This window comes from Sus scrofa, chromosome 8 (assembly GCF_000003025.6).
Source record: "Sus scrofa isolate TJ Tabasco breed Duroc chromosome 8, Sscrofa11.1, whole genome shotgun sequence".
NCBI lineage: Eukaryota > Metazoa > Chordata > Mammalia > Artiodactyla > Suidae > Sus > Sus scrofa.
This window is the reverse complement of record NC_010450.4, coordinates 75,646,772-75,768,667: the sequence shown is the minus strand read 5'-3', so window position 1 is coordinate 75,768,667 and position 121,896 is coordinate 75,646,772. Positions and strand designations below refer to the sequence as shown.

The following is a 121,896-nucleotide window of genomic DNA, read 5'->3' as shown; positions in this document are numbered from 1 at the left end:
ATATTATTAATGCAACTCTGGCTTTTTTTGATTTACATTTGCACAGGATACCTTTTTCCATCCCCTTGCTTTCAGTCTGTGTGTGTCTTTGGATCTGAAGTGAACCTCCTGTAGGCAGCATATATATACGTCCTGTTTTTGTATCCATTCAACCAGTCTTTGTCTTTAGATTACAGCATTCAGTCCATTTACATTTAAAGTGATTATTGGTATGTATATATGTGTTGCCATTTTGTTAATTATTTTTGGATTTTTTTATAGTTTTTTGTTCTCTTCCCTTATGATTTGATTACTATATTTAGTGTTTAGATTCCTTTCCTTGTGTGTATCCACAGTAAATTTTTGGTTTGTGGTTACCGTGAGGTTTACATATAGAAAATAGATTCTTCTAAGTTGCTAACTTCCTAATTTCAAACACATTTTTAACAACCCTGCATTTTTACTCTCCTTCCCTCACAAATGCTATTTTTGACATTATATTTTACATCTATTTGTTTTATGTATCCCTTAACTGCTTAATGTGGATGTAGATGATTTTACTAGTGTTTTTTAACCTCTCTAATAGCTTTGTGCATGGTTGATTTACTACCTTTACTGTATATTTGCCTTTACCAATGATATTTTTTGTAATCTTCATATTTCTAGTTGTGGCCTTTTCTTTTTTGCTTGTCTGTAAAACTTTTGATCTCTCCATCAAATTTTGTAATAATGGCAGGACGGGCACACAGCTGTTAGCACATGACCATTAGTGCAGGACTTATAGAGGTCCTGCTCTGCCAACAACTCTGCCTCATGGCAGAGTGTGGTGAGAGGCAGACTGCGGGCTTTTCTACAGGGCCCTCCAGCCTCTGGCTGGTGGGTGAGTTGGAGGTGGCCTGGGACAGGCTGAGGGCTGTGTCCTGCAGCACTCCAGAGCCCTTGCAGCAGCTGCCCACTGGACAGGCCCAGGCCCCACCCCCACAACCTAATGACAGTGGCAGTCTGCCTGGGTCACAGTCCATGAGACCTGGTCACTGTTTGCTTGGCCTAGGGAGTCTGAGGACTAGCTGGGTCCTGGGCACCTTGCTTCCTCAGTGATGACAGTTGAGCAGGGTCTTTGGACCTGGACCAGAGGGCACTGCTAGCTGAGAGCTACCTTTTCAGCCAGGCCTAGGCATTGATGGGAGGACCCAGGCTGGGAGCTAGGCAAATGCTCTTGGGCAGGGTGACCAGCCCCAACCCTTGTCCCCTGCTCTTAGGCAGGGCCTAGACCCCAGAGGGTGAAAGTCAATGCTTGGGACCTTGAGCAATAAGATGGGGTGGGGGGAATCGCTTTGCTTCAGAACAGAAAATAACATGCATTTTGATGGTGATTTACAGAACATCGTGACCTCTCTGTGACCTAACCTATGTGGACAGATTCAAGAACAAAGGATCCAACACCAAGAAGTTTGCAACAACTAACCATGCCCCTCCTTCACCTTTCTCATAGAAGGGCTTTGCTGAAAGGCTTCAAGGGGTTCAGGTTTTTAAGGCATGAGCCACCTGTCTCTTTGCATGGCCCTGCAATAAACCATTCCCTGCTCCAAATTCCAGCATTTTGGTATTACTTGGCCTCACTGTGCATGGGCACATGGACATGCGTTCAGTGACAACTGGAATGAGAGCCTTGGCTGGTAGAGGATTCTTGATTGTAGGTTTTTTGGTTTCACCACTTTAATGTATCATACCATCCCTTCTGGCATGCAGAGCTTCTGCTGAAAAGTCAGCTGATAGTCTTATGGGAATTCCCTTGTATGTAACTTGTTGCTTTTCCCTTGGTGCTTTTAATATTCTCTCTTTATCTTTAGTTTTTGCCTTTTTAATTATAGTGTGTCTTGGTGTGGTCCTCTTTAGGTTGATCTTTGGGACTGTCCATGCTTCCTGGAGTTGGATGTCTATTTCTTTTCCCAAGTTAGGGAAGTTTTCAGCTATTATGTCTTCAAATATATTCTCTGCCCCATCTCTCTCTTCTCCTCCTGGGAACCTTATAATGTGAATGTTAGTGCACTTGATGTTGTCCCAGAGGTCTCTTAAATTGTCCTCATTTCTTCCCATTCTTTTTTCTGTTCATCTTTGGTGACTTCTACTGCTCTGATTTCCAGATCACTGATCCATCCTTCTGTATCACTTAGCCTACTCTTGATTCCTTCTAATGCATTTGTCATTTCAGGTATTGTATTATTCAGCTCTGTTTGGTTGTCCTTAAATTTTCTCTTTTTTAAAAACTTTTAACTTTTCTCTCTGTTCATCCATTCTTCTGAGATTTTTTTTTTTTTATCACATTTGCTATAGTTAGCTTGAACTCTTTCTAGGGTAGATCACCTCTCTCCATTTCATTTAGCTCTTCTGAGGTTTTGTCTTTTCCTTCATTTGGAACATGTTCCTTTGTTGCCTCATTTTGCCTAACTTGCTTTTTGAACCCTGATCTGGTTGGCTGTGAGGCCTTGCTTTGTGTGGAGACTGCTGGCCAATGATTGGTAGGGCCAGGTCACAAGGTGGCTGGCTTTGGAACTTCAAGGGCCCTTGGGGCTAGTGCTGGCTGCCTGTTGGATGGAATCATTCATTGTCCAGGAGATCCTGGGGCTAGTGCTCACCCACTGATGTGTGAAACCAGGTTCTAGGGTCTAGCTGCAGAGCACAGAGGTCCCAGAGCTGGTATTGGATCACTAGTGGGTGGGGCCAGTTCTTGACACAGCTGGCTGTGGGGTCTAGAGTGTTGCAAAATGTGTGTTGGCCTGCTGGTGGGCAGGGCTGAGGCCCAACCAGTCCCAGGGCTGGTCCTGGCTTGCTGGTAGGTGAGGCTGGTCTGAACAGCAGGCTTACTGGTAGGTGGGTCCAGGGCCCAGAAGATTCTGGGCAGAACTTGGTCCCAGGGTTTTCTGGCTGCAGGGCCCTGGGGATCCCAGATCTAATGCCTGTGTATCTGGTATGTGGTGTCGTGTCCTGGGCCCTGGTGGGTAGAGCTGTGTCCAGGGCTAGCTGTAGGCACAGAAATTCTTAATGCTGTCTGTCTGCTGGTGGATGGGCCTGGGTCCCTACCCAGTTAGTTGCTTGGCTTGAGGCATCCCAATACTGGTACCTCCAGGCTGGTGGGTGGTGGTGGGGCTGGGTCCTGAGACTAAGAGACTAGAGGGAGGATTCTAAAATGGTGCTTGCCTCTTGGGAGAACAGTCTTCCATAAATGGCTTGCTGCCAGAGTCTTTGCCCGCAGGGCGAGTTCCAGTTATCTCCTGCCTCTCTGGGAGATTCTCCAAAATCAACAGGTAAGTCTAAACCAGGCTCCTTTCAAATTACTGCTTCTTCCCTAGGGCCTGGCAATTTTGTGTGCACCCTTAAGAGTAGAGTCTCTATTTCCCTCCATCCCCTGGGTCTCCCAAAAGTAAGTCCCCTGACCTTCAAGGCCAAATACTCTGGGGGCTTGTCTTCCCATTGCAGGTCCTCCAGGTTTATGAGACCAACATGAGGCTCAGATCTCTCACTCCTTTGGGAGAACCTCTGCAACTGTAATTATCCTCATGTTCAGGTCACACACACACACCCAGGGGTAGGGCTCTTGACAGTACTGTGACTCTGCTCCTCCTGTCTCATAGTCCTTTCTGTCTGTCTTTCTTTGGCCACATGCACAATATGCAGAAGTTCCCAGGCCAGGGATTGAACCTGAGCCATAGCAGTAATAATGCTGAGTCCTTAACCATTAGGCCACAAGAGAACTCCTTTTTTCCCCCCTTTCCTTCTTTATATCTTTAGTTGTAGGAGATCTTTTCTGCTAGGTTCCAGTCGTTTCATAATAGTTGTTCTGTAAATAGTTGTGTTCTGGTATCCCCTTGAGAGGAAGTCTGCTCAGGGTCCTTCCACTCCACCATCTTGGGAACTCCCTCTCATCCCAAGGTGCCCCACAAGTCTTGAGAATAGACAAGTTCTCAGTCTTGAGTGGTGTATGGACTTGACGCTTGTTCTTTTGTTTTCTTGTAAAGGACTCTTGTGTTTCTTCATTGATTATAAACAAGGCTTACACAAGGCATATAGTATTTTTCCTGATGAATGTACAGGGTTTTTGGTTTTTCATTAAGTCTTGTGATTTATATTTTGTGTGATGAAATGAACACTAAAATTTATCATCAGAGTAGCCTCTGTTGAAAATGGAGGGACACTACAAAAATGTCTTTGTTTTGTTTTTTGGAGGGTTAAAATTCCCTAATAGATTTTAGGTCTGAAAAACATGACCTGTATTAGTCTTGGAAGGAGAGATGAAACAACAAAAATAACAAAAAGACAAACATGGATAAGCTATGAGTTCCTGCTATACAACAGCCCAAGGAACTATATCCAATCTCTTGGGGTAGAACATGATGAAAGCTAGTATGAGAAAACGAGTGTATATATGTATGACTGGGTCATTACGCTGTACAGAAGAAATTGACACAACACTGTAAATCAACTATAATTTTTTTTTTTTTTTTTTGTCTTTTTAGGGCCGCACCCATGGCATATAGAGGTTCCCAGGCTAGGGGTCAAATTGGAGCCGTAGCTGCAAGCCTACACCCCAGCCCAGAGCAACGGGGGATCTGAGCCACGTCTGTGACCTACACCACAGCTCACAACAACGCTGGATCCTTAACCCACTGAGTGAGCAGGGATTGAACCTACATCCTCATGGATCCTTGTCAGATTCGTTTCCGCTGCACCATGATGGGTACTCCAATTATACTTTGATTTTTCAAAAATGAAAATTGGAAAGGAAAACTATAAAAGTAGAAGGCAATAAACTTTGTTTTTATACAAGCAAAACCAAAACGAAAACAAACGTGACACTGCTAACTGGTAATTGTGAGCTTAGTATTATTGACACTTAATTCTATTCTTCACTTTTTTTTTTTTTTTTTTTTTTTTTTAAATAAGTGGGCACCGTTGCCACTGTGGGGTCTTCAGAGGTTTCCAGAGATAGATTGGGGAATTCCTGACATAAGCCACTTGCCCCAGGTTTTACCATATCTCTGATTCCCTTTTAGGAACTCAGTTCAGGTAAAGCCAGAGGCACTCCTTTCTAGAGGGACAAAGGGCTCAATTAAAGCTCCCATTTGTCGTAGCCTGGGTTAAGAGGAGGGCAGCGCAGGCAACATTCCATCCATTCCAACAGCCTGGCCTTGCTGTTTCTTTTTTGAACAAACGTCTGAGCACCTGCAGTACATCAGATTTTAGGCTAGGTGTAAGGGCTGTTAGGATCTCTAAGGGCTTACAGTCTGGCTGGTAAACCATACCAGCTAATTTCAATACCATGAGCTGCCTTGCTATATATTCATTAGCAAATATTTATGAGTCTAGTACAGTCGGGTCCTGTTCTAGCCACTAGGGAATAGCAGTCAACAAAAAAAGTGTCTGTTCTCATGGAGCTTTATTCTCCTGGGATGAAACCTAAGTGAATATATAGAGATCTGACTACATAATTTGGCTTTTTGTTTGTTTGTTTGTTTGTTTGTTTTGTTGTTGCTTTTTAGGGCCGTACTCACGGCATATGGAGATTCCCAGACTAGGGGTGGAATTGGAGCTGCAGCTCCACCACAGCCACAGCAACGCCAGATCTGAGCCACATCTTCCACCTACACCACAGCTCATGGCAACGCTGGATCTTTAACCCACTGAGCAAGGCCAGAGATTGAACCCGAAACCTCATGGTTCCTAGTTAGATTTGTTTCCTCTGCACCACGACCGGAACTCCACGGCTACATAATTTGGGATGCCTGGAACAAAATCAAAGTGTGGGGCCCCTTGTTCAAAAAAGAATGAGAAAGGCTTTTTCCTTCCTTCCTTCTGTGGCCTCTCATCCTGTGGTAGTGTTTATTTGCTGCTTAATGTCACCTTCCCCTGGGCATAAGGATGCTCTCTGGGTAAGTGCAGATCCTTATATACTCCTGAGACCCATGCTTGTGCCCAGCCCCCTACCAGGAGTGGAGGGTGGCAGAGGTTTCTGGGTGGGGCTCGAGATGCTGGCAGCTAAGAATGCACCCCTGCTGAGGGTAAGACAGAGTGGTGATGTTGGAGCCAACGCTTGCTAAAAGAAAGCAAGAGAACATAAGCTGTCTGGGGAAGAACAAACAGTTCAATAACATGAGGCTAGAGAATCCTTAAGAAGAAACGGTGAGGAGTTCCCATCATGGCTCAGTGGTTAACAAATCCGACTAGGAACCATGAGGTTGTGGGTTCAATCCCTGGCCTCGCCCAGTGGGTTAAGGATCTAGCGTTGCCATAAACTGTGGTGTAGGTTGCAGACGTGGCTGGGATCTGACGTTGCTGTGGCTGCGGCATAGGCCAGTGGCTACAGCTCCAATTAGACTCCTAGTCTGGGAGCCTCCATATGCCTTGGGTGTGGCCCTAACAAACAAATAAATGAGTGGCTCGGTTAAGAAACCAACATAGTCTCTGTGAGGATTTGGGTTTGATCCCTGGCCTGTCTCAGTGGGTTAAGGATCCAGCATTGTGGCAAGCTGTGGTGTAGGTCACAGATGCAGCTTGGATCCTGCATTGCTGTGGCTGAGGTACAGGCTGGCAGCTATAGCTCTGATTCGCCCCATAGGCTGGGAACCTCTATATGCCTAGGCCCAGCCACTGAAAAAAGGAAAAGAAAAAAAAAAAAAAACCTTTATTGCTGGAGTTCTCTTGTCGCACAGATGGTTAAGGATCTGGTGTTGTCACTGCAGCAGCTTCTGTTGCTGCTGTGGTGTGGGTTTAATCCCTAGACCGGGAACTTCTACACGCCCTGGACACAGCCAAAACAAACAAACAAAACAAACCCACTTTATTGCTAAAAAATGCTAAGCATCATCTGGCCTTCAGTGAGTTATTTTGTTGCTGATGGAAGGTGTTGCCTCCATGCTGGTGGCTGCTGACTGATTAAAGTGGTGGTCACCGAAAGGTGGAGTGCCTGTGACAATTTCTTAAAATAAAACAGCAAAGTCTGCCACACAGATTGCCCCTTTCATAAACGACTTCTCTGTAGCACGCAGCAGGACTTGTTTTAAAATTGGAGTCAGTCCTCTCACACCCTGCCACTGCTTTATCCATGAAGTTTAGGTAATAATATAAATCCTTTATTGTTACTTCAACAATCTTCACAGCATCTTCACCAGAAGCACTTTCCTTCTCAAGAAAACACTTCTTTGTTCCTCATAAGATGCATAAGCAGCAGCTCCTCATTTGTTCAAGTTTGGAGGTTCCCAGGCTAGGGGTTGAATCAAAGCTATAGCTGCCGGCCTTCACCACAGCCACAGCAATGCAGGATCTGAGCCTCGTCTTTGACCTACACCACAGCTCATGGCAACACCGGATCCTTAACCCACTGAACGAGGTCAGGGATCAAACCTTCGTCCTCAGGGATCCTAATAAGATTCATTTCTGCTGAGCCATGATGGGAACTCCTTCATTTGTTCAAGTTTTATCATCAGATGGCAGCTATTCAGTCACATCTTTGGGCTTCAAATTCTAGCTGTTTTGCTTTTTCCACCACATCTGAAGCTCCTTTCTCCACTGAAGGTTTGAGCCCCTCAAAGGGTCATCCATGAGGGTGGGAATAAACTTCTCTCCAACTGCTGTAGATGTTGATGTGTTGACCTCCTCCCATGAACCACGAATGTTCTTCATGGCATCTAGAATGGTAAATCCTTTCCAGAAGGTTTGCAATTTTTCCCAGATTCATCAGAGAAATCACTACCTATGGCAGCTATAGCTTTACAAAATGTATTTTAAAAAATTGAAGAATAGTTGATTTACGATGTTGGGTTAATTTCTGCTGTACAGCAAAGTGATTCCATTTACATATATACATTCTTTTTAAATATTCTTTTCCATTACAGTTTACCACAGGACTTTGGATATAGCTCTCTGTACTATACAGTAGCACCTCGTCTATCCCCTCCATATACAATACATTTGCTTACACTGCTAAGCCCCACCTCCCATTCCCAAACCCCGCCCCCTTGACAACCACGAGTCTGTTCTTGTCCATGGGTCTGTTTCTGTTTTGTAAATAGGTTCGTTTGCGTCATACTTTAGGTCCCACATATAAGTGATATCATATGGTATTTGTCTTTCTCTTTTTGACTTACTTCACTTAGTATGAGAATCTCTAGTTGCATCCATGATGCTGCAGATGGCATTATTTCATTCTTTTTTATGGCTGAGCAGTATTCTATTTGGTATACGTACTATATTTTCTGTATTCATTCATCTGTAGATGGACATTTAGATTGCTTCCTTGTCTCAACTATTGTGAATAGTGCTGCTGTGAACATAGAGGACCATGTATCTTTTTGAATTATAGTTTTGTCTGGATATATGCCCGGGAGTGGGATTGATGGATCATATAGTAACTGTATATGAGGAACCTTCATACTGTTTTCCATAGTGACTATACCAACTTATATTCCCACCAACAATGTAGGAAGGTTCTCTTTTCTCCACATCCTCTACAGTATTTGCTATTTGTACACTTTTTCATGATGGCCATTCTGACATTCAACAACCTTGTTTTAGTTTTTTTATTTATTTGTATTCTCTAATAATTAGTGATGTTGACCATTCTTTTTATGTGCCTATTGTCAATCTGTATCTCTTCCTTGGGGAAATGTCTATTTAGGTCTTCTGCTTATTTTTCAATTAGGTTGTTTGGGGTTTTTGTTGTTATTTTGTTGAGTTGCATGAGCTGCTTGTATATTTTGGAAATGAAGCCCTTGTCAGTCACTTATTTTGCAGACATTTTCTCCCATTCTGTAGGTTGTCTTTGTTTTCTTTCTTTCTTTCTTTTCTTTTTTTTTTTTGGTCTTTTATTTTTTTAGGGCTGCACACGCAGCATATGGAGGTTCAAAGGCTAGGCGTCGAACTGGAGCTTGGCTGATGGCCTACACCACAATTCACGGCAACGCCAGATCCTTAACCCACTGAGCGAGGCCAGGGATCAAACCTGCATCCTCGTGGATATCCATCAGATTCTTTCATTTTGTTAATGGTTTCCTTTGCTTTCCTTTGTAAGTTTGATTAGGTCCCACTTTTTAATTGTGTTTTTATTTCTATTGCCTTGGGAGACTGACCTGAAAAAATATTGGTACGATTTATGTCAGAGAATGTTTTGCCTGTGATCTCCTCTTAGAGTTTTATGGTGTCATGTCTTATGTTTAGTCTTTAAGCCACAAGATGTATTTCTTAAGACTTAAAAGTCAAAATTACTCCTTGATCCATAAGCTGCAGAATGGATGTTGTGTTAGCAGTTAACACACACACAACATTTATCAGTTAAGTTCTCTGTGTTGTATGGGTGTGGCCTGTGGTACTCCACAGCAATTACAATGGTCACATCAAGGAGTTCCCTTTGTGGCTCAGCAGTTAACGAACCTGAGTAGCATCCATGAGGACGTGGGTTCGATCCCTGGCCTAGCTCAGTGGGTTAAAGATCCAGAGTTGCCATGAGCTGTGGCATAGGTCACAGACTCGGCTCAGATCCTGCATTTCTGTGGCTGTGGTGTAGGCTGGCAGCTGTAGCTCCAATTCATCCCCTAGTCTGGGAACCTCCCATTGGCTGAGAGTATGGCCCTAAAATTGCAAAAAAAAAAAAAAAAAAAATCACCAATCAGAGATCACCATAACACATAAAGTTATCATTAAAAATGTGTACTATTGCAAGAGTCACCAAAATCTAACAGAGAAATACAAAGTGAGCAGATGCTGTTTGGAAAATGGCACCAATCGACTTGCTGGTCAAAAGCTTGTGCAAACTTTCAATTTGTTAAAAACACAATGCCTACAATAAAGTGAAGCATAATAAAATGAGGTCTGCCTATACTGGCACATCTTTGCCCCAGGCTCTGTTTTTCTCAGAATTCAAATTAAGATATAGGCAGAGGATCCTGGGTTCCCAGCTTCCCATCTAGAAGGAAGGTTGTGGGGACAGAGGGGCATGCCCCTTTGCCCCTGCAGACTCTCGGCCACAGGGAGGGATGTGGCTGGAGTGGGGCCAACATGGCCTCTGGAGCAAGGTCTAGGGCAAGGGCCACTTGCCCAGGTGGAACAGAAGCACTGACTGGAATATAAACTGCTAAACAGTGTGGCCTGGCTGGTTCATCCTCACATACTTTGTAGGCAGCAGATATTTAATTTTTTTTTTTTTTTTTTTTTTGCTTTTTAGGGCTGCTCCTGCAGCATATGGAGTTTCCCAGGCTAGGGGTTGAATTGGAACTGCAGTTGCCAGCCTACATCATAACCACAGAAACATGGGATCCAAGCCGCATCTGCGACCTGCACCACAGTTCACAGTAATGCCAGATCCTTAACCCATTGATCGAGGCTAGGGACCAAACCCACATCCTCATGCATCCTAGTCGGGTTCATTAACCGCTTGAGCCATGAAGGGAACTCCCCGGATATTTAAATTTTTTGAAAATGAAGTTAATGTGTGCCTCAAGTTTTTGCAAAACAAGAATTTTTTTCAATAAACAAATGCCATTTGCAGCTACCTGGATGGACCTGGAGATTATCATGCTAAGTTGAGCATGTTAGAGAAAGACAAACAATGTATGTTATTGCTTATATGTGGAATCTAAAATATGACACAAAGGAACCTATCTACAAAACTGAAATGGACTCACAGACATAGACCACAGACTTGTTGTGGGGGGAATGGAGAGAAGCATTGGGAGTTTGGGATTATCAGATGCAAACGATTATATAGATAAACAACAAGGTCCCTGTATAGCACAGGGGACTATAGTCAATATCCTGTACCAAACCATAATGGAAAAGAAAATAAAAAAGAATGTATATGTATGCATAACTGCGTCACTTTGCTGTACAGCACAAATAAACACAACATTGTAAATCAACCATACTTCAATCAATCAATCAATAAAGACCATTTGGATACCATAACAAATGCTAGACGGTGGATACATGATCCAGAATTACGATGCTACAAATACTTATTTGCTTTCATACTTTACATAGTACATCTGCTTGCCCATAATATTGCAAAACTTGGAGTGTCTGAAGACATCTGAACGGTCTATCAGATAATTTCAGAATTCCATTGGTGAAAATAGTAAATAGGAAAGCACTACTCGATGTAAATATTTTTAAAGTAAAATACCCTTCGTTTTTTTACTTGAAAACCATGTCTAGATATCCCTAAGTCAATGACAAGATGGTGTTTTTAGATAGCTGGTACATTTATTTAATCCACATTTACTGAATGTTTATCATGTGTCAGGCATGCTAGGCCTTAGTGATACCAAATAAATGGTGTGCTTAGTCGCTGCCACAGAAAGAAGTTGATATCATAAGGAAGCTGCTCAAGTAAATAATTACAAAATGGATCTGAGGTGCTGTGATGCAACTGTACAGAGATCTTATCTGCTTGTGGGGTGGGGTGAGGAGGCAGAGAGGAAAAGATTCCTAGGTGCTACCTCTGAGCTGTTCAAAGGATGGGTAGGAGTCACCCAGGGGAAGAAAGGCTATTCTTGATGGAACAAGCAGCCTGGGAGCAGATAAAGGCGAGGCCTCCCACAAATGTCACCTTTATTTTTTTTCCTTTTTGTGGCTGCACCTGCAGCATACGGAAGTTCCCAGGCTAGGGGTTGAATTGGAGCTGCAGCTGTAGGCCTTTGCCACAACCACAGCAACACCAGATCCAAGCTGCATTTGTGATCTATGCCACAACTTGTGGCAACAAGGATCCTTAACCCTTTGCGCCAGGCCAGGGATTGAACCCACTTCCTCAGACACTATGTTGGGTTCTTAACCTACTAAGCCACAACAGGAACCTCCACCTTTATGATTTCTGACAACTCTATAGCACGTGCATAATTACTTAATATTTTTCTTAAATATCCCTTCAATTTTTTACTAACATACCTACTTTGGCTGTATCTTGAGCAACACGTGAGAAATCTAGGGTATGGTGCCTTAATTACACATTTTCTAATACTAGAATTAGAATGCCAAATGACTACACTTTCACAGTTTTAAAATTATTTCATGTTGTACAACTGAATATCGAGCTCTAAGAAATATTAAATTAGTGAAACCCTAAGCAATTCAATATATCCCTTACCTTACTTCTGTAAGAAACAATAGCAGATATAAATTTGTTTTAGATGCCACTCTATTTCTAGTAAACTTAATGTCCTTTAAAATATATATCTATATCGTACAATAACTTTCAGTATAATTGAAAAGTCTGAGTTAATTTTCTAGCATCTTGAGGAGGAGGGTCCTGAGCTTTTGATCCGAATCGTCATCTCTTGTCAAGTAATGCGGTAGCAAATTTTCGACCATTTTGATTTGAAATTCGGTCTCCTTCATAAAAAAAAAAAAAAAGTCAAACATACAAACAAAGGGATTTTAAAAAGCTAGAAAAGCAGTAGAAAAAAAAGCGAGAAGTTAAGGCGTGAAATTAGAAGAAAGTCCGCTCCAAACCACGCAAATCCTGATGGATTTCCTTCCCCTGCAACAAAACTGCGTGTTTTTAAATAAAGGCAAACTTAGGCCGCGTTTCCGCTGAGCGAAGACGTAAAGGCGAGGGCTTTCCTCTCCAAAAAAAAAAAAGTCACAGTCACCAAGAGGGAGAGAAGAGGGGACTTTACTCGCCTGAATCTCCCCTGCTTGCCTGCATCTTCCTCTTTCCGCGGCAACTCGATTCCCCTTCGCGCGGACCTTCGGAGCCAAACGGGCCCCGCCCCCAGGAAGGCCCCGGCCAGCCTCTTGGAGGGGCCGCCAGGGGTCGCTGCGCGCTCTCTGGGCTTCCTTCACCTCCTCCCCGCCGCAGCTCCGCCCCGGGGGCGGGGTCGGCGCCAAAATCAAAACCTCGGGGCCCGCCCCGCCCCTCGCGGCGCACATGCCCCGCCCCCGGAAGACGTGCCGTCCGCGCCATGGTAAGAGTTGGGGGCGCCCTCCCCGGTACCCTTTACCCCCGTGGCGGGGCCGCCGAGCCTCTTGGCCGCGTCGGACGGCCCTGCGTCGGCCGTCCGGGCGGGCAGCGGTGCCGGCTTTCGCGCCAAGTCGGCGCCTCGGCTGTCCCTCGCTTTCCCACCCCCGCGGCCCGAGCCGAGAGGCTGAGGCGCCGCGCTGGGACCCCCGCCCTCGTGCTCCAGCGCCCTCCCGGGCGGGTTAGTTCAATACGGAGCGTTGGAAAACGTGCCCCGAGTATTTCCTAAAGCCAGCAGCATAAGCAAGACCACGAGTCGCTGCCCGAGCACAGCGCCTAGGCTCCCGCCCCCGACCGAGCACAGGAGGAGGGGGCGCAGAGTTGCCCAGGGACCCGCTTGACCTCGGACGGTTGCGTGGTTGCAGACGCTATAACACTAGAGTACATTTCAGAATCGCGTAGTCTCCAGGGTGACCTAACGAATCTGCACACTGTGCCACTTAGATATTTCTGCGAAAATGCGTTGGTTTTTACCGAAAGGCGGGAATCCCTGTCCTTTTGTGCTTCAAAGGGACTGCTAGTTGGTTGGGAGTTAGTCGCTTTATTAGGGAAGCACTGAGTCTTTGTTGCATGCAAGGATGGAAGGTTAAGTCCTGGGAAGATTCCAAATTGTCTTTCCCTTTGTGAATTTGATGTCTTTCCGCTCATCAAATCATTTTTTATAAACCTCCCAGGTTTTATCCTATTCCTTCCTTGCTCGCCCCGCCCCCGCCCCCGCATCTCTTCTGTTGGTGGAGTCAACCTCTAATGAAATGAATCTGAGCTTTTAATATCTTAATTAAGTGGCCGTTATTTTATTAAGCTAATGGTGGACAGGGATCTAGTTTGCATGGCGTTTATTTGTAGGTACTTGTCCAGATGTAGTTATAACTGATAACGGCTTCTTTGTGGTTTAACTTAACAGCCCAGCCACCTGGGCATACACACTGGTGTAGGAAGCCAAACAGGCCCCCACTTCAATCAGGAACCTGTGCTCCCTGATATATTTTTTATAGAGTTACTGCCCTGATAGAACTAACTGCTGAGAGCTCTGCAGTACACGTGCATTAACTTTTTCTGTTTTTGTCTTTTTACTTAATCTGTCTCTACACCTGAATCACTTTCTAATTACTAAATGGTTTCATGTACTAACTTTTCTGATGTTTACCTCGTGATGGAGAAACATGAAACAAACTAGTTCTCATAAGATACACACTTCCTATTTTTCCTGCATTATTAGGAAATAAGTTTAGTGTTCTGTTGATCAAAGATAATTTTTGTTCTCTGTTAATACGTGTTTCAGTTTGGTTACACTTGCTGCATAAACAGTTGTTATTGAGTCCAGGCATATTTTTGGAATTGGAGAAATGCAATATGGTCTCTCACTTCCAAGGGTAGCAGTTATTACCTACTTTTAATTTTTCACAATGTTATTGCAGTTGATCAATTGGACTGACTTGAGGAATGCTGTAACTCCTAATTGGAGAAGGTTCTTTCATTGCCTCAAGTCGAGTTCACTTACTCATTTGAGTACATCTCTAACTTACACTATGGGGATTTTCTTTAATCTTAAGTATTACAGGAGATCTTGTTGATTTGGGGGAAGGGAAATTTCCAAATTTAGATTAGTATGGTATCCTTTTTCATAAGTTTTTGTTTTTTTGTTTTTGTTTTTCAGGGTCGAACTTGTGGCATATGGAAGATCCCAGGCTAGGGGTCAAATCGGAGCTGTAGCTGCTGGCCTACGCCACAGCCACAGCAACTCCAAATCTGAGCTGCATCTGTGACCTACACCACCGCTCACAGCAACGCCAGATCCTTAATCTGCTGAGCAAGGCCAGGAATTGAACCCGTGTCCTCATGGATACTAGTCAGATTCGTTTCCACTCATATACTCTCCTGCTGTGGTTAATAATAAAACCTATTTGTAGTCAGAAACAGACTGATGAATAAATTAGCCTGAAATCAGTGTTGTCAGTTGATAGATCTCATCCATGTTTCCTGAGTAACTTTCACAGCTGCTAAGCTGACTGTTGAGGGCTTTCCTGAAGCTGTGTGCCCTCAGGGCATCAGGTTCTCCTAGATGCCTCCTAGATTCTCCCAGATCTCAACAGCCTCTGTGCGGTAGATTGTTATAGAGTCCAGGGGCTCTCAGGGAGCAGTTTTTTTGTTTTTGTTTTTTGCATTTTATGGACTCAGATGTGGCATATGGACATTCCCAGGCTAGAGGTCAAATTGGAGCTGTAGGTGCCGGCCTTTGCCACAGCAACTCAGGATCCGAGCCTTGTCTGTGACCTACCCTGCAGCTTACAGCAACGCTAGATCTTTAACCCACTGAGCAGGGCCAGGGATCAAACCCACATCTTCGTGGATACTTGTCAGGTTCATTTCTGCTGAGCCACAACAGGAGCAGTTTATAATACCAAAACATTAGGAGCCTTTTCTAGAACTTTTGGAACTATTTTCCACTGAAGCAGCCACAGACTAAAGCCCTAAAGGGATTATCACTGCCTCACAGAGCCCCTAACATAACCTCTAGATTCTGGCCTGAGCAAAGCTGTGTTCTCAATCCTGGGGCACAGTCAAAGCACCTGAAATATTAAAAATATGAGGCCAAGGCCCTGTCTCAGAGATTTTGATTCATTTCATGTAGGATGTGCCTGGGTATCAGAAGTTGTTAAAAGCTCCTGAAATGATCTAATCTCTGTAAGGCAGTTTGAGAACAACTGGACTAGAGAAATAGGTTGAATGGGCCTTCTCTCTGGGTGTGAATTTCTTGCTTTATTCAGATACTGCAGAGGCCAGCATGAAGGGAGGCTGATAACACAGTATTGAGCTCTAGCTCTCTATGTGTAGTGAACAGATCTTCATGGTTTATGGTTTCATGGAACTTGCCTACCTGAGATTTCACTGGTTTACCTCTCCAAGCATGGCAGTAAATGATTATCACAGAATTTCTTTTGATCAATTCACCCTGCAATTATTTATATGAGTACAAGGGGTGTTGTGGGGTTTGGGAGCCTAAATAGCCTCAGACTGGGGGGTTGGCGCTTTAGAGACATGGTGGTAAAATTGAGAACTGGTCTTTATATTGACTCTTCTTTGGGAAGGCAAAGGCAGTTCAGGTACTGAAGAACTCTTGTTTTATTTTGTGTTTTTATTGAATGAAAGATTCTTTAAACTCTACAATGCTTTATAATTTTCAAAAGTTTCATGCACCATGATTTCATAGAATCCCATGATAACCCTTTTCCCCCTTACTCCATAGTGCTTCTCCCCGCTGGTGACTGCTAGTGTGCTCTCCATATCTGTGAGTCTTCTTTGTTTCATTCATTAGTTTGTTGTGTTTTTTAGATTCCATATATAAGTGATAGCAAACAGTATTTGTCATTCTCTGACTTATTGAACTTAGCATAATGCCCTCCAGGTCCATCTGTGTTGCTACAAATGGCAACATCTTTTTTTTGACTGAGTAGTAGTCCATTGTGTGTGTGTACATCTTTATTCATCTACTGGATACTTAGGTTACTTCCATGTATTGGCAATTGTAAATAATACTAGTATGAAGGTTGGGATGCACATATCTTTTCAAATTAGTGTTTTTGTTTCTTTAGGATACATACCCAGGAGTGGAAGTGCTGGTTCTTTTTTTTTTTTGTCTTTTTTTTGGTCTTTTTGCCTTTTCTAGGGCCGCTTCCCATGGCATATGGAGGTTCCCAGGCTAGGGGTTGAATTGGAGCTGTAGCCGCCAGCCTATGCCAGAGCCACAGCAACGCAGGATCCAAGCCAAGTCTGCAACCTACACCACAGCTCATGGCAACACCGGATCCTTAACCCACTGAGCAAGGCCAGGGATAGAACCGGAAACCTCATGGTTCCTAGTCGGATTTGTTAACCTCTTCACCATGACAGGAACTCCTGGAAGTGCTGGTTCTTACAGTAGTTCTGTTTTCAGTCTTCTGAGAAACCTCACTGCTGTTTCCCACACTGGCTGCACCAATTTACATTTCCATCAATACTGTAGGAGATTTCCCTTTTCTCCACATCCTCAACAACATTTGTCATTTGTGGTCTTTTTGATGATGGCCATTCTAACAGGTGTGAGGTGACGTCTCACTGTGGTTTTGATTTGCACTAGAGGAAGGTGTTTTAGATAGACAGAGAACAACATTTAAAAGGCAGAGAAGTGGGGAAAAGCATGTTGCAAGTGGAGAATTACAAGTAGCTTTTGTATTGCCGTTCGAGTTGCTTGGCTCTTCATGTCATTTCTGTAAATTGGAGGTGGGGAGTGGTACCCGTGAGGGGGAGGCTGGGTCAGATGGCAGAGGGTCCTGGATGGCATCGTAGGGGGTTGGATACTTCCTCCGGAGGGTTGGGAGCACTTCCTTTAAGCAAGGAGGAGGCGTGGTTAGGTTTGCTTTGGGGCAGCGTGGAATGTGGACTTGAAGGGTGAGCAGAGCATGGTCAGCAGGCGGCAGGTACGTTCTAGGAAACAGATAGTGAAGGTCTGAACTGAGGGCTGCAGCTGACAGGTGGATTCGAGACACAGTTAAGCACTGATACTGGCACACTTGGTGATGGGTTGGATGTAGAGTAAGAGACACGAAGGAACCTCAGGTGACTGCCAGGCCTCTGGCTTGGGGGACAGGGTGGCATCTAACTGAACTCAAGAGCCAGAACAGCAGGTCTGGGGAGTCATTGTGCAAGAGGAAGAGGGCATTTTAGACCTCCTGAATTTGCAGTCTGTTCAGCAGGCAGGTCCATATGTGAAGTTGAAGCTCAGGCACCCAATTTGAGATCTCAGCATAGGTGCATGTTAAAGCCACGAAAGCAGGTGAGAGCAAAGAAAAGGTGTGCGGAGATGAGGGGATCAGTGGAACAGCCTGGGGAACAGTTGTATTTGTGGACAGAGGAAAAAGGGAAGTATGAACTCTGACGCTGCTTATTTTATCTATATGATCCATCAAGAAACACTGGATAATTTGCTGTGAAAATGAGTTACTGGGCTCCAAGGCCTTGTACCCAGAAGGTGTTCAGAATGGCAGTTCCAAATTCCTTCCCCTAACTAGTGTAGGCTCTCATGTCTGTTGATGTTTATAGTTGGATAGGTTTATGGTTGTTGGTTTCTTTCTTTCTGCTTTTTAAGTGCTATCAAGTATTTTAAAGCTCTTATCTAACCATTCATGTTCCTTCATCATCCCATATGCAATTTTTGAGAGAGATGCAGGTTACTTTAGAAACAATAGTGTGGAATTCTCCACAAGAGAACTAGAAATAATGGTTCTTATCCTCTTCTGTTATTTTCTGTGAATATTTGCATGGAGGAAGTTTTGGGCTTTTGAAAAACTTGGCCTTCAGCTATAGGTATATACGCTATCTACAATACAGAGTAAAATTTATTAATAATCTACATTTCAGATTGGCTAAAGGCTGGTTCCGGGGTACTAATAACCTGAATTGGAGAAGGCTTTCCTCTTCTTTCCTGCCTCCAGGCTCCCTCTGGAATGCTCCTGTCATACCAAGAAGTGGCTCTGATCTTGTCACTCCCTACTTTAGAAATTGCTCAGTAGCTCCTCATTGCCTGGAATGAAGTCCACTCTCTTTGGCTGGCCAATCAGCTGTCCATAATCTGGCCCCAGACCAGCTTTCTCATCTCCTCTGCCACTTCCTCTACATACTCCATATGTATAGTAGTTCCCCCTGAGTGTTGGTCTTTCTGGAGCATTCCACACACTTCTGTAATCTTGTGTCTGTGTTTCGTCTCTCCAGGACACGCGTCTCACCATTTCTCAACTTGCCAAAATCCTGCTCCTCCCCAGCCTTCCTAGCTCACCCTCCTCCCTTTCCCGAGTGGAATTCATTCATTCTGTGCCAGGCAGCAATCTGAGCATGTCCTAGCTGTTTGTCAATTAGTAGTAGTTGTGTCTGTTTATTTTCTTTGAGAAATTGTACGTCTTTTGAAGTTAAATACAGGCCTTCTTGGATCATTTGATACATACTGAATTTGCAAAAGTCCAGGCTCTGTCCCAATCCCAGTTTTTATTATAGCGCAGCACCTAGCGCAAGGCTTGCCGTAAAGTAGTAGCGTTGTTAAGCTGTCTTGAGGCCTGGCTCTGAGTGTTATTACACCTCTTGGTCTCCGCGAAGACTGAGCATTGTTCCTAATATTGTTTCGAGTACGTTGTTTTAAAAAGCATTGCTTTTTTTAAAAAAAAAATGCAGCATTTACTTTTTAATTTTTGTGCTTTAGTCCAAGAAAAAAGGACTGAGTGCAGAGGAGAAGAGAGCCCGCATGATGGAAATATTTTTTGAGACGGTAAGTCGTTTTCCATTGTGTTTTTAGTATTTTGTGTAATTTTCTTAAGTATATGTCATCCAGTACTAACTCTACCCTTTTCATTAGCAATCATTGCTGACCAATTTCCCGAAGAAGGAACAAAATTCTACAAATAGTCATGGTTCCTGTGAGCTGCGGGGCATGAGAGAACCCTGTCCCAGTGCTCATGGCTTCTTCTCTTCCCTCTGGCACCTGAATTATCTTTCTGAAGCATACAGTTGATTGTGTCCCCTTTGTCTAAATATAGTAATGATAACAACTCATATCTCCTGAGTGTTTCCTAGGTGCCCGTCTCAGTTCTAAGCACTCGTGCAGATTATCTGATCTTATCCTTTTTAACCCTGTGAGATCAACGCTATTGTTATCCTCACTCTGCAGAGCTGGACAGCTGAGCCGCGGCCTAAGATACCAGCCTGGGTCTCAAAAATGGAAGTGGTAGTATTAGGATAAAAACCCCGGGAGGCTTATCTGATTTTAGAGGCAGTGCAAAGGAGTTCCACTGACTCCGTGGGTAATGAACCCAACTAGTATCCATAAGGATATGGGTTCGATCCCTGGCCTCGCTCAGTGGGTTAAGGATCCAGCATTGCTGCAAGCTGTGGTGTGGGCAGGCAGCTACAGCTCCTATTTGACCCCTAGCCTGGGAACTTCCATGTGCCGCAAGCAAAAAATAATAATAATAATAATAAAGGCAGTGCAAATACTGCCTCTTTACATGTATAAACATGTGTTTGTGTAATATGTATGTGATGGTACATAAGCCTGATTAATTTATTCCAGGCATATGTGCCTGCCACTAACAGGAAATATGTTTGAAGTTTCTGCTCCTAAGTGGCAGAGCCAGGATTCAAACTCGGTCACCCGGCTCTAGCTGGTTTTCTTCATCATATTGCGGTATACTGGCTTTTCTTGCTTCCAGGTCCAAACTTTTTCTTTTTTTTTCTTTTTAGGGCCGCACCCTCAGCATATGGAGGTTCCCAGGCTAGGGGTGAGTTGGAGCTGCAGCTGCTGGCCTGCGCCACAGCCACAGCAATGCAGGGTCTGAACCACATCTGTGACCCACACCACAGCTCTCAGCAATGGCACATCCTTAACCCACTTAACCCATGAGGCCAGGGATCGAATCTGTGTCCTCATGAATGCTAGTTGGATTTGTTACTGCTGAGCCACAAAGGGGAGCTCCCTCCAGACTTTTGACCTAACAAAAAATGTTACCTTCTATATCATGAGTACCTGAGAAGACGTTCAAAATCTAGTCTGGCCCCAACCTACTGGCTGTTTGCATAATTTACAAATGTGAGGAAGATGGGAGAAATGGCAAAATAGAGTATGAAGTTAGTAAGTCATGATAATACTTGACATTTTCATTTTGATAATGCAGGTTCTCAGTAAGACAAGCAAAATATTATGGGGACTTTTAAAAAAACTATTTGCCCGCTAAGTGAAATCTTACTAATCTTGTGTACAATGACTGACTAAAAGTCACTGGTAGTTCAGAACAGGGCAAAATATTAATAATGATGATATGATTAGGAAGATAAATCGATAAAGTTTGTAAGTGAGGATGATGACTAGTCCCTGAGTTCTTTCCGCTGAGCCACGACGGCAACTCCAAGATTAAATATTCTATGTGTACATCTTCTCATAATGTTTTTTTAAATTAATTTATTTTTAACTTTTTTATTACTCAATGAATTTATCACATCTGTAGTTGTATAGTGATCATCACAATCCAGTTTCACAGGATTTTCATCCCACAACCCAAGCACATCCCCCCACCCCCTAAACTGTCTCCTCCGGAGACCATAAGTTTTACTTTGCATGTGGTAGACACGTAACATGTATAGGTGAATGACGGAAAGGCAGCCACGAATTGTATTTTTTTTTTTTTTTTGTCTTTTTGCCTTTTCTTGGGCCGCTCCCACAGCATATGGAGGTTCCCAGACTAGGGGTCTAATCTGAGCTATAGCCATGGGCCTACACCAGAGCCACAGCAATGCAGGATCCGAGCCACGTCTGCAACCTACACCACAGCTCATGGCAATGCCAGATCCTTAATCCACTGAGCAAGGCCAGGGATCAAACCCACAACCTCATGGTTCCTAGTCGGGTTCGTTAACTACTGCACCACGACGGGAACTCCATGATTTTCTTATTTTAAGTGTAGCTTCCATGAAACCTTAATTGTAAGCAAATCTTGACAGCTGTCATTTTGCTTTTAGTTAGAACTGCTAAGTCTGTGATGAATGGTATATGCTAAGCAAAGCACTGTGTTTTCTTCAAATCAAAGTGTCAGAGAAGCTGATTATCTCACGTTAACAAATGATTCATCATAACTAGGTTTTTTGCGGTGTTTCGTTTATTTGTTTGTTTATTTGCTTTTTAGGGCCACACCCATAGCATAGAAGTTCCCAGGCTAGGGGTCAAATTGGAGCTACAGCTGCCGGCCTGCATCACAGCCACAGCCCCTCAGGATCCAAGCTACATCTGCAACCTACACCACAGCTCACGGCCACGCCAGATCCTTAACCCACTGAGCGAGGCCAGGGATCGAACCTGCATCATCACAGATACTAGTCAGGCTTGTTACCGCTGTGCCACAATGGGAACTTCCTCATCGTAGTTAGATTTTATATCTCCTGGGGATGATGACCTTTATGTTCTGCCTTCCAGGTACTTTGAAGAATGGTATGTTTATGCAGAATCCGTCCATTTGAAGTTCTGTTGAGGGTGTTGAACAAGATAATTATAGTTTCTTTTAGCTCATAAACATAATTATAGTCGGTATAAATATATAGTAGAAAACAAATATGCATTTTTCATCTCTTTTTTTTTTAACTCTTTTAAACAGAAAGATGTATTTCAGTTAAAAGACATGGAGAAGATTGCTCCCAAAGAAAAAGGCATTAGTAAGTATCAAGTGTGTGCTAGAATGTTGTGGTGTATATGCCAAGTCATCTTTCCTGCAATAGTCTTTAACTGTAAGGAAACATACATTTCTAGAGATGAAGAATGTTTGTTTGTAAAAGTCTCTGTATAAAGTCTCTGGGTCACAAACCATGATTCTTGTTTGGAATATTTACTCCAGGAAAACAAGAATGGACTATGCATGCATTCCTGTGCACGTGTACACACACACACACACACACACACACACACACACACACACACACACACACACACACACACGGTTATACACATTTATGGGTATAATTTACTTCAAAAGAAGTAAAAGCTGTTCATATATGTTCTAGTGTCTGTTAAATGTGATTTACATGGTGTGTTAGTTTTCTGCAGCTGCTGTAACAATTACAAAAAACTTGGTGGCTTAAGACAATAGAAGTTTATTTTCTTATAGTTCTGGAGGCCAGAAGTCTGAAGTCACGGTGTTGGCAGGGCTGGTTTCCTCTGGAGGCTTCGAGGGAGAAGCTGTTTCATGCTTCCCTCCCAGTGTCTGGCAGCTGCCAATAGTGCAGGGCTTATAGACACACCATTCTAATCTCTGCCTCTTCCTTCACGTGGCCATTGCCTTTGTTTTCTCCTCTTCTCTTGTGAGGACACGTGTCATTGGACTGGGGACTCACCCAAAGTACAGAGTGATTTCACCATCAGAGCCTTAATTGTATCTATGTAGACCTTTTTCCAAAATAAGGTCCCATTCATAGGTTCTAGAAGTTACCTTTTGAAGGGTCACTGTTAAGCCCCCTACGTATGATGTATGTATATTTTAAACTTCAGTTTCTGATTACATAAACTGTATGTGTTTATTTTAACAGCTTTGGAAATTATAAAGAATATAATGAAAATAAAAGTTGTTCATAACCTCTCTGTTCTGAGATCGCTGCTGTTAACATTTTTGATGCATTTTGATGTCTTATTCATAGGATCTGTTTATCTGTGTATAGTATGAACTGGTCCCTTTCTCTGAGAGGGAACCATGCTGCATTTATAGCTCATGTATTTTTTCCATATGACATTGTGTCATCTACTTTACCTATGTCCTTTGCTTTTAACAAAATGATTTATAACATCTGCATCTCCTAACCTTTCATTCTTTGTCCATGTACTGTGCCATATTTGCTTAGCCCCTTAACTATGGTTGACCATCTGGGTTATTCCCCAGTTTTGCTAAAATTAATGTGTAATTAATATACCATCTATAAATTCTTTCTCAGTTATTTTTTAGAGTATGTTTATGGTCACAGCACAATTGAGAGGAAGGGATAGGATGTCTCACATGCTTCCTGGCCACACACATGCCTGGCTTCCCCTGTTATCAACGTCACTCACCAGTGTACCTTTGTTACCATTGAGAGACCTGCATTGATCCATCATAATCACACTAAGGCCATAATTTACATTAGTGTTGACCCTTCGTGTTGTACATTCTGTGGATTTGGACAAATGTATAATGACATGGATTGATCATTATGTCATTAAAGTGTCCTACAGAGTATTGTCACTGCCCTGAAACTCCTCTGTGCTCCTCCACCTGCTCATCCCCCTCAGCCCTGCCATAAGCTTTTTTCCACATCTCCTATTGTTTCATTAGGAAATGTCCCTAGAAATACAATAGAAAAAGACTTGTAGTTTTAGGCTTTTTATTTGTATTCTCAAATTACCTTCAGGAAAGGCTATTCCAAATTATACTCAAGTTCGTTTCTCAGAACCGTTTTCATTTCTAGAATTCTGACATTTCAGTTTGTACTTATTTATAAATGAAGTTGAATATTCTGCATTTGGTGTAGATTTTATTTTTTTATTTATTAAATCTTTAAATTTTTAATGTATTTTCCTTAAGTTGGGGGATCTTCTCTGGGTAAAGTAAAATGGACATTAGAATATAGATAATTTCTTAGTATAGTTTTACTTAATAGAAAGTAAGAATGGTTCGTGACTTTCAAACATTTGTGAAATATGACTTTGCGTTTTTACATGCTATTTTTAAGCTCTTTTCTGATTGTTAATCTTATCCCTGACCATAACTTTCAGTTTCTTTATTGTTTAATTTTTCGTAGGAGTTTCGTTTTAGTTTCCTTAGCCAAAAAAAGTTAACACATGGTCATTGGTGGAAAAAAATTAAGAAAAATGAGCAAAAAAAAAGAAAAATAAAAATTGCCTCTTAATTTCTTAAATTCAAGATAACTAGGAGTTCCCGTCGTGGCACAGTGGTTAACGAATCCGACTAGGAACCATGAGGTTGCGGGTTCGGTCCCTGCCCTTGCTCAGTGGGTTAAGGATCCGGCATTGCCGTGAGCTGTGGTGTAGGTTGCAGACGCGGCTCGGATCCCGCGTTGCTGTGGCTCTGGCGTAGGCGGGTGGCTACAGCTCCGATTCGACCCCTAGTCTGGGAACCTCCATATGCCGCGGGAGCGGCCCAAAGAAATAGCAAAAAGACAAAAAATAAAAATAAAATAAAATAAAAAAAATTGAAGATAACTACTGTCAAGTAGTTCTCCCGTGGCTCAGTGTGTTAAGGATCCAGTTTTGTCACTGCAGCTGCTCTGGTCAGTGCTGTGGCACAGGTTCAGTCCCTGGCCTGGGAATTTTCACATGCCACAAGTGCAGCCAAAAAAAAGGAAAAAGAAAATAACTACTGTCAAATTAGTGCATACTGCCTTTTAACTTAATTTTCTGTGTAATGCATTTTGGATGTATGTATATCCAGGCCATTATATATTTTATAATGTAAATTTAATGACTGTGTAGTATATCATTGCAATAAAGCACTTTTAAGAGTCCAGTTATTGGGCTAATTTCCACATTTGGGCTGTTGAAATCAGTGCTTTGACAAGGATGCCTGTCTTTATGCCTGTCCATCATTGTTTTCTTTAGCTGAATTTATAAAAGTGGAATTTCTATATGAGATACATAAATCTAAGGTTTTAGATACATACGGCTATGTTTTTCCACCCATGTTGAGAGTATCCATTTCCCTGAATCCTTTATTCTAATTTTTAATGTTTTAAATTTGATAGTTAAGAAATCACATCTCATGCTTTATTTTGCATTTCTTCAGTTATTAGTTTGTTTGAACATTTTTCTTATTTACTGACCATATGTTTTTTATAGTTGCCCATTGAAGTATTTTGTTTTTCTGTTGAAGTATTTGTCTTTTCTTGTTAATTTTAGAAGTTCCTTATTTATTAACTTATTAACTTGATCTGTAAAAGTTACTGCATTTCCCCAGTTATTGGCTTTTTAATTTGATTTATGATGTGTCTTAATATGGAGTCTTTAAAAATTCTCTCTTAGCTGCTATGTCAGTAAAAGAAGTTCTTCAAAGCTTGGTTGATGATGGCATGGTTGACTGTGAGAGAATTGGAACGTCTAATTATTATTGGGCTTTTCCAAGTAAAGCTCTTCACACCAGGAAGCGTAAATTGGAGGTTCTGGAATCTCAGGTAAGCCACCATAGTGACAAATAACAGACTTGCTTTATAAGAAAGAAATTTGTTTTTTTGTTTTTTGTGGGGGTTTTTTGTCTTTTTTTTTTTTTTTTTTTTTTTTTTTTTTTTGCCTTTTTCTAGGGCTGGTCCCCCGGCATATGAAGGTTCCCAGGCTAGGGGTCTAATCGGAGCTGTGCAGCCTACGCCACAGCCACAGCAACACCAGATCAGAGCCGTGTCTGCGACCTACACCACAGCTCACAGCAATGCTAGATTCTTAACCCACTGAGCAAGGCCAGGGATGGAACCTGTGCCCTCATGGATACTAGTCAGATTTGTTTCCACTGAGCCACGATGGAAACTCCAGACATTTGTTTTACTGAATCCTCTTTTCATTTAGTGATTTCTGTTACATTTTTAATATGAATTATTTGACCCAGAGTCTTAAGATAATGAACATCTCTTTTTCCCAAAGAGTGCAAGGACCTTGGAATATTTTAACTTTCATCTTCTTACACACCATGATCCTGCTGTCTAGTATTTTAATTCTTTTTATGTTTATAAAAAAATTGGTGGGAAGGTACAGAGAGTTCCCAAGTACCATCCCTGTCTCCCAGCAAGTGTACAATTTCCCTTATTATTTTACATCTTATGTTAGTGTGGTACAGTTGTTCCAGTTGATGAGCCAATTTCGATACCTTGTTATTAACCAATGTCCGTAGTGTACATTAGGGGTTTACTCTTAGTGTTGTACATTCCATGAGTTTTGACAAATGCGTAAATGTCCTTTATCCAGCATCACAGTCTCATACAGAATAGTTTCACAGCCCTAAAAATCTCCTGTGCATCACTTATTCCTCCAGCCCTCCCTTTCCCCTAACCCCTCACAACTGCTAACATCTTTACAGTCTCTAAAGTTTTGCTCTTTCTGGTTGTAATCCTTATAGTCCAGCCTTTTCAGAAGGAAGAAGATTGGCTTCCTTCACCTAGCAATGTGCATTTAAGTTTCCTCCGTGGCCTTTGGGTGGCTTGATAGCTCGTTTCTTCTGATTGCTGAAAAGTATTCCTTCCCATTGAGTGCGCCACAGCTTGCATATTCGTTCAGCTACTGAAGGAAATCTTGGTTGTTTCCAAGCATATGGTCCCAAGATTCCACCACATTTTAATAAACTATTGTTTTATCCTTTTATCAGACTAATGGCATGGATTATCATGTGAACTTACAGTGCAGTAGTCGCCCCTTTCTGCAGGAGATACATTCTAAGACCTCTGGTGGAGACCTGAAATCATGGAAAGTACTGAATCCTATAAATGCTACGTTTTTTACAATATATGTGTACCTATAATAAGGTTTAATTTATAAATTAGGCACAGGAAGAGATTAACAACAATAGCTAGTGATAAAACAGGACAATGACAATGTGGGTGTGATTTCTGTCTCTCACAATACCTTATTGTACAAATTTAGTTCCTTTTCCATCTTAACAGAGTGCTCGTCACTCACTGTGGCTGTAACTTTTGCAATTTGAGGCACAAGAGCAAAGCTAGCACAAATTTTTTTCCTTCTCCACAATTTCATGGATGGAAGAGTCATTCTTACTGTAAATCTTAGCAACCTTAGCATATAACTTTTATTCTTTTCTTGTTAAGTTGAGAACTTTAACTCTTCACTTAAAGGAAGCTCTAATGACCTCTCTTTGGCACATCCGAGTCACCAGCATCACTACTGTTGTGCTTAGGGGTCATTACTGAGTGAAAGCAGGGCCACTTGATCATGAGTGCTGTGACACCATGACAATAACCCAGTAACCAAGGTAGCTACTAAGTGATAACGGGCAGGACATGCTGGGCCGAGGGATGACTCACGGCCCATGTGTATGGAGCAGGATTTCATCACGTTGTTCCAGTGGCACACAATTTAAAACTTACGAATTGTTTATTTCGGGGGTCTTCCATCTAATATTTTCAGACTGTGGTTGACCACAGGTACCTGACACCATGGGAACTGAAACCACAGGTAAGAAGGGACCCCTATATAGGCAAAAAATGAACCTTTTGGGAAAAGGACTGTGCACTTACTTTGGGGTGAAGAGAGGAAAAATCCTGATTTTCTGGAAGGAAATGAGAACAGGAAAAGTTAATCAACGCTGGTAAAGTAAATGAATTTCTCTCTGTTTAGAGGTTATGTGAGATTGTGTTTCTTCACAGGAAAATTCTCCTGAAACACCACCTTTAAAATAATGCTCCTGGATTTAAAAAGGTTTAAGTTTGTAGGGAGCCTTTTTTCAGTCATCGTTCTTAATTACAAGCAACACCGACTCTGGCTGACATTAGCAGAAAAGTTTATTGAAGGATCTAAGATGGACTTGCAGAGTCACTGGAAGGGGGGACACCCAGTTCTAAAAGTTGGTGGGAGCAGAGGGCAGGTACTTAGAGCCAGAGCACACCACAAAGCCTGGCTGGTGAGGACACGCTGCCTCAGAGCCCTGCACTCTGCTCCTAGCTCTGTTGACACTGCAGACCTCAGAAGATAATTTCATGGGCCCTCCTGGCCTTGGCTGAAGAACCCGATGTTGCTGCCACCAAAATAAAACAAACAGAAAACCACCAAGAAACTTCTGTCCCAGCTCTGAGTCGCAGCTCTGGAAGGTGCCTGTGATTGGCCAAGCCTTGGTCATGTGCCTGCCCCTCTAGTTGCCAGGGGAACAGGCAAGTAAGTAATTGGGGTTCCCAGGTTCCGTGCTGGAAGGTAGCTGCCTCCTTATGATGCCTGCAGTTCCCCAGAGTTGGGAGAGGGCTTGGATGCTGAGTAGCACTTTCCTCCTATGATAGATACATACCCACAGAATCAATCAAGAAAAAAACCTGGAAAGAAGCACAGATCTTGAAGTCAAAATAACAACCACAAATTTCTTGAATACCCATTTTCTTCTATGTGCTAGATACTGTGCTAGGCACTTGGAATTCATCAATGAACAAAGAATAGAAGCAGGAGACCAGGTAGTTAAGTTGCTGTAATAATCCACCTTTAAAGAAATGGTTTGAACTAAGGTCATAACACCCTACCTCCCCGCCTCAGCCTTAGCCAACCACTCATTTGCTTCCTGTTTCTATAGATTTCCTTGTTCTGAGCATTTCATATGAAGGGAATCATATACAGAGTGTGTCTTTCATGACTTTCTTCTTTCATTTAGCAAATGTTTTCGGGGTTCATCCATGTTGTATTATATATCAGTACTTCACTCCTTTTTATGGTCAAGTAATATTCCATTATCTTGATATACCACAGCTCGTTTGCTAACTCATCAGTTGATGGCCATTTGTGTTGGTTCCACCTTTTGACTATTATGAATAAGGCTGCTATAAAATTTCATATACAGGTTTTTGTGTGGACATACATTTTCATTTCTCTTGGGAATTTCTGGGTCCCATGATAACATTATATTTAATTGAGTAAAGAACTTCCAGATGGTTTTCTAAAGTGGCAGCATCATTTTGCCTTCCTACCAGTAGTGTATGGACGTTCCAGTTTCATCATATCCTCACCAAAGCTTGTTGTTACTTGACTTTTTTCTTTTTTCTTTTTTTCTTTTTACTGCCATACCTGTTTCATATGGAAGTTCCTGGGCTAGAGGTCAAATTGGATCTGCTGCTGAGGCCCGTGCCACAGCTACAGCAACTAGGATCCAAGCCACATATGCCATGTACAGCACAGCCCACAGCAATGCTGGATCCTTAACCCACTGAGTGAGGCCAGGGATTGAACCCACATCCTTATAGAGATAGCATTGGGTCCTTAACCCACTAAGCCACAACAGGAACTGTGTTACTTGACTTTTTGATTCTAGCCATCCAAGTGAGTGTGAAGTGGTATCTCATTATGGTTATGATTTTCATTTCCACGAAGACTGATCATGAGCATCTTTGCATATGTTCACTGCCCGTTTGTGTATCACCTTGGAGAAATGCCCATTTATATCCTTTGCCCATGTCTCATCTCTTAAATGTGATGCAGCAATTATTATTATTATTATTATTATTATTGGACAGTATAATTGATTTACAGTGTTGTGTTAGTTTGAAGTGTAGTTAGTGGTTCTTTTTCAGATTCTTTTCTGTTATAATTTATCACAGGATATTGAATATAGTTCCCTGTGCTATATAGTAGGACCTTGTTTATCTATGATGTTGCCTTTTTTTTTCCTTGCTAGGAAACAACATGCATATTCATCACTCAACAATTTTTTTTAACTTAGTTGTGCAATTCAAAACTTTATACAGGGTAATTTATTTTTAGGCCTTACTACATTTTCCTGACTCCATGTTTTTTTGTTCTTACTTTTATCCCCTTTGAGAATTCCCTTGTCTTTCCTTTCTACTTAGCCAATTCCAAACATCTCTCCTCAGACGTCTTCTCAAGCTCCATAGCTTATTGTCTTGCCCATCTCTAAAATCCTATAAAGTTTTTTGCTTTACCATAAATAAAATGTGTTGCTTTAGCAAATACTGCTGGTTGCCTGTCTAATAAACATTGCCCCCTTCTTCATTACTGACAAAACACTATGTTGAGGGAGCAGTGTGTCTTGCCAAAAAAAAATTAATCTTTCCAGATTCCCTGACATCTAAAAGTGGCAATGGGGGAGTTCCTGTGGTGGCGCAGTGGTTAACGAATCCGACTAGGAACCATGAGGCTGTGGGTTCGATCCCTGCCCTTGCTCAGTGGGTTAAAGTTCCGGCATTGCTGTGTGCTGTGGTGTAGGTCGCAGACGAGACTCAGATCTCTCATTGCTGTGGCTGTGGTGTACGCCGGCAGCTACAGCTCCGATTAGACCCCTAGCCTGGGAACCTCCATATGCCGTGAGAGCGGCCCAAGAAATGGCAAAAAGACAAAAAAATAAAAAAATAAAAAAAATAAAAATAAAAGTGGCAATGGGAAACAGGTGGGGGGTTTTTTGTTTGTTTTTATTTTTGTTTTTTGCTTTTTAGAGCTGCACCTGTGGGATATGGAGGTTCCCAGGCTAGGGGTCGAATTGGAGCTACAGCTGCCAGCCTGTGCCACAGCCACAGCAACACAGGATCCAAGCTGCATCTTCGACTTATAGCACAGGTCACAGCAACACCAGATCCTTAACCCACTGAGCAAGGCCAGGATCGAACCTGAAACCTCATGGTTCCTAGTTGGATTCCTTTTTACTGCATGAAGACAGGAACTCCAGTTTTGATGTAGTTTTGAGGGTTCTGGGAAAATGTTTACCTTCCTGACAAAGGCAAAACCCTTTCTTCTTTTCTCTGTGATGGATATGAAATCATATTGTAACCCTAAGGTAACAGGTGTTAGAATAAAGATGTTCCCTCAGAATGGCAGGGCCTGGGTTAAAAGGGCTTAGGTCTCAGAGAGCGTTTTTGAGACACTGTCCTAGCCTTGGACTGCCTTGGCTTTGGATTTCATAGTACATAAGAAAACCCCCAGTTTCATCTATTTTTAGTCAAATATTCACCTTCTATTCTAAATGGATAAAAGTGCTTTGAAGACTTTTTTCATGTTAAGTGTGGCTTAGATCTTGTGTTAGTATTTCTTGCTGTGGAACAAAACTGGGTACCGCCAAACTTCTTGGCTTAAAGAAACAGACTTTCATATCTTACAATTTCTGTGTATTAGGAATCCAGGCACGGTTTGGTTAGGCTCGGAGTCTCATATGAGGCTGTAATCAGACTGTTGAATTCTCATCATCTCCCTCCTCTGGGAGAGGATTTCCTTCTGAACCGAATCATATTGTTATTGGATTTAGTTCCTTGAAGGCCGTTGGGCTGAGGTGTTCAGCTCTTTGAAGGCTCTTAGACTGATGGCATTAATTTCTTGACAGCTTTTAGTCAGCTGCCTCCTTAGGTCCTTATACGGTGGGCTTCCCCACAGGGCGGCTCGTGGTATGTCCGCTGCCTTCCCTCAGAGCAAATGTGTGCAGAGAGTCCGAGACAGAAGCCACAGGTTGAAAATGACAGCCCATCACCTCTGCCTCATTCTTTCCCTACAAACAGATCATTAAATTTAGTCCACACCCAAGGAGAGATTAGACATGAGCATAAATACCAAGCAGCAAGGATCATTGGGACCTTCTTAGAGGATACATGACACAGATTTGTCATTCTTTTAACTTTTCACATGTATACATCTTTTTCATTGTTTTTTAAAAAATAAGTTTGTTGAGGAATAATTGACATACCAAATCTGCTCGTATTTGAAATTTATAAACTGCTCAGTTTCGACATGTATACATCCATAGATCCATCACCATGATCAAGATAAGGAGCTTACCCATCACGCCTAAACATTTCTCCATGCCTCTTTTTTTTTTTGTCTTTTTAAGGCTACACCCACGGTATGTGGAGGTTCCCAGGCTAGAGGTCAAATTGGAGCTGCTGCAGAGGCCTACACCACAGCCACAGCAGCACCAGATCACTGACCCACTGAGCGAGGCCGGGGATCGAACCCATGTCCTCATGGATGCTAGTCTGGTTTGCTATCCAAGCCATGGCAGGAACTCCCATTCCTCTTTTTTAATCTTTCTTCCCCCCACCCCTACACACACACACACACACGCACACACGCACACTGCTTCCACTGCCCCATCCCTGGGCAACTACTGATTGGCTTTCTGTTATTAAGCATTAGTTTACATTTCCTAGAATTTTATATCAGTGGAATCAGACAGTATATACTTCTTTTTCCTGGCTTCTTTATTCAGCATAATTAAGATATATCCATGTTGCCATGTGTATTACTCATTCATTTTTATTGCTGAGAGTTATTTCTTGGTATAAATATACAGGTTGTTTATCTGTTGATGGACATTTGGAGGTTTTGTTTGTTTTCATTTGGAGTTATTAGAATAAAGTTTCTATGAGTATTTGTATTCAAGTCTTTGCATGGACATATGTTTTCACTTACCTTGGAATGGAATGGCTGGATGATATGGTAGGTGTACGTTTCACTTTTCAAGGGCTTGCCAGACTGCTTTCCTAAGTGCCTGTGGCATTTTATGTTTCCACCAGTAGGTGTGAGAGTTCTGGTCCTTCCACAGCTTCATCAATACCTGGTATGATACCCATACCCACTCCAGTAAGGATGCAGTGATAGCTTGTGGTTTTATTTTAATTTAATTTAATTTAATTTTGTCTTTTTAGACCCACACCCATGGCACATGGAGGTTCCCAGGCTAGAATCAGAGCTGTAACTGCCAGCCAGAGCCACAGCCACAGCCATGCCAGATCCTTACTCCATGGAGCGAGGCCAGGGGTCAAACCTGCATCCTTGTGGATGTTAGATTTGTTTCCTCTGAGCCATGACGGGAACTCTGTATATCTTGTGGTTTTAATTTCCGTTTCCTTAGTGACTAATAATGTTGAGCATCTTTGCATATGTGGGTTTGGCATCCATATAGCTTCATTGATGAAATGTCTATACAAATCTTTTGCCTTTTTAAAAATCGATTTGCTTGTTTTTTATTAAGTTCAGACATGAAACTTTGCATGTTCTGAATACAAATCCTTTATCAGATAAATGCTTTGCAAATGTTTTCTCCCACTCTTGTTATTCATCTTTTCATTTTCTTAACCATCTTTAGAAGAGCTGAAGTTTTAAGTTATAGGGAAAGTCTGGTGTACCAACTTGTTTCTTTGTGGTCAGTGTTTCTTTTCCTTTTGCTTTTTTTCTTTAATGGCACCTGTGATATATGGAAGTTCCCAGGTCAGAGGTCAAATTGGAGCTGCAGTTGAGGCCTACACCACAGCCACAGCCCTACCAGATCTGAGCTGTATCTGTGACCTACACCACAGTTTGTGACAACACCGGATCCTTAACCACTGAGCAAGGCCAGGAATCGAACCTGTGTCCTCACAGAGGCCATGTTGGGTCCTTAACCAGCTGAGCCACAATGGGAACTCCTGGTCGGTATTTCTGTTAATGTATCTTAGCTTCTTCCAGGCAGTTATTTTTGCCTGAAACTAAGCATGACGGGTGCTGATTAAGCATTTCTTTGTTGACTTTGTAAAGCAGAAATAATCTGGCCAAATGTATACATTTTATTTCTTTGCCTCTGGATTTAGCAGAATCCTTACTTAGCCAGTGGAAGAGTTTGGCAAACCTTAATAGAAGTAAGCAAGAGATTTTTGCTAGAACAGTGAATCTGTTTTTAATAAGTGAAACTAATATCATTGTTTATTTATTCTGAATGATTGAGGAATAGGATGTTCCTTTTTTTTTTTTTTTGGCTGCACCCGGGACATGCCATAGTTCCTGGGCCAGGGATCAAATCCGCACTACAGGAGTTCCCATCAGGGCTCAGTGGCTAACGAATCCGACTAAGAACCATGAGGTTGCCGGTTCAATCCCTGGCCTTGCTCAGTGGGTTGGGGATCTGGCATTGCCGTGAGCCGTGGTGTAGGTTGCAGATGAGGCTCGGATCCCGCGTTGCTGTGGTTCTGGCGTAGGCCAGCGGCTACAGCTCCGATTTGACCCCTAGCCTGGGAACCTCCATATGTCACGGGAGCGGCCCAAGAAATGGCAAAAAGGCAAAAAAAAAAAAAAAAAAATCCGCACCACAGTAGTGACAGTGGTACCTGGTGCTTAACCTGCTTGGCTGCCAGGAAACTCCAGGATGTTCTAATTAGTTACTGCCATTAGATTCCTTTCCCTATAGGTCTGAGAATTGGCATCCAATGTATTTTGCAATGCCCCCCGCCCCATCCCCATCTCTGTAGCGCCTCCCCCAACAAGCTGGAGGTCAAAGCTTACTCTCACACAGTGGTTCAGAAGTCAGAGTTTGAGTCAGAGGCCAACACAGACGCAGAAGTTCCTCTGCCTTCTGTTCTCAGCACTGTAGGAGTAAATGAAGGGTGGGATTTTGATATGTCACTTGGACAAGAGTGGTAGCCCTTGACATTTGCTATAAATAACTATTTTTTAACGAAAAAAAAAAAATTACAGTCTCATTTTGCTGACCTAATCCTACTTTACTCTTTGAGTAAAATTTGAGAAGGAAGGTTAGTAAATGCCCCTCAGCCAGGGTTCTGATGAGCACTTAGCCTTTTAGGGAAGCTGTATGTATGGCTTCAAGGGAAAAGAAAGAGTTAGAAATCAAACAGGGATTGAAATCAGTTTCACTCTTTGCTAGTTGTAAGGATCTTGGAAACCCTTCTTAGGCTCTTTAAAGCCTTCAAGTTTCCCAATTTATAAGAAAAAGATTTTACCTACTTCAAAGGGTGGTGGTGTGGATTAATTAAGTGGTGTGTGTAAAGGCCGGTATATGTAGACAGTCTAGTGGCTAGAGTTTCAGCTAAATTAGTACTCACCCAGAGGTATAAATATTTGAGGGTCCGCTGTGTGTAAAACATTTTACCAGATACTGGAGGTAATAAAAAAAGTGGAAACCGAGGTCTATGCTTTACTAAGAAAGAACCTATAACCTGTGCTAAAGATAAGGTTGATTTATGCATGAGAGAGTGAAACTGAATGAAAAGTGTTACATGGCTAACTGCTTAAATGCACTGTAGAGATGAAAAATGCTGCAAGAGATGGTGGGATTTATTTAAAGATAAAGTCGTTCAGTTAATGTTGAATTGAACCAGATTCCAAGGCTGCACTGAAGGATCAGTTTATTCATATTGCCAAAGTAAAATGTTAACTTCTTTTGAGTTTCTTGTTAATTGCTTCCAGATCAGAGAGAGGGAGCTCTTAATTTTTTTCCCCCTATCATTCTGTTCTGCTTTGATTCTGCCAATGATTCCAATTATGTGCAAGAATGTGCTTGTCTCTTGAGAACGGGCATGCATGTAGTACGTCTGAAAATTCAATCAGGACACAAATTTTTTTCTCCCTTGCCTTTAGGTTGTGTATGTTGATCATTATTAAAGACAGTCTAAAAGCCTTATGGTTATAATTTATGTTTCTCTTTAACATTTTCTAAGACAGCAAATAAGCCATCAACTGTGTGGGGGTTGCATTAACTGCTTCTACGGACAGTTACCATGTGCCTCTGTGCACATTCTGTGCCAAGTTCTTCTGAGCAACAGAAAACTGATAGAATGTGTTTCACATTGAGGTGATTTATGTTTTACTTGGTAAGGCACGATACAAGCCTAACACAATTAATTGACTTTTTATGAAAAGACATAGTTAAGTTTTTATGCAAAAGCATCTGCACAGTTAAGGGACACTTCTTAGAAATGATTCTTTTGAGCCGAAAGTTGCCTGGATTTGGAGGGTGGAGATTCTCGTGGGGCACAGAGGGAGCCACTGATGCTGTTGTTAATAACGGCAGACACAAATCTGCACCGTCGGCCAGGGACAGTGTTAAGAGCTAGTCTTCGTCCGTCCAGGCTGCTGTCACAAAGTACTACAGATTTGGTAGCTTATAAACAACAGGAATTTATCGGTCATGGTTCTGGAGGCTGGAAGTCCAGCTCTGGAGGCTGTTCAGGCAAAGAGCCCTTTCCTGGGTCACCAACTCCTCGCTGACCCCACTTGTGGGGGCCAAGCATCTTTCTGGAGCCTCTTCTAAGGCATTAACCCTGTTCTTAAAGGCTCCACCCTCAGGGCTGAGGCACCTCACAGAGGCCCCACCTACCAATACCATTAGCTTCCAAGGTTAGCATTTCAGCATAGGAATTTGGGGGGGATGCAAACATTCAGACCATAGCAGCGCTTTTGCCTGCTTGCTTGTTTTTTTTCCTTTTTTTGCCTGCTTTCTATCACTTGATTCTTAAAATGCTGTGTGAGGTAGGTAGATCCTATTATTAACTCCCTTTTACACGTGAGAAGACGAGGCAGAGAGCGGTCATATCAACTACCCGAGGTGACAGTCTTAGAAAATGGTCAAGCAGGGTTCACATCCAGGCCTCTGCCCCCATAGTCCTTGCTCATAACCACAGCTAAACAGGACTTTCAAGCAAATCACATTTAGGGGATAGCTGGTGATTGGCTTGGGAAGAATATGTAATTTTTTGGTTGTATAGTAATGGGGAAATATGTTTGGAACTTAGACTGAGGCCATATTATGGGATGTCTTAACGGTTGGTTGGATTTTGTCATATACACCAGCAAGGGAAGTTGAAATTTTTCCTGCCAGAGTATTTTTTTGTTTTGTTTTTTCCTGGTATGATCGCTTAAAAATTAGATTATAAACTTAGAAAATAATGTTATTACATTCTGGTGTGAAGCAAAATAGTCCCCCCCCCCATATATGAGTGAGATATTATTATCTTAATAATAAGAATGATGTGAGGTGCAGGGTGAAATAATCTTTGGGTTGAATAGAAGAAGTAGTTGCTAAACTAGCTTCTCTGAATAGCTGTGACACAGATGCACTCCTCAAGCTTTTTCATATAAATTAGTTCCTTCCTTGCATGGGCAAGATAAGCTTTGTGCAGAGCCGATGAATATGTAGGGCCTGTTTAAGTCTGCTGGTTCTTCTGAAATATGTGTAAATATGTCATGGTGTTTAGATGATAGCGGAAGCAGCCATTTTGGTTTGACAGAAAGTAGAAATGCCCAGACCTTTTCTCACGTCTTTGTTGTGATTTTGTTATAAAGTTATATGTAGCTTAAGATGTCAATTATACTGTGAAAACTCCCGAGTAAAATGGCATTTTCCTGTATCCTGAAGAAGGTATAGAACTTATTAAAGGTCGAGATGATTTTTTCTTCTTGATAAGTTTCAAGAGTTTTAGCTGAAACTTGCTGAGTGATAATTTTTCTCTGGGATAATTTTTCCCAGAGTAGTAATAATTTTAGTGTATGCATATGTGTGTGTGAGTGAGAGAGAGAGAGAGACTCTGTGATCTTTGTGAAAATTTTTTGTAAGGAAAAGCAAGACAGAATGCGTTAGGATACGCTGTTCTTCCCATCATCTTCCAGTTCCCCCCTTTTCTCTGCCCCTTCCGAATAATGAAAATGAAGGAACAGTCCCAACTGCAAGGGAGTGACTTCCTCCTTTGTACTTTGCCTTAGATCAACAGATGTGGGACAGTGCCTTGGAATATGTGGGTGACCATGTGAGAGCAGTGTTACACTGCTGTGCCTGATACACTGTTCATAGAGTCGCCTGGGGCTGTGGAAACTATCTGACCGATACTGATTTTCAATGCACATTTTTTTAGTCTTTTTCCAAAAGGAACAGCACTTTCAGTATGCTTTTATTTTGCATTTGTGCCCTTTCCATCCTTCCAGAACAACCCGGTCTGACTTGGATATTTCCTTTCTTGACTGCATTCCAAGCGAGCATCAGTCTGCCACACCATGCTATACCTGGTACCGAACACGGCCTCTTAGTCCACTGTCCACGCTGGACCCAGCATGGTTCTTGGCCCATGGCAGGCAGTTGACAAGTGAATGAGAGTTAGAGGAAATTTGAATTAGTGGCTTGACTGTTCTCCCTGTCACCAGCCTTCACTTTTCTCATCTGCGTAGTAATATTTTTTAATGCCCTTTGGATGGTTTCCTATTCCTGAATAACTAGTCCAGATTCCTCTGCCTGAATTTAAGGCTCTCTCTAATCTAGCTCTGGTCACAGACCAGCCTAATAGGCTACTGTTACCCCTTCTCCAGCTGTACATACCAGTTAAACCAAATTGTTTAGAACTTCCTAAATGCTATTCACTTTATTTTATTTTATTATTGGGGGTGGGGGAGCATACTTGCTGCATATGGAAGTTCCCAGGCTGGGGTTGAATTGGAGCTACAGCTGCCGGCCTATACCACAGCCACAGCAACACGGGGTTCGAGCTGCATCTGCAGCCTGCACCACAGCTCATGGCAACACCAGATCCTTAACCCACTGAGGGAGGCCAGGGATCGAACCCTCGTCCTCATGGATGTTAGGTTTGTTACCGCTGAGCCACGACAGGAACTCCACTATTCATTTTATATCTTGTGTTTTTACCTGCTGTACCTGACTAGCTCTTTTTACTTGTCTAAAAAACGTCAACCAGTCCATTAACCAGAAATATTTATTAAAACCCACCTCAGAAATCTTTTCCTCTGGGAAATTTTAATCCCCTGCTCAGCAGACTTGAGTACTTTTTTGTGCTTTGACCATCTTATATATTTCTTTTATAGGGTGAAGTCTTTATATGCCTTATTTCTACATCAGACATTCTGAGAGCAGGGATAGTTTAACCGTTTTTAATCCCCGGTGTGGAATGCAGTTACTGAAGCACAGAGACATAACAAGTGTTGAATGAATGTGTGAATTGATACAGCACTGCGTAATTTTGATTTGTATTCTTAATCTAGGAGCCTTCTTCCCTGGCCCATACCTCTTCTTTTCCTTCTAGTCCACGGCATAGAGCAGTAAACATGATTTCCATTGAATATTCTTGTTTATAGTAATCTCGGCCTTTTAAAATTCAGCCTCAGCAATAATCATATATAGGAATAATTAAGCATGAATTTTCAACTCCATAATTTCTTTTTACCATCACTTGAATTTTATTTTGCCAAACGCTAGTTCAGCATTATCCAAAATATTTCTGTGGAATGGATATATAAAAGGTGTTACTTAAAAGGGTTTCTGTAATCAAAGGAGTTTGGGGATGGGGATTCTGGATTAACAAAGATAAAGTGCGCTTTGAGTTCTCAGAGCCTTTAATATGCCAGTATGCATTATGAATCTTTTTTTTGTCTTTTTGCCATTTCTAGGGCTGCTCCCGCAGCATATGGAGGTTCCCAGGCTACGGGTTGAATCGGAGCTATAGCCGCCGGCCTGCACCGTAGCCACAGCAATACAGGATCTGAGCCGCATCTGCGACCTACACCACAGCTCATGGCAACGCCGGATCCTTAACCCACTGAGCAAGGCCAGGGATCGAACCTGCAACCTCATGGTTCCTAGTCGGATTCGTTAACCACTGAGCCGCCACGGGAACTCCAGCCTTGTGGATCTTATTGATTCTTTCTCATGAGGGATTAATATTCCATGGAATACGCTTTGGGAAATGATCCTCAGTTTTATGGGTTCTTTTTAGCAGATAAGACTATTTACTATCTTAGATTACCTTCTTATCCACAGAGTTGATACATGTTCTGTGTTGATACCTGAAATAGTCTTGCCAGTCGGCAAACTACATCCCAGTGTGTTCAAAGCTCTAGTTAAATATTTCTGTGTGAGAAATACTTCTGTGTGAGTCTTTCAAAGAGCCCAGCCTATAATTCCTTACCCTTAACAACTTCCCTTATACAAGGCACAAGTATAGTTGTTAACTTACTATTGGTGTATGTATGGTGTCTACTTTCTTTTTTTCATTGGCCCCAGCAAGCAGCAGCTTGATGTGGGATCTCAGTTCCCAGACCAGGGATTGAACCAGGGCTGCAGTGGTGAAAGTGCCAAATCATAACCACTAGACCACCAGGGCCCTCCCGGCATCTGCTTTATGGATCATACATCCGTTCTCTTCATCCATTTAGCGTCTCTAACATGACATTTACAAGTGAAAACATTTCAAGTCACAAAAATTACATGTTGTCCTGATATTTTAAAATATTGACATTTGCATTTTTCTATAATAAATTTAAGTTATTCATTTTAGAACAAAGAATAAAGAAGAAACTTAAATTGCTTTTAATTCCATCATTCAAAACTAATTACTGTTGACACTTTGATATATTTCCTTTCTTTTTTATATACATGCATCAGGATATTTTCAGCCACAAACAGCAGAAAAGTAGATCCAAATTGGCTTAAATAATAGGGGTTCTTTATCTTATGTAAGAAGTGTGGAGGTGGGCTCTATTCGAATTGGTGAATCTCGCCACACATTGACTTCAGTGGTCTGGACTGGCTTCTCTGATGTTTTTTGGCTTTCCCCTTTTGGATGCAAGTAGCTACTGCAGCTACTGTATCTCCCCATGGCAGTGTCATAGCAGGAGTAATGACGGACTTTCTTCTTGTATATCTCTCTTTTCATCCAGGAGGAAAATCCCAGAATGGCCTCTTTCCCACATGGGCTTCCCTTGATTGTCTCATTGGCTAGGTCTGCGGTATATGCTCATGCTGGAAGGGTGAGCTCCGGGACTGTGGCAAGAGCACATTGCAGGCCCAGTCTGAGCAAAACTGGAGTTCTGTTTACAAAAAACAAAAGGCTTTAGAGAGGCAACTAACAGGCTCTGCAGAATTTTATCTTTATGTCCTTAAAAGTCATGTCTTTTAGGAGTTCCTGTTGTGGCTCAGTGGTTAACGAATGCAACTAGTATCCATGAGGATGTGGGTTCAATCCCTGGCCTCGATCAGTGGGTTAAGGATCCAGTGTTGCCATGAGCTGTGGTGTAGGTTGCAGACGTGGCTTGGATCCCGTGTGGCTATGGCTGTGGTGTAGGCCCTCAGCTATAGTTCCAATTCATTACCTATCCTCGGAACCTCCATATGCCATAGGGGTGGCCATAAAAAGACAGAAGAGCAAAAAAAAAAGTCATGTCTTTTAAATTGAATGTTCCTTTTTTTTTTTTTTTAATTTAATTTTATTTATTTATTTATTTATTTTGCTGCACTTGAGGCATATGGACATTCCCAGGCCAGGGATCAAATTTGAGCCAGGGCTGCAACCTACGCCACAACTGCAGCAACACCGGATCCTTAACCCACTGCACTGGGCTGAGGATCAAACGGGTGCCTCCACAGAGACAAGCCAGATTATTAACCTGCTGTACCACAATAGGAACTTCTGAATGTTCTTATTGCTTCTCTCCATCATCTCAGGTAATCATATGTTTGTTGAAGTTGAATGACTCAAATATTGGAGTTGGGTGCTAGGTGGGAAAACTGTATGAATAGGATTTTTATTGATAAATAATTTTAATTAACAAAAATTTGTAATTAATATTACAACTTGAAACTTACAAGAATTTTTAAAAATTACTTAATGAATTTTATTACATTCACAGGTGTACAACAGTCATCACAACCAAGTTTTATAGCATTTCCATCCCAAACCCCCAGCACATAACCCCAACCTCTATCCTTTGGAAGAGCCCAACCTCTATCCTTTGGAAACCATAAGTTTTTTCAAAGTCTGTGAGTCAGTATCTGTTCTGCAAAGAAGTTCATTGTGTTCTTTTTTTTTAGATTCCACATGTCAGTAATAGCATTTGATGTTGGTGTCTCATTGTCTGACTGAATTCACTTAGCATGATAATTTCTAGGTCCATCCATGTTGCTAAAAAATGCCATTATTTTTTTGCTTTTATTGGCTGAGTAATATTCCATTGTGTATATGTACCACATCGTCTTTATCCACTCCTCTGTCAATGGACATTTAGGTCGCTTCCATGTCTTGGCTGTTGTGTATAGTGCTGCAAAGAACATTGGAGTACATGTGTCTTTTCGAGTCATGGTTTTCTCTGGATAGATGCCCAGGAGTGGGATTGCTGGATCAAATGGTAACTCTAGTTTTCTGAGGAATCTCCTTACTGTTTTCCACAGTGGTTGCACCAATTTACATTCCCACCAACAGTGTAATAGGGTTCCTTTATCTCCATACCCTCTCCAGCACTTATTGTTCCGTAGACTTTTTGATGGTGGCCATTCTGGCTGGTGTAAGGAGGTGTCTCATAGTGGTTTTGATTTGCATTTCTCTAATAATGAGTGATGTTGAACATCTTTTCATGTGTTTTTTGGCCATCTGTATGTCTTTTTTGGAGAATTGTCTGTTTAGATCTGCCCATTTTTTGATGGGGTTGTTCATTTTTTTGGTATTGAGCTGTAGGAGGTATTTATAAATTTTGGAGATTAATCCCTTGTCAGTCTCTTCATTTGCAAAGATTTTTCTCCCATTCTGTGGGTTGTCTTTTCATTTTGTTTGGGGTTTCCTTTGCTGTGCAGAAACTTTTAAGTTTAATTAGGTCCCATTTTTTTATTTTTGTGTTTATTGTCATTACTCTAAGAGGTGAATCTGAGAAGATGTTGCTGTCGTTTATGTCAGAGAGTGTTTGTCCTATGTTTTCCTCTAAGAGTTTTATAGTATCCGGTCTTATATCTAGGTCTTTAATCCATTTGGAGTTGATTTTTGTGTATGGTGTTAGGGAGTGTTCTAATTTCATGCTTTTCCATGTGGCTGTCCAGTTTTCCCAGCACCACTTAATCGAACAGGCTGTCTTTTCTCCATTGTCTATTCTTGCCTCCTTTGTCATAGATTAGTTGGCTGTAGGTGCATGAGTTTAATTCTGGGCTTTCTATCCTGTTCCACTGATCTGTATTTCTGTCTTTGTGCCAGTATCATATGATTTTGATGAATGTTGCTTTGTAGTATAGTCTGAAGTCAGGGAGCCTGATTCCTCCAGCTCCATTTTCCTTTTTCAGGATGTCTTTGGCTATTCTGGGTCTTTTGTACTTCCAAACAAACTTTAAAATATTTTGTTTGAGTTCTGTGAAAAACGTCCTTGGTAATTGATAGGGATTGCACTGAATATGTAGATTGCCTTGGGTAGTAAAGTCATTTTGATAATATTAACTCTTCCAATCCAAGAGCATGGTATGTCTTTCCATCTATTTGTGTCATCTTTGATTTCTTTCATCAGCGTTTTATAGTTTTCAGAGTACAGGTCTTTTGTCTCTTTAGGTAGGTTTACTCCTAGGTATTTAATTCTTTTGGATCTGATGGTAAATGGGATTGCTTCCCTAATTTCTCTTTCTGATCTTTTGTTGTTAGTGTATAGGAATGCAGTTAATTTCTGTGTATTAATTTTGTATCCTGTGACTTTGCCAAATTCATTGGTGAGCTCTAACAGTTTTCCGGTAGAGTCTTTAGGATTCTCTAGGTATAGTATCATTTCATCTGCAAATAGTGATAGTTTGACTTCTTCCTTTTCAATTTGGATTCCTTTTATTTCTTTTGCTTCTCTGATTGCCGTGGCTAGGACTTCCAAAATTATGTTGAAGAGTAGTGGCGAGAGCGGGCATCCTTGTCTTGTTCCTGATCTCAGCAGGAATTCTTTCAGCTTTTCACCATTGAGAATGATGTTAGCTCTGGGTTTGTCATATATGGCCTTTATTATGTTGAGGTAGGGTCCCTCTATGCCCACTTTCTGAAGGATTTTTATACAGGAATTTTTGCAATGGAACAAAATTTCAGTGATTTATTTTTTATATCTGTTTGTTTTGCTTTTAGAGTAAGTAGCTTTGAGCTAGGCTTCTGCACCTTCCTCCCGTAATTATTCTCCTTTGCTGCTGGAGCTGCCTGCTGGATGAGTGGGAGAAGCCTGATTCCAGAGCTCTAGAACTCCTAGTACCACACCCAAAACTTTCTTCTGTGCTTCTTATGGATGTGCATATGAACATGGATATGTTTCATGTGCATTTGTAATGGCCATTCTTTTTTTTCTTCTTTTTAGGCACACACCCGGGACATATGGAAGTTCCCAGGCTAGGGATTGAGTCAGCACTGCAGCTGTCAGCCTACACCACAGCCACAGCCACACGGAATCCAAGCAATGTCTGCAACCTACACCACAGCTCATGGCAACACCAGCTCCTGAACCCACTGAGTGAGGCCAGGGATCAAACCCAAGTCCTCATGGATACTAGTTGGGTTCGTTAACCACTGAGCTACAATGCGAACTTCTGTAACAGCCATTCTTCATTCATTACTGTTTTCTCCCCATATCAACCAATCTGGGTGAGACTTACTCTACAGAAAACTGGACCTACAGTTTTGAGGTCATGCCACCAGGTGGTGGCAACGTCAAAGTCATACATATCCTTAGTCCCCTGGGTTAGGTCTAATTTTATTTGGGTTGTTTTGCCCTCAAAAAATATATCAGAATTTTATACATTTTAATATGTCAATATTCATAATGTCATTGGCTGTTTTATGTATTTAAAAGTTTCAAAAAATAGCCCTATTAGTTAGGTACTTTTTGTGTTTGAAGTCTTGTTCTTACTTGACCAAAGGACATGGGTTTAAACTTCCAGACCTGCACTTCATCAAATTCAAACAGGGCTTTATTCAGGTTTCCTAGTATTTATTTATAACCATAAATTTCCTAGCCTATAACTTTTTTAAAAATTTAGATGTGAAAAAACCTCAATTTAAACTTTTGTTAACTATTATAGTTTTAAAGCTAAACATGGGAGTTCTCTTATGGCACAGCAGGTTGAGGATCCAGCATTTTCACTGCAGCAGTTTGGGTTGCCACTGTGACACGGGTTCAATCCCTGGCCGAGGAATGTCTACACATCACGGGCATGGCCAAAAACATTAAAAAATTTAAAAAATGAAGTTAAACACATTTTACCTTTTGAGTAATTTCTAACATTTAAAATTGCTACAAATCTTTGATTGGCTGCACTCAACTCTTCAGTTAGTTTATCATCCATATGTGTTAGGTTGTTCTCTTTGTTCTGCTAAAACTACTTAGGCTATGGAAGAGAAGGCTTTTGTTTGCTTTTTTAATCCTTTGAAATCCAAGTTCTCTTGAATCTTTCCACTGTAAGAGGCAGAAATAGGGAAAAAAAAAAAAAAAAAATCTCGTGTTGCAGTGAGCTGTGGTGTAGGCCGGCAGCTATAGCTCCAAATCGACCCCTAGCCTGAGAACTTCCGTTTGCCATGGGTGCAGCCCTAAAAAGACCAAAAAAAAAAAAAAAAAAAAAAAAAAAAAAAACGAGCAGGATTCTCTTAAAAGCCTTTATGGTTTTTATGGGCTTGTACTATTTTGCAACACTGTTGTCTCTTTATGACTTTTATTTGGCTTTACAGATTTAATGTGGTATTTATTAAAACCTAGCCAGAAAGAAATTTAAAGCATTAAATTTAAATTATATTTAAGTTAGATATTTGAGCTTAAGCTCTTTAACTGATGCTTCTTAGCAAGCAGTTTGTTGTATTTTAGATGAGTGGATTCTAATGACACTAAATTACTTAAACTGAACAACTTAATGAATCAAAACTTTTTTCGTTGTTGTCTTTTTAGGGCCACACCTGTGGCATATGGAGGTTCCCAGGCTAGGGGTCCAATTGGAGCTGCAGCTGCCAATCTACACCTCAGCCACAGCAATACAGGATCTGAGCCGAGTCTGCAGCCTCCACCACACATAGCTCACAGCAACTCCAGATCCTTAACCTACTGAGTGAGGCCAGGGATTGAGCTTGCGTCCTCATGGATACTAGTCAGGTTTGTTACCACTGAGCCAATACAGGAACTCCAGATCAAAACATTTTAAATAGTTTTTAAGTAGCATTTTTTTATTACAAATAGTGGACAATCTTAATCCTTGCAAGAAGTACTCAGAAATGTTAGAAGTGAGCATGTCATTGCCCAATGCTCTCAAAAGACAGTAGGAAAATAAGCAATTCCTTATGTAAAAGTAATTTTGCTGATGTTTTAGTATCTCCATAGATGTATTGGTAGATTCTGTCAATTATTATAATATGTAAAAGTAAGAAATGGCTGAAGTCTGTTGTGTATGAAAGTGACCTTGTGGACTGCCTGTGAGCCAGTCCTCAGAGTGAGAGAACAAGAGCCCACCTGGGGCTGTGTGACATTCTGCTGCAGGGGGGCACTGAAACCTAACACACAGAGCTTGTGTGACATCATCCTCTGCAAACCAGGCTAGAAGGGTGGGGGCAAGCTGGGGAAGGGGGACAGTGAGGGGCTGTTGTGTTTTCTGCATCATGGAGAGTACACTTAGGGAACACCCCCCCCCCCCACCAAGGGAAGCCCTCGAGGAACCTCAGCACACATGCCAGTCCCAGAGACACTGAGGCATCTGAACACACCTAAGTATGGTGTTTCTGGCCCCCTTTCCTGTTCTGTTCTCTCTCTCCTTCTCCAGGCTTGTTAGGGGAGGGGGACAGGAGGCAGGAACTACAGTTAGTGGACTGCAAGGAGGGCAGAAACCCTAGGCCAGGAACGAGAAAAGGAGAGCACATCCTCTCTAGCAAAGCCCACCGTAGCCAGCGGTTGCATAAAAGGAGAGAAGTCTCATCTCTGTATCAAGATGTGAAGTGTTAGAGTTCCTATAGCGGCTCAGTGGTTAACCAACCCAACTAGGATCCATGAGGACGCGGGTTCGATCCCTGGCCTCGCTCCATGGGTTAAGGATCTGGCATTGCTGTGAGCTGTGGTGTAGGTTGCAGACTCAGCTCGGATCCTGCGTTGCTGTAGCTGTGGCATAGGCCGGCAGCTGCAGCTCCTATTCAGCCTCTAGCCTGGGAACCTCCATGTGCCTCAGGTGCTGCCCTAAAAAGACAAAAAAAAAAAAAAAAGCTGTGAAGTGTTAATGTCTGTGTTAGACATTCTAATTTTTGAATTAAGGCTTTGCTTGGCAACTTAAAATAATACATTGCAAGTGATCCAAAAAGTCATGGGTCTCCCAGCTTTTGGTTTAGTGGCGGAGGAAATACTGCCCTACCTGAGCTGGTTCTAGAATGGAAGTTGGGGAGGAATTAAGCTGCTTCTGTGGTTTTACTCTCTGAGTACAGTGCAGAACATGTATAGTTTATTTCTTAGCACAGAACTGCTAATAATACAAATGTACTCATCCTTATAATTCTAAATCTCCCTTTGATTAAAAAAATTTACTTGTTAAACAATTCTATCATTCCAAATAATTTTAGGATTACCCTACAAAGTGGATTTTGGGTTTCCTTCTCAGATAGATGGATTTCTTAACAGAGATTCTGTATCTAGGACATATTCTTGCCCAGAGCACTAACAGACCTAATAATTCCAATTTATTTTCACTGTTTTCTGGGGTTCTGTTACTAAGAAAGAGTGGAAGTTGGTAGATAATTTGTAGCTTGTACTGTTTAGCCTTCATTTCTGAGTCTGTCTTATTAGAATCCAGTTCTCATGTTCGAAGAGTCTGTAATCCTTCATAACTTTGTATCTAACTTGCTTCCCTGCATCAGTTGGAGTTTGCATGTCTTTGGCTTTCAGAATATCTGAGTGACTTCTTTTTTTGTTTTTTTGTTTTTTTGGCATTTTAGGGCCTCGCCTACAGCATATGGAGGTTCCCAGGCTAGGGGTCAGTCAAATCAGAACTGTAGCTGCCAGCCTATGTCACAGCCACAGGCACGCAGGCTCCAAGCTGCGTCTGCGACCTACACCACAACTCATGGCAACGCCAGATCCTTAACCCACTGAGTGAGGCCAGGGATCCAACCTGCGTTCTCATGACTGCTAGTCAGAGTCGTTAACCACTGAGCCACTGTGGGAACTCCTCTGAGTGACTCCTAATTAGATTCCACCTAAGGCTTTGGCTGTAGTCACAACTTCTAACTTCATTCTCCTGGCACCATAAGGTTTCTGTTGGACCTTCTTTCTTTATCTTCTCTATCTCTTAACTACTGTGCAATATTTTTATTGCTCCCTAGAGATTAAAAATATTTCCTTTGCAATAGTTCATTTGCAAATCTTCTTGCTTTTTTCTTCTTGTAATCTCTGTAGTTTTCTATTTCTCCTTTTTATTACTTTAACCTTCTTGAATGTATTCCTGGTATTTCTAGTTGAACGAATGCTAATCTCTTGTTTTTGTGCTCCGCTCTGACTCTTCACAGTTTCTTCACACTGTGATGTTTGATTATTGTGATCTCATCTTCAGCAGGTGTTACGTGTGGGGTGGTATCTGAATTCTTCTCAAGCAGGCACTTACTGAATGGCTTCACTTTCCCTTTATGATGCTTTCCTGATGGGTTCCCATGCTTTTCCTGGGTTCATTTTTTAGGATTCCTGTTATACTTTTCTCGGGTTCTTAATTGTGCTCTACAAGGTTGGACTGCTGGAAATTTGATCTCCTGGTTAAATGGAATATCAGTCTACTATATTTTTACTAGCTTCGTGAAGTGTTATCTTTTAATAAGCGTTGTCTTGTGTAGCATAAGGAAAAATTTTCAAAAGTGTTCAACAGGCATTCAGTGCTCATACATGCTTTGAGTTATTTGTTACTATATTTGTTCCGTGAAAAGGTTTGAGACAATAGTATTCAAACCATGTGTGTAGTGGGCACTTCATAAACGTGCGTTAACTGAAGAGCCTTCCTGGCAGATATCACTTAGCCCACTCATTCTTTTTTTTTTTTTTCTTTTTAGGGCCATACCCACAGCATATGCAAGTTCCTAGACTAGGGGTCAAATCGGAGCTACAGCTGCCAGCCTACACCACAGCCACAGCAACGCCAGATCCGAGCCACATCTGCAACCTGTACCACAGTTCCCAGCAACGTGGGATCCTTAACCCATTGAGCGAGACCAGGGATAGAACCTTCATCCACATGGATACTAGTTGGGTTTGTTAACCACTGAACCATGAAGGGAGCTCCCAGCCCACTCATTCTTATGCTGGAAGATTTAGTTCTAAAACCCAATATAGGGGAATAAGAATATTTTGGGGTTTTTTCAAGGAAAAAGAATGTTTTAAAGTTGATGTTTTCCAAAATATTTTGCAGCTTTCAGAGCTGACCAGAACCATATGAAATAGAGTGTTCTTAGAGCTTTACCCATTATAACAGTTGCAATGTTTACTCTGCAAAAGGCAGAAAATAAGTTTACTTGGTAGGAATGATAAAGGTGAGATATATTTAATGGCTCCTTCAGAGTACAATGTTTCAAAAGTAGAGCATACTTCAAGCATCATTTAGTCAAGATTCTGACTCTTATTTCTGTGCATTTATCTTGGTTTTGTGTGATGCCTTTGTCTTCAAGCTGGCTTTCTTCATGGTTAAAAGGTAGATGCCAGCAGCAATTTGGAGACTGTTGGCCTCCTTGTAGATATGCCCTTTAGAGTCCAGAGGGCCGAAGAGACTTGTTTCCCACAACCACTGAACAAAAGACTTTGACCTTATTCTGATTCAATACTTGGAATCAATCACTGAGGCAAAGAGCATTCCATACAGTGATGGGCTTAGCCACGTGGTCATTGCCTATCCCTCAGCACCAAAACCAGCATTAAATCCTAATGAGAAGTGGGCAAGACAAGTGTGAAGAGAACTACAAAACTACTGAGGGATGTGAAAGCACTCTTAAGTAAATGGAGCAACACATTCATGAATGAGAAGATTCAACTATAAAAATGTCAATTTAGGTCATTTATATGTCATAGTAAACAGGATCCCACTAGATTTTTATGGATGATTTTCAAGTTCATATGGTAGAGAAACTGCAAGAAGGACCAAAAAAGTATTAAAAAAGGAAGAATAGAAGTTCCCTTGTGGCTCAGCAGGACTAACTCAACTAGTATCCATGAAGATGCAGGTTCGATCCCTGGCCTTGCTCAGTGAGTTAAGGATCTGGCGTTGTCATGAGCTCTGGGGTAATTCGCAGATGTGGCTGGGATCCAGCATTGCTGTTGGCTGCGGTATAGGCCGGCAGCTGTAACTCCGATTTAACTCCTAGCCTGGGAACTTCCATATGTCGTGGGTGTGGCCCTAAAAAGCAAAATAAAGGGGGGGTAGGAACAATGGGGTGGAATTTTCTCCATCTTATATCAAAATAGAATGCTATAGTAATTAAAACTTGCTCTTTGTGTAAGAATAGACAGATCAGTGGTACAGAAAAGCCATAAGCAGGCTCTTGTAATAGCTTTGTGATGAAGATGCTGTACATCTTTGTCAGTTTCATGGAGGGAGGACAGACTGTTGAGAGAAAGGACAGACATTGAGTGATGTGTAGGGATAACTGGATGTCTGTTGAAATGAATTAAAGTTACAGCCCTTCCTCACCCCTTTTCCAAAGTAAACTGACACCTTTTTAAAGTGAAAGATAAAAAGAATACAATAATAGAAGGAAACTGTTTGTATAATATTATTTCGAGAGGCTTTTCTAAGCAAGACACAGAATCTAGACACCAAAAAACTGATGCATTTGCACAAAAAAAAAAGTGTACATTGGAAGATAACATTAGAAGTTAAACATTTATAACTAAGTAATTATCATCTACTGCATATAAAAAGTTCCTAAAACTATAGGAAAAAAAGGGTAAAAATGTAATAAAATAATGGTCAAAGGATTTTTTTTTTTTTTTTTTTTGTCTTTTTGCCTTTTCTTGAGCCGTTCCCACGGCATATGGAGGTTCCCAGGCTACAGGTTGAATTGGAGCTGTAGCCACCGGCCTATGCCAGAGCTGCAGTACAGCAACGCAGGATCCGAGCCGAGTCTGCAGCCTACACCACAGCTCATGGCAACACCAGATCCTTAACCTACTGAGCGAGGCCAGGGATCGAACCTGCAACCTCATGGTTCCTAGTCAGATTCATTAACCACTGCACCACGACAGGAACTCCAAGGTCAAAGGATATTATTAAACAAATCACTGAAGAAATATGTCCATACAATCACTAGATGTTTGAAAAATGCTAAATCTTGATCATCAAAGACATACAAATTAAAGCAATAATGGAATGTCATTTTTCAGCCATCAGATTATCAATCTTTAAATTATTACCATGTCTACTTTTGAGAAACTTACGGAGAGTAAAAGTGAAGCTTGAAACTTACAGGGAATATTGGTGAAGGGCAAAATGACTAAATTAAAAGTTCAACATTCACTTCACACCCATTGGGATAACTGTGATGAAAATGAGAAAATGGTAACAGTGTTAGAGAAATCGAACCCTTGTACTAATTGCTAATAGGAGTGTAAAATGGTGAAACCACTTAGAAAACAGTATGATGGTTCCTCAAAAAGTTAACAGTAGAATTCCCAATTCCACTTCAGAGTGTATACCCCCAAAATTGAAAACAGGGAAGGGCCTAAGATATTCGTGCACCAGTGTTCACTACAGCATTATTCCTGATAGCTAAAAGGTAACAAGCCAAATGTCCCCAGTGTCCATCAACAGATGAATGGATAAACAAAATGTGGTATATACCTAAATGGAATGTTTATTATTCAGTCATAAAAAGGAATGATGTTTTGATACATGCTACAACATGGATGAATCTTGAAAACATTGTGCTAAATAAAATCAGCCAGACACTAAAGGACAAATACTGCCTGATTGTGCTAATATGAGGTTCTTAGAGTAGGCAAATTCATAGATACAGAAAGCAGAATAGAAGTTCTTGGGGGCTGCATGGAGAGAGGAAAGGGGAGCTGTTCTTTAACGGGTACCGAGTTTCTGTCTGGGATGATGAAAAAGTTTTAGAAGTAGATGACGGTGATGGTGGCACAACATTGTGAATGTACTTAATAGCACTGAATTATACACTTAAAATGGTTAAAATGGTAAACTTCATGTTATGTGTATTTTCCACAACAAAAAGCACTTTTTAAAGTTAAATATTCATATATTTTGATCCAAGAATTTTGATTCTAAACTACCTTACAGAAAGCCTTCCACATGTGCACAGAAATCTGTGTCAAATGATGGGACTCTAGGAGGCTTGCATTAGTGACAATCTGGAATTAATAAAACGCCTGTTGAGGAGTTCCTGTTGTGGCGCAGCAGAAGTGAATCTGATTAGTATCCATGAGAATGTGGGTTCAATCCCTGGCCTTTCTCAGTGGGTCAGTGATCTGGCGTTGCCATGAGCTGTGGTATAGGTTACAGACAAGGCTCGGATCTGGCGTGGTTGTGGCTGGGGTATACGCCAGCAGCAACAGCTCTGGTTCGACCCCAAGACTGGGGCCCTCCATATGCCATGAGTACAGCCCTAAAAAGCAAAATAAATAAATAAATAAAATGCCTATTGATAAAGGAGTAGAATAATAATGGTGTGTAGGTATTTTTAAAAGAATGAACACAACACTAAATGCTGGTAAAAATGTGGAGCAACAGGAATTCTCATTTATTGCTGGATAGAATGAAGAAGGGTTTTTTTTTCCAATTTTTTTATTATAGTTGATTTACAATGTTTTGTCAATTTGGTACAGACACTTTAGAAGACAGTTTGGTAGCTTCATACAGATGATTCAGCAATTGTACTCCATGAGATTATCCAAATGGGTGGAAAACCAATGTTTATAACAGTTTTATTTGTAATTGCTAAAACTTGGAAGCAACCAAAATGTCTTTCAGTAGGTAAATGCATGCATAGACTGTGGTACATTCAGACAGTGGAGTATTATTCAATAATTAAAAGAAATGAGCTCTCAAGCCATGAAAAGACCTTAAATGCATGCTACTAAATGAAAGAAGCCAGTATGCAAAGGTTAGGTAATATATTTTTCCAACTACATGACATTTTAGAAAGGCAAAACTGTATAGACAGGGGTTGCCAGAGGTTGGTGGGGGGGAAAGCAGGGATAAACAGAGCACAGAAGATGTTCGGGGCAGTGAAACTACTCTGTATGATACCATAAGGATGACGACATGTCGTTATGCATTTCTTACAACCCATTGAATAAACAACACCAAGTGTGATCACAATGTGTCATTGTAGGCTCATCAGTGTGACGAATGTACAGTCTGGGGGGGATTTTGATAGTGGGGGAGCCTGGAGGCAGGGCTTATATGGGAACTCTGCAACTTTCACTCACCTTGGCTGTGAACCAAAAACTGCTCTAAAAAGTATATTTTTTTAAAAAAATGAAGTAGACCTTAGAAAATATGCTGACATGAAACATAAAGGATGTGTTTTGACATGTTCTCCGCCTTGATCTACACCCGAATATAAAGCAAAGGAATTAGAACAAGGAGGACGCCCACCAGGGAGGGATAGTGGGAGTGGGACAGAGCTGGCGAGCAAAGGGACTTTGTTGAACTACTTCTCCATTGAATTTTTTAAAACAAATGTTTACTCCTACTAAGCTCTTGAAGATATACTCATATATTGCTTATAATGGGAAAAGAATTTTTTTTCAAGTTTCATTCAGATATGACTGACATACAGCACTGTGTAGATTTAAGGTGTACAGCATAATGATTTGATTTACATACATCATGAAGTGATTACCCCAGTACGTTTAGTGAATATCCATCCTCTTATACAGATGCACGGTTAAAGAAGTAGAACTTTTTTTCTTGTGAAGAGAACTCTTAGGATTTACTGTCCTCACAATTTTCATATGTGCCATACAGCAGCATTGATTATGTTGTTTGTTACATCCCTAGTATACTGATGTATCTCCTGACTGGAAGTTTGGCCCTTTTGACCGTATTCTTCCAGTTCCTCCTCCCCTCACTCCCCCATTCCCCAACTACAGATTGGATCTCTTTTTCTATGTGTTTCCTTTAGTAGTTCCTATTACACAGCATAGTGATTCTTTCTGGGCATTTCCAACTGATCGCCATGACAAATCTAATTACCATGTTACCCTACAAAGATGTTACATAGTTCCTGACTGTATTTCCCACACTGTGCATTTCATACTCATGACTCATTGACTTTGCAACTGGAAATTGGTACCTCTTAATCTCCCTACCTATTCCTTTCCTCTCCTCCCTTCCCTGGGAAATAAATTTTTAAGTGATGGCTATATAGGCTCATAATATAGAAAATTTATCCATACATTCCACAATACAGAGATAACCATTTTTTAAGTTTCGTGCATTTTCTTGAAGTTTTGAGAGGGTGGGGGGGGTAGTTATAGATAGGCTCTCAAATGTATTGACATTTTTGTTTCCAGCTTTTTAAAAGCTCTAATCTGTATTTGTATGATTAAAATTTCTTCTAAAACATTTGCTTTGGCTGTATAATTGCCACATATCTGTACCACGAAATAACGTTTTAACATTTATCTATTAAGACAATTATAAAGCTCCCATCTTTATTCTGAAGCATCTTTCTGGTATTCATTGCTTCCTTATGATCAATTCCTAAATGGAATGTCACCTTAAAAAATAAATTTTAAAATTTTAGATACACCAGTAAGACTTTTAAGTATATAAAATCTTAAATTATACTAGCTCCTTTTTTTTTTTTTAAGGAAGACAACGCATAGACCCTTTTCCCCCCACAATGTACATGAATTTTGATAAAGCAAGTAAGTAGGCCGATTTGGTTTCTCTTGCTATTATCTCTTTTCCCCATTCTCTGTTTCTTGACATTCTTTGTCACCTATGAAAACTTGTGTATTTCTTTTCCTGATGTTTTGTAATTTTCTTATTTCTAAAAATGAGCAAATTAGGATTCCAGTGTAGCCAGCTTGAATCAATCTTTCTGTTCCTCTTATGAATAGGCAGTTCCTCCAGGCAGTGAATTAGCCCTTTAGAAAACACTGGCATTGTATTCCTGAACTCCAAGTGTCTGTATAGGTGGTCTGGATCGCATTAAAGAGAAGCACTGTGTCAGATTCTCAGGTCTAAAGATGAAATCCTGTTCTTACTAATTACAAGTCAATTTTGTTGTTGCCACTGCTGCTGTTTTTCTGCGTTACTGGGTTTTAAAAATTATTTGCTTTAGTAAAAGTGGGAAATGAATTTGTTACAGTATATAGTATATGGTTCTTGTTTTAATGTTGTTGAAGTGTATCAAGAGAATTTTCCCTTTAAAGGAATCCTATAGTGAATACTTTTGATTGTAGAGTATCACTTTTTCTATTTTTGTAAATGTAGGCTTTTGTATTTCTTTCAGTGACAGACATGTTGAGATATTTTGTTTCTAGTTCAGACTACAATATTTAGTAGTAATTCATTTTTGCTAATGAACTAGATAATAGTCTCCCAAAGATAAATATCTTGTATATTTTAGTTGCATTTTTTTAAGATCAGCCTCTAACTAGAAGCATCATCCAATTGCCTGGGAGCATGTTAGAAATGCACATTATTAGGCTCTTCCCTAGACCTGTACTAACTCAAAAACTGGGAGATGGAGCCCAGCCACGAGTGTTTTAACAAGCCCTTCGGGTGAGTCTGATGTGTGTAAAAGTTTAGAACTACTGGTTTAGATAATCTCTACCAAATGGGTAAAAGTCTCAGCTCTTAATCACTCGAGGCTTAGGTTTGGTTTAATTCCAAGGTGTGTGTTAGGAGCTATAGCAGTATTACTTCTAAGAGATGTGTAGATGAAAATCTGATAGCAAAGGCTGCCTTGCAGGAGTTGCTTTCATTGTTTCCAGTAGTTGAGATTTTAAGAACCAAACAGAGCCAAGACTCCTTCACTATTGAATTGAACCAAATTGTTTCAGTACTTAGGATAATTAAGCAGAAGCTTTTCCTTTGATAACATCTTTTAGTTGTGCCCCCCTCCATTACTAAGATCCTTAAAATGACAAATTATGAAATCACATTTAAAAGGTATTGGATTGTCTTCAGAGTTAAGGCATTCCTGAATTAGCTCTCTTTCACATGCTTTCAAGTTATAATAATTATAAGTAGATATTCAGTACCTGGGAGATACCTAATTAATATAATTTAAATGTCTATTAATTATTGGCTTATTTTTATATAATTCTTTTTTTTTTTTTTTTTTTTTTTTTTTTTTGGTTTTGGCTTTGGTCATTTCCTAGGTTTGCACCCACGGCATATGGTTCCCAGGCTAGGGGTCCAATAAGAGCTGCAGCTGCTGGCCACACCCAGGATCCGAACTGTATCTGCGACCTACACCACAGCTCATGGCAACGCCAGATCCTTAAACACACTGAGCAAGGCCAGGGATCGAACCTGCATTCTCGTGGATTCTAGTCTCATGGATTCTACTGAGCCATGAGAGGAGCTCCTATAATTCTTCATTTTGGGGGTAACATCTCCCTATCTGATTATTTTTTAAAACAGTTTTAATGGAAACATGTTATACTAGAATTTTTCTTTGGGAAATTCTCTACTCCTGAATTTAGATGTTACATGCATTTATTAATTATTTCAGGTGGGTCATTCAGGGCGGATTATTAACCTTTTAAATATGGTGTTATTTTATACGGGAGAACCTTTGTTTTTAAAGAACTGGATCTCCTTGCTAAATTTAGGGCTTTAAAGCTTATTTTGGCTCTTAAATCTATAGCAGATTTTTGTTTTCTTAACTTAGGAAGATAATTACTCTCAAGAAGAGGTATAACTGGTTTGGTGGTGGTATCTTCTTGGCATCACAGATGAATCTTCTTCGTGCTGTGGATTAGAATCAGGGGCAAGAGAACTATTAAAGGAACACTGACAGGGTTCCCTTTATGCATAGTGAGAAGTGGAAGATTTTAAGTCAGTGTAAAACTATCAACTTTTCAAAGATACTGTTTGTGATTTTTAAGCAAAAAAAGTTTCTAAATACTGTGCACTTATAATGTCATATTGTAAAAGGTCAGTTTCTTAGAATCAGCCAAAAGAAATTACTCATCCATTCATTCGTTGATTATTTTCTGAATGTTTATAACTCACGAGTGAGGGAGGAGTGGAGTAAATTGTAAGAAATCCCTTGCTCAGTAAAATGAGTGAAATTTCCAACTCATTTATAGTAAAAGATGTGGTGAAGAATTTAGTATTGGGAATTTCCTGAGATTATTTATTTAGTCTTGGGCCCAAGTGAGATGAATAAAATTAAGCTGCAGTTTAAGGGGGGGTGTCCAACTACATGCTAATGAATATTCTATATCTAAGGTCTTTTATGCTGGTACTCTTTAATCTATTTCTGATATAACCTATTACTTTCTAAGCTTAATAAAATGCTTTAACTGATTATTTTTAAGGTATGTAAAACATGCCTAAAATCGGCAATAGGCTAATAGAGTTCTTTCTTCTCTGAGAGCTTGATATACAATTCCCCATAAAATACCTTAAGAATAATAGGAGTTCCTGGAGTTCCCGTCATGGTGTAGCCGAAATGAATCCAACTAGGAACCATGAGGTTGCGGGTTCGATCCCTGGCCTCGCTCAGAGGGTTAAGGATCTGGCGTTGCCATGAGCTGTGGTGTAGGTCACAGACTCAGCTCAGATCCCAAGTTGCTGAGGCTCTGGCTTAGGCTGGTGGCTGCAGGTCCGATTAGACCCCTAGCCTGGGAACTTTCATATGCTGTGGGTGTGGCCCTAAAAAGACAAAAAAGAATAATAGGAGTTCCCGTTGTGGCTCAGTGGTAACGAACCCGACTAGTATCCATGAGGACTCAGGTTCAGTCTGTGGCCCTGCTCAGTGGGTTAAGGATCTGATGTTGCCATGAGCTGTGGTGTAAGCCAGTAGTTGCAGCTCCAATTTTACCGCTAGCCTGGGGACTTCCATGTGCTGTGAGTGTGGTCCTAAAAAGCAAAAAGCAAAAAAAAAAAAAAAAGAATAAGTGATGCATTCATTTTTGACTATGTGAAACACATCACAGAGTGAGAATTTATAAGAAAAAATATAGACTGTTTCAAAAAGGCTGCGGTCAGGGAGTTCCCACTGTGGTACAATGGGTTAAGGATCTGTCTGCAGTGGTTTTGGTCATTATGGCGTTTGCAAGTTCGATTCCTGGCCTGGCACAGTGGGTTAAGGATCCACTGTTGCCATAGCTGTGGCACGTTGCACCTGCAGCTTGAAGTCGATCCCTGGCCCCGGGAATTTCCATACACCTCAGGTGCAACAACAACAACAACAAAAAAGACTTTAGTCAGAGGAGAATTTGTATAAACAGATTTTTTTTTAATTTTTTCAAGTTAAATTTTTAACTAAATAATATACCTCAAGTTATTTGTGATTGCGGCTGGGAACTTATAAATGAAGACCATAGGAAAGACCGAAAGCATGTTGTTCATTTATTTGTATAGGATAAGAAGACGTATTTTTAAACTTTGTTTTTTTTTTCAGTCTTCCCTAATGACTCACAGTACTTGGTTTTCTTCACGTTAGGGACGTCAGCTCCCAGGGTGGTGCTTGACATTTCTGTCACACTGACTGCACAGAAGGCAAATCTCATTTGGTGTTCTTGATTCGTAAACTTTGTTTTATTTTATTTTATTTTTTTGTCTTTTTTTGGCCATTTCTTGGGCCGCTCCTGCAGCATATGGAGGTTCCCAGGCTAGGGGTCGAATCGGAGCTGTAGCCACCGGCCTACGCCAGAGCCACAGCAACACGGGGTCTGAGCCGAGTCTGTGACCTACACCACAGCTCATGGCAACACCAGATCCTTAAACCACTGAGCGAGGCCAGGGATCAAACCCACAGCCTCATGGTTCCTTGTCGGATTCGTTAACCACTGCACCACGACAGAAACTCCCTTGATTCATAAACTTTATGTTAAGCAAGTTTATCTCAGCAAACCATTCTATTTATTGCCATTCTCTAGTTATCCGAGGGAAACCAAAAGCACGCCAACCTACAGAAAAGCATCGAGAAAGCAAAAATTGGACGACATGAAACGGTAAGTTTGCATCTGTAGATTCTTTAACAGTGTCACTTCTAAGTAAAAGAATAAAGGCAGAGAGGTTCCTGTGAGGAGGATGCTGTTCCTCCCAGAAGAGAAGTGGGTCACAGCAAAAGATGTGAACATGTGACCCGGTAGGATTCACTAATTGTGCATCTGGATGTTGTTATTACCGTGTTGTACTGTGTATGGCAGCATAGCACAGAGGCATAAACTCTGGAGCCACACTGCCTGGGTTTGAAAGTCTCCTAAACGCTCTCTTCCCAGTTTTCCTCAGTTGTAAAATGGAGAGTAATAAGATCCATATCATCAAGTTATTGTGTGGATTAAACTAGCTAATATTTGCAAAGCACTTAGAAGAGGACCTGGCACAAAGTGAAGCCCTATATAAAGGTTCATGTACATTTTTAAGAGTCATGTTTTTAAAAGTCTTGGCATAGGACAAATTGAAAACTGCCAACATAACATCCTTGTGACCTTGAAATATTTCTCAATTATTTAAATGAATGTTGACCTACTATTTTAAAATGTGCAGTGTTCTCTAAAGTATTATGTTAGGGGTTTTTAAAAATCAGTTTCATCATTATGTTAAGTGTGAATTTATGACTTGAAAAAAATGTTAAAAATCAACATGGAACATTAAGCCTTTCACCTCAGCTTCTGTACCACTAGATTGGGAAAGAGTCTCAAAAATTTGTCACATTGTAGAAAAGAATACATCACTGGTTTATGCGGCTTTATGCTTTTCAAAGTTACTTCTCATGCCTTCTTGACTACTGTGACTAGTCAGTGCAGTCACGGATGGGAATTAGAGAATGGTAACTGCTGAAGAATATTGACGGGAAGATAAGTTTTGGTATAACCTGAAGCTATTATACTTCTTTTTCGGTTGACAGCAACTACCAGTTCTTTATTTGATCCCGTTTGGTTTTTTCTTTTTTTCTTTAACTTGGCGATATCCTGTAGAAGCATCTTCAATTAATGGTGCCAAATTCATGCCCAAAAGTAGGCAGTCTGCTAAAGGCTACCCAGTCCACTGCAACCATTGGAACCAGGAGAAGCAGCCACTTGCAAACCAGCTGGTGCTTGCCGCTGGCTTGTGCTAGAGCAGAGTAGTTCAGAAAGGTTCCTGAGGAAGCTGCGTTCGCCTGGAGTTCACTAGTCAGGAGTTTTCAGAAATAGCTGAAAGCATTTTCTGTCTACTCTCTACTGGAAAGCTCTTTCCGTAATTCATGGTGATGATATAATGAAGAAGAAATAGCTAGCGTGTGTATTCTGCTCACTATGAGACAGGTACTGTTCCCAGTGTATTTTCTATATTTAGTGAATCCTGCCAACAGTCCAACGAGGTGGCTACTATTTCTCTCTTCATTTTTACCCTTAGGGAACTGCAGGCACAAAGAGGTTAAGTACTTTGGCCAAGATCTTGGTGCCGATAACAGTCTGAGAGAGCTCTCTACTCAGGGTAGCTGGAGAGCTGTCAACGTATTCACATGGATAGTCACCATTCTGCTGCTTTTGTCTTCATGAGCTTTTTCTCTTCTCATTTTTCATTGTGGATTGTGTATCATGTGGGTGTTGATAGCCAATAATAACCATCTTATCTTGTAGTTTTCTTTTTTTTTTTTATGTCCACACCTGTGGCATATGGAGGTTCCCAGGCTAGGGGTCGAATCAGAGCTGCAGTTGGGGCCTACACCACAGCCACAGCCACAGCCACACTGAATCCAAGCCACATCTGCAACCTACACCACAGCTCACAGCCATACTGGATCCTTAACCCACTGATCAAGGTCAGGGATCAAATCTGCATCCTTGGGGAGACAGTGTCAGGTCCTTAACCTGCTGAACCACAATGGGAACTCCTTTTGTAGTTATTTTTAAACCTCTCCTGTGCTGTGCTAATGTGATATACACCAATCATATGTAGCTATTTATATTTAAATTAAAGTTAAATACAATAGGAGTTCCTACTGTGGCACAACAGAATTGGTGGTGTCTTGGGAGCACTGGGACGCAGGTTCCATCCCCAGCCTGGCACAGTGGGTTAAGGATCTGGCATTGCTGCAGCTGAGGCTTAGGTCACACCTGCAATTCAGAACTGACCCCACGCCTGGGAACTCCATGTACTGCGGGGCAGCCAAAAAAAGAAAACAAAATTAAATACAATAAATTCAGTTTCTCTGTAACAAAAGTCACATTTCATGTACTCAGTAGCCCAGCATAGTGAACGTTCCTGTGTTGGGGAGCACAGGTCTAGGACATGTCTGTCACTGCAGAGTTGTGTTGGACTCTGCTACTTCAGAGCCCTGGACATGCATTCTCCAGTATAAAGGCATGTACGAAAGTACAAGCCAGCAAAAGAACCTTACACTTAAGTCCCATTAGGCAGCTTAAACTCTGGTTTTGCCTCAGACTTATCCTATAATTCTGTACCATAACCTTTTCCAATATTTGATTTTTATTTGAACTCATTTTTCACACATATGAACTGAGTACCTGTAGCACTATGACTTCTACCTGTTAGTGAGAAATATAGCTAGAAATTTTACATGGCGCTCAGGAGATCATTTTGTGTTTAAAAGCTTTCTTCAGATTTATCTTTAAAGGAAAGTGTTGGGAGGTCAGAAGCTACAGTTCTATTATTTCTGGTATCTATAAATATTTTTAAAGGTTAATCATCCTTGAAGGTTGGAAAATTACCTAGAACACTTTTAGGGAAAATTTTATGATGACCGATGTTGCCATAAAATAACACTCATCTATGTAGATACAGTCTCGTGGACCTGTCCAAGAAGCAGTATAATTTTTTTCCCAACACGTGATGGCAGTCATCTTTGAGTTCACACATGATCAGTATCCTCTCATCCGTTTTTGAGTATTCCATTCTGCATATTAATTTCCATTCACGTAGCACATAAAAGATGCTTGCGGTGAACAAAGAAAAATGATAATTGAGTTTGTTCTTATAAAGTAAATATATGTACGTGTGTATATGTAGTACTGTCAAAAGATTCATGCACATCAGTTATGGGAAATAAAATGAAAATGTTTATTAAAAAGTGTCGTATGTGGCATTTTGTTTGTCTTAATTGTACATAATGTTACTTCGAATGCAGGAAGAGCGAACCATGCTAGCAAAAGAGCTTTCTTCACTTCGAGACCAAAAAGAACAGTTAAAGGCCGAAGTAGAAAAATACAAAGAATGTGACCCACAGGTTGTGGAAGAAATGCGTAAGTCTATAGTATAACTTGAGGGTTTTTAACTTGGCTAATGAAAGAGACTTTAGACTTCTAGTTGCCTGGAACCATTCTCCATGTATATGAGAAAATAAACCCCTTAATTAGTATTAATACTGCATGAATATTTCTCATAAGAAGTCTTAATGTTAAAGCATTGAACAGTGACAACCCTGGAGTCATGAGCATTTCAAGAATAAGGACAGTCACGGGGTAGAAGGATAAAGACATAAAACATAAGCTTAGGAAAATGAGTCAGAGAAGGAGCTAAGTTGGCCTCGGGTACCTTGGCTCTAGAAGGAAACCTGCCGTTATCTTCTAGGAAAAAATGATACCCCAAAAATAAGAGTTTTCAAGTTGCAGAAAAGCAGTCTGTGCATTCACTTGATTTTTAAATATTCCAATGATGTTTTCCTTACTTTTAAACCAGAATCCCCAAAGCTTCATTTTTCAGTAATTTTTATGTATGTATGTGAAGAAAAAACTTTGAGTATTTGAGGAAATGAAAGTGTATTATAAAGACACTGCATTTAATTGCTTAGGAAATATGCATAACTTCGTATTTTTCTGTCTTAGCTTGTGTGTCTGTGTGTGTGTGTGTGTGTGTGTGTGTCTCTTTTTAGGGAGGTTCCCAGGCCAGGGGTCTAATCGGAGCCGTGGCCACCAGCCTACACCACAGCCACAGCCGAGCTGTGTCTGTGATCTACATCACAGCTCATTGCAACACCAGATCCAAATCACGTCTGCCACCAACACCACAGCTCACCGTAAGGCTGGATCTGCAACCCACTGGGCAAGACCAGGGATCGAACCTGCATCCTCATGAATGCTAGTCAGATTTGTTTCCACTGAGCCTTAACGAGAACTCCCAGCTTGTCTTTTCATCTAGGAAACTCTACCAAGTGAAACTTTTAGAAAAACTGATATTATAACATGTGATTGAAGGCTTTGAGAGAAATTGAAATATTTGATATTTTTAAATTAACCTGAGAATAGGTTGATCACAATTAAGCTGTCCTTGATGGTGGTTTTTTGTTGTTGTTGTTTTTGTTTTTTCATTTGTGGCTGCCCCATGCTATATGGAGCTCCAGGCCAGGGATCAGATCTGAGCCACAGTTGTGACCTAGGCTGCAGCTGTGGCAACCGCAGATCTTTAACCCACTGTGCCAGGCTGGGGATCGAACCCATGTCTCAGTGCTCCTAAGATCTGCCAGTCCCATTGCACCACAGTGGGAGCTCCTTAGTGGTATTCTTTATAATTGAAAAAAAATTTTTTTAAGCTGTTCAGTTAGTGTAACCTAAAGTTAAACTTAATTTTAGAGATAAGTCCTGCTTTGTACAACTTCAGGAGATGTCATTCAAATTCGTGTAGAGAATGTTTACTAGCCCTGGTTCAGCTGATTACCCAGGGTGATTTTCAAAGCAGGGTAGAGGCAGAAAAACCCCTGAGCCAGTAAATTAAGTATTTGGGGAGACATGTTAGGTCTTTCATGCTGCCCACAGATTTGATTCATTTATCTTCCTACTGAAGAAAGTGCTAGCCAAATTTGCTACAAAATTTACCACTTTAATTTGTTTTAAAGTTTTAACAGGTAACAAATTACCCAGTGAACTCAGGCACATCACAGCAGCAGGAGATAGGGTAGGAATTCGCTCCTAGGAAGCTAAGCCTGCTCATGATTCATCTTTAAAAGGAAACACAGGAATTCCTGTTGTGGCTCAGCAGTTAACAAATCTGACTAGCATCTGTGAGGACGCAAGTTCGATCCCTGGCCTCAATCAGTGGGTCAGGGATCCGGCATTGCTGTGAGCTGTGGTGTAGGTCACAGACATGACTTGGATCCTGTGTTGCTGTGGCTGTGGCGTAGGCTGGCAGCTACAGCTCCAATTCTACCCCTAGCCTGGGAACCTCTGTATGCTGCAGGCATGGCCCTTAAAAATGCAAAAATTAAAAAAAAAAAAAAAAAGGAAACACAGACTGCTTGTTAAAGATGACATCAAATGTTGTATGTCTTATCTAGAGCAGCTTCTCATCAAAAAGCATTTTGAGAAAACAGTTTTCTTGGAGTTCCGTAGTAGCCTAGTGGGTTAAGGATCTGGTGTTGTCACTGCTGTGGCTCGGCTCACTGCTGTGGCATGAGTTCCATCCCTGGCCTAGGAATTTCTGAATGTGGCAAAAAAAAAAAAAAAAAAGACCAGTTTTCTTACTCAGGTTTAATACCTTCAGATGGTTTATTTTCACAATCAGCAAGACTGTGCCCTCTCACAGCTCTTCATTAAAATGCTGTTTTCACAGTAACCAAATATGATCTTTCATTTATTACCTTTACTTGTCTGCCTTCCTTCCTAATTTTAGTTTTGTGTAATTCTTGGACTTTTTCCTTGCAGTGCTAACTCTTGGCTTACCCGCCTTGTTCTCTTTTCTGTGTCGGGGCCCCCAGCTCTTAGCTGTACCGAGTGGAGCCTTCTGCTTTTTCACTTTGTGGTCCCCATTGCATTACCACAGCTCTTTCTCTGGGCAGAGCACCCTGACGGGCAGCACCTCTCCTTGTAACCCCCCATCTTTACAGCCCTTTTCATGCTTGTGATTACATCCATCCACTCAGGAGTGACTAAAAACTCATATTCAGGCTTACAAAACTACTCTGACCTATGCTGATAGTGATCCTAAGCCAGGGGTCAGCTTGAGGTGCAGAAAATGAACAAGGGTAGAGAATGGTGCCAGACGAATTCGTGAAATAGGAAAACTTACTTCAGGTGTGTAATTTCACATGTTGCTGTTCTTTGTACCTCTGAATTGAGCAGCAATTTTGGCAAGAACATCCCCTCTTAGAAAGGTAACAAAACTTGAAGGAAGAGTTTTCAGAGAGTAGAAAGAGATGTTTTCGGGGGAGTAAAACAACATAGTTGAGATGGAAGTTGTAACTGGAATGAATACTGGTTGCCTGAGTTCTGCTCTTCATTTCAACCCTTGAATTTATGAGTTTGGTAATGTATTTCTCAACCCACCGAAAACATGCCAGTGTGGAGTTCCCGTCGTGGCGCAGTGGTTAACGAATCCGACTAGGAACCATGAGGTTGCGGGTTCGGTCCCTGCCCTTGCTCAGTGGGTTAATGATCCGGCGTTGCCGTGAGCTGTGGTGTAGGTTGCAGACGCGGCTCGGATCCCGCGTTGCTGTGGCTCTGGCATAGGCTGGTGGCTACAGCTCCGATTCGACCCCTAGCCTAGGAACCTCCATATGCCGCTGGAGCGGCCCAAGAAATAGCAAAAAGACAAAAAAGAAAAGAAAAGAAAAGAAAACATGCCAGTGTGAGTAATTATTATACAGGATGTGAGGTCTTAGTGAATGAAAAGAAAATGTTTTCTGATTTACAGGGAATGAAGAGACTTTGTCTTTCTTTACCAACATCAGACCTGGATTATCTTTTAATCTCTATTTATGCATCCACATAAGATAGATCTGTATTCGAGTCATAGAATTTGTAATCATGACCCTATTATACATATATGAATTTTTGACATTTTCACATTGTACGTTTCCTTTTTTTTTCTTTTTTCTTTTCTTTTTTTTTTTTGTATTTTGTTTTTTTAGGGCCATACCCTCAGCATATGGAGGTTCCCAGGCTAGGGGTCTAATTAGAGCTACAGCTGCTGGCCTATGCCACAGCCACAGCAACACCAAGTCTGAGTCACATCTGCACCCTATACCACAGCTCACAGCAACACCGGATCCTCAACCCACTGAGCAAGGCCAAGGATCGAACCCGAAACCTCATGGTTCCTAGTCGGAGTCGTTAACCACTGAGCCACGATGGGAACTCCCACATTGTACATTTCTGATCTTAATAGGGAAATGAGAGGATAAGAGTCCTTCCTTCCTTACTTTGTGCTATTATTTTTTATTCCATTAAAAATATCTGTTTTAGAGAGTTCCCATCATGGCTCAGTGGTTAACGAATCCAACTGGGAACCATGAGGTTGCGGGTTTGATCCCTGGCTCCACTCAGTGGGTTAAGGATCCGGCGTTGCTGTGAGCTGTGGTGTAGGCCGGCAGCTACAGCTCCAATTAGACCCCTGTCCTGGGAACCTTCATATGCCATGGGTTCAGCCCTAGAAAAGACAAAAAAAAAAAACCCAAAAAAACTATCTTATAGAATATATTAATTATAAAAAATTACAGCATATTTAATAGACAATAGCTATGTAGGATAAATACATTATTCCATAAATATTTAGTTGTGATGGTAGAAAATCTTTTCCTGTGGAAAGCTGCCAAACTGCAATCAGAAGGAAAAAAAAAAAACAACCTGTTGAAGCCTGTATACCTATAGAAAGAATTTTTAGACTAACTTTAGTTCATACTTTTATAGAGAAATGTCCAGTTCCTCTTTTAAAATTCAGAACAGCTAAGGAATAACACTTTATTCAAATGGGGCGCTTCCACTTTCAGCCAAGAAAGAGTAGTAACAGCTTGGATTTATCCTTCCACATAAACACAAACAAAAATAAACATAACATGAAATAATGATTTTCAAAATACTTGATATCAATCAGACAGCAAAGGAAAGTGATTCCTAGAGACAGGAAACAAAGTAAGCTTTGCACCAACTTATTTTATTGAGAGAGTTCTTGCCTCAACAGATGGGAGTACTTAGCCCTAGACTGAGCTCTACTCTCAGTTCACCTAATAAACCATAAGAGCAAGTCTCGAAAGCATCAAACTATTGCAAAATAACTTAAACACATTCCAGACCAGAACTCAATAATATTTATAGGAGTACAAAAATATCCAGAACCCAGCAAGATAAAATTCATAATGTCTGGCATACAACAAAAAGTTGCCAAGCATGCACAGAAGTAAGGAAGACATGACCTTTAATGAGAAGAATAATCCTTAAATCAAAATTGACCCAGAATTGACACAGATAGTAGAATTAGAAGACCATAACATTAGGAGTTCCCATCGTAGTGCAGCGGAAATGAATCCACCTAGGAACCCTGAGGTTGAAGGTTTGATCCCTGGCCTCACTCAGTGGGTTAAGGATCCAGCATTGGCATGAGCTGTGGTGTAGGTCACAGATGCTGCTCGGATCTGGTGTTGCTGTGGCTTCGGTGTAGGCCGGCAGCTACAGCTCCAGTTCGACCCCTAGCCTGGGAACCTCCATATGCCGCGGATGCTGCCCTAAAAAGACAAAAAAAAACAGACCATAACATTAAAAGTTATTGTAAAAAGTATTCTGTATGTTCAAAAAGTTAAGTGAAATGTTGAAGATACAGAAACGACCCCAGTGAAACTTCTGGTGATGAACACACTACCGTCTGAAAAGAAAAATACACTGGATTGGATTAACAGCAGATTTAACTCCCGCAAGAGAAGGAATTAGTGTATTTGAAGACATAGCAATAAAAACTACCCAAAATGAAACTCAGAAAAAAAAATTTTTAATGGAAATAGCATCCATGAAGTAAAGGACAACTTCAAGTGACCTAATATATGTGTAATTGGAATCTTAAAAGGGGTGTATGTTGGGGGTAGAGCAGGGCAGAGGGGTTTCAGGCCAGAAAAATATCTGAAGAAATAAGTATCAGAAGAAGTAAAGACTAAGTTTTTACAGATTTTGAGTAAAACTATAAACCCACAGATTCAAGAAATTTAAATATGTAAGTAGTAAATAGCAGAGATCTTATCACTAAATCTAGAGAATTTTTTTACCCACTTTAACTTCATTCACCCCAAATCCCCTTTCACCAATGAGATTATTGTTTTTTAAAATGTGCTTTTTGATAATGAGAGGTTTCATGGGATTTGGCTATCATGTTATTGCAGAACAGATTATACTGGATTAAAGGATTATGAGTTTCACAAATTGATTTTAATAGGATTTGGTTCTTAATAGCATGGATATGGCACCCATATTACAACAGTCAGGCTTATCTCTGTCTGTCATGGCTTATTTTGAAACACTTTTCCTGCTGATAATAGCTATAATCCTTATGTTCATATAGACACAACTATATATTATCTCTTATTTCTCAATAATTATTGCACAAAAGAATCATATTTATTGATATCACTAAACAAATACTAACAAGATTAGTTGCAGATATCCAAGAAGTGAGAAAAGCAATAATGTGTTAAAAAAAAATGTTTATTTTAGCTACTCTGAATGCTACTTAAGTGAGAACAGATAAAATAAGTTTTAATGGAAACTGAATTCTCACAGCAAAGGGTTTGAAATGTAAATCTTGAAGTACTTAAGAAATTTTCTTAGAAATGAATACCTGGGTGTCAGTGAAAATGGTAGAGTAAGGACCTTTGAAAATCTGTCCTTCCATGAAAACTGGCAAAAATGTTGAAGTGTTTCCAGAATTCTAGAAACTAACTAAAGATTTGCCTATTCAAGAAAAATGGCTGAATCCCTGTAAGCAGAGCAAGCTTGGGGGTGTTTAACTTGCCCTATTCTCATCCCCTACTCTCCAGCTCAGCAGTAACCTCGAAAAAAATAATAGCCGTGCATTCTTGGTATCAGAGGGAATAGAATGGAGCTGGAGCTCTTTAAGAACCTCATTCCCAAAGAACTGTCATTATTTGGCATCACTAGTGGTTCCCTAAAAGGCACACATAGAAAGGGTTGTCTTTTTTTGACCTGCCTTGGAGTATGCCAGTCACTAGCAGCCTCTTCCTGGGGAGCATTTGTCTAAAACAATTACAGGCAAGAGTTTTAACGTCACAGCTATCTTAGGTGATGAATAACAGTTAAGGAAAACAGTAGAGTGACCAGAAAGCTTAAAAGGAGAGGCCAAAAGAGATGTTCATAGGTACCTTGAAAAGCCACATATTCCTGGAAACCTAGAGTGCCACGTGCATGCTGTGCACATTCTCGGGAAAGGCTAAGAAGGTCCTAATCCCCCACTGCTATCTGACCTTGATACTCTTGCAAGAAGGAAGTGACAGCTAAAACAGAGTTGTAAATTGATACTGCTAGCTGACCTTGATACTCTGTGCAAGAAGGAAGTGACTGCTAAAGCAGAGTTGTAAATTGTCTAGCTGAGTATTGTTGAAACATGCCCCAGCACATACGCACAGCCTTTTGGCAAGATTTGGCGATTTAGTCCAGGAAATCTCTGTTCCATCATTAGCTGACCAGTAAGCAAACTGACTAAAAACTTTAGCAGCCACACAGAACAAAGAATATAGACTTTACAGAATTAATTCAGTGAAATCACTAAACAAACAATAACTATAGCAAGTAGCAAGAACAACAATCCTGGGAAGATGGAAAAAATCTGATTTCCAGAGTTGTAGTATTATATTATTTAAAATGTCTGATTTTCAGAGTTCCCATGGTGGCACAGTGGAAAAGAACTCAACTAGGAACCATGAGGTTTCGAGTTCAATCCCTGGCCTCAGTCAGTGGGTTAAGGATCCAGCATTGCCATGAGCTGTGGTGTAGGTTGCAGATGCGTCTCAGATCTGGCATTGCTGTGGTTCTGGTATAGGCCGGCAACTGTAGCTCTCATTAGACCCCTAGCCTGGGAACCTCCATATGTCACTGCAGTGCGGCCCTAAAAAGACAAAAAAAAAAAAAAAAATTTAAAAATTAAAAATAAAATGTCCAATTTTCAACAAAAAATTTCAAGACAGAGAAACAAGAAAATATAGCTCATGCATGATCTTAAACTTGCAAGACAAAGACTTTAAATCAGCTATTTAAAATATGTTAAAAGAGCTAAAGAAAATTATGTCAATAAAGAGGTAGGAATTATTATGAGTGAATTAAACAGAAATTCTGGAGCTGAAAACTAATAAATGAAGTGAAAAATTCACTAGAGGGATTAACAGCAGATTTGATTAGACAGGAGAATCAGTAACTTGGAGATAGTTCAGTTGAGATAGTCCAGTCTGAGGAACAGAAATCAGAGTGCAGAGGAGTTCCCTGGTGGCTCAGTGGGTTAAAGATCTGGTATTGTCATACTGTGGCGCATGTTCAGTCCCTGTCCCAGGAACTTCTGCATGCCATGGGCGCACCAAAAAACAAAAGAGTGAAGAAACATTAACAGAGTCTCAGAGACCTCTGTGGCATGGTGTCTAGAGTGCCAACACACTCACAATAGAAGTTGCAAAGGGAAAGGAGAGAGAAGGGGGGGGCCAAAAGAATTGGAGCTGAAAATGTCCCAAGTTTGATGAAAAAACAATGTACACATCCAAAATCTTAACAAACTCCAATTAGAAACAACCTCCACACATGAATTATCATACTCAAATTGTCAAATAATAAGCAGAATCTTGAATGCAACAAGAAGTAACTCATCATATATAAGGAATCTTCAGTCAGATTAACAACTCATTTCTTATTAGAAGCCATAGAGGCCAGAGAAACTGGGGTGACGTATTCAAAGTGCTGAAAGAAAAAACTGTCAACCAAGAATTCTAAATCCAGCCATTTACAATGGCATCAAAACAAACTACTTAGGAATAAAATTAATGGAAGAAGTGCAAGAGTTGAACCGAAAACAAAAAATGAAATTAAAGACCTGTATAAATAGACATCCTGTTTTCATGAGTTGAAAGACTTAAATATTAAGATGGGAATACTCCAGATTGTTCTACAGATTAAATGTAAAACCTATGAAAATTCCAACTGCTTTTTTTTTTTTTGCAGAAATTGATGTTAATCCTAATACTCATATGAAAGTGCAGGAGACCCAGAACAAACAAAAGAATCCAGGGGGGAAAAAAAGTTTGGGAGACTCAAATTTCACAATTTCAAAACTTACGACAAAGCTAGAATCATCAAGGCAGTGTGGTACTGGTATGAGAATAGACAGAATGAAACACAGTTGAGAGTTTGGAGAGTCCAGAAGTAAACAGGGTTTGGAACAAGGCTGCCCAGACTATTCAGTCAGGACAGTATTGTTTTCAGCTAATAGGGCGCAAGGGTTATCTCCATGCAAGTGAATCGACCTGGCTTCACACACATTATAGACAAAATTAACTCAGGTGGATCAAAGACCTAAACTCAAGAGCTGAAACCAATACAACTCTTAGAAGAAAACACAGATGTGTATCTCTCTCCTTGGATTAGGCAACAGCTTCTTGGGTATGACATCAAGAGCTCAAGTGACTGAGAAAAAGATATATTTGACTTCATGAAAAGTACATTATGGGAAATGTACTCAGCAGAAGTGAACCCGACTGGTATCCATGAGGATGTGAGTTCGATCCCTGACCTCCCTCAGTGGGTCAGGGATCCGGCCTCGTCATGAGCTGCAGTGTAGGTCACAGACTCGGCTTGGATCCTGCGTGGCTGTGGCTGTGGCTGTGGCCTAGGCTGGCAGCTACAGCTCTGATTCGACCCCTAGCCTGGGACCTTCCATATGCCATGGGTGCGGCCTTAAAAAAAAAGTGCATTATCAAGAAAGTGAAAAGAAAACCCACTGAATGGGAGAAAATAGTCGAAAATCCTGTATCTGACAGGATTATCCTGTCAGTGTTCAATATCCAAAATATATATTTAAAAAACTTTTATGGGAAGTTTCCGGCTTGGTGCAGTGGAAACAAATTCAACTAGGAACCATGAGGTTGTGAGTTAGATCTCTGGCCTCGCTCATTGGGTTAAGGATCCAGCATTGCCATGAGCTGTGGTGTAGGTCGCAGACACAGCTTGGATCCTGTATTGCTAGTGGCTGTGGTGTAGGCCAGCAGCAATAGCTCCAATTAGACCCCTAAACTGGGAACCTCCATGTGCCACAGGTGCAACCCTAAAAAGACAAAAGACAAAAAAAAAAAATTATGACTCAACAATTTTTTAAAAAACTTAAACATAGGCAAAGGATTTGAATAGACATCATTCCAAGGAAAATATACAAATGGCCAATAAGCATATAGAAAGATGCTCAACATCTTTAGTCATTAGGGAAATGCACAACACAAAAAAATACTACTTCACACCTTTTAGGATAGCTATAATTAATGCAAAAATAATTTTTACGAGAATATAGAGAAACTGGAACTCAGATTGTGATGAGATTGTTAAAATGATGCAGCCACTTTGGAAAACAATTTATTCCCCAAAATGTTGTACATGTAGTTAACATTTGAGCCAACAATTCCAATCCTAGGTATATACCCAAAAGAAGAAAACATGTGCACACAGAAGTTATTAAATTATTCTTATTGGTAACAACAGCCCAAAGGTCCATCCCCTGATGAGTGACTAAACAAATGTGGTATATCCATACAATGGAATATTATTTGGCAAAAAAAAGGAATGAAGTATTGATAAATGCTGCAATTGACAAACCTTGAAAAAAATTATGTTAAGTGAAAAGAAGTCAACATATATGGTTTTATTTATTTTATTTTATTTTATTTTATTTTATTTTATTTTATTTATTTATTTTTTTTTTGTCTTTTGTCTTTTGTTGTTGTTGTTATTGTTGCTATTTCTTGGGCCGCTCCCGTGGCATATGGAGGTTCCCAGGCTAGGGGTCGAATCGGAGCTATAGCCACCGGCCTACGCCAGAGCCACAGCAACGCGGGATCCGAGCCGGGTCTGCAACCTACACCACAGCTCACGGCAACACCGGATTGTTAACCCACTGAGCAAGGGCAGGGACCGAACCGGCAACCTCATGGTTCCTAGTCGGATTTGTTAACCACTGCGCCACGACGGGAACTCCAGTTTTATTTATATAAAATGCCCATAATAGGGAGTTCCCGTCGTGGCTCAGTGGTTAAGGAACCCAACTAGTATCCATGAGGTTGCGGGTTCGATCCCTGGCCTCGCTCAGTGGGTGAAGGATCTAGCATTGCCTTGAGCTGTGGTATAGGTCACAGACATGGCTCAGATCCTGCATTGCTGTGGCTGTGGTGTGGGCGGGCAGCTACAGCTCCAATTTGACCCCCAGCCTGGGAACCTCCTTATGCTGCAGGTGTAGCCCTAAAAAGACAAAAGACAAAAATAAATAAATAAAATAAAATATCCAGAATAGGAAAATCCTTTGACTCAGAAAGTAGCTATGTGGTCTCCAGGGGCAAGGGGGAGGAGGAATGTAAATGACTCCTAATAGGTATGGGATTTCCTTCTGTGTGATAAGAATGTTCTGGAATTAGGTAGTGGTGATGGTCGTACAACCTTGTAAATACACTAAAACCCACTGAATTATGCACTTTGTTATTTAAGTATGGCAAATTCTGTGGTATGTAAGTTGTATGTCAATAAATAAATAAATCTGTAATTATGAATAATATTTATGGCCAGTTGATCATGGCATTGTTAGGTGTGGTGTAGATTAACTTAAAAGACATAATGTAGATATGGATACACTTAATAGCAAGACGTATAATTACATATTAAAAAAGTACTGGGAGTTCCCGTCGTGGCGCAGTGGTTAACGAATCCGACTGGGAACCATGAGGTTGCGGGTTCGGTCCCTGCCCTTGCTCAGTGGGTTGGCGATCCGGCGTTGCCGTGAGCTGTGGTGTAGGTTGCAGACTCGGCTTGGATCCTGCGTTGCTGTGGCTCTGGCGTAGGCCAGTGGCTACAGCTCCGATTCGACCCCTAGCCTGGGAACCTCCATATGCCATGGGAGCGGCCCAAAGAAATAGCAAAAAGACCAAAAAAAAAAAAAAAAGTACTTCCTCTTACAAGGCTACTGTGTGACCATTAAAATTGTATTGTCAGGTTTACTGTGGTCTAATAGATATACACAAAAATGTTAATTATTAAACTTTAATTATTTTATCCTCTTTTGGTGTCATAAATTGTTTGTGAAACATCTCAGTTAAACTTATATGTTGTCTTTAAGGAGCAAGTACAACAATAATAGACATTTAGACTAGTGTAACTACAGCTATCTAAAATTCCCTTGGGAAGTTGAGCAGGTTTGTAAGATAGTGTCACTATTTGACTATTTGAACTTTTTTCCAAAGCCATTTTATTAGTATAATTTTTGTTTCCTATTAAAAAAAAAAAATGAGGGGGTTCCCATCGTGGCTCAGTGGGTTAAGAACCCAGCATTGTCTCTGTGAGGATGTGGGTTCAATCCCTGGCTTTGCTCAGTGGGTTAAGGATCCCAAAGTGCTGCAAGCTGCAGCGTAGGTCAAAGGTGTGGCTCAGATCTGGCGTCCCTGTGGCTATGATGTAGGCCAGCAGCTGCAGCTCTGATTTGATCCCTAGCCTGGGAACTGCCATATGCCACAGGTGTGCCCATAAAAAAAAAAGAGAGAATCTATAGACAGATGAAGATGTGTGTGTGTGTGTGTGTGTGTGTACACAGTTTTGTTTTGTTTGTTTTCTTCTTCAGGTCAAGCAAATAAAGTGGCCAAAGAAGCAGCTAACAGATGGACTGGTAAGTATTACAATGGCACTGTTGAACCAGTCAAGCTCTTTCACACTTACCATGATAAATGCACAGTTTTATTTAAGAAAACACATTTCTGGAAATGAATGTATTAATCACGTTTTTATATATTAATTATTTCAGTTATTTAAGGTTATTTTTAAAATCTTATTAGGAGTCATTTTGTAACATTTAAGACATTTTTTAAAAGCAGTGATTACTTTCAGTTTAATTTTTGTGTAACTTTTCCCAGATAAATCACTTGGGCTGATTACTTAACCTTCATATATATTAATGCAAGATATAACTTTGAGAAATTCATGGAACCCTAAAGATATGTCTTCTTGCTCATAGTAATAATTACCCACATTTGTTAAGGGTTGACTGTAAGCCAGGCGTTGTAAAGTATGTCCATGGTACATTCTATCTCCACAGTAGCCTTGTGAGGTACATAGAATTATTATCCCTTCATTATACAACTACAGATGTGATAAATTCATTTGAGTAATTAAAAAAATAATAATAATACAAAAAAAAAAGAATTATCATCCCTCCTTTTAGCTATGACACCGAGGCCAGTAGAAGCCCACAGTCACGCAGGTGCTAGCTAGTGAAACAAGAATTAGATTTCAGAGTCTAAGCCCCTAACCACTACATGCTACCCCCTTCTTTGTTTACATGCTTTCATATAAATACCTCATTAATCCATTTGCCAGCGGATACACCAGGGATATTCTAAGAAATGGGAATTAATAAAGCAGTATCGGAGCTCTCGTCGTGACTCAGTGGAAACGAGCCTGACCAGCATCCATGAGGACGCAGGTTCGATCCCTGGCCTTACTCAGTGGGGCAAGGATCTGGCATTACCATGGGCTGTGGTGTAGGTCCAAGACGCAGCTCATTTCTGGCAATGCTACGGCTGTGGTGTAGGCTGGCAGCTGCAGCCCCGATTTGACCCATAGCCTGGGAACCTCCATATGCCGCGCCTGCAGCCCTAAAAAGACAAAAAAATAATAATAAGGCATTATCTATGTGTCAGAGTTTAGAGGAAAGTTAATAAATAATGATTTTTTGTGCATTATACAAGTATGATTATTATTGTTAAAACTTGTGTGGAAGTTACACTAATGTTTTCCCAGTATTTAATTTTAAAATAATGGTAACTGAACGTTTCCATCCTGGTGAGTCTTTAATGCCTTCACATGTTACGCATCTTCATCCTGTTTCTGGGAGAGATGCAGAGAGATGCTGAGATGCAGAAAGCTTAAAGTAGCTGCTTGAAGTCATGGGTGATTAGTCACTAAAAGAACAGGGGTTTGAGCCAGGCTTCCCCGATCTCATGTCTAGGCCTCTGTGTTTCACAAAAAGCTCAAGAATCATTTTTCCTTGTGTATTTTAGAATTAAGTAGATTGATAAAAATTAATATAACTGGCCTTTGGTTCCTATAGAATTGCAGTCTTTTTGATTTCCTATTTACGAAGTTATTTCCTAAATATAATGCTTTAGTAATGAGGAGGGTAAAAATAGCAAGCTAACATTAAACAAAAAAGAATAATGAAATGTGTGTCCAATGAAGTATAAATAATAAATACAGTGATATGTAGCTTTGAGAAATATAGAAAAAGTTTTTGCTTTTTTTTTTTTTTTTTTTTTTTCTTTTTTCAGGGCTGCACTCACAACATATGGAGGTTCCCAGGCTAGGGGTCAAATTGGAGGTGCAGCTGCCGGCCTAGACCACAGCCAAAACGACTTGAGATCCTAGCCATGTCTGTGACCTACACCACAGCTCACAGCAATGCCAGATCCTTAACCACTGAGCAAGGTCAGGGATCGAACCCAAGTCCTCATGGATACTAGTCAGATTTGTTTCCACTGAGCCACAATGGGAACTCCGAGAAATATAAAATTTTTGAATGAGAAAAAAGGCAAATAGATCTTTAGGTTAAAAATAAGGCAAGAGGTAAGAGTTCTCTTGCAGTGCAGTGGGTTAAGGATCTCATGCTATCACTGCAGCTGCTTAGGTCGCTGCTATGGCATAGGTTCAATCCCTGGGCAGGAACTTCCATATGCCATGGGCATGGCCAAAATAATAATAGTAATAAAGCAACAGGGAGTACCTTGGTGGCACGGTGGGTTAAGGATCTGGCGTTGTCTCTGCAGTGGCTCTGGTCAGTGCTGTGGCACAGATTCAATCCCTAATTCAGGAACTTCTGCATGTGTAGGTGAGCGAAGGAAAAAAAATAAGAGTCACAAAGTGATTTCCTCCCCTTAACAAAGCAGCTCAGCAAACAGTAAGAGCAGGCAGCCTGCGTATGTGGTGGGAGAAAGCTGACTTTGAAAGGAATCCAGGTTGTGCTTCTTATTTGCCATGTGACTTATTGAACCTCTCTTCATCTGCTCAGTGTGGCTAATACCCACCTCACATTTGAGGAGGATTAAATAAGACGGAGTGTAAGCCCTTTTAGCACACCTTTAGACACAAAATACCCCCCCTTTCCCGTTCCCTTAAAAAAAAATCTCAGAGTTCCCGTCATGGCGCAGTGGAAACGAATCCAACTAGGAACCATGAGGTTGCGGGTTTGATCCCTGGCCTCGCTCAGTGGGTTAAGGATCCGGCATTGTCGTGAGCTGTGGTGTAGGTCACAGACATGGCTCGGATCTGGCATCGCTGTGACTGTGGTATATGTAGGCTGGCAGCTACAGCTCCGATTCGATGAGCTGTGGTGTAGGTCACAGACTCTGACTACCATCCCACGGTGCTGTGGCTGTCTGTGCCTGTGTCCCTAAGGGTCTTTCCAGTGCATGCCCCTGGTGTCTTAGCGTCCATGTTTCCTTTTCTTATAAGGACACCAGTCACATTGGATCGGGGGTCACCCTAATGGGCTCTTTTTAACTTAGTCACTTCTTTAAAGACCCCATTTCCAAATCCAATAACATTCTAAAGTAGTCCATGCCACATATGAACTGGAAGCAGGTGACGTAATTCAGGCATTAATACTCCAAAAGAACCCCTCATTTCATTATCACAACTAACACAGTACTTGAGTCTTAGAGAATACTCACCCAGAAAACTGCATACCGTTATTTTTCTAAATTTATAATACGTATTTATTATAAAGATGGTATAAGCACATTAAAGAGAATGTTAGAAAAAGATAAACCTGCTGCCGTGGCACAGCAAGTTTAACGATCCAGCATTGTCTCTGTAGTGGCTTGGGTTGCTGCTGAGGTTCGGGTTCTATCCCTGACTCAGCTCAGTGGGTTAAGGATCTGGCTTTGCTGTAGCTGTGGCACAGGTCACAGCTACAGCTTGGATTAGATACCTGGCCTGGGAACTTCCGTGTGCCATGGGTGGAGCCAAAGAAAAGATTCCCCTTCCTTAAGGGCAGCCCTGGCAAGGAGCACGTTGGTCCCTCCTCGCATCCCTCACTGCCTGTGCATGGACACCCTTCCAGGCGGTTAGCCGTCTAGATTGCTTCATTGTTCTCTTCTTTTACTCTAGATCTGATCATAAACCTTTGTACACAAGTTCGTTTTATTTCCTTGGCATAAATCCCTTTAGATAGATGTAACATTTTTTCAGGGGTAAAATGCGTTTTAAATTACCTGTAGAGGACATTGAGAATACATCTGCTACTTGCTTAGTCTTGAGTGAGGAGCACCTCCCCCACCCTCCCTACCCCACCCCCGGCCCTTCTCCTGGGCCTGACTGTCTGGAAGCTGTTACTCTATGGTGGCAGGTGGGGTTTGGAGGAAAGGTGTTCCCTTGGGAATGGGAGCTGCTCTAATGCCTCAGGCACCAGAACCCTGCTCTGCTGTGCAAACATATGTGGAAGAGGCACCCTTACCCTCTCCCTGTCTCGGGCTTATTCTTTAAGTCAGCTATTCTTTAGTGGCAGTGGATTTATTGAATTTTTAAATATGAGATCTGTTTATTCAAAATATTCATCAAATATCTTCTTCTGAAATGAATTGCCATTACTCTCGAAAATGCAGAAAACTCCTTATTTTGCTGCCTCTAAAGGTAATAAATGTTCAAAAAAAGAATGTAATTATATTTGAAGTGTTTTATGATTGCATTTTCAATTCTCAAAAACATTTGTCAATCTTCTCTATAGATAACATATTTGCCGTAAAATCTTGGGCCAAAAGGAAATTTGGGTTTGAAGAAAACAAAATCGATAAAAATTTTGGAATTCCAGAAGACTTTGACTACATAGACTAAAATGTTTGGTCTTGGTAAAGGATCTGTGTGCTTGTGAATGTGTACATTTTTTTATTTTTATACAGTTAAATGTACTGAATTGTCATTTACCTGTAATTGTGTTTATTGTTTTATTCATTTTAAATAAAGTATAAAATGTAGATGTTTTTCACTCCTTTTGATCAATCAAAAGCAGGATCAGAGCCGTGTTCCCTCCGTGTTCATCAGAGTGGGGGGTTGCAGGTAAAACCACCCACCTGTTAGGCTTACCGGTAACTTTCTAGAGATCAAGGCCATCATTACATGACGTTTTTTAGTTTCATTCAAATATTAAATATTAACAACCAACGGTACCTTTGAAGTCTCTATTATACACATCCATCCATACACACATGCTTGGAAATAATCTCAAAATCCCTAATAGCTGCTTTATTATTTCTCAGTATATAGTGGAAAATGTGTGTGATTGATTCTCGGTATACCACATCATATTTGCACATTTCCCCACAGAAAAAAACACAGAAAGTTGGTGTTCCTCAAGTTGAGAGTTAGGTAGTAATTCCTCAGACATGAAAACGACTTTCTTTTGAACATTTGATGCCTGTCTACTGTAAAGCACAAGCACGCGGCCCTTTGTCCCGATTTATGCATTTTTTATAAGCTGACATAGCGCTGTTGGTATAGTGCACATCACCGTCTAGAGTTCAGGCATTTTTTTTTCCCAACCATCTGAAAAAGAGTCAAGTTAAAAATAATGTGTGTCCTGTTCACTTTGTTTCAGTTCAGCTTAGGTATTTAGAGTATTTGCAAGTCTTCCAAGACAAACTTAAAGAAAACACAAATCAAAACTAACGTGTGTAATGGCCTTTATACACGTGCCTTCATTTTTGTTCACACGGGCCCATTCTGCTATTCTTTTAAGTAACTCGAATGAGGTAGTCCTATGTCTGAATGACCCAGGCGGCCTCCACAGGCGTTCGTTAGTGAATGTGGCCTTTGTCTTGCACGGAGCGCTCAGGGCCTTCTTCATCGCTTCCTGGATGTGGGCCTGAGCGTATTGGTCCACCTTTGTTTGTTCTTGAGGCTGGTTTATGTTGCTTTAGGGCAATAGCTCTTCTCACAGGAGAAACTATTTGATGTAAGAGACAAAGGACAAAAAATAAAAACAAGCCTTTCCTTAGTACACGAATTGTGGGAATTAAAAATTTCTCAGGGAGTCAGGGAGTTCCCGTCCTGGCTCAGCAGAAACGAATCTGACTAGGAACCATGAGGTTGCGGGTTCGATCCCTGGCCTTTCTCAGTGGGTTACAGATCTGGCGTTGCCATGAGCTGTGGTGTAGGTCACAGACACAGCTCGGATCTGGCGGTGCTGTGGCTGTGGTGTAGGCCGGCAGCTGTAGCTCTGATTAGACCCGTAGCCTGGTAACCTCCATAAACCGCGGGTGCAGCCCTAAAAAAAACAAAAAGACATAAATAAATAATTTCTCAGACCCAGTTTGCTATTTATTAGAAAAGATGCTTAGAGAGAAGGTCTGGATGTTCAAACAATAAGCCATTTCTAATGATCCTTATCTATCCCTAATCTGTGATTCTAACAGAATCTTTTAGATTCAAAATACAAAGATCTAGGCAACTTTATTTAGGCAACTTCAAAAATGTTTTTGAACATTTTATGGGACAAGCACGAGAATGACCGAGATGGAGTCTGTTCCTAAGCTAGCCAGTGGTCGTGGTACCCTTTTAAGCCAGAAATGTAGCGTGGGGTCTGGTTTATAGTATTTGCCTATTTGTCAATACTCTCAGCGTACGTAGTCAACTACAAATTACAGACATGGTGACGATGCAGGATTGGGAAAAGATGCTCAGTAGCACAACTATATAGTATTTCTACCGTACAAATATAGTAGATGTAAATCTCGAGAGCATAGATAATGGTAAAATGTAAAATAATTAGGGAGCGCTGGGTTTTTTGTTTTTTTACCATTTTTTTTTTTGTCTTTTTTTGCCATTTCTTGGTCCGCTCCCGCGGCATATGGAGGTTCCCAGGCTAGGGATCTAATCAGAGCTATAGCTGTCAGCCTGCGCCAGAGCCACAGCCACTCGGGATCAGAGCGCCGTCTGTGACCTACACCACAGCTCACGGCAATGCTGGATCGTTAACCCACTGAGCAAGGGCAGGGATCGAACCTGCAACCTCATGGTTCCTAGTTGGATTTGCTAACCACTGCGCCACGACGGTAACTACCCGTATTACCATTGTTTTTAATGTAATATAGCTCATCATAGTTTTTGTGGTTCGATCTTAATGGTGGCTGGATTTAACAGCTGGTTTGCTGTGAATTAATGATTGGCTTTGCCGACTCCAAGAACATCAGGTTCTTAATCTTGAAGAGTTGCTTTAGGGAGTTCTCTGATGGCCTAGCCAGTTAGGGCTCCTGCATTTTCACTGCTGTGGCTCTGGTCACTGCTATGGCACAGGTTCAATCCCTGGCCCAGGAACTTCCACATGCCGCAGGTATGACAAAAAAGAAAAAAGAGGAAAAAAGAGAGAGAGAGAGAGCCTGAAATAAATGTTGCAACTCTCATTAAAAAAAAATTAAATTAAAAAAAAAAAAGAGCTGCTTTTGAGTTTACTCTTCTCTGAAATTACAGATACTGATTAAGAAGCCTGGGGCCTTGGTCCAGCCAAACTGCAGGTAATCTTCAGGCCAGGGTTAGTTTTGTTATTGATCTGAAGACCAAGAACATCTCGGGTAGACCTAGAGTCAAATTACTAGTGATCCACAATCAAATTTGATTCAATAAATAATGTTATAATCAATACTCCCAATATTTCTTCAATGAATTGTAAAGTTTAGCAGGGGTTTGAGAGCTGATTTCCATCTTATCAACTTTCTTTGTATGTAGTTATTTTTTAAATCTCACTCTCTTATTTTTAAAGGATTCTAGGAAAAAGATTTTACAGTCTTCTGTTAAGTTTTACAGTCATTCAGGGCCAGGTCAGATCACTGAAATGGCCTTTCTGAGGTTGGGCCAGGACCAAAGCAATCCATAAGGATGGATTGGATATGACTTTCAACTCTGATGTTTGCTACATTGTTAGTCTAACAGGATTATAAAGTTCTTGGCCTGTCTCAGAAATAGAAGCTATTATCCTAAACTTTATCAAACATGATTCTCTCTAAGGGGTTAGAAAAGGAAATGAGGATGGCTGGCAGCCAAGAAGCAAGAATCACCCTAATAATTCTTGAGCAGAAAAATCTAAATTGTAAATTTGATAGTACTTTTTTTTTTTTTTTTTTTTGAGAACATGATTGCCGTAAAATAGAAAACATTTTCTAGCTAACGTGTCATTTGTAAGAGCAGTTACAGTGTGACAGATATTGGGAAGGTGTCTCAGGATTATACATAATCTCCCTTTCAGGATGTTCTGCCTGAATATTGTCTATCTACCGAGAGGAAAATGGACTGCGTTAGGAAACGACCCATTGCGGTGAATTATACTTTTCCTAGCTCGATTTTTTAAAAAGTATTTGCAAGGGATAGAGGTCAGGAAATGTGGTTTGTGGTTGTCTTTGGAAGCACTCATTGAACCTCAAGGCTAATGACCTCTCTCTCTTTTTTTTTTTTTTTTTTTTTTTCTTTTTACGGTGTGTGGAAGTTCCCAGACCAGGGGTCAAATCAGTGCTGCAGCTGTGGCCTACACCACAGCAACACCAGACCTGCCACGGCAACACCTCTTCCGAGCCAAATCTGGGACCTACACCACAGCTTGGCAATGCTGGATCCTTAACCCACTGAGCGAGGCCAGGGATCAAACCTGGGTCCTCATGAGTACCAGTCAGGTTCATTTCTGCTGCACCCCAACAGGAACACCACTAAAAAATTTTTTTGTTTGAGTTTGTTTTATAATTAATCTCTGAGGTTTTCCCGTTATCCTATCATATCTTCAAATAGACATCATTTTAATTCTTTTCTTATTCTTATGCTTCAAATGGTTTTACCGAATTGTGTTGGAAAAGACCACTCATAAAATTGTAGAGGAGATAGAGAATGTCTCTGCTTGTTTCTGACCTTAGTAAGAATGCCTTTATAATTCTGAATTAAGTAAAATGCTGACCATTTATAATATATAATTGGTCAAGTATTAATCTAATTAATGTATAACTAATTAGTCTAATTACTCCTATTTTCTCAAGAATCTATATAAGGAATGCTTGTCAGAGGGCTTTCCCCATCTGTGGAGACAGGCATATGATCTTTCTTTTAAAGTCTATTAAGGGAGTTCCCACTGTAGCACAGTGGGTTAATGATCTAGCTTGTCTCTGTGGAGGTGCTGGTTCAATACCCAGCCCAGCAAAGCAGGTAAAGGATTCATTCAGCACTGCTGCAGCTGCGGTGTAAGTAGCACCTCTGACTTGGATTTGTTCCCTGGCCCAGGAATTGCCGTATGCTGCAGGTGTGGCCAAAAAAGGAAAAAGAAAAAATAAAATCTATTAATAAGGTGAATGATATTAATATCTTTCCTAACACTCAACTATCCATACATTCCTGGCATAAAACCTACTTGGCCATGTGAATTATTTTCTTAACATGATGTTAGTTTATTAATAGTTTACTTGGAATTTTTGCATCAATATTCATAAATGGTACCGGTTTATAATTTTTTCTTTATGGGCTGTCTCTACAGATTTGGGTATTTGTGTTATCAATGTTGTTCCTAAACATTTTTATTTCAAAGTTTTGTATTAGTTTTTATTTTATTTTATGTTTTATTTTTTTGACTGGTGCCCGAGGCTGGGCCAGAGATCGAACCTATGCCAAAGCAGTGATAATGATGGATGCTTAACCTGCTGAGCCAGCAGGGAACTCCTGTATCTGCTTTTTTTTTTTTTTTTTTTTCTTTATTTTCTTTTTTTTAAGGCTGAACCCGAGGCATATGGAAGTTCCCAGGCTAGGGGTCGAATCAGAGCTGCAGCTGCCGGCCTACACCACAGCCACAGCAACTCGGGATCTGAGCCATGTGTCCTGCAACTCACACCACGGCCCACAGCAACTCTGGATACTGAACCCACTGAGCAAGGCTAGGGATCGAACCCACATCCTCATGGATCCTAGTTGGGTTTGTTAACCGCTAAGCCACGAAGGGAACTCCTCCCTGTACCTGCTTCTTAAAAAAGATTTCAAAGTCTTCTTTCATGTCATTTGCTCTGAAACAATTATGTAACACTGGGACTACCTGGGCTCTAAAGATACTTACCTATGATTTTAAACAAGAACAAAAACAAAACTTCAATCATTCTGTACATATGAATCCATGCTATTTTTGTTTTCTATTTAAAAGTTCGAAAAGTTCGCTTTACTTGCTGTGTTAGTTCTTCATAAATGAAGAACTAGAATTGATAGACATTCGGTTTGTTTTCAGCTGCATGCTATTTCAGACAATAGCTTCAAAGAACATTTCTGAACATATCTGCTAGCACATTTATGAAGTTCTGAAGATGAATTCCATGACAATAAAAGAAAAACAGTCCCTATTCATGAAGAATTCATCCTCTAAAAAGGATATAAGAAATATAAGACAGCTGAATTTTATAGAAAAGAAGTGAGAAGGTAATGACTTTGAGGACTTTCTAAATTGCCTTTTCCATGGCTTTTCAGAAATGAATTCTGAGAGTTCCCTTCATGGCTCAGTGGTTAATGAATCCGACTAGGCACCATGAGGATGTGGGTTTGATCGCTGGCCTTGCTCAGTGGGTTAAGGATCTGGCATTGCCCTGAGCTGTGGTGTAGGTCACAGATGCAGCTCGGATCTGGTGTGGCTGTGGTATAGGCCGGGAGCTGCAGCTCCAATTCTACCCCTAGCCTAGGAACTTCCATATGCCGTGGATATGGCCCTTTAAAAAATAAATAAATAAGAAATCAAAGTAATTTTTTATTAAAAAGATTTTATTTTTAAAAAATGAGTTGGGAATCCTATCAAAAATAGATTTGTGGGGGGTCCCTTGTGGCTCAGGATTAAGGATCCGTGTTGTCACTGCTGCAGCACGGGTTCAATCCACATGCTGCAGGAATGGCCAAAATAAGAAGGATGACTGCTTTTCAGCTAGACTTTATTAATGAAGAAGACAATTTTAATTAATGTTCAGGTATCTTTAAGTTAAGGATTAGCTTTTAAAAGTTAAATCCCAAATGCTTTCTGAAAAAACCTCTCTAAATTGTACTTTACCAATTTGGAAGCTGGATTTGATGCAGAAAGGGCAAGTTATTTTGCAAGCCTGAACCAGAAAGCATCATGTTTCTCATAACATTTTGAAAAGTAACCATGGGAACTTCTTACACATTTAAATTGAACAAATGTGTAACTTTTTTCTGTCCAGTTGTGGTCGTTACTGTGTTTAAGGAGACATACTTCTTGCTTTCATGTATTTCCTGTGTTATGTGAGCTCCAGAAACCCACACCTGACTGAGTTTAACTTGCTTAGCAAGTTTCCATCCGAGCAGATTTGGCTTGATTCTGAGGACAACTAGAACAAATATTTTGCCTTTAAGGACCCTGATAAAATCAGTTTGTATTTACAGGGATTGAAATGGCTTGTTTTCAACAAATAAAAATATAATTTTAATGACAATAACTTTATTAATGGATCTAGAAAGCTAACATCTTTTTTTTGGAATGGTGTCAACACTTGACGTAGCACAGCTTCAGAAAATAAAGTACATAGATGTCCAAGTTATTTTGCGAAACCGTAACTGAAAGTGCTCTAAGAGGTTGCTTAACTTTTCTCATATATGGACAGAATGTTTAGAAGCAGTATGTATTATAGTGCAATAGAGGCTATGTTATAATAAGATCATTTAAAGAGTACGGTGGCTGGAGTTCCCGTCGGGGCACAGTGGTTAACGAATCCGACTAGGAACCATGAGGTTGCGGGTTTGATCCCTGGCCTCACTCAGTGGGTTAAGGATCCGGCATTGCCATGAGCTGTGGTGTAGGTTGCAGATGCGGCTTGGATCCTGCGTTGCTGTGGCTCTGGCATAGGCCGATTCGACCCCTAGTCTGGGAAACTCCATATCCTGCAGGAGCAGCCAAAGAAAAGGCAAAAAGACCAAAAAAAAAAAAAAAAAAAAAGAATACAGTGGCAATGTTGGAACAAAATGTATCTTGAAGGGTGAGATGATCTCCCTGCGAGACAAAAGCTCCTCGAGGCACATCGATTTTTCATCTCTATAGGCACAGAGCACCTCATATAGTGTTTGGCACAAAAGAATGACAATTTCATAATCCCCTGCCTCAGATGGACGCTCAGCGTTGCTCTTCATGGCTTTTACTTATCGCCACAGCTGGCCTTGGGCCAAAAGGCTCCACAGCAGCTGTTAGCTTCAATCAGCTTTTCCTCTCAGTCCCTAAAACTATTTCAAACATTTGCCATCGGGGCCTCTCTACTCAACCCTACTTTCCTCAGTTTTCTCTATTAAAAAAAACAAATTTTTATATTTGAGCTCTTTTAACGTAATCTCAACCCCCAACCTGCCCCCACCAGGTATATGCACATCTGTGTAAGGCAACGTCTCCACCGCTGCCCGTGACCCAGCTCCCTCCTCGTTGCTCCAAGACCTCGCTTCATTCCTCCTCTTTCCCTCCCGTCCTGCCTTCCTTCTTCCTCTCTACTGCTTCGTCTTTCCTCATATCGTCTGCAGCGTGTCATCAGGCTACAGGACCAGCTAGAATAAAGAAATGGCTTTCCTCCCCCTATAGGCTCTTACCCTCGGGCTCCGCAAAGTTGTTTAAGTCGTCTTTGAATATTATTCACATTCACTTTTTCTCCATTCATAAAATCATTTGAACATTCACTTAATAATCTCGTACTTGCCGGGCTTATCTTGGATGTCGGTAGAGAGATAGATGAGTGTGCTAGTCCTTGCTGCAGAGAAAGCTGATTAAATGAGGCAACACACAAACAGGGAATTATAAAACTCTGAAGAGAAGTTCCCATCATGGCTCAGCGGGTTAAGGACCTGACATTGTCTCTCTGAGGATGCAGGTTTAATCCTTGGCCTCACTCCGTGGTTGAGGATCCACAAGCTCTGGTGCAGCTCACAGACATGGCTTGGATCCAGCATGGCTGTGGCTGTGGCTGTGGTGTAGGCTGGCAGGTGCAGCTCCAATTCGACCCCTAGCCTGGAAACGTCCGTATATCAAGGGTGTGGCCCTAAAAAAAAAAAAAAAAAAAAAACCTCTGAAGAAAGCCAAGGCGAGGTGCATGCAGGTGTCATGGTGGAGAGGAACATAGCCTCACCAACCTACCACCTTCTTAGGGTTTAGGTCCATAGAGAGAAAACTAACTCTGGGTGAGTCCATCTCTAGAATTACTGTCCCTATGCTGAGTCCCAATTCTTGATATTTAATAAATACACAGTGGGAAACACCATTGTACTTTAATAATAAGCATAATCATTAAAAACGTAAGAAAAAATGTGACTATATTATTGCTATCAAAAATGTAAATATATGACTGCTATCAAAATTTCTACTTTGAAAAACTTACGGTTTCCAAATGAGACAGCTTGGGGGATAGGGGGGATGCACTGAGGGTTTGGGATGGAAATGCTATAAAATTTGGTTGTGATGATTGTTGTACAACTATAAATGTAATAAAATTCATTAAGCAATTAAATAAATAAATAAATAAATTTCTACAGACCATATGCTACTTTTTTTTTTTTTTTGTCTTTTTAGGGCCGCACCCATAGCATATGGAAGTTCCCAAGCTAGGGGTCCATATGCTACCTTTTAATAAAGGGGGGAAATAACATTTTTATAATTGAGTATACACACACACAGCTGAAAGGATGCACAGGAAACTTAGTAGTAGTTACCTATGTAAAAGGGAGGGATTTTTTTTCCTCAATTTTTTTTTATAAATTTTATTTTTGGACTGTATATTTATTGCTTGTTCAAAAAGCTGAATTGCAGCAAAGAAATCCTAAAGGAATCTGCACCATTTGGCCCCAACTTTTCAATCATATTTTCCAGCTCTCTGCAACATGAATCCAATTAGGCTAGTCTCGTCTCTTGATAAAGAACCAGTAGCATGCACTCGTTCCTCCTGCTCATCTGAGCTCTTCATCACGCATGTCTTCTGTCTAAACCCTATTTCTTCAAGGAGCCACTCAAGTCCAACATCCTTCATGAGGCCCCCGTGACAATGCCAGCTCACAGTGACCCCCAGAAGCCATTGCACTGCAGAAGGAGGTGTGTCCGCTCGAGGGGCATCAGCCATCAGCTTCTCTGAAACGTTACCTAAATGATGTTCCTATCTGGATGTCTTGTATCCACTGGATTCCCAGCTCCTCCTTCCTTGCATCATCCACATATAAATAAAGGCTTAATATTTCTTGAATCAGTTAATCCAGTCCATTCGCTGAGGGGGAGAATTACTGTCTTAATTAAAACCGCTGAATGAAAATAAACAAGAGCCCATTGGAAATGTTCCCTAAGTCCCTGGAAAACAGGACGGATTTGGATCAAACAAGCTTGAGTTCAAGGGCTGGCTCTCACTGTGAAATCAGGCATCCCTAAGCCTTTCTGTCTCCCCCTTTTTTAATACAATTTTTTAAAGGTTACCTTCCATTTACAATTATTACAAAATATTGGATATAATCCCTGTGTGTTGTACAATACATCTTTGAGCCTATCTTACGCCCAATAATAGTTTGTGCCTCCCACTCCCCCACCCCTCTGTTGCCCCTCCCCACTCTGCTTCTTAACTCCAGATAAAACAACTGGCCTCAAAGATCTTGGGTTTGTTAGGAAAACTAAGTGAGATAATGTGGACAACAACGATCAATGCTGGGCGCTAGTACAGAAGTATGTGCTCCATAGAAGGCAGTCCTATCATTTTGAACATTTAGGGAGTTCTTGCCACAGAAAAGAAACTCCTGCAAGTACAGTGAGGGAGGGTACTTTCACAGGAGCACTGCCTTCCAGGGTCTGGTCTCCCCCAGACCGCGCTCTCACCTCGGGGTCCTGGCTGCAGGGAAGGAGGCTGCTCTTTGCTGCATCCCCACCATCCAGCCTTCACTACCGCCACCAGCTCCCAGCCCACCTACCTCTCCGTTCAGGGCATCCAGGATGAGTCACAGAAACCCCAACTTGGAAAATGGGAGATATTCTCTTTCTTTCTTTCCTTCCTTCCTCCTTTCTTTCTTTTTTTCCTGCTTTTTAGGGCCGAACCTGCGGCATATGGAAGTTCTCAGGCTAGGGTTTGAATGGGAGCTACAGCTGCTGGTCACAGCGATAGCCACAGCAATGCCAGATCCGAGCTACATCTGGGACCTACATCATAGTGCATGGCAATGCTAGATTCTTAACCCATTGAGCGAGGCCAGGGATCAAACCTGCATCCTCATGGATGCTAGTTAAGGTTCATTAACTGCCAAACTGTGAAGGGAACTCCCAGGAAGCATTTTCTTATAGAAAAGCACTGTCATACATGGTGGTCAGGGGCTTTAGTAAAATTGCTTCTGGGTTAATGGGCTCCTTTGGCCGCGTGGCAATCTGAGCCACCCGGTCTAAAATTGTCTCCATGGGAAACTAGGTTCCAGCCTAACAACTGACTTAGAAATGAGCTCCTGGAATGCAACTTGTTTGGGGACTGTCTGTAGGTCAACATTCGTCAGTCCTCGTCAAGGCAAAAGGAAATGACCTTTATTCTGCTATTACTGAAATGTACTGGACATATATTTTTACAACCATTTCTGGAGGACACCATGTATCTGAAGTTATTTAAAAGTGCAGCCACATAAGCCCATCGGATTCAATTGATTTGCTGGGTCTAATTATATTGCCGCTTCTAACTTCAGCCATTCAAATGGGCTTGTTAGGTGTCCTCGAGACATTTTTAGAATTTAATATTTTCAAGGAAGGCAGAAGGAGCTTTTCCCTTCGCATCGCTCCCCTTGTGGTTACATAAGGCTGTGCTGAAGCTGTGCCCCCCCCTCCCTTCTGGAAGGCTTCCTGCCCTTGTATGGTCACTGTTCCACCGCAGTTCTTGGTACTGAGGCCGGCAAGTCGAACCCTTATTAGGATCCAAGCTTAAATGTTAAATAGCTCAGGGGCTAAGATGAAGAATCTCCTGTGTGTAGAAACGGGGAGCTACCATCCCCATCAACTTCACTGCTTGGGGACAAAGTCGTTAGGTGTGACTACAGGTGATCTGAATGAGGTCCTTGTCCCGACACAAAAACAATGGGCTTGTTTTCAATTCATCCTAAATCCCAAGGAAGCATTTTTCTAACTCTCTGATGTTTCCATGTTGTGTCATTTCCACAGAGAGGTCCAGGTCGTCCTTCCTTTTTTCACCTCTTCCTTCCATCCCTGTATGTGTGGGCAAAAGCAACTTCCGAGTACACTCTGCAGTTTGCTCCAGGTTGACGCTCAGTCCCTGAGTTACCTGCTCTCTTAGGTTAGTTTCTCTAGGAGGGAGAAGAAAAAAGCAGAACCAGGCAGACTGTTCATCCTCTGTTTTCACCCCTTGACAAAGCCAGTTCTCAAGAAGGGTGGGTGTAAGCATTGCATATACCATAATAAGCCTTACAAAGATGCCCCACCAGCCTTGTTCCGAGGGCTGGTTTTAACTTTCTGAGAAATCTCGAAATTCAGCAGCCTGAAACTTTTTTGTTTTAAATAACTTGCAACACCAGAGCTCTTTAAGCGCCTGTGAAACAGCTCCTCCCCAGCGCTCCCAGAGGTGAACAGTGAGGTCCAATCCCTCCAGACCATCCGCCTTGGCACAGAAGCAGAGATGGAAGCAGGGGTTTCCTTATCACTAAGTGCTGTAATAAAGCTCTTCAGAGGGGCTGGGGACTCACTGTTCAGGGACATCTCAAAAAGCCTCCTAGAGCAAAAGGTGGTTAATTGGATCCCATCCTAGGGTGTCCAGGTGTGGGGGGCAGATGAGCTTCAGAAAGGTTAGCAGTTTCTCAAGGTTATGCTCTGAAGATCCACCCAGACTCCCTAACTCTTTGGAGTAAATGTGGGAGTGAGAGTTAATATTTTAGTTCATTCTTTTGTTCAGTACTTACTGTGCCCTTATTAGGTGCCGAGGTTACAGCAATATATGGAATAAATAAACTGTGTAGATGTAAAGGCACCTCTTTGCTAAGTGCCATGATGGAAAATGCAGGGCGCTAAGAGAGAATTTAAACCAGGAACTTCTGGATTGGAGAGAGATGTGCCAGGGCAGGGGTGTGTCAGGGAAGAAAACAACATTGAACCCAAGACCTAGAGCTTCGTGGAGGCAGAGGGAAGATGGTGTGAAGATTTCACGTGGGGAAAATCCTGGCTTCAAGGAGGGGCGGAGAGGAGTTCCGGTTGTGGCACAGTGGTTAACGAATCCAACTAGGAACCATGAGGTTGTGGGTTTGGTCCCTGCCCTTGCTCAGTGGGTTAACGATCGGGCATTGCCATGAGCTGTGGTGTCGGTTGCAGACGTGGCTCGGATCCCGCGTTGCTGTGGCTCTGGCATAGGCTGGCAGCTGAAGCTCTGATATGACCCCTAGCCTGGGAACCTCCATATGCCGCAGGAGCAGCCCAAAAAATAGCAAAAAGACAAAAAAAAAAAAAAAAGGAGGGGTGGAGAGTCAGTGGGACAGAGCCCAGGTGACAGAGGTGATTGCAGGGCAACCAGAGGTGTAGACAGGTTCTTTGGGGTTGTAGGAACCATCACAGGTCTTACTCTGTGCATAATGGGAAGCCATGGAGTAGTTTAAGGAAAAGAATAAAAGGAAAAGAAAAAAGGGAGTGCCCATTGTGGATCAGCAGTAACAAACCTGACTAGTATCTGTGAGGTTTCAGGTTCAATCCCTGGCCTCGCTCAGTGGGTTGGGGATCCGGCGTTGCCGTGAGCTGTGGTGTACATCTCAGATGCAGCTTGGACCCAGTGTTGCTGTGGCTGTGGTGTAGGCCAGCGGCTACAGCTCTGATTCCACCCACAGCCTGGGAACTTCCATGTGCCTCAGGAAAAAAAAGCCAAAAAAAAAAAATTAATTGTATTAATTAATTGATTGTATTAACTAATCAATACAATCAGATTTGTATTTTTAAAAATCACTCTGCCGTATAGAGTAGTGGCCACCAAACTTTTTATCTTTTATTTTTATTTTATTTATTTTATTTTTTTTTTCTTTTTAGGGCCACATTCATGGCATATGGAGGTTCCCAGGCTAGGGGTTGAATCAGAGCTGTATCCACCATCCTACACCACAGCCACAGCAACACAGGATCTGAGAGCCGCATCTACGAGCTACACCACAGCTTACAGCAATTCTAGATCCTTAAGCCACTGGGCGAGGCCAGGGATCAAACCTGCATCCTCATGGATGCTAGAAAGGTTCTTTATGGCTGAGCCACAATGGGAACTCCTATTTTAATTTAAAAATTTGTTTTCCATTTTTAAAAGTTTTATTGAAGCACAGTTGACTTACAGCACTGTGATCATTTTGTTGTACAACAAAATGATTCCATTATACTTGTATACACATCCATTCTCTTTCGGATCCTTTTCCATGTAGATGATCACAGAATATTGGGTAGAGTTCCCTGTGCCGTACAGCAGGTCCCCATTGGCCAATCACTCCATAGACCTCAGTGTTTATATGCCCATCCCATAAATAGCGTACCTCTCTCAATAAAACATTGAAAACCTGTATGCCCATACAAGCATGGTTATTATTACATCATATTGTGTGCATGACAAAATACAGGAGAATCGTCGTTTTAAAGCACAAGGTGAGTCAAAGTCCCAAGCTTTTCCTCGAACAGCCCGTAGGCTCGCCCAGCACACTCTGCAGCCCCCTGGGAGGCCCCCGGGGTGCAGTGTGGACGGAGAGCAGAGCTGGCAGAGGGGAGATGGCTTATTGTGATAATCCAGGTCACAAGTGGTGAGGACTTGGATTAGAGCGAGACGGGAGGGGCGGCTCCCGAACTGCAACACATTTTGTAGGTTGAGCAAAGGATGAATGGCTGGTGGGCTGGGGTGGAGGGCGGGGTCAGGGAGGGGCTGATAGTAAAGGGGGCTCCCAGATTCTGGTTCCAGTAACTTCTCAAAGGATGGGGTGATTCACCACTGAAATACAGTTGAACAAAGGAAGTCTGCCTTTGACATTCTGGAGGGAAAAGGAATGAAGAACTCTTGCAGTCATTTTAGCAGTGTGTGTGTGTGTGTGTGTGTGTGTGTGTGTGAATGCTTATTTTTGCGAGGATTCCCTCAAGTTTTCTCTTCTTACCTTTTATGTCTCTAAGGTGAGGAAGTTCCAAGATTTAGAAATCTTAGAAAGGCAAGATTTCTAAGGACCCACATTTCTCTTCCTAGAGCGCGTGCGCGCGCGCGCGCTCTCTCTCTCTCTCTCTCTCTCTCTCTCTCTCTCTCTCTCTCTCTCTCTCTCTCTCTCGCCCTCTGGTACTGAATACCTTTTGGAGCGTAAAACTTACAGGAGTAGTCTTCTTATCTGTGATTTTGATTGTGATACTTCTTTACTTATTTCTTTGGGATATATTTAAATTATATATACTCGTGATGATCATTGTACAACTATAAATGTAATACATTCATTGAGTAATAAAAACTAAATTATATATACATAACAAAATTACATATGTACAAAAATTATAATTCTTCCTTTTTCCCACTGATTCATTTTATGACCTTTTTGTTAGTACATTTTCAGAACACTTGAGTGTTTAAGTACAGAGCACACTGGAAAGTAATGCTATTCACGGATGTCCACAAAAATAACCAACATGGGAGGAGCCACAGTTATTCTGATGTGTAGGTGGCAGGCATCGTCTGCGCATCCCCAGAGACCAAGCCGGGAATCCCCTCATGAAGTCAGCCCTCGGCTCAGTACTTCAGGCAAGTGTCAGCTGCAGATACTATTTTAAAAGTCCTTTTAAAAAAACCCACAACTACATATAGTAATTATGAAGAGCCAAAAGATAATGGATACAGAGCATTCTGTAAAGTATAGGTTTCTATAGGAATGTACATTAATATCCATAAGACAAAATTACTTTAAAGTGCTCCAGAAGTAACAACGTACCTAGAAACTGAATAAATCAATGCATGAAATGTGAAAAGCTGTCATAGCCACAGCCCTGTGCCATAATTAAAAGTTCCCGTCATGGCTCAGCGCTAACAAATCCGACTAGTATCCAAGAGGACGCAGGTTTGATCCCTGGCCTCACTCAGTGGGTTAAGGATCCAGTGTTTCGGTGAGCTGTGGTGTAGGTCATAGATGTGGCTCGGATCTGGCGGTGCTGTGGCTGTGGTGTAGGCTAGCTATAGCTCCAAATCGACCCCTAGCCTGGGAACTTCCACATGCCGCAGGTGCAGCCATAAAAAGATTTAAAATTTTTTAAAAATTTAAAATTAAAAAGCAGAGGCAAGGGGGATGAGGATTAGAGGGCATAGTCAAAACATCCTGGCCAGAAGCTTGAAGGGAAGACTTCGCAGCTGTTAGGAAGAAATTCCTCCAGGAAGGAAAGGGCGAGCTGGGGGTCCTGAGAGCTGAGGGGACCGAGTGCTAAGGAGGAGCAGGGTGTAAAGGGGCAAGGGGTCCCTCGTCCCAGACTTAGAGCTGCCAGCCCGAGGGGACATGGCTGCATCAGGGAACTTCAATGAGCAGGGCACCAGCTGCTGGCAGCCCTTATCCCAGGCAAGAGCCCAGGGCTGTGGCACCATCTTGGGAAACGGGGAGGGGAGAGCCTCCAAAAAGACTGTGGTTAAATCCCCCATCCTGCAGGACAGGGTTTGAAATGGAAAACGAGACAAGGTAGAAAATTACATTCTATTTCTGGCAAAAATGAGATTTATCACGACTGACATTTATCACCACTACAAAGGGCAATCACTTTTTTTCTGATAATAAAGTGCAGAAAGAAACTTCGGTTTAGCATGTCTGGGCAACTGTACACGGCCCTTTATAATAGCTTCTGAATGGGGAGGTTCACTGCCAGCCCTCTATGATGAGAAGATGGGGAAAGGGACCCGTCGGAATCATTCAAACTGAGTCGACTGAGATGGAATTTAGAAGCTTGCATGGGATTGGCCATTTGGACAGATAGCAAAGGCCCTGATGAGATTTTAGCTTTCAGAGGCAGCTTACCCTATTAAACACTCTTTCATCTCCATTTTTCCCCAAAAGACATCATTGTAGTGATGTGGGGACCTGTTGCTCCAAGAAGCAGTGGGAGGTAAAGGCTTACCTAAAACCTCTCTCCCTGGAGTTCCCTGGTGGTGCAGTGGGTTAAGGACCTGGCATTGTCCCTGCAGCAGCTCGGGTTGCTGCTGAGACACGGGTTCAATCCCTGGTCCGGGAATTTCCACATGCCGTGGGCGCAGCCACAAAGAATACAAAATAAAAATAACATTTCTCTTTGACTCTCCAGGGAGCCCCAGGCTCCACACACACACAGGCATATTCTCCTTCTCACCCCAGGTGTCCGGTGGCAGCTGGCAAGTGACAGCACCCAGAAGGCACCCCTGACTCCCTCACCCATCATCTGTAGTGACTGAGTGCCCAGAATATTCAACTGGGATTGCAAATGTGAAGGGTACTCTTGAAAGTCGAGAGATGTGTTTGGTATAGTAACCACTTGCCAATACCTTGGGGGAGACGTGAAGATAGATGTGAAGACAGAGAAAGAGCAGTAGCAGGGCGATGGGGGCCAGCGCAGAAGAGGTGTCAGGGGGGAAACGAAAGGGAAATGACAGCGAAAGGAGAGGAGAAAGCGTTATCGACACCCGCAGGGGCGGGGGCGGGCGCGGGCGTGGGCGGGGGAGTCTGATGGGAGGGGAAGTGAAAACTGCAGAAATAGAAAGAGGAACTCAGGGACCCGAGGGCTTTTTCCCAGGGCCCCCACCCCCACCCACCCCCCAAGAAGCAACCCCACTGGGGGCAAAACCCCCCAGGAAATGTCCCTTTGCCCCTTAGACCCTGATTTGGTGATGGATAAAGATGCCAGCTCTTTAAAAGGGCACTGCCTAGGTCGGCATGGCATCGGGGATGTTCCCAGACTGGAATGTGGCCACGTCTGCATATTCAGGAAGGAATGAAGTTCCCATCCAACTGTGATGCTTAGACTCTAAAAAGCAGGGGTGGGGGGTGGGGGAATGACACACTGTCCCTTTTTCTGTGGTGTTCCCCGAAAGAGGGAAGGAAGGTGGAAAGAGGGTGGGAGAGTATGAGGGAAGCAAAGTCCTCCAAGAAGTTATTTTATCAAGCCTTTCATCAACTCTTGCTGCAGGCTAATCGGAAAAATAAACCGGGTTCCTCTACCTGTGGCAGGCGGCTGGTAAACTGCAGGTGCCATTGGAGAGAATCACTGTCAAGCTGCCAGGTGCCATGCAACGGATATTTACTAAGAGCTAAACCAAATTTATGAGAATGAATCACTCAGCCTATGAGTTTTTAGTACATATTAATGTAGCATTTCTTTACTCATGTATTATATGCAACCTTAATTAAGACTCCTTAAATAGTCAAGAATTTAACAATCAAAACTTTTTCCAGTTTTATGGAGATGTACCTGAGATGCAGCCTTGTCCAAGTTTAAGGTGCACAGCACAATGATTTTATGTATTGTGAAACGATCATCACAATCAGTCTAGTTGACATCCATCACCTCACATAGTTATACATTTTTTTTTTTTCTTGTGACAAGAAATACTAAGATCTACTCTCTTGGCAACATTCAAATATACAATTTTTTTTTTTTTTTTAATGGCTGCACCCGAGGCATATGCAAGTCACAGCTGGGGCAACATCAGATCCTTTAACCCACGGTGTGAGGCCGGGGATTGAACCTGCATCTCCACAGCAACCCAAGCCACTGTGGTCAGGTTCTTAACCAACTGTGCCACAGCGGGAACCCCCCAAATATACACTAAAAAAAAAAAAAAAAAAAAGATATTTACCAGGAGATGATAACCAAGCTCATAACCAAATTTATGAGCCTTGCACTATGCTTTAGGAGCCAGACATAGAGTACACCGCCTTAAAAAATCTAGAAAACAGAACTGTCACCAGGTGAGGGCCCACCTTAAAAAAAATGTTTTATGTTGTGGTAAACTATACAAAACATCGAATTTACCATTTCAATCATGTTTAAGTGGAAAGTCCATTCACATTGTAAAAACACCTCCATTTCTAGAACTTTTTTTCATCTGAGACTCTCTGCTTATTGAACAATAACTCCCATCCCCTTCCCCCAGCCCCTGGCAAGCGCAGCCTTCTACGCTGCATCTATGAACCGACTATTCTAGGTATTTCATGTAATTGGAATCAGACGGTGTTCTTTTGTGACTGGCTTATTTAATTTAGCATAATGGACAAGCCAGCATGTGCCAGAATTGTCTTCCTTTTTAGAGCTGAATGGGGGAGCTCCTGTTATATAGCTCAGCAGATTAAAACCCAGCTAGTATCCACGAAGACTCAGGTTCAATACCTGACCTTGCTCACTGGTTTCAGGATCTGGAGCTCTTGTGAGCTGCGGTGTAGGTCACATCTGAGGCTCAGATCTGGCGTTGCTGTGGCTGTGGTGAAAGCCAGCAGCTACAGCTCTAATTGGACCCCTAGCCTGGGAACTTCCCTATGCCATGTGTGCGGGCCTAAAAGACCAAAAAAGAAAAAAATTAAATAAATAAAGCTGAATGGGGACTTATACTTTTCTTTTTAGGGGGAGACATGAGGCAAAGAGTCTTCTTTTTCTTAAAAATAAAAACATGTATATATCACTTTTAAAAAACTGCTGCAGGAGTTCCCCTTGTGGCACAGTGGCAACGAATCTGACTAGGAACCATGAGGGTGTGGGTTCGATCCCCGGCCTCGCTCTGTGGGTTAAGGATCTGGTATTGCCGTGAGCTGTGGTATAAGTTGCAGACTCAGCTCAGATCTGGCGATCTGTGGCTGTGGTGTAGGCCGGCGCTACAGCTCCAATTAGACCCCTAGCCTGGGAACCTCCATATGCCACGGGTGCAGCCATAAAAAGACAAAAGACAAAAACCAAAACCAAAACAAAACTGCTGCAGCAGTGAATTTTTTTTTTTTTTTTTTTTCTTAGCATTGCTTAGGTTGCAAAAGAGGCTGGGGCTAGACTTCAAGGGCCTCTTAGTTCCTGGGATGGGTTCTTTTCATCTCACGGACAACAGAGCAAATCTGGACCTTTGTCTCCCTTGTGGATGAGACTGAGGACTGAGCTACCTCCAGCCCCTCTGATTCCTGCCCCCCTCCCTCCCTACCCCCCCATCCCTATAATAGTTTTCTGGGTAGAACCTACAGGAGCAAAACTAGGAGGAGGTCTGCCTCTGCGCTTTCACGTAGAATTCCCGACTCAGCAATACCAAATTTTGCACACTTTCACTCTGAGTTTGGAGCTGTGTCCTGGCTCGGTTTTGTATTGCTTTTATTTTTTTATTTTTGTCTTTTCGTCTTTTTAGGGCCACACCCGTGGCATACGGAGGTTCCCAGGCTAGAAGTCCAATCGGAGCTACAGCTGCCGGCCTACACCACAGCCACAGCAACACGGGATTCAAGCCACATCTGTGACCTACACCACAGCTCACGGCCACACCAGATCCTTAACCCACTGAACAAGGCCAGAGATTGAACCTGCGTCCTCATGGATACTAATTGGGTTCGTTAACCACTGAGCCTCAGTGGGAATGCCTGGTGTTTATTTTTTTAATTTTTTATTTATTTCTTGGCTGAGTCCACAGCATACAGAAGGATCTAACCCTAGCCACAGCAATGATAATGTTGGATCATTAACCAGCTGAGCCACTAGGTAACTGCGGGTTCCGGTTATTTTTTATTTGTTTTAATTTTATGATAGTTGATTTATAATGTTGTGCCAAAGTCTGCTGTATAGCAGAGCGAGCCAGTCGTACACATACATCCATTTTCTTTCTTAGATTATCTTCCATCATGGTCTGTCCCAAGAGACTGGAAGAGTTCTGGTTTTCTGATAAAATGAATTAAAGAAATTCATAACTGTTCTCCTCTCAGCTCTAACCTCAGTTTCAAAAGTCCATGCCGGAGTTCCCGTCGTGGCGCAGCGGTTAACGAATCCGACTAGGAACCATGAGGTTGCGGGTTCGGTCCCTGCCCTTGTTCAGTGGGTTAACGATCCGGCGTTGCCGTGAGCTGTGGTGTAGGTTGCAGACGCGGCTCGGATCCCGCATTGCTGTGGCTCTGGTGTAGGCTGGCAGCTACAGCTCCGATTCGACCCCTAGCCTGGGAACCTCCATATGCAGCGGGAGCGGCCCAAGAAATAGCAAAAAGACAAAAAAAAAAAAAAAGAAAAAGAAAAAAAAAAAGTCCATGCCTTTTCTTGAAATAAATCTCCTCTCATCAGCTCTCAAATGGCTTTGCGAGTGGCTTTTGACCTTACTCCCTCCAAATCAAAAAGACCAGTTTCTCGAATTCACAGCAGGGCATCTGTTGTAATGGCAGATGGGAAGGCCGGCTGGGTCTCACCTTGTGTTCTGAAATGACCAGTATGCTCTGAAAACAATCTCCAAACACTGCAGGTTCTGAAGTCTCTGTTGGTAAACATGGAACCGGTACCAGGACCCCATCTCGTCAGGCCCAGAGCAGGAGCCTGAGAAAACACGAGCGTTTACAGCGTCAGGGCCCAGGCACAGGCCCCAAGGAAATAACTCCAGGGGACTCTAAAAGGGGGGTGGGAGACACGAGAGCTTTTATTTATTTTTTATTTATTTATTTATTTAGTCTTTTAAGGGCCACACCCGTGGCATATGGAAGTTCCCAGGCTAGGGATCAAATCGGAGCTGCAGCTGCCAGCCGACACCACAGCCACAGCCATGCCAGATCCGAGCCACTTCTGCGACCTACACCTCAGCTCACAGCAATTCTGGATCCTTAACCCACTGAGCAAGGCCAGGGATCAAACCCCTGACTTCATGAATACTAGTCAGGTTCATTACTGTTGAGCCACAATGGGATTCCAAGAGCTTTTAGACCTTTGAACGATTTTTAGACACAGATATATATCTAAAAATCTACTTAGATAGATTTTTAAAGATTCAGACAAGGTTTTCTTTTGAGGGAACACTTCCATATTTCTTACAAGTCATCCTGAGCAGTTTTAATCTAAAGTTATTTTTTAGAAGATTGAAACTAGAAAAGGCCTCTCTTTGGAAGCAAGACAAGACAGTCAGTGTTCTTCCTGTATGGGGGGAGTTCCCTGGCAGCTGAGTGGTTAAGGATTGGGCATGGTCACTGCTGTGGCACAGGTTTGATCCCTGGCCAGGGGACTTCCACATGTCTCAGGTGTGACCAAAAAAAAAAAAAAAAAGATAACTGGGAGAGGAAATTGTGATGCCCCTAAAATTTCACTTTACAAGTTAGAGCACAGATTGTGCCACAAACAAAGTGGGAAGAGGGCCTAACTTTGGGAGAAGAGGAAAGAAGATCTGGAAAGGGAAAACTCAAGAATGAAGAAAGCCCATGAATTCCCATTTCTCCACTCAACTATACTCCAATGTAAAATAAAATCAGAGTTCCCTGGTGGCCTAGTAGGCCAAGGATCTGGCATTGTCATTGCTGTGGTATGGGTTTGATCCCTGGCCTGGGAACTTCTGCAAGCTGTGGGGACAGCCAGAAAAAAATAAAAGAAAAGATTCATGCACCCCAATGTACATAGCAGCATATTCACAATAGTCAAGACATGGAAACAACCTAAATGTCCATCAACAGATGAATGGATTAAGAAGATGTGGTACATCTATACAATGGAATACTACTCAGCCATAAAAAAGAACAAAATCTTGCCATTCACAGTGACATGGATGGAACTAGAGACTCTCATACTAAGTGAAGTAAGTCAGACAGACAGATAAGGACAAATATCATATGATATTACTTACATGCAGAATCTAAAATTATGTTGTGTTCTGAAATGACCAGCTGGCCCTGGGGAGGGGGTTGGGGGAGAGATGGAGTGGGGAGTTGGGGTTGGCAGATGTAAGCTATTATATAGAATCGATATATGGGTACAAAGACCAGTCAGATCCAAAAAGGGTGATCAAGTTCACTTGAGGAAAACACGGATTGGAGGGTGAGTGACTCTGCCTAGGAGTATAGAGAAGAGGGTTGCCAGCTCTCCTGTGGAAGCAGAGAAGGTGCCCCCAGGCGACAAGAACCAGGCCGACAGTCCTTGTCAAAATCCACCATCTTTCAATCAGATTCTACCACTCTGCTGCTCCTTGAGGGAAGAGGGGGCTGTTACAGATTGAGGGTAGCTTCGTGCACTATTGGGCGTGGGTGGTTATTGCAATAGTTGTTTCTGAAAGAATAAATTGACAACTTTTGTCCTGAAAGATAAGCAGAAAATCAAAGGGAAGTCGTGAGGTGGAGTTAGTTCCCATCGTGCCTCAGCAGAAACAAATCTGACTAGCACCCATGAGGATGCTGGTTCGATTCCTGGCCTTGCTCAGTGGGTTAAGGATCCGGCATTGCCGTGAGCTGTGGTGTAGGCCGGCAGCTGCAGCTCTAATTCGACCCCTAGCCTGGGAACTTCCATATGCTGCAGGTATGGCCCTAAAAAGACAAAAAAAAAAAAAAAAAAAAGAGAGAGAGAGAGAGAGAGAAACAAGTAGGGGAAGAAGAGATTATTCATTCATTCTGAATGCTTGGAGTTTGAGGAGCCTATACTTTCTAGGGAGAACCGTGGGTTTGCGGTCAGTAATAGGATGACCTCCAGCAGAGAAGTTGGGGCCAGAGACACAGTTTGGTTCAGGGTGTGGTACTGGAACCTTCTGACTGTATGAGAAGCCCAGAAACCTCACCTGGAGGAAGAAGAGAATCAGGGAGCCTGGAAAATGGAGATTCCTTTCCCCTTTTAAAATTCATTGGAGTTCCCACGTGGTGCAGCAGGTTAAGGATCAGTACTGTCAGGACTTCAGCTCAGGTTGCTGCTGTGGCGCAGGTTGGATCCCTGGCTCAGGAACTTCCACGTGCTGCAGGTGCGGCCTAAACAAATAAATAAATAAAGTTCACAACCCTGCTCCTTGTTACACAAATATCTGAGCAGGAGGATTTGTAAATGGAAGTGACACCAAGATGTTTTTTCCTGGAAGTTATTTAGTTTCTGGCCCTGTGACAGGTGAGCTGGCCCTTTTGAATTCAGGGTGCTTCTCTGGGAGCTGCCTGCTGTGTGGGATTAGGTAACCAAGGTCCTCTCTCGTGTCAGCTCACCTAGGGGCAGGAGCCAGGGCAGCAGGACAACGGGCTTATCAAAAATCTTTTTTATTTTAATTTTAATTCTTTTTTTTTTTTTTTGGTCTTTTTACCATTTCTTGGGCCATTCCCTCGGCATGTGGAGGTTCCCAGGCTAGGGGTCCAATCGGAGCTGCAGCCACTGGCCTACGCCGCAGCCACAGCAATGCCGGATCCTTAACCCACTGAGCAAGGCCAGGGATTGAACCCGCAACCTCACGGTTCCTAGTCGGATTTGTTAACCACTGAGCCACGACAGGAACTCCTCCCATTCTATTTTCTTAAAATTCAATGAATTTTATTATATTTATAGTGCTCATCCATTCTAAATGTAAGAGTTAGCATCTACTCACCACAATCTCCCAGTCCATTCCATCCCCTCCCCCTCCCCCTTGGCAACTACAAGTCTGTTCTCTACGCCTTTGTTGTTGACTCTACTCTTTTTTTTTTTCCTTTTCTAGGGCCGCTTCCTGCGGCATATGGAGGTTCCCAGGCTAGGGGTCTAATGAGACCTGTAGCTGCTGGCCTACGCCAGAGCCACAGCAATGCAGGATCCGAGCCGCGTCTGCGACCTACACCACGGCTCACGGCAACACTGGATCCTTAACCCACTGAGTGAGGCCAGGGATCGAACCTGCAACCTCATGGTTCCTAGTCGGATTCGTTAACTACTGCGCCATGACGGGAACTCCCATTGACTCTACTGGAATCTGACTCCCTCTCAGGCCCTCCCTGGCTAACACCTGTGTCAGGTCACTATAATCTCTAGACAAGATGACCAACTTAGCCTCCACACTGGTTGTCTCATCCTTGCCCTCAGTCTACTCTCAACACCGCACCAGACTGATTCCCCTGCAGTTCCAATTTGACCCCGAGCCTGGGAACCTCCATATGCTGCGGGTGCAGTCCTCAAAAGACAAAAAGACAATAAATAAATTTAAAAAATAAAATAATATAAAAACAGTGTCTAGGAGGTCCTGCCATGGTGCAGTGGGTTAAGAATCTGACTGCAGTGGCTCAGGTTGCTGTGGAGGTGCAGGTTCGATCCCAGGCCTTGCACAGTGGATTAAAGGGTCTGGCATTGCTAGAGTGTGGCCAAAATAATAATAATAATAATAATCTAATGAGGTTAGAGTTCCTTTATTTTGAGAATATATGCTCCTCCTTCAAACATTATTGTTTTCATTTCTCTATGGGCTGCAGTTGTGGCACACAGAAGTTCTCAGGCCAGCGATTGAATCCAAGCCATAGCAATGGCAATGTCAGATCTTTAACCTGCTAGGCCAGCAGGGAACTCCTGTTCTCATTTTTTAAAGGTTTTAAATTAGCAAGATCAAACAAATCAATCTCAAAATATGCAGTAAGGGAGTTCCCATCATGGCTCAATGGAAATGAATCTAACTAGGAAGCATGAGGTTGCAGGTTCGATCCCCGGCCTCGCTCTGTGGGTTAAGGATACGGTGTTGCTATGCACAGTGATGTAGGTCGCAGATGTGGCTCGGATCAGGCATAGCTTTGGCTTGGTGTAAGCCGGCAGCTGTAAACTCTGATTTGACCCCTAGCCTGGGAACCTTCGTATACTGTAGGTGAGGCCCTAAAAAGCAAAAAAAAAAAAAAAAAAAAAGTACAGTAAAATCTTTAACTTAGGAGAAGAAAGACCAATAAGGAAAAGAACCACTGGATTTAAGACCTAGAAAAGGGCTGTAGGATGTACCACCAGCTCGGCTCCTCCCTCTTGCTGTTAAAGAACTAGAGCTCTTGAGAGCATGAGTGGAAATCACTCAGCTGGTCAATGATAGGGGGGCACCAGAAGCCAGGTTTTCCAAAGCCTAGTGGAACAATGTCTTCTGGACGCCAGACCAACCTGAAATTCAACTGAGGTCATTATGTAGCTAGCCAGATTTTATTTATTAGTTAGCACTGGATGATACATTTGGGGAAAATGTCAGGCCGTGACACCACCACTCTTCCACATACCATGAGACTTAATTTGGAAATATGCAGAACCAGGAGTTCCCGTCGTGGTGCAGTGGAAACGAACCCAACTAGGAACCATGAGATTTCGGGTTTGATCCCTGGCCTTGCTCAGTGGGTTAAAGATCCAGCGTTGCCGTGAGCTGTGGTGTAGGTCGCAGGTGCGGCTCGGATCTGGCATTGCTGTGGCTGTGGTGTAGGCTGGCAGCTACAGCTCCAATTAGACCCCTAGCCTGGGACCCTCCATATGCTGCAGGTGAGGCCCTTAAATGCAAGAAAAAGAAAGAAAGAAAGAAAATATGCAGAACCCTCTTCTATAAGATTTGAGTATTTTGTCTGGCAATTCACCCTCTGGCATGAACCCATTTGTTACCAAGTGTAACTCCTTGTACCTATGTGTGCGTGTGTGGCTATCTCTTAGGATCTAATGAGGAAGAGCGGGTTGGGCTGGTGTTCAGGAGTGATGACACAATGGAGACCTTGTGGGGTGAAATTAGTGGGTGGACTGGTGTCACCATGGTAACCCAGATGGGACTCAGAACTTCTAAGGAGATGCAACCAGTCTCTCTGCTTATCCCAGGATGCTCCCGGGACCAGGTTCCTAGCGACATTTTTTCTTTTTCCCAACCCCACTCTTTAATCCTCAAGAGTCACAAAAATAAAGAGGAGTTTTAGCACTATTTCTTTAATAATCTATACAATTATTCTGAATAAGGAATAAATTGACAGGCGCTCAGGTCATTCATACAGGATAGCACAGAACTGAAAATAGATGTTTCTTCCTTACGTTGCCATCTGGGCTGGGATTTCATTTCCAGAGTAATTGCAGAGATTCTGCAACTGTTTATATACCATTTGAAATCCTAGACCTCTACTCCCAGGGGACCATCAGAGTCAGACTGTTTATGTCTCTCACCAACTTGAATGAGAGTCACTTTATTATCTTAAACGTGAGCTCCCCTCCATCTCACCCTATTTCCTCTTAACCACCCCTCGCCGAGAGATTGAAAGTGACATTAACAATTGAGGGGGCCCGGGAACCTTCAAGAGAAAATCTCTTGCCACTATGGCATGGAGATTTTGTAGGCTGGTCTATGTTTTCAGAATGAAAAAACAAAACAAAACAAAAAACCCCAAAAAACAAACAAAAAAAAAACACACCTAGTCGAAGAATCCAATATGTTTAGCAAACTTATTCGCCCTCACACCAAATCAAAGAGGGAAGCACAGCACATTTCTATTTTACGACTCACTGTCCCAGGGCCTTAGGTATTTGGAATGCAGAGTGCCCTGCTGGCAGGGATTCGGAATCAATTTTCAGTGCGTGATGTGATAACACATGTTCTGGATCAGTGGCAGGGGAACGTTTGGAGCTGTAATTCTGTCTGTCTCCCTATTCACAGGAAGGCTTGCTAAACTCACAGCTGGAGAAGTGCCTAAAAAGAACTAAGCTCTTTGTGTGTGGGGGGGTGTGGGTGTCTGTGTGTGTGTGTTTAGAAAGGCAACACAAAACCCAGCCCCCAGGATAAATGCTAAATTAAGGACATCAAAAATGAAATGGTACTTTCATCACATGAATAAATGGTATCCCGTCGAGATGACTACCTTTCTCAGCTAGAAGTGCTGCTCTGTGCCTTCCTGCATTGGGGCTTAATGATACAGGGGATGTTTAACCACAGTAGAGAAGGAAATCCATCCTCGCACTGGTCGCAAGAAGACAATCAAAAGAAAGTGTTCATTTTAATAAGGCTCGGGGGTGGGTGGCTTGGGGGGAGGTATAAAAGGAAGTCAAACAATGAGAGTTGAAACTGGATATCTCTGAGGCATGAAGCAGAAGCTGAGTCTTGGCCCTGGTGAGCCAAACATTATGGAAACGTGTAAGTGCGTGTAAGCTCAAGCAAGCAGCAAGCATAAATCCACAGACTTCCTGAAGCCAAATGCGAAGCTTAGGCAGGAAAGATCAAATGTTGTTCTTTGCAGAGATGTAAGTTATCTGGAGTTCCCTGGTGGCTCAGTGGGTTAAGGATCTGGCGTTGTCACTGCTGTGGCTCTGGTTACTGCTGTGGCTTGGGTTCGATCCCTGGCCTGGGAATTTCCACATGCTGCAGGTGTGGCCAAAAAACAAAAGACAAAAACAAAAACAAAAAAGCATAACACATCCTTGCTTTTGTATTTCTCTTTTCCTGAGGTCTGTGCTGCAGCTTCCTGTTGCTTTACCACTTTACCCTACTTACACAGACACAGCGATCCTGTCCAGGTTGTCCTGGATGACGGAGGGAACGAGTGGTCGTGCGATTTGAAATATTCAGAGTATAAACATCATGGAGTCTATCCTGGCTGATTTAGTGTTTTAGACTATTTCACTAATTATGAGATCATCCATAAACTCTTGAAAAGAGTCAGTCTGGTTACATGGTGACAATAACAGTCATATGATTTTACCACTACTTGTTCAAAACTAGAACGGCAAGAATTGATAGTCACCTATTGATGTAGGATTGGAGCTGAAGAACACACTGGCTAACTTGGCAGCCTTTTTCACAGAGTGAAGACTAGTCTTTGGAGCAAATATTTATAAAGCTTTTTTCTGCTAGCAAAATGCTTCTACACACATACTATTCTATGCGTATTTATTTCATTTAATCATCTCAACCTCTTACCTTTCTGTCTGAAGACAGCATCAGGGCTTTGTTTTTCAGAGGCCAACTGAAGTGTTTGGTCTTAATCATTTGAGCAGCATTTTCCCAGAGTCCTGTCTTCATTACATCAATTTCCTTTGACAGCTAGAAAGACTGTCTTGGCCATTTCCTGCTCTGAATCCTGCTCCCTCTCAGCCAGGGACCTGCACACCGGCTTCCGGCTTCAGAGCTGCCCTGATTATCCACTCACTGGAGGGGCAGAGAGAGGGTCCCACTGCTGATCCCTTTGCCCGCGAAGATGCCCAGCCTCACCCCTCCTCCACCTTCTTGTCTAAGGTCTGCCAGTTATTTATGGCTGTGGCCGCCTAATTTTCAGGTCTTGGTTTGTGTTTATTCTATTTAATTAATTTTTATGGCCACACCCATGGCACCCAGAAGTTCTGGGGCCAGGGATCGGACCTTCACCACAGCAGCGACAACTGTCAGATCCTTAACCCGCTGAGCCACCAGACTCCATTGGTTTGTGGGGTTTTTTTTGGCCTTTTGTCTTTTGGGGGCTGCACCCGGGGTGTATGGAGATTCCCAGGCTAGGGGTCAAATTGGAGCTGTAGCCTCTGGCCTATGGCGCATCGCCAGATCTGAGCCGAGTCTTCAACCTACACCTCAGCGGGCAGCAATGCCAGATCCTTAACCCACTGAGTGAGGCCAGGGATCGAACCCTCAGCCTCACGATTCCTAGTTGGATTCGTTACCGCTGCGCCAAGACAGGAGCTCCGGTTTGTGTTTAAATCCACCCCTTGTCTTTGCTGATCCTGGCACTCACACCCTTCCAAGGGGAGCTGCATCTCCCTTCCCCCTTCTCAAAGGCCATGTTCTGCCCAAAGGAAACACTGTCCTCAACCCTTTCCCAATGATGTTGCCTAGGAATCCCTTTTGCTCCAACCTCATGTGTGTGTACTTTTGTCTCTGTATGCCATTTTAAAAAAACCTTTCGGGAGTTCCCTTTGTGGCTTAGCGGTTAATGAACCTGACTAAAATTCATGAGGATGCAGGTTCAGTCCCCAGCTTCGCTCAGTGGGTTACAGATCTGGCATTGCCCTGAGCTGTAGTGTAGGTCGCAGACGCAGCTCAGATCCTGCGTTGCTGTGGCTGTGGTGTAGGCCGGTGGCTGTAGATCAGATTCGACCCCTAGCCTGGGGACCTCCGTATGCCACAGGTGCGGCCCTAAAAAACAAACAAAACAATAAAATAAAATAAATATTTCATATATGTGTCATGGTACTGAGTAGGTTTTCACAGAATCTATCGTAGTTATCTTTGCCATTTCCATGTTAGTGGATTTATTTCGGGTATTTCCAGTTTGGAGCTATTACAAATACCATTGCCATAAAAATCTTGTAAGCTATCTTTCACTTAAAATTATTTTCTAAAAAAAAATTTCCAAGAAAATTACTGTCAAAAGCTATGGTCATTATTATGGCTCTTATTCTGTATTCAAGTTGCCTTTGAGAAAAAGTACCAACTGGCCTGTCCTTGGCACTGTTAAGAGTGGGCTTCTTAGAGTTCCCACTGTGGTGCAGTGGGTTAAAAACCTGATTACAGGAGTTCCCTTGTGGCTCAGCAGGTTAAGAACCCAACATAATATCCATGAGGATGTGGGTTTGATCCCTGGCCTCACTCAGTGGGTTAAGGATCCAGTGTTGCAGTGGCTGTGGCATAGGGCAGCTGCAGCTCCAATTCCACCTCTAGCCCAGGACCTTCCCTATGCAGCAGGTGCAGGCATAAAATATATATATATATCTGACTACGGCGTCTGCTCTCTCTGGAGGTCAGGGATTGGCCTTGTGTAGTGGGTTAAAGGAACCACAGTATTGCCCCAGCATGGCTCCAGTTCAATCCCTGGCTTGGGAAAGTGGGCTTCTTTGAATCTTGCCAAACACTGGGTTTTATCATAACTTGCTTTTTAGCTGTTGTCATTAATTTAATCATTATGAAAGATACTGCAGAAGTATCTCAGTTTGCACTTCTAAGGGAGGCAAACCTAGCAATAAAAAGATTTCAAGACTGAACTGATCCTTAACATAGAGCTGAAAGAATTTCCAAGGGAGGAGTATGAGGGGGGTCCTTCAACGCGATCGGTTTGACTGGGAAGAAGGTGCCTGCACACTGCGGGGGGTGGGGGACTCCAGGGCGGTTTAGCAAACTTGCTGCTTCCGCTCTAGTCTAGATCCCTCCTTCCTCACACACCAGTGATTGCCAAAGTCTCTTAACCAATTGACCAACCTTCCCTCCGGATCTATCACCCGCAGCTCCCGGCTCAACGGGCTCAGAGGAAGAAGGGCGGGGGGAGAGGCCAAGGGCACAGCGCACCTGGACTGAGCGGCCTTTGAGTCCTGCCTGGACCGTGTGCTTTTTGCATCATGCGCCTCTCACTACTTTCCGGGACTCCAGATGACTCTGAAGAGCTGCGGGCTGATGTGGGAGGCTTTCCCTCGAGCCCTTTGGCGCAGGAGCCGCAGCTCCCGGCTCCGATCCTGCCCTTGGCCTCCACCGCCGGGGTTCTCAGCCTCAGAGCTGCGCCCCATTTACAGAGGCTCTGGCTCTCACCGCGAAGCTCTGGTTGGTGGCCACCTGCTCAGGTTGTGTTCCCTGCCTCGTGTTTGCCTGCAGCCTGCTTTCCAGGGCCTGCTGTCCTGCGCTGCCTGGCGGCCAGGGTACCACAGGGTGGTGAAGGGCAGGGGTCCGACTTAACGCGGGGGGGTGGGGGTGGGGGCTCCCGATGACCTATCTGCAGCCCCCTTCCGGGGGGTCTGAGCAGAACCCGGAGTCTTGTACCCCATGAGGGCACATTGTTCTGTAAGCCAGGTCAGACCTTACTGGAGATGTTCCTTTTTCCAGCGGGTGGGCAGTTTTATTTTGCAGTTGGAGAAAAACTAAGGAAGCCTGGGATTGAAATGAAACGTGTCTAAACAGAAGGACTTTTCACAGGTGGGCATTCGTTTCCCCGCCTGGCATTAACGTTGCCTGGGTAGAAGCATATTCCATAACCTGAGCTTCTCTCCTCTGTGGTCCTGCAGACACTTTGGGCTGATCTTCAAGTTCTCATTCCCTCCCTCCCTCCCTGTCTCTCTCTCTTTCTTTCTGCCAAGCCAGAGGCATGCGGAAGCTCCTGGGGCCAAGGACTGAACCCATGCCACAGAAGTAACCCAAGCCACAGCAGTGACAATGTCAGATCCTTAACCCACTGAGCCACCAGGAAACTCCACGTTTTGTTTTTCTTAACACAGAAAACAGGAAAACAACATATACTCATGACATTTCTCATAGAACTAGAACAAACAATCCAAAAATTTCTATGGAACCATGAAAGACCCAGAATTGCTAAAGCAATCCTTAAGAAAAAAAAACAAAAACAAGTAAGAGGCATAACTCTCCCAGAATTCAGACAATATTACAAAGCTGCAGTAATCAAGACAGTGTGGTACCAGTACAAAAATAGACATAGAGACCCATGAGACAGAATAGAGAACCCAGCAATAAACCCAGACACCTATGGTCAGTTAGTCTTTGACAAAGGAGGCAAGAATATAAAATGGGGAGAAGACAGTCTCTTCAGCAAGTGGTGCTGGGAAAACTGGACAGCTGCATGTAAATCAATAAAACCAGGGATTCCCGTTGTGGCTCAGCACTAATGAACCTGATTAGTATACCCAAGGATGTAGGTTAGATCCCTGGCCTCCCTCAGTGGATTAAGGATCTGGTGTTGCATGAGCTGCAGTATAGGTCGCAGATGTGGCTCGAATCTGGCCTTGATTTGGCTGTGGCGTAAGCTGGCAGTTACAGCTTCGATTGGACCCCTAGCCTGGGAACTTCCATATGCTGTGGGTGTGGCCCTAAAAGGACAAAAAAAAAAAAAAAAAAAAAAAAAAAAAATTCAGTGAAATTAGAAAGCACCTTCAAACCATACACAAAAATAAACTTAGAATGGGTTAAAAACTTAAACATAAGATAAGACACCATAAAACTCCTAGAAGAGCACATAGGCAAAACATTCTCTGACATCAACCATATAAATGTTTTCTTAGGTCAGTATCCCAAGGCAATAGAAATAAAAACAAAAATAAACCAATGGACCTAATCAAACTCACAAGATTTTGCACAGCAAAGGAAACCATAAAAAAAAAAAAAAAAAGACAACCTATGGAATGGGAGAAAACAATGCAACTGACATTAATCTCCAAATATGCAAATGACTCATCCAACTCAACAGCAAAAAAATAAAAAACCCAACTGAAAAATGGGCAGAAGGCCTGAATAGACTTTTCTTCAAAGAAGACATATGGATGGCCAACAGGCACATGAAAAAAATACTCAATGTCACTAATTATTAGATAAATGCAAATCAAAACTACAATGACATACTACCTCACACAGGTCAGAATGGTCATCATTAATAAGACTACAAATGACAAATGCTGAAGAGGGTGTGGAGAAAAGGGAACCCTCCTACACTATTGGTAGGAATGTCAATTGCTACAACCACTGTGGAGAACAGTATGGAAGTATCACAGTAAACTAAATATAGAACTACCATATGACACAGCAATCCCACTCCTGAGCGTATATCTGGACAAAACTTTCATTGAAAAAGATACCTGCACCCCTGTGTTCATTGCAGCACTATTCACAATAGCCAAGACATAGAAAAAACCTAAATGTCCATCAGCAGATGAATGGAATAAGATGTGGTATATATGTACAATGGAATACTACTCAGCCATATAAAACAACAAATTAATACCATCTGCAGCAACATGGTTGGAACTAGAGACTCTCATACGAAGTGAAGTAAGTCAGAAAGAGAAAGACAAATATCATATGATATCATTTATATCTGGAATCTAATATTTGGCGCAAATGACCCTATCTACATAAAAAACAAATTCATGAACATGGAGAACAGACTTGTGTATTGCAAGGGGTAGGGCAAAGGAGTGGAATGGACTGGGAATCTGGGGTTAGTAGATGAAAAGTATTTTTTTTTTTTTTTTTTTTGTCTTTTTGCCTTTTCAATGGCCGCACCCATAGCATATGGAGGCTTCCAGGCTAGGGGTCTAATTGGAGCTGTAGCCGCCAGCCTATACCACAGCCACAGCAATGCAGGATCCAAACCATGTCTGTGACCCACACCACAGCTCACGGTAATGCCGGATCCCCAACCCACTGAGCAAGGCCAGGGATCGAACCTGCAACCTCATGGTTCCTAGTTGGATTCGTTAATCACTGAGTCATGATGGGAACTCCCAGTAGATGCAAACTATTGCATTTGGAGTGGATAAGCAATGAGATCCTGCTGTCTAGCCCAGGGAACTATATCCAATCATGTATGATGGAACATGATAGAGGATAATGTGAGAAAAAAAATGTATATACATATATGATTGGGTCACTTTGCTGTACAGCAGAAATTGACAGAACATTGCAAATCAACTATAATAAAAATATGTGGGAAAAAAAGAAAAAGAAAAAGAAAACCGCATGTGTCCTGCACTCTTCTATAGGCATGTGTGTGTGTGTTATATGTATATATATATATGCTCTCTCTATGTGTGTGTGTATATATGTATATATGCCTGTAGACATATGATATGCTTTTGTATATATAATACATACACACATATATACCATATGTATACACACACACACACACACATATAGGCTCATTTTTCTGCCACAACTTATGAGGCAGACCCTTATTATCTTCATTTTACAGGTGAGGAACCCAGGCACAGACAGGTTAGGTAACTTGCTCAGGCCCCACAGACAGGACACTGGGTTCTACAGACTGTAGGCTTGGCCAGGGGCCAGAGCCTGTCAGTCCAGGTCCGAAGCTACGGAAAGAACAGCTCCCCCCCATCCCTTCAGAACCATAACATCTGGCTCCCTGCTGCTGACTTGGCAGCTTTTTATTTGAACTTTAAGTGCCAAACTTAACATGATTGTAATTTGAATGCACGCAGATTCAGGAAGCTGTGAATTTGCTTTCCTCAGTGGATTTTGGAATGGTAAGAAAAGATGAAGAAAAATAATTCAGACTTCCTCTTCTTAAGCCATCAGGTCTGGACAGAAAATCATTCAACATTCAACGTGGGAAGGATCTTAGAAGTCATATCATTTTATGGCTTCATTTTGCAGGCAAGACAAAAGGTCTAGGGAGGTGAAGTGCCTTGTTCCAAGTCATGAAACACATTTTCCAAAACTGCAATTAGATTGTTTGGATGGGTAAGTCAGATAAGTGTGGCTGCAATGCTGCTCTTGGGATCCTATCTTGTTATGGAACTTGATAGATGGTATTATTTTGGGGAGCTCCTACTGCAACATGGGTTCATATGACTTAATTTATATACCATGTCAAGGTGAGGTCACCTAGACAGACACAGTTCCAATACCAAGCATGCCATTCTTTCTGGATCCATGAGATAGTCAACGACCAGAAGTTGGTTGTACAGTACTGACATCCTCTTTTTTTATTTTTATTTTGTCTTTTGTTTTTTTGGGGCCGCACCCACAGCATATGGAGGTCCCCAGGCTAGGGGTCTAATTGGAGCTGTAGCTACCAGCCACAGCCACAGCAACGTCAGATCCTAGCCGTGTCTGTGACCTATACCACAGCTCAAGCAGTGCCGGATCCTTAACCCACTGAGCAAGGCCAGGGATCGAACCCTCAACCTCATGGTTCCTAGTTGGATTCATTTCCACTGCACCATCATGGGAATTTCTAGTACTGACATCCTCTTAAAGACAAAGTGTTAGGTTTCTTGGTGCTGTAATGGCCTTTATTCTGTGTATCAGCGCTTTGACTATTATTTCCAATGGTCACCATTATATCACTGCCCTTTCACAGGAGGGTAAAGAGGTTTTGCTCTGGGGGTGAAGGATGTGGATTCCAGAGACAGACAGCCGGGCTCTGAATTTCAGCTTTGCATCTTATGACCTTGGGCAATTACACCTCACTCCTCCTGTGCCTCAGTGTCTCCATCTGTAAAATAGGGATAACCCCAGAAGGTTGCTGGAAGGATTACATGACCTAATACAAGCAAGGCTCTTAGGCTAGGGCTTGCCATGACATAAGCAGTACGTGACTGCTAAATGGAGATGAAAAAGTACTTACTATTTCTTCTTTCCAGACTAAGTCTGTGCCTTGTTTTAGAGCTGAAGTGGGGACCTTAAGAAAACAAAACAAAACAGTTTTTCCAAGATCATCTACCAAGAAATTGACTCAATTTACAGGATTGAATTCTGAATGAAATCTACTTTTATATTTTTCCCAACAGCAAGGAAGAAAGGAAGAGAAAAATAAATTCTACACTTTGGTCTACCTTTTGAATTCCCAAGTAGAACATTTTAAAAGCAACTACAAATGAATAAGTTAATGCAGTCACTCCTTTAGAGGTTTACACAAATAACTTTCTTACATGGACTGTAAGTTAGTATGTACAGAAGTCAGCAAAGGGACAGGATCTGTGTGTCTAAAGGTGTGGTGACGCCAAAGAAAATCTCAGGCTTTACTGGATCTCATATTGACCTTATCACCTGGAGGGTACATAGGTGGTTTGTGTTTTATAACTACACAGACATAGCTATAAAACATAAACTCTTTCTTTTTTTATTTTTTATTTGTTTGTCTTTTTGCCTTTTCTAGGGCCGCTCCTGCTGCATATGGTGTTTCCCAGATTAGGGGTCGAATCGGAGCTGTAGCCGCTGGCCTACGCCAGAGCCACAGCAACACGGGATCCGAGCCACATCTGCAACCTACGCCACAGCTCACGGCAACGCTGGATCGTTAACCCACTGAGCAAGGCCAGGGATCGAACCCGCAACCTCGTGGTTCCTAGTCAGATTCATTGACCACTGCGCCACGACGGGAACTCCCATAGACTCTTTCTTAATGACTGTAGCTGGACCTTCACAGATTTTTCTAACCTTCCTACAAGCATCTTAAAATAAGAAGTAAGGAGTTCCTGTTGTGGCTCAGCATGTTATGAACCTGACTAGGATCCTTGAGGATCCATGGCTTTGCTCAGTAAGTTAAGGATCAGGCGTTGCCGTGAGCTGTGGTGTAGGTCACAGATATGGCTTGGGTCTGGTGTTGCTGTGACTGTGGTGTAGGCTAGCAACTGCAGCTCTGATTCAATCCCTAGCCCGGGAACCTCCATATGCTGCAGGTGCATCCCTAAAAAAAATAATTAAAAAAAAGAACCAAAATAAGAAGTAGAATTACAGCATTAAAAAAATGGACATTTCCAAGTGAGCTTTTGCTTCTTTATCTTTAGCAGCAGTGTGGCACAATCAAATTAGAGTCCAATTTCTGTAAGCACACTATCATATATGGAGTGGATGGACAACAGGGACCTGCTGTACAGCACAGGGAACTCTACTCAATATTCTTGGATAAGCTTTTGGAAAAGAATCTGGAAAAGAACGAATATGTGGACATGTGTCCCTGAACCACTTTGCTGTGCAGCAGAAATGAACACAACATTGTAAGTCAGCCATACGTCAATACAATTTTAAAAGACGAAAACGTAAAGTAAAACTCTAGGGGAGGAAAAAAAAAGAATTAGAATCCAATTTGAACTCCAGAATAACAATTTACCTTCCCAGGCTCAGTTTCCAACATGTAAACCAAGGACAATAAGCCTAATCCCATCATGTTTTACCCAAGACGTGAATGTAAAGAGTGTACCCCTGCAGCTCTCCCTTCTCTCTACAGACATAAGAAATTGTCTTTTCAGGAACTTCCCTTTGTGGCTCAGCAGTTACCCAACCCGACTAGCATCCATGAGGATGCGGGTTTGATCCCTGGCCTCGCTCAGTGGGTTAAGGATCCTGCGTTGCTGTGGCCGTGGTGTAGGCTGGCAGCTGTAGCTCTGATATGACCCCTAGCCTGGGACCTTCTATATGCCACAGGTGTGGCCCTAAAAAGCAGAAAAAAAAAAAAAAAAAGAAAAAAGAAATAATCTTTTAGTAGAAAAAGCTACCCCTCCAGGAGGATACAGTGTCATGGGCACGTGGTGTGGCCTATCAGTGCCCTTGTGGAGTCAGAAGTGGGATCCTCTCACCACAGGCAGCCTGGACCTGGGTTTGGTGCATCAGACCCAGATTTCAGACCTCACTCCTTGGACGCTCCAGACACAAGCATGCGTGTTAGCTCTGTGTCCATGATGAGAAGGAGTCAGACCTGTGATCATCAGGACACAGAGCTTTCTAGGTAGAAAAAAACAGCAGGTTCAAAGGCCCAGAGATGGGGGTCAAGCCTAGTAAGCTTGGGGGACGCAAAGGCCCCCAAGAGCAGTTATCAAGAGGAAGCCTATGGAAGAGGAGGGCAGAAAGGTAGGCAGGACCAGATGACTTGTGGGACAAGCGTAGGAGTTTGGATTTTGTTCTAACTGTATGGGAAACCACCAGTTTTATGCGTAATATGAATCCTATGTTAAAAAGAGAATTTGGGGAGTTCCTATTGTAGCGCAGCAGAAATGAACCTGACTGGTATCTATGAGGATGCAGGTTTGATCCCTGGCCTCGCTCAGTGGGTTAAGGATCTGGCAGTGCCGTGAGCTGTGGTGTAGGTTGCAGAGGCGGCTCGATCTGGCATTGCTGTGGCTGTGGCTGCAGCTCCAATTGGACCCCTAGCCTGGGAACTTCCTTATGCTCTGGGTGCTGCCCTATAAATAAATAAATAAATAAAGACACAGGACTGGATGAGCTCATCCATAGAGAGTATCCAGGACCAAGCTATGGGGTCCCCTTACTGTCAAAGGTCGGGCATAGGAGGAAGGGGCCTCAGGGCAGACTGTATAACTTTCACTATAATTTAGTAGTAGGCAACGTTTATGGGGTTATTTTTGTTTATTTTTATTTATGTTTTTTTTGCTTAGGCCCTCAGCATTTGCAAGTTCCTGGGCCAGGGATTGAACTCATTGCACAACATCAACCTGAGCTGCAGCCGTGACAATGATGGATCCTTAACCTGCTATGCCACAGGGGAGCTCTCTGGGTTATTCTTTTTATTCCTAGTATGCTCAGAGATTTTGGTTATAAATAGGTGTTGAATTTTATCAAATGCATTTTCCTGCACCTTTTGAGATGAGCAGGTTTTTCTTCTTCTTATGCAGCACATTCTTTTTTCTTTTTTTGTCTTTTTGCCATTTCTTGGGCCACTCCCTCGGCATATGGAGGTTCCCAGGCTAGGGGTCCAAATGGAGCAGTAGCCACCGGCCTACGCCAGAGCCACAGCAATGTGGGATCCGAGCTGCGTCTGCAACCTACACCACAGCTCATGGCAACGCAGGATCCTTAACCCACTGAGCAAGGGCAGGGACCGAATCCACAACCTCATGGTTCCTAGTCGGATTCGTTAACCACTGCGCCACGATGGGAAATCCTGCAGCACATTCTTAACCCACTGAGAAAGGCCAGGGATTGAACCCACATCCTCACAGACCCTATGTTGGGTTCTGAACCCTCGGAGCCACAATGGAAGGTCCCTGATGTATTATTTTAATGCTCCTATGTTCAGTTTGCTAATGTTTGATTTCAGAATTGTATATATTTTTCATAAATGAAATTCTCCTGTATTTTCCTTTTTTATGTTTCTTCCAGTTTCTGTTGTCACGATTATACTACTATCACATAAAGAGTTGCAAGGTGTTCCCCTATTTCTTTTCTCTGGAACAGATACATAAAATAGGAATTCAGTGTTCCTTGAAAGGTGGAAAAAACTTACCTGTAAAACTCCCCTAGGTGCCAACTCTTTTTTGTAGATAGATTTTTAAATTACTGATTAAATACTTTGAAAGGCCGTATGTCTAACCAACTTTTCTATTTCTTTTTGAGTTTTATTTTATGGCTGTGTTTCCATTTTATCTAAAATGTTAATGCTGAATTCCCGTTGTGGTGCAGTGGAAACAAACCTGACTAGTATCCGTGAGGCAGGTTCCATCCCTGGCCTTGCTCAGCGGGTTGAGGATCTGACATTGCTATGAGCTGTAGTGTAGGTCATGTAGGTCGCAGATGCAGCTTGGATGTGGTGTTGCTGTGGCTGTGGTGAAGGCTGGCAGCTGCAGCTCTGATTTGACCCCTAGTCTGGGAACTTCCATATGCCACAGGGGTGGCCCTAAAAAGCCAAAAAGAAAAAAAAAAAAATTGAAAAGGCAATGTTATTACAAGAGAGTCATACATAGTGGTCTCATGACTTGGCAAATGTATATTATAAAATGTAATAAGAGCAGGTAGGAAAGATGGAGTTAGAACTGTCTGTCCCACAGGATGGGAGGGCCATTCACAGAGACTTACAGTGATGGCCCTGTTGATAGCAGACTATCCCTTCGAGAATAATTAGATCACTAAGTGATAAGCACTGTTTCTCTGCAGCTATCTAATCAGTATTTACTTGTGTTGCTCTTATTTTTGCTAACTTAGTTGCTATAAAATGATGCATGATAGTTCTTTTATGCTTTATTTTTTAAATTTTTTATTTGGCTGTGTCTGAGCCGTGCAAAAGTTTCTGGTCCAATGACTGAACCAGTGTCACAGCAGTAACCAGAGCCAAAGCAGTGACAATGCCAGGTTTTTCACCCACTCAGCCCCCAGGGAATGCCTCATGATAGTTCTTTTAATTTGCACTTGTAAAATAAACCCAGTATTACTTTGCTATTTCCTCTTGTTCTATGAGCATTCTGCTAATATCTTTCAGACTGGTTATTGTTAATGATTATGGTTTGCTTTCATTTTTGTATCGGTTGAGTTTTTTCTTTTTCTCACTTGGGATTGTTTTTGACTGCAAGTAACAGAAAACTTGTAGAGGCCTACTTTTGTTTGCAAAACAAGATGGTTGGGGGGGGAGTGGGATGGACTAGGAGTTTGGGGTTAGTAGATGCAAACTGTTACATTTAGAGTGGATAAACCATGAGGTCCCGCTGTACAGCACAGGGAACTATATCCAGTCTCTTGGAATAGAATATGATGGATGATAATATGAGAAAAAGAATATGTATACATGTATGACTGGGTCACTTTGCTGTACAGCAGAAATTGACAGAACATTGTAAATCAACTTACTTCAATAAAAAATTTAAAAAAACGAATAAGATGGGAATTTCTGTTGTGGCATGGTGGAAACGAATCCAACTAGTATCCATAAGGATGTGCATTCGATTCTTGGCCTTGCTTGGTGAACTTCCATTGCCATGAACTGTGGTGTAGGTCACAGACACATCTTGGATCTGGTGTTGCCGTGGCTGTGGTATAGGCCTGCAGCTGCAGCTCCAGTTCGACCCCTAGCCTGGGAACATCCACATGCTGTGGGTGTGGCCCTAAAATGCAAAAAAAAAAAAAAAAAAAAACCCAAAAACCCAAACCCAAGATGTTGAAAGGTAGACAATTTAGCAATTCCATAATTCCTCTAGGATCTAGATTCTACTTTTCCAATGGATGACCTTCAGTGGGTAGTTTGCTTCCCCAGGCTTGAGTGACAGCTGCCAAACCTCTGGGCAATACAGCTTTTACTCCAGCAGGAAGAAGAACACAGAACAAAACTCTTCTCCTAGCTGAGTCTATTCCTCTCCATCAGGAAAACAAGAGCTTTCCTTGAAGCCATGCCAATAGAAGTCTGCTTACCTCACTTTCACCATAAGTCAGCCAAATAGCAATGCCAGTTTGCAAAGGAGGCTGGGAAGGTGACTATGTTTTTTTCATTCCTGTATCATTCATTTAATCAAATTAAACATGTAGCAGGAACACACTCAACGCAGCTTATGTAAATCACATTTAGCCGCTCTTTAAAAATTTGGCCTTTAAATTTTTAAAGAGCTCTGTAATCAAACATTTTAGTTTAACCAATTTAATTCATACACAGTAAAATTTACACTTTTTATTGTACAGTTTTATGGGTTAAAAAACAACAACAACATGGGGAGGAATTCTCTTGTTGGCACAGTGGATTGAGGATCTGGCATTGTCACTGCAGCGACTTGGGTTGCTGCTGTGGTTATGGTGAGGGTTTGAATCCTGTCCTGGGAACAGCCAAAAACCAAAAACCAAAAACAAAAACAAAAACATGGAGAAAGATGATTTTTAACTGTCAATGCTGCTGCTCCCTTCAAATTGCTTAATAGTTCCATAGTAGAAAAGGACACCTGGTTAACCCAAGCGTAGTTTGAGAAAAGCAAGAATACTTAATTAAGGCTTCCTGAGATGAGATGGAATGGAAGAAAGTTAAAGGAGGGTCCCTTTCAGTCAAAGGGGAGGTTTGCATCTCAAGAGTACCCGACTATTATCTCTAAGTTTTTGCCAGGCTCAAGAACCATCCCTCTGGGCAATTCCTCCCAGAAAAGTATGAGCCTTGCACCCCAGCAATGATGGTGGTGGTGATCTGATAAAAGACTTTGTTTTGTTGTCTCCACTGGGTGAGGCCCGAAATGTGAGAATGGATGAGATAGAAAACAGCTGTTCCATGTCCACTGTCATTAGTCACTCCCATTTCCAGCATGTCTGAGTGATAAGAGATGACAGTGAATGGCAATGAACAGATAATACAAGTAACTCAACATCAGTATTGGGTTTACCATATTCATGGAAGTCTGGCACTTTCCCATAATTTGACTATATGGTAATACTGTTATTGCATTTATTGATACTGTACAGCCTACTCTACCAGTATCTCATCTTATCTTCATAATCACCTTGTTGAATCTTCTCTGGATTAGAGATTGGGCTTGAGCCTTCCTTGTCAATTTTATGAAGGACATTTACAAACTTGCTTGGTTTTCATCTGTACTCATGAAGACAAAAAGAACAAGGGTAAAATAAGTAAGGGTAAAAAGCATGGTCAACATCTTGCATGTTTAAAATAAGTGTAGTTCTGGCCTGAGGTGCAGTGTGTTAAGAATCCGGCTCAGGTCACTGGGGAGGCATGGATTTGATCCCCCTTTTGAGTACAGTGGGTTAAAGGATCCAGCATTGCCACAGCTGTGGCGCAGATTCAATTCCTGGCCTAGGAAGTTCCATATGCCAAGGGTGTGGCCAAAAGATTAAAAAAAAAAAAAAAAAGAAGTGTAGATTGAGTCCATTTTAGGTGTGGTTTAAAAAAACATTTAAACTGATATGGATCTAATTTAAAACTGATCTCCTCTACTAAAATATCTCGGTGTCTCTTCCACGGTTTAATCTTCTGTATATAATCTGCATATCCAGTCAATTCACGTTTACCTTCAATTTTTGCCAATTAACATTATTCGAACATGCTTCACTATAACTTGGCTATTTCTCATCCTTTCTCGGCTTCAGTTTCTTCTGTAAAAAGAGGCAGCTAGGATATTATTTAATAGCCAAAGTTTTTCCAGCTCTAGTAGACTATCTATTATCTACAGGAGAATAATGAAAATATACCACAAGTGACACAGGAGTCTTCTTTGGAGAAGAAGGTGACTTCAAAACATGGATGCTACTTAATGGGCCATAACTTTCCTGTTGTTCATGAGTCAGCAAGAAAAATACCTCCAGAGAAGGCTAAGTAGGTCAGATTTATCTAAGAAGACAGCTGTGTAATCCCATATCCCTCTCCAGCCCCATGGCACTGCAGATACATGCTTCTGGCTTTTTGAACAACAGTGAACTAGCATTACCAGCTTTGTAAAGTCCACAAGACCACAACTTGAACAATTAAGTTGGCCTTTAAAAAGGTTCAGAAGAACAAAATAGAGCTTTTTTTTTTTTTTTTTTTTTTTGTCTTTTTGCCATTTCTTGGGCTGCTCTCGCGGCATATGGAGGTTCCCAGGCTAGGGGTCAAATCGGAGCTGTAGCCACCCGCCTACGCCAGAGCCACAGCAATGCGGGATCTGAGCCATGTCTGCAACCTACGCCACAGCTCAAGGCAACACCAGATCGTTAACCCACTGAGCAAGGCCAGGGATCGAACCCGCAACCTCATGGTTCCTTGTCGGATTCATTAACCACTGCTCCACAATGGGAACTCCTAGAGCTGTATTTATATGTGGTCCATAGCCAGTTTTTTTTTTTTTCTATCTTTTAAGGCATTTTCCATTGATTCTGGTATACTGGTTAGAGTGATAAAGACTTTTAATAAAAAGTAAAATAGTTTAAAAAATAGTAAAAAAAAAGTTTTCTACTGTGACTTTTATTAAATCTATTTAATAGAGTCTGTAAGGCTGTCAATGTTTGTTTGCTTTCCTTTCTAAGTAAGGCAGTCATAAGAGGACTTTAAAATACATATTGGAAGGAGTTCCCATCATGGCTCAGTG

General features: G+C 42.0%; 2 protein-coding genes across 6 annotated transcripts in view; one reads left to right on the top strand and one right to left on the bottom strand.

Moving 5' to 3' along the window:
- On the top strand, window positions 12,857–88,064 carry MND1 (meiotic nuclear divisions 1). Of its 5 annotated transcripts, none has more exons than XM_005653581.3 (9): window positions 12,898–12,932; window positions 16,233–16,274; window positions 19,215–19,280; window positions 22,153–22,210; window positions 25,557–25,705; window positions 58,794–58,868; window positions 61,991–62,105; window positions 74,422–74,466; window positions 87,830–88,064. In XM_005653581.3, the coding sequence occupies exons 1-9, from the start codon at window positions 12,930–12,932 to the stop codon at window positions 87,856–87,858; spliced, it is 582 nt and encodes a 193-aa protein (XP_005653638.1). In that variant the 5' UTR covers window positions 12,898–12,929; the 3' UTR covers window positions 87,859–88,064. The 5 variants fall into 5 exon arrangements, with proteins under 5 accessions (XP_003129185.3, XP_005653638.1, XP_005653639.1 ...); XM_005653582.3 differs by lacking the exon at window positions 87,830–88,064 and adding an exon at window positions 81,315–81,340; XM_005653580.3 differs by lacking the exon at window positions 87,830–88,064 and adding an exon at window positions 78,577–78,823.
- The window catches only part of LOC102159783 (translation initiation factor IF-2-like), an 11,397-nt gene continuing 2,765 nt past the window's right edge, over window positions 113,265–121,896 (bottom strand). Inside the window, exons 2-3 of the mRNA XM_021101487.1 lie at window positions 113,748–113,801; window positions 113,265–113,615 (exon numbers count right to left, since the gene is read on the bottom strand). Coding sequence (XP_020957146.1) covers window positions 113,783–113,801 — 19 coding nt within the window. The 3' untranslated portion in view covers window positions 113,265–113,615; window positions 113,748–113,782. The remainder of the gene's footprint in view (window positions 113,616–113,747; window positions 113,802–121,896) is intronic.

What these genes read in the sequence shown, in the direction of transcription:
- MND1 (XM_005653580.3), top strand. An exon ending in TCCCAAAGAAAAAGGCATTA is followed by an intron (nt 22,211 to 25,556) that starts GTAAGTATCAAG and finishes ATTCTCTCTTAG; the next exon opens with CTGCTATGTCAGTAAAAGAA. An exon ending in ACAGGTTGTGGAAGAAATGC is followed by an intron (nt 62,106 to 74,421) that starts GTAAGTCTATAG and finishes TTTCTTCTTCAG; the next exon opens with GTCAAGCAAATAAAGTGGCC.